This window comes from Cetorhinus maximus, chromosome 5 (genome assembly GCF_964194155.1).
Source record: "Cetorhinus maximus chromosome 5, sCetMax3.hap1.1, whole genome shotgun sequence".
Classification (NCBI taxonomy): domain Eukaryota; kingdom Metazoa; phylum Chordata; class Chondrichthyes; order Lamniformes; family Cetorhinidae; genus Cetorhinus; species Cetorhinus maximus.
Window position 1 is genome coordinate 29,472,781 of NC_135883.1, and position 144,179 is coordinate 29,616,959.

At 44.1% G+C, this 144,179-nt stretch overlaps 1 long non-coding RNA gene across 1 annotated transcript; it reads left to right on the forward strand.

Moving 5' to 3' along the window:
- Positions 1 to 6,765: 6,765 nt before the first annotated feature.
- Positions 6,766 to 85,482, forward strand: LOC144680286 (uncharacterized). Its single transcript, XR_013576522.1, has 3 exons — positions 6,766 to 7,059; positions 9,710 to 9,817; positions 85,362 to 85,482. It is a non-coding gene; the product is annotated as an uncharacterized LOC144680286 (long non-coding RNA).
- The last annotated feature ends 58,697 nt before the right edge of the window (positions 85,483 to 144,179 follow it).

Below are 144,179 nucleotides of genomic sequence, written 5' to 3' on the forward strand. Positions count from 1 at the left end.
GAAATTGTTTACCTGTCCCTTTGTATACAATTAATGTAAAATGAGACCACATTAATGGTCTTGTTATGTGGGGGTTGTTACTATTTTACCAATGGAAGGGGTGTACTTCTTATTGGGAAATGACTTGGCGGGGGATGAGGTATTGCTGTCTCCAGTGATTTTCAGAAAGCCTGTTGCAGAGGACAACTGAATTCACCTCATCCTTTTTAAATGCAGGTTCATTTTACTGTTGAATAAAGACCTCCTTAGCTGCTTTAAGAACTCTATTGTGGTCATGTTAATGTTCTGTTAAGAGAGTTTTCTAATTATTTTTATTTAGTACACAAATACTCCTAGGCAGGTGGGATGAGGTTTCTAAAACCAAATATAAATAAAATGAAAACTTTATTTTTTAATTAAAAACATGTCCCTGCTCGTGTGACAGAGTCACATGAGGGGGCCTGCTTTATTACATTTTTCTGTTGTTTATTGATTTTTTCAATCTCTTCTTCATCTCCCTGAGGCAGGGCTCTCTCGTGTGCATGCGCAAAGTTTGCGCTAGTCCTGCTTGCCCTCCTCCCCCCACTCGTACAGGCAGCGCTCAGTGCTGCCGCTCGCATATCACGCTGGGCGGGCCTTAATTGGCCCACCAACAAGAAATCGCAGTGGGCTGTAGATCGCAGGTGGTGGTCAGCTTCCCCTACGCCCCTGTCCACCCCCGCCAATCCCGCATGACAAGGGTAAAATTCTGCCTAGGAGTATTTGTGTACTGAATAAAAATAATTAGAAAACTCTCTTAACAGGACATTAACATGACCACAATGGAGTTCTTAAAGCAGCTAAGGAGGTCTTTATTCAGCAGTAAAATGAACCTGCATTTAAAAAGGATGGGGTGAATTCAGTTGTCCTCTGCAACAATTTGGTTGTTTGGTCACCTGACACTTTCTTCAGAGGCTTGAACATTAAAAAACCTAGAGAAGGGGGAGAAAATAGAACCTGATTGGAATCGCTCAGAGCCTGTTCTAAAAGGAGAAAGCTCTGAAATTAGTACCAAAGAAAACCCTAAGAGTAGTCTGGTATCTGACTTCGAAGAAAAGCAGGGGAAATTGCTGAATTCAGAGGGCAAGAAGCAAGAATTTCTTCTTAAGGTTCAAATCATAACAGCCATGGCCCAAAAGCCAGGTGGATTGCCAACAATCTGCAATGTGGCTCATGACAAATTTAACCAAACCAAACAAATTGTAAAACCTTTGGATCCATCACAAATGCTATTCCTGGGTCCAGAGTGTGCACAATCCTATAGAGATTTAAAAAATACAACATGGGGAATGCGAAGTTAATGCACAACCTTTTAACCAAGGACATGGAAAAACTAGAAAGGCTATACGGAATGGGAAAAGAGGTCTCTTGAGAAGACTGAAAGAAGGGGAATCAACCAGTGGTAAACCAAACTCTTGCTTGCAAGTGCATTGGGACTAACGCATGCAAGTTGAACTTATAGTGTTGCCAATGCAATATGTTTAATTGTGACAAAGGAAAAACTATGCGGAATATTTTATGGATCCCACAAGGCTGGGAAATGTGGTGTGCGGGGTGACTTAATTAGGCGGGATGGGAAATTTCGATTTCCCATTGGCGGTTGAGGTGCAGAGACAAAGTCAGCAAGATGTTCGCAGCGTATCGGGCATTACGCCGGCCTGTGATAGGTTCATATTTGTAATATATTTGCATACCATGAATACTCATTAGTGTAAAACTTTTAGAAAATGCATTGTACATTCAAGGTAAAGTCAGCAGTGCACAAGAATCTTATGGCACCCGGTTCATGACTGTTTAGAGGTGGCATGCACCTGTCGGCTTTGTGCAGTTGTTTGCAAGGTCAGCGGTTTTGCTTCTTTAACTCTATATCACAAGGGAAGGGAGCAGGAGAATAGACGCTTGCATGAGGCCCAGGACCGACAAGGGTGAGCCTGTGGTTGGGGTCGGGGCATGGAGGTGTGAAGTAGGAAGGGCTGTTACCTGAAGTGATAGGGGGAGTTGTTGGGGGCAGTCAGTCAAGGTAAGAAAACAATGGGCTTAGAGGGCGGTGTCAGTACTGTGCAAATATGTGCCATCTCAGGGTGTTGGCTGACAGAGTCCTTACAACATTCTTTCTGCTTTGAATTACCTACAACATTCCAATTGTCCACATTGAGAGTGATCCTGAACAATGTCCTTTCCAATGCAGGGAGGGAGGGTCAGCTAAGCCTACAAGTTCAGCCATGCCCCAAAGAGTGGCGAGTACAACTCCGGACACTAACATGAACATTCAATAAAGAGTAAACGCAAAAACACTACGTTGTTTCTTCCACAGTAAGTGAAATGCCCCTAACTCCCCTGTAACCGTGCAAACTATGAGGCTTGCTAATACATTTAGCTCTCTGACTAAGCTAGTTTCACCAAATAACAATGATGCACACATGAATAAAATGAAACAATGTAATGTGAAATGATATAAGTGAAATTTAAATTTAAAAATCATCTGTGCCACCTTTGTGCTCTCAATAAGTTTTATGGCAATTTAGTTGGGCAGGGAAGATGTAACCATGATACAGATCCTCCCTGTTGAGCAGAAGGCTCTTTTATAGATAGGATGAAACCAGACGGACCACCCAGCATCGATCTTGGCACGGGAACGACAACGGCAAACTCAGCCCCATTGACCCTGCAGTCCTGCTTATTAACATCTGGGTACTAGTGCCAAAATTGGGAGAGCTGTCCCACAGGCTGGTCAAGCAACAGTCTGGCATAGTTACCCTCACAGAATCATACCATACAAATAATGTCCCAGACACCACCATCACCATCCCTGGGTATGTCTTGTCCCACCAGCAGGACAGATCCAGCAGAGGCGGCAACACCGTGGTATATAGCTGGGAGGGGGTTGCCATGGGAGTCCTCAACATTGACTCTGGATTCCATGATGCCTCATGCATTAGATCAAACATGGGCAAGAAAACCTCCTGCTGATTACAAAGTACCGCCCTCCATTAACTGATGAATCAGGGCTCCTCCATGTTGAGCACCACTTGGAGGAAGCACTGAAGGTGGCAAGGACACAGAATGTACTTTGGGTGGGAGATTTCAATGTCCATCACTGAGAGTGGCTTGGTAGCACTACTACTGACCGATCTGGCCAAATCCTAAAGGACTTAGCTGCTAGATTGGCTGTGCGGCAGGTGGTGAGGGAACCAACAAGAGGGAAAAACTTACTTGACCTCATCCTCACCAACCTGTCTGCCGCACAAGTACCCGTCCATTACAGTGTCGGTAGGAGTGACCACCGCACAGTTGTTTGTGGAGACGAAGTTCCACTTTCACATTGAGGATACCCTCCATCATGTTGTGTGGTACTACCACAGTGCTAAATGGGATAGGTTTCGAACAGATCTAGCAACTCAAGACAGTGGGCATCCATGAGGTGTTGTGGGCCATCAGCAGTAGCAGAATTGTACTCAAACACAATCTGTAACCTCATGGCCTGGCAAATCCCCCACTCTACCATTACCCTCAAGCCAGGACATCAACCCTGGTTCAATGAAGAGCGCAGGAGGGCATGCCAGGAGCAGCACCAGGCATAATTAAAAATGAGGTGTCAACTGGTGAAGCTATAAAACAGGACTACTCGCGTGCCAAACAGCATAATCAGCAAGCGATAGGCAGAGCTAAACGGTCCCAAAACCAATGGATCAGATCTAAGCTCTGCAGTCCTGCCACATCCAGCCGTGAATGGTGGTGGACAATTAAACAACTCACTGGAGGAGGAGGCTCCACAAATATCCCCTTCCTCTGATAGAGGAGCCCAGCACGTCAGTGCAAAAGATAAGGCTGAAGCATTTGCTATATTCTTCAGCCAGAAATGTCAAGTAGATGATCCATCTCGGCCTCCTCCGGAGGTCCCCAGCATCACAGATGCCAGTCTCCAGCCAATTCGATTCACTCCATATGATATCAAGAAATGGCTGAAGGCACTGGATACAGCAAAAGCTATGGGCCCTGACAACATTCGGGCAATTGTACTGAAGACTTGTGCTCCAGAGCTTGGTGTGCCCTAAGCCAAGCTGTTCCAGTACAGCTACAACACTGGCATTTACCCGGCTATGTGGAAAATTCCCCATGTATGTCCTGTACACAAAAAGCAGGACAAATCCAACCTGGCCAATTACCGTCTCATCAGTCTACTCTTGATTATCAGTAAAGTAATGGAAGGGGTCATCAACAGTGCTATCAAGCGGCACTTGCTTAGCAATAACCTGCTCACTGGTGCCCAGTTTGGGTTCCGCCAGGGCCACTCAGCTCCTTACCTCATTACAGCCTTGTTCAAACGTGGACAAAAGAGCTGAACTCCCAAGGTGAGGTGAGAGCGACTGCCCTTGATATCAAGGCAGCATTTGACTGAACATAGCATCAAGGAGTCAATGAGAAGCAGGGGGGAAACTGTCTGCTGGTTGGAGTCATACCTGGTACAAAGTAAGATGGTTGTGGTGTTTGGAGGTCTGCCATCTCAGCTCCAGGACATCACTGCCGGAGTTCCTCAGGGTAGTGCCCTAGGCCCAACTATCTGCAGCTGCTTCATCAATGGCCTACCTTCCATCATAAGGTCAGAAGTGGGGATGTTCGCTGATGATTGCACAATGTTCAGCACCATTCGTGACTCCTCAGATATTGAAACAGTCCATGTCCAAATGCAGCAAGACCTGGACAATACCCAGGCTTGGGCTGACAAGTGGCAAGTAACATTTGTACCACACAAGTGCCAGGCAATGTCCATCTCCAACAAGAGAGGATCTAACCTTCGCCCCTTGATGTTCAATGACATTACCATCACTGAATCCCCCACTATCAACATTCTGGGGCTACCATTGACCAGAAACTGAACTGGACCTACCATATAAATACTGTGGCTACAAGAGCGGGTCAGAGGCTAGGACTCCTGTGACAAGTAACTCACCTCCTGACTCCCCAAAGCTTGTCCAACATCTACAAGGCACTGGTCAGGAGTGTGATGGAATACTCCCCATTTGCCTGGCTGAGTGCAGCTCCCACAAAACTCAAGAAGCTTGACACCATCTAGGACAAAGCAACCCGCTTGATTGGCACCACATCTACAAACATTCACTCCCTCCACCACCGACGCACAGTAGCAGCAGTGTGTACCATCTACAAGATGCACTGCAGGAATCCACCGAGGCTCCTTAGACAGCACCTTCCAAGCCCACAACCACTACCATCTAGAAGGGCGAGGGCAGCAGATAGATGGGAACACCACCACCTGGAAGTTCCCCTCCAAGCCACTCTCCATCCTGACTTGGAAATATATCACTGTTCCTTTATTGTCACTGGGTCAAATTCCTGGAACTCCCTCCCTAACAGCATTGTGAGTGTAAATACACCATATGGACAGCAGCAGTTCAAGAAGGCAGCTCACCACCACCTTCTCAAGGGCAACTAGGGATGGGCAATAAATGCTGGCCCAGCCAGCGAAGCCCACATCCCGTGAATGAATAAAAATAAAGCCCACCTGCTGCATTGTCAGCTTTTTTTTTAACTAGTTGCCCTTGAACTGAGTTGCTTGCTGGGCCATTTCAGAGGGCAGTTAAGAATCAACCACTTTGCTGTGGATCTGGGCTCACATGTAGGCCAGACCAGGTAAGGATGGCAGATTTCTTTTTAATGTGGAATGTGGATGTTAAGACCACAATCGAATCACCATCTTATTGAACAGTGGAGTAGGCTTGACCGGCCAAATGACCTACTCCTGCTGCTATTTCTTATGTTTTAATGTTCTTTCTAGTTGGTGATTTTGTATACTTGTTATTCACCAATCATATGGCACTGAACTTCCTCCCTAAGTGCAGTTTTTTCTCTGAATGCATTGTACTAATAATGCATCCATATTATCCTTCAATCTCCCATTGGAAGATATGGTGGGTACGTTTATTTTCAAGCTTGTAATCTTTTTCTTGTAATCTTTGTTCATCCTGCGCATAGTCTGATGCATTCCACCAGAGCTTTTGAAGTTCCTTGACCCTCGGTGCATCCTTCTCCAATGTTATACAATCCAACCCACCTGAAGCTAAATATCTGCACTACAACTCCAATCGGTCACTACACTGTTCAACCTTCATAACACATAAAGCGTAATTGTACCGTGAATCTGATGCAACGTAACAAAACAACCAGACTGCAGCCATTGGAACCCATGCTTGGCCACAAATCCTAAACTTCCTTACTCCCTCCTCCTTCCCACACCCTACAGCAGCCCCAAACCCCACTCCTGATTGAGTCTTCCCTCCAAATCTGTTGCCTTCGGCACCCAAGATTATTTTCCCAAATTACAGGTCTCACCAAATCTGCCTCCATTGTCTAAAGTAATTTATTGCACATGAACCACTTTGAAACATCTTCTGACTTGAAAGATAAGGTATCATATAAATTCACACCTTTTTACCTTCTGAAGCTGACATTCCTGTGGCCATGATTCCTCCTTCCACCACTTGCCCTCCAGATGCTCTCGCTCCCAAGCTCAGTTTTAGGCTCCCAATATCTCCTCCTTGGCACTGTTCTCCGCTCAGCTCAGGCATTCACTTCCGCCCAGACATCACTGCTTTCCTTTCCTCCTAATCAGTCCTACACATATCCCAGCCTTCACTGGTTGCCCCCTTCCCTTCCATTTTGTTAAACAATATAGTCGATTCATTGATGGTATTAATAGAAACTCCATGAGCTTGTGTGAGGTAGTGCAGGGCTTCACGCAATGGGAGTGCACATTGAGTATTCAGGCTGCTATTACTAAGCTTGAATCACTGTCTGCACGCTGTTTGCACCCTTTAAAGTCAGTTAACGACTGTCACCCTTCAGTCACATAATTAAAGAAGAGCAAATGTTTTAAAAAAATGAAATGGTATGGAGAGCAATTATGAATATTTAGGGAACTAAAGCATGTGCTACGGATGCTGGAAATCTGAAATAAACCCAGAAAATGCTGGCAATACTCAGCAGGTCTGGCAGGATCTGTGGACAGAGAACCAGGGTTAATAGGTGAGATTTTAATTGTTTCAACCATCCAATCATAGGTTAATGATCTTTTGTCTGAGCTGGATATTTGCCAAAATACTGTCAATATTTAGCGAACAACTGGTTTTTTTACATTCTGTTTGATGTTTTTGTTTTAAGTAATGCACAGGAAATCAACTACTGTGTATAATGTAAATAACAGGTGATAGGCTTACAGATGACCACTTAGACTTCCTCTGGATTCACCTTTTATTCCTATATTTCTCTGAAGCAGAGTCATATGGACCTGAAACGTTAACTCTATTTCTCAAGCCAGACCTGCTGAGTTTTGCCAGCAATTTTTGCTTTTATTTTATTTCTAAACTTGCCCCATTATCAGCCCTTTCACCAGGCACCATCATCCTTTTTGTCATTTAATCACTCCTGCCCTCCACCCTATTTATGGGCTTCTTTTTGGTCTTTTTCTATTCCTCCCTTTTCCCTGGCTCTCTACTAGCTTAAAAAATCTCTAACATCTTCCAGATCTGATGAAAGGTCAGTGACCTGAAGCATCTCTCTCCACAGAGACTTCCTGACCTGCTGAGCGTTTCCAGCATTTTCTATTGTTATCTTTGATATTTAGTTGGATTGTCTGGACTATTACGACAAGAATGGTATGCCCTGTTAGGATGCACCAGTCTCTCATGCTGGATCCCAGGTCTTTTTCACTCTTATACAGTCTTCCTAGTTTTCTCCAGAACAGACATTTGCCTACAAGATTTCTAAATAGTGCAAAAAAAATATATAAGGTCCCAATATCCCTGTGTTTAATGTCTCTAGTTGAAGTACAGAGCCCAGCAGCTGCCTGACTGTATTCAATGGCTTTTTACCACCTGTATTTTGTAATTACCATCAGCTGCTACAATATTTAATGTATGCAACCCACACTGCAGAATTTTCAAATTGTTTCTTTTAATCTTTCTCCTTTATATAATAAGAAAAGATTAGCTTTTTCTAAAACTCTGTCTCTAACATGATAAGCTTATTGTCTTTACTTCTGCTCCATTGAAAAACATAGCAGAGCTGAAACCATGGAAATTGTGAGTGACTTCCTGTGATAGATAACTGCTTTGGACAGCACACTTTTATCTCAAATTCTCATACACAAGCTGTGGTATCACTGATAAGCAAATAGAACATTTTAATGCAAATTAAAACAGTTAAAAAAACTTATCACAGTGTTAACACATGACAACTTAAAAAACCATTTCTGCATTCTCTTAATGTGGCATCGGAGCTTTTGTTGCAACACTGTAAATTAGTATTTTTTTTGAAAATGTTGGTAATGGTACGATTTTAGGTTGTTTTCTTGCTTGCTCCCTCGAACGTTGTCTAATATCAAAGGGAAGAGAGACCAATATCGTACAAAATAAAAATCCACAATATTTGGAATCGTAGTAGTTAATAATCAACAACTCCATATTTGGCACCCAGTCAGTTTTGTTGTTGTTAGCAGCCATTTTGTTTATATTTTTCTGTGACCAGCCTATTTCTGGAATATTGTATCAGTTCATTTTCATTGCGTTAAAGTCCCCATCCCCCCAACACACAAACATATCAATTAAAGACAAATAATCAGAAGAATTGCTGTTTTCATATTCAATAAAAATCAATTTTCTTTCCACTTTCATCTACATGTGAGTTAGATGGTTCGTATTACTGCTGATTTAAGAAACCGTACTGGACAATAATGTTTGATTAATTTATAATTAATTCACATGAGTTTTAAGCTTGAAGGGGAATGCACTGTTTTGAGTTAAAATTCTAGCTGGCAGTGAGTGTTGGGCACAATGGTCTGTCTCAGTGATAATTTGTCACCATGGACCTTTTCCATTTTACCACTGAAATATTTTGCTGCTTCCAGATCACGAGAAATTCAGAATCATTTAATTCTCGAGGATTTACTGAAAATCAAATTGCGAAAATGTTTGGTGCCGATTTTAAAACAAATTCGCATGTGAACAGAGGGAAAATCTAGGGAGCCAACAAAGTGAAGAGGCCTCGAATACACTATTAATTAGAAACTGTTACTCATAAGATTAATCTCTATTGACTGACAACAAAGCTTCATATTAAAGTAGGTGTTTCCCTTTACTCATATTCAGCATTAGTCAGTGCTCAAATGGCTATTGTTTGAGACAAAGTGCATGTTTGTATTCTAATACTTGCTTCACAATCTGCTTCTGCTAATCAATTGTGCACCAGGTGGATAGTTTGACCTCACGAATGGCATTAAGAGCAGACACCCATTGCATTCGCAGAATCTCTATTTCATAATTTCCTGTTCTTTCTGAAGGGAACGCAGCACCTGGCTTTTGCAGCTGTAGTAATTTACAGACCAATTTTTTTATATAAAAAAAAAGGCAAACTGCATGTTTCTGACACGTTATTGTCATTAAGTGCCTCAAAATGGCTTCCATTTGGGAGCAACCTGGCTCAGAACTGATTACATTATATTTTGAAGATGTCATAACCTTCTCCTGCTGGTTATCCCTTAACTGTGTTTTAAAATAAAATGACAGCATGGCCTTATTAAAGAAGTGAATTATACCGTCTGTGTCTATTTCTAAAAAGCAGTTAGCATTAATGAATTTCCTTTTGATCAGTTCTGCTTATGTGTTGATTTTTTTAAAAGTATAAACAGTGAGGGCTGGCTACATCATTAGGAAGAATGGTTTAAAGGAGATGCTGAGCCCAACAAAATGAGAGTTTGGTAAAATTGGTAGACACAGTGGAAGTTCAGGTAACCTGGGTTTATGATATCTCCTTTGATGGCACATAGACTACTAATATTGCTGTTGAGCATAATCAGCCCAAGTATTAAATTTAGCACAATCTATTCTTGGTGGAGGGGGGATGGGTTGTGGACGTGGGGTACGCATGGCAGAGCACATGGAGGTTGAACTAGGGGAAAGCGTCATTTGGAATACTTCCAGAATGCTTCATGGTAGTCATGATAGTGAAAGCACAAAGGATGAATCAGCATTTCATAGAATCATGGAAACTTATAGCACAGAAGGAGGCTATTCAGCCCATCGTGCCTCTGTCGCTTCAATTAGCCCCACTCCCCTGCTCTTTCTCCATAGTCCTGCAATTTTTTTGCTTTCCAGTATTTATCTAATTCCCTTTAAAAAGTTCCTATTGAATGTGCTTCCACCACCAATTCAGGCTGTGCATTCCAGATCATAACAATTTCTATACATTGAATATTTGGTCAATTACATTAGAACAGCAAAATTTAGAGGCAACATAATAGAATTTTCTAAAATAATTAAAGGGCAATATAGATTATTCCGATTTAACAGTTTGGGAGAAGCAGGGTGCAGGAGCTTATACTCTGTAAGAGTAGGAATAGGCTATTTTGCAGAGAGTAGAGAGCCCCAGGAATACAATGCCAGCTGATGTGGAGGATGCTGACTCTATAAGTAGTTTTATAGGCAACACTTGGTCCACGTGAGTTGCTGGACTGGTTTGAATTGTCTGAGGGGGTCAGAGAGAATTTTTACAGCGCAATTGTTCCTTATTGGCCCTGTTTTTTTTGCCCCTCACAGGAGATTACATGGTGGGTCGTGTGATGGGGGAGGTTTGTGCAGAGTGGGATGTAGAGGTTAGTGTAGGGCAGGAGTATTTAGCTGTGATGGTTGAGCCATTGTGGAGTGATGCGTCTTTTTTTGCCTCTCAATTTTGTATGATCCTAATACACATTGGCCCTACACTGTTGAATTGGATGCCATTTTTTGCACTGTTGCTATAAACTCCTTTATACTCTGGATCTTGACTTTTAGCCACTGATATTTATTGCAGATTTTCATGCTTTCACATGCTTCTCTGGAACTAGCTAATTTTCATTGAGACAATTACACAAACAAAAAAGTGTTTAAAATTCATAACATTTCAATATATAACAATATATATAAAACAAGATTTTCATATGTGAGCTCAACCAGTAAGTATCACCACAATAATAGACAGTAGAGGGCAAGACTGCTAAGCCTAATCCTGATCACCATGCACATTCAGCAGGGTCATAGGATAACGATCAGATTGGCCATGACCTGATTTTCCCTTCCCTCACAGGGAGCTTTTGAACCAATTGTGATCAGACAACATCAGCAAAGATCAGGGTTTTTTAACATATTCATTCCTGGGATATGAGCATCGCTGGCAAAGCCAGCATTTATTGCTTATCCCTAATTGCCCTTCAGAAGGTGATGATCAGGCGTCTTCTTCAACTGCTGCTAAATGGACATTGGATTCCTATGCACATCATAGAATCCTGATTTGCATATTAAAAGGACCCACTATCTGAATCAGGCCACCCAACAATAGGTCCCAATAAAAGTAGATTTGGGCAGAGGGTCAGTAGTAACGGACATTAATCTAACCATCCCAATTTGAAGGCATTATCACCCTGTTAACACCAATTTCAGCCAACTAAAGTTAACCCAAGAGAATGAGCCCTCTGTTTAAGTTTAGTGCCAATCAGCTTTAGAGGAACTACATCCCAAAAATGGGGTTTTAGCCTAGATACAGGGATAGTGTGGCACGCTTAATTTTCTACGTTACAAGGAACATTCTGACAATGGTTAAAATTCACTGTAGATATTAACCTGTTTGTTCACATATTATATGTGAAATCAACCAGTTAATTTATGATTGGCCTCATTTCATCTGAGCATGTATCTGTCAACCTTCTAGAGGGTAGAAGAATTGCATTTGGAGTTACATGCAAGATTATGTCCTCCAATTTACACTATATAGGATTTCTTTGGTACAACCCCTGAGTAATACCACCACATGATCAGTAAATGATGAATACAGGTGAATTGACCATAAGGGATGCAGGGTGTGCTTATGGGAGAGGCCAATGATGCGGAACCTAAGAGGACACTTGGGGTCAAATTTCCACCAGCTTCTCCTAGTAAGATCAACATAATCTGTGCGAGATTGCTGGAATAGCACAAACAATCTGTGGATTTTAAAAGTGAGTTGTGCCCAAAACCACTTACATTTGTTATGGACAGGAGGGGGGGTTAATTTAAACAGCACTAATTTCTCCTCTCACCGCGCCTCTGTAAATAGAAAGGTATTTTGGTTTGTTTCCCTCCTAATAAGCGGTGGGATATTTTCCCAACCCCTTGGTTTTTGTGTGATCCAATTTTCTGGTAATAACCCCACAGCAAACTCGAGATAGGATGAACCCAAAGGGTTAGTTTATTTGCACACACTCAAAATGTGGGGGGAGGGTCACAACGTTGCTTTCACACTCAGACAGTAAAGAGAGGGATAGAGAAAAGAAGGGTTTACAGTACAGAGACCATAGAGAAAATAAATATTGGTTCGTGTGGGTTCCAGAGTCCAGGATCAAAGTCCGGTGAGGCATTCCTTCACAGAGGTCGGTGGGCTGAAAAGCGACATTGTAGAATTCACTTTTCTGGTGGTGAATGACTTCACACAATGATACAGGCATGCAGAGATGATTCAATCTTGTAGGCAATGGTACAGAAGTTCCAGCAGAAGCTGTGTAGATAGGGCCAGGTGTCAACCTATGCAGGTCCTTTTCTGTGAGACTGCCAGTTATATGGTAAACTGCAGGCTGAGTTTTGCAGTTCAGCAAGGCAATATCACTGGTTCCACAAGCCAGAGGCCCATAATCACATGACTCCCATCTTTCCATTCTACTTTTGACAAAGGATGTGTATCCCTCTTCTGGGTCACCGAGATTGTTAAATGTCTTAACCATTAAGAATTGAAAGGAAGGTTATAGGGCTCTTTGTCTTAGCAGATGAGCAGACTCCTGTTGGCCAGCCTGGGTTCTGAAATGCAGATGGCCTTTCTTTAGCTCTCTTTGAATTTGGCCTGTGCAGCCCACAGTGGGTGTTAGTGGCTCCCCAGAAATAATGGTGTGTGAGTTTCCCCGCTACTGCCAGGTAGCTTCTTTTGTTCAGGGGTCACAGACAGACATAGATTCAGCCATTTTTAAAAGTCTGTCCAGTTTTAAAAATTTTAGAAATTGCCATGGAGACAACTATATATATTTTATAAAAATATACAGTGTGAGGCCTTAGTCCCCTCACACATTCACCTTTCCACAATGTTCAAGATTCAGTTCCCCCTGATTAAGTGCTGTCACAAACTTGGCCCCTCCCCCTGGTTGCAATTGCGGGATTCCACCAACTGCACTGATTCAGGAGGTTTCTTCAAATTGTGTATAATTTGTTAGGCGCATGGGCAATAGTGGCACATTTTGAAAGATTTTCATATCAAAAAATATTTCATTACTATGAAACTGACTCGTGCATGCCAATTAAACTTTAATATCTTTCAGTCATTTTCCATGATTTTAAATCAGATTACTCAAAGGTGGTAAACTGGACACACACAAAATTATTTCGGGTGATAAACTCATTTTCAGCTGAATTAATAAAACTGCGTTAATTCGATACTCTTAAATATATGAACAAATACTTTTTAATGGAAATAAATTAAAATAAGCAATTATGTTTTATTACCCTGCCTGATTGTGCTGCAATCTTGGAAGATTTTATGTTGTGATTAGGCAAATTAATTTTTGTGTAATTTTGAAGTATGTAACCTAACCATTGCAATTTGAAGCTCATTCTGGGTGCAATTTCCTTGCCGAAGTGGAAGAAATTCTACCCCCCACCCCCCCAAGCAAAGGCATGGATTTTTTTTTAACAGCCATTCAGTTCAAGGGCAATTAGAGATGGGTAACAAATGCTGGCCTTGCCAGTGATACCCACATCCCATGAATGAATAAAATAGAAACAAAATCAAAGAGTGTGAAAGAAGAAACAAGGTAGAGATAAAGAAACAAAAAATACAGCCATTTATAACTTATTTTTTGTTTTTCTATCTCTGCCACGTTTCTTCTTTCACACTCTTTGATTTTGTTTCTATTTTAGACATTCATGGGATGTGGGCATCACTGGCAAGGCCAGCATTTGTTACCCATCTCTAATTGCCCTTGAACTAAATGGTTTGCTCACCCATTTTCAGAGGGTAGTTAAGAGTCAACCACATTGCTGTGGGCCTGGAGTCACATTTAGGGCAGACCAGGTAAGGGTGGGTGGATTTCCTTCCCTATAGGGCATGGGTGAACCAAATGTGGTTTTACAACAATTGATGATAGTTTCATGGTCATCATTGCTGAGATTAGTTTTCAATTCCCAATTTATTGACTGAATTTAAATTCCACAATCTACTGTAGTTGGATTTGAACCCACGTCCTCCAGGGCATTAAGCTCTGGGCCCCTAGATTACTCATCCTGTGACATTACCACTACACCACCATCTTTCCTCATCAATGTGCCTTTTTTCTTCACCTTACTATTTCTCCCCAATTAGCCCATCACATAACATTCTATGGTATATCCTTTAGAAAGTGCAAGTCTCCATTTACATCTTTCGTTGTTCTTTTTTGTTTTGTTTTGTTGTATAATGCACTGATGGATACTCAAAACAATGTAATCATTGATCACGTTGCAGTCTAAAGCCTTTCCGCATAAAGTAAAATGAAGTAAAATGGAAGAGTGACAAAAATATTAGGCATCCATCCAAACGTATTTGTGGAACGGGTTTAATCCATAAAACAATTAACTCAACTTAAAAATATTCTGATGCAAGGTCATAAACCTGATTTGTTGACTAAATGTTTCTATCTCCATGGATATTGCCAAGGCCTCCTGGGTATTTCCAACATTTCCTGTTGTAATATGCCTTTAAGGGATAGCAGCATGTCATTGTAGTATAAGGGTGTTCGGCAGAGCAATGGTGAATGTGGGACTGGAGAACCGTACTGCCCACGGTATGATGTAGAGAGTCACATGATAATAGACTGTGTGGATAAGAGTCTGGAAGGAGCCCACATGGAGACAGTACCCATACAGGGCAGTACCTTGGATGTGTACATAGATATGGGTCACCAATAAATGGTTTATACTCAGCCATACAAGCCTCCAGACCTCTTAGTGAGAACCAGCCAACCTTTACAGCATTTTCTGTTTTTATTTCAGATATTCAGCAGTTGCAAAATGTGGTTAATAAAAATAATTATTTATGTTGTAATAATAAAACTAATCAAATAGTAGGGACATCTGTATCATTATATTTTTATTTCATATTTTCAGCAGCCTCAGTATTTTGCTTTTGTTTTAAAATTTGAAAACGTTCCCAAGTGGTACCTTCTTTTCTAGATTTCCTCCTTCCCATTGGCTTCTTGGCATCTGGGCACCGAGTTTTGGAATTCCCTTCCGAAATCCATCTGTCTTTCCGCCTCACCCTCTTTCTCTAAGACACTGCTTACAACCTACCTCATTGACCGAGCATTTTTTCCTAAAGTCCCCTTTTTTGGCTCGTGCCAGTTTTTGTTTGATTGTGCTCCCGAGAAGCAGCTTATGTTTTACTACCTTAAAAGGTGCTATATAAATGCAAGTTGTTATTTTTCTCGCTCCATCAGTCCCAGTTATCCTCCAGTGCATCTCCAATATAGCTATTACTTGTGTGTGACTCCTAACATTGAGTGTCAGCAGCCGACCTGAATAAGGAAGAAGCCTAGCCAAACATCACTCAGCAATCATTTGACTTCCACATATACAAGGGCCTGGCAATAGTGATCAGGTGTCAGATCTTGGCCGATTTTCTTGTCACATGTACTGGGGCCAGTTATAGTGTGCCTATCACAGTCATAGCTAAGATCTGCCAACTCACTATGGCTTGCCTCAAACCTGCAATGTTTCTAGTTCATTTCCCCATGGCTCTAACCAGCTGAGCCACGCAGATGGCTTCTAAATGTTGATTTGGTCACAAGGTACATCTGGAGAATTCTATTTATGATTGCATTACCTGGTTTGACCATTGATATTGTTGTAGTATTCAAGTTTTCCTAGGTTTTTCGGTCCGGTATTTGCTTACTCCCAGGGTTAGTAAGTTAGAAGTTGGGAATATGTGTGCAAGGTCACTTGTGGGAAGTGATGAACCTGGCACTCTTTTAGCACTCTTCAATTTATGTCTGTTTTAGATACTATCCAGGTGCTTTCTCAGGATAAAGGGAATCACACTGGAAAGTCGCCCTGGTGGCACTGAGTGGAGGTCTGAAACCCCCATAAAGGAAAAAGGACAAACTGAGGGATTACCATCCTGGTGGCAATTCCTAAGCCATGTCATAGGGAGATTGATGAAAGACCTGGAATCACTTTGCAGCTCCTGTTCTCTGAACAGTAAATAAGTTGTGGCACAATTGGAGAACAGAAAGAAGAGATATGTGGGGGGTAGTGGGTGGGGGAGAATGACATTGTATACATCTTGCAACACAAAGGCAGAAAACATTCTTGCTGTAGTGTAATTTCTGTGTGGCTTTGAAAGACAGCGTTATAATAGATGCACTGTATAAGTGTCAAGCTGCTTTCTTCATTTAATGGCGTGAGAAAATGCAATGGCCTCATAACAATTCAGAAATTTTAAAACCAGCAGAAATAAAATATAAAAATTCATAGATGGCTAGAAATACCAAAGGACTCATTTCTATACGGCTCAAGTACACGTGACACTGAAGTACAAGTTACATACACAGCTGAGTTGCTTTATTTCTCTGTGACTTTTTGTGACTTCTAACCAACGGACAAAGATACTAAGGAAGAAATCAGCTGTTCTTTAATTGTAGAGAGACATAATCACAATGTAGCAACCCATTATTACTGGTGTTTGCTTGCAGTTCACGCAGAGGGCACCGAAATGTAGAAAAGGCTCCTCTGTGTAGCCGTTTATCTAGATGCACAATGGAAATAGCTTCTTCCTACATGTGAACGTGTTGCCACAGTTAGTTCCTTTTTTTTTTGTGAATTACAATGGGAAACAGATGCTTGTTGATTAGCAGTTTCTTTGGTAATAACAGAGTTTCACTGCTGCAATGTCAAAGCTCTGGGCCAGGGAGCGCCCGTTTCCCACATTCCCTGCCTGGTGATTCATTATGTAACGGCCCACTGGCTTTACACAGCTGAAATGTAATCAAGGTGGCACTGCTGCCTTCAGGGGTGCTGAGGACCACCAGCACTGACGCCTTTAGAGGCAGCAGTGCCCCAGCCCCACCTCCCCACATCACCACCCTACGCTTGACCACCAGAAGGAGGCGTCCCCATTTTGTATGGCCGCTGCTGGGCTGATCGCCCCTGCTGGCCTACACGGGCTGGCGACAGCTTCCTGCTCACTCATTTATATGGACTCGCCTCGGTGGAATGAAAATGGCAAGTCACAGATAAGCGACTGCACAAGTAGAAGTTTTATCTGGTGCTGTGACATCTGCTTTGCCATGCACGTATGATGAATTCCAGAGTAAGGAGGGCATATAGAACAACTTTGATTTCAAGTGGTTCTGTAATCTGGCGGATGAACTACTTACCCATCCTTCCCCATGCGATAAACAGGACGTGGGCAGCAGGCTCGATTCCTGGAACACTCCTCTTCAAGATTTTTGCTGTCGTGTTGCCACAGTCATACGATCACATCAGATAACTACAACAAAGTAGGTTATTTGGTCCATCTTTGTTCACTTATCCTAAAGTGCACCCATTCCAGCATCCGGTTGTTTTTTTTTAAGAGGTTCTTGCTACCACTATTGCGTAGTTTATTCCACGTATTGATCACTGTTTTGTGTGAAGAAGATCTTCCTGATACCTATCCTACTGTGCCTAGTCCTGGTTGCCATATTATAAAAAAAAGATATAGAGGCACTGGAGAAGATTTACAAGGATGTTACCAGAACTGAGGATATATTTATCAGGAAAAATTGAACAGGCTGGGGTTCCTTTCGCTAGAAAAGATAAATTGGAGGGATGACCTGGCTGAGGTGTTTAAGATAACGAAGAGTTTGACAGGGTAGTCGCAGAGAAGATGCTTCCACTTGTCCAGGAGACCAAAACTAAGGCGATAAATATAAGGTAGTTACTAATAAATCTAGTAGGGAATTCAAGAGAAACTACATGGAAAGTGGTTAAAATGAGGAACCTGCTGCCACATGGAGTGATTGAGGCAAATAACACAGATACATTTAAGAGGGAACCAAATAAATCCAAGAGGGAGAAAGAAAAAGAAGGATATGCTGATAAGGTTAGAGAAAGAATGGTGGAAGGAAGCTTGTATGGAGCATAAACACTAGCACAGAGTATGTGGGCAGAATGGCCTGTTTTTGTGCTGTACATTGCATGTAATTCTACGGAGAGTTGTTTTGTACTAATTTGTAACTGTTTGTTTTCACAATTAATTTCCTGATTTTACCTTTACCATTTTATTTGCTGCCTGATATACTTCAAAATGTCCATCACTCAGGTGCTTCCTTTCAAATTTCTGATTTCTCTGATATTTCTTCATAATTCAGCCTCTGACACTTGGGTCAGGAGCGCAGAATCACGACAAATCCCGGCTCCGCAAACCTGCCATGGAGGAAAAGGTGCCCCTGGAAATTCAGATTTTTTTTTCCAGGTTGGGTGGTGGGGGAGGGGGTGATGAGGTTTTCTGGGGGTTGTGGTGGATGATCCTGGACACAGTGTGGTGGCTGCTGGGAGCAGAGGTGGGCTGGGCGGAGGGCACCGGCGCTTTGTCGAGGCAATGAAAAAAGCAATAAAGCAAAAAACAGCGCTCCAACCTTCACTCCTCACACTCCCTCACCTCCCACACACACTTCCCATGCTGCCTCCATGCCAACTTATGCCAACCTATGTCCCTCATGCCCTGAATGCCAACTTGTGCCCAACTACTCATCCCCATGGCCCCTCATGGCCTCCATGCCAGCCTATTCCCCTCTTCCCACCCCCATGGTCCTTTATAGCCCCTTAGTGCCAGCTCAGTGCCAACTCATGCCCCCACCCACCACCATTATCCCCTACACATATCATGCTGACGTATAGAGTGGAGTTTTCCATGCCCTTTGGTGGCGGGCGTGTTTAGCTGTGAGAAGGTAAAATTTGGTTTCACAACGTCTTGAAACCAGTTTGCAATCGTTTGCTCTTCCGGCCAATGGCAGGCTGCGTTTCCCACCATTGGACATCAGGAACTTCATTGTAATACATGTGCATATCATTATAAGCTCAGTTTGCCAGAATCATCCCCCTATGCTGGAACATCCGAGCACGTCAGTGTGATTGCATGTCGATGCGTTTCACTACTGTACATAAGCGACGTGCACCTGGTGAGTTGAACTTCACGCGGGACTTCGAGGTTTGTTTACCTATCTTGCTTCAGGCAGCACTCTTGGTCATCAGCACCAGGTTTCGCAGGCAGCACCATATTACTTTTAGGGGGACTCACGGGCAGGTCACTACCTACCAGGCCACTGTAAGGCGGGGGCGGCTTTTCAATGACTGCAGGGCTAGGGCTTGCTTGGGGAAGCGGGAGAAGTGGCCTCAGGCAAGGGGAGAGGCTGCAGGGTGAGGGTTATACTGGGGAAGGGGTATATCCCAGGGTGTGTGTGGGGGCACAAGTTGATCTGTGCAAGTGGCCTCAAAGAGGGTGAGGGCTGAGGAGGCAGTGTCCAGAGGGAGATGAGGCCAGATGGAGATGTGGAGGTGTGTGTGTGTGTGTGAGAGTGAGTGGTGATGTCCCTTGAGCTGGCAGTGAGTGAGATGCCAGTGAATGCGTAATGGCCTTTTGAGTGTGTGAGTTTAGAGTGATGAGATGGTTGCCTTACCTTGGCTGCACAGATGAGATCATTCATCTGCTTTCTGCATTGGATGGCCAACCTCTTCTGTGCAGTATTGGCACTGATCATCACTGCCATTGCCTACAAAGCCGGAGTGGTAAGATTGCTGGAACCCCTGCAGCCAGAGTGGGGTAGAGAACATCATGGCAGGCATCCACGGCATCTAAAAGGCATTCCAAGGATGAGTCACTGAATCAGAGGGCTGTAGTCTTCTTGCCTTTCGACTTCATGTCTTCTGTGCAGCAGTCATGGGCTGGAAGCACTGAGAGGTGTGCACGTGGCTGCACTTTAAGTATGATGCCCAGTGTGAGGAAGCAGTGAGGTGATGGCGTGCTAGGCAAATGAAAGCCTGCCCACCATCGAAACAGTGTGTTTCCTGGGAATGCATGAGTACTGAAGGGGGATTGGGATGATACAGCATGAAAAGCCGCCATCGTGTCTGGCGGATAAAACGTTCTTTTTATTATGATTGCAGGGCTAGGGCTTGCTTGGGGAAGCGGGAGAAGTGGCCTCAGGCAAGGGGAGAGGCTGCAGGGTGAGGGTTATACTGGGGAAGGGGTATATCCCAGGGTATGTGTGGGGGCACAAGTTGATCTGTGCAAGTGGCCTCAAAGAGGGTGAGGGCTGAGAAGGCAGTGTCCAGAGGGAGGTGAGGCCAGATGGAGATGTGAGGCTGAGTGTGTGAGAGTGAGTGGTGATGTCCCTAGAGCTGGCAGTGAGTGAGCCAGCTACTGCACTTAGTGTAAATCTGGGATGATTCCACCCACAGTACCCACTATGGGCAGACCTCAGGACCCATGCTGAGATTAAATAAGGTTCTTAATTGTCTATTGATTAATTCACTATTTCAAAAAAACACTCTCATCGATAAAAACCCAATCACTATACTTAATCCTTTATAAAACAAACATTGGAATTCAAAGTCCCACTTCAAAGAGTTTATAACCAGCTGGAGCTGTCAATAAAACTGTAAACTGACAGGCACATCACTTGATAATGAAAGGTTGTGAAATCAATCATTCAGCACTGACCCTGTAACGATAACCCTTAGGCTTATGTCAACAGACAGAGTGAAATAGCAAGCACTGATTTTCATTAACACTTTGGACAGTTTTTCAAATATTTAAAGGGCAGGAGTTTTAAATGTCATGGCAGTTTGACAGCTCCCTTTGAAAGGTCTGTTGAAAACTTCTTTTGACAGATCTATTGATAGCTTATTTTGACAGATCTTTTGACAGTTCCAATGAGACTATGCACTTTGTACACACATTCATGTCTATTTTTCACAATACTAAAAGGCAATTTCTCTCTCCCATATAGCACCTGACCTTCCCCAAAGTTATCCCGGGACTATATCCAAAAGAGTTTGACCCCCGCAAAAGGGTGCCTTACCTCTCCAAAGAATTCTGGAAGCTTTAGCCTTTCCCCTACCAGGTCTAAAGTGCACAAGCGGTGTTTTGGGCATCCCATTAGCCAAAATCAGATCAACCTGAGGCAGCTCAACTTTAACATGTGCAGTTCACTATGTGAAGCACCGATGTGCAAATTTGAACCGTCCACCCCCATCCCCCGTGAAAATGGTAGGTGCTGTGTTTGGAGGCGAGAATTTGGACTTGTATAAACATATGAAAATACAACCTAGGAGCAAGAGTAGGCCCTTCAAGCCTGCTCCGCCATTCAATAAGATCATGGGTGATCTGACTGTAGCCTCCTGCTTACCCCTGATAACCTTTCACCCTTTTGTTAATCAAGAATCTATCCAGCTCTGCTTTAAAAACATTCAAAGACTTTGCTTCCACCGTCTTCTGAGGAAGATAGTTCCAAAGACTCACCACCATCTGAGAGAAAAAGTTTCTCCTCATCTCTGTCTTAAATGAGTGGCCCCTTATTTTTAAACCATGACCCCTAGTTCTAGATTCTCCCACAAGAGGAAACATCCTCTCCATATCCACGCTATCAAGACACCTCAGGATTTTAAAGGCTATGATCGTCATCTCTTACTCTTCTAAACTCCAGTGGATACAAGCCTAACCTGTCCAACCTTTCCTCATAAGGCAACCCACTCATTCTTGGTATTAGCCTAGTAAACTTTCTCTGAACTGCTTCTAACACATTCACATCTTTCCTTAAATAAGGAGACCAGTACTGTACACAATACTTCAGACGTGGTCTCACCAGTGCACTGTACAACTGAAGCATAACCTCCCTACTTTTGCATTCAATTCCCCTCACAATAAATGATAACATTCTATTAGCTTTCCTAATTACTTGCTATAGCTGCATACTAGCCTTTTGTGCTTTATGCACTAGGACACCCAGATCCCTCTGAACCTCAGACCTCTGCAATCTCTCACCATTTAGATAATATGCAATTTTTTTATTCTTCCTGCCACAATTTTTGTAATGACTGAGAAGCTCTCCATCTTTACAAAAATTCAGGCCTAGGGATCAGTCTTGTGTTTGTTCATTGCTGAATGTCCAAAATTCCCAATAATCCAATTTCAGAGCAAACATAGGCTTTTCTAATTGCTAAAATCTTGATCCATGCTGTCAATAGACTTCAGTTTTCACAGAGGAACAGCCTGAATTGTAGAATTTGATCCTAAAATACTGAGAAGAATCCTGGATCAGTCACCTTGAATCAGCTGTCTTGGTCCCAAGCTTTCTCGGGTTAGAATTTGATGCTCCCACTGTCCCAGCCTGGGTTAAATTCCTACCCAAGGAATAACTCTTTCTTCAAGGCTGTTTTTCAGTTGAATGGGTTTTGTTTTTAAGTTGTCCCTTCTTTTTGAGGACTGTGTTAGCATTTTTCGAAACTGTTCCTCACCATTTCCTAAGCAACTAGTTCACCATGCATTAATGCATCCCCTATGTCTCAGTCACCTGAATTAAACACATTGCTTAATGTATAGTCTGACCAGGGCACTCTGGAAAGAAAGTAATTGCATTTATGTAGCACAGTTCACAAGCCCAGGACACCCCAAAGCATCTTGCACCCAATAAAGTACTTTTGCACTGTAGCCATTCATGATGTGGGAAACTCAGCAGTCAATTTGTGCACACAAGATCCCACAAAGAGCAATTGGCTAAATGACTGTATAATTTACTTTGGTGATATTGGTTCTTGGATAAATAGTGGTCAAGACATGGGGAGAATGCTTCTGATTTTCAAAATCATGCCAAGGGATCTTTTACATTCACCTGAGGGTGCTATCAACAAGATGGTCCCTCCAACAGTCAGCACTCCCGCACTACTGCACGGGAGTGTTAGCTTAGATTTTACAATTAAATTGCTGGAAGGAATCATAAATGTACAACTTAGGCATGAGAGTGCTGCCACTGAGCCAATGCTGACATGGATAGGGAATGACTTCCAGTGATTTGTACATTTTTGGCGATAGAATATATAGTATTTGCTGACTGATGCACTGCTGTGCTCGGACAGGTTGAACATCAGATTTACAAAGATTCTTTGGTCTCTCTCAGCTTCAGCCTTAGCTATTTCAACACCATAAATCAAAGAATTCACTCACTTTTCCTTCCTATTTAAGTTACTTTATACTCATTAACATTAAATTTCATAACACCACCTCCCCCTCCCCCCACCCCCACCCCACCCCTCCATGCTGTTCTGCCTGCAGAAACATTTTGCCCAACTCTTTTTTAACTATCTGAGCTGTCTCCTCTGAATCCACTGGCTATTTTACTTTGGCATGAACTGCGTATTTGACATCTTTGCATTGAATTTCTGAATCCAAGTCACTGATGCCAATGAGAAATACTAGTGGTCCCCACATTGAACCCCATAATATCATTTTTAGTCCACCCCCTCATCCCTGTTAATATGGCAATCATCTTGTTAAAACCAATTGGTAGTTAAACCGGTGATGGGCATTAATTATCCCAGCTGAGTAGAATAAAAAGGTACAGCTGGAACACTTTGTGTGGAAGCTACTAGCGCTGAGGAGTTGGCTTGGAAATTTAAAACTAGCTTTAACCAGGAGACCTGCCTTGATTAATTCTTCTACCACAACCTCTTATTGTGAGTAACATTGTAGCAGGGGATGAACTTTAAGCTTTGCTGATTGCTGTATATGAAGCTTTCTGCCTCAGTCCTCTGAGGGACAAGAAGTGTACTGTTGCTAACAATTTAAGTTACAGAATGGTTCAAAATCACAAGCTTTGCCTATCCACCAACTTTTTTTTTGGACTCTGAACCTTCTTGGCAATGGAAGGCTGAAGTTGACATGTGGACCTGGTATACCCTGGAAGAAGCTTTGGCGTTATTATTACCAGCCAAAAGTAAGATAAGGAGTAAAGTATTTTCAGAGTGGAAAGTGGATGATTTGGACCATGAAGAGGGATTAAATCGTCTGATACAATTTTTAGATAAGTTTGACAAAAAAGGTGAGCTATTGGAAGTGTATGAAGCTTGGATGATTTTTGATAGCTTTAGGAAATCAGATGATCAGTCCATGGAAGAATATATCATGGATTTTGATAAATAGTACAGGAGACTACAGAGATTTGACCTTGAAATTCCAGAACTGGTATTGGTGTTTAAATTACTGGTCTGTGCTTGTATTTCCCATGTTGATAGTCTTTTAGTAGGTCAGGGGGTTCAATTCTGGGGGAAAGAATCTCTTAGATCAAATGGCTGCTGCCCTAAAAAGATTTCTGGGGAAACAGTCGTTCCCTGCCACTTTTTTTTAGCAAATGCGAACAACTGTGCTGTGAAACAAAGGATAGAGGATTCAATGGTGACTGAATTTTGCGGTCGACCAAATATTAGACAAAGATTCCAATACAAAGATTGGGTTAATGACGAGGTCTGAAAATGGTCATAACCCTAGCCAATTTGAGGGTTGGGACAAAAAGTGTCTGGAATGGTGACTGTGGATGCTTAAAACCCACAAATGCAAGGGGAATGGTTAATCAGTGTTTTGGTGTGATTCCCAGTACCATTATGCAATGAACTGCACACAGTGAAGGAATTGTGTTTTTGAAGTGACGTACGAGATGGATTCATCTGACACTGAAAATGATGATGGAATTGTATTGATCATTGAGTTTGAATCTGGTGATGAGTATCTTGATGGTAGATTCCTTCAACTGTGCGGTTCTGGACAGTGGTCACACTTCTATGGTGTGCGGCATGGACTGGCTTAACTGCTATTTGGAGTCTCTCGATGTGGCAGACCAGCGGAAGGTCAAGGAATGTGAAAGCACTACCTGCTTCAGGTTCGGAGATGACAATACATTAACATTCTCCAAACTGGTGGTCCTCCCTTGTAAGATAGCAGGGATCAATCTGTTTATCAGTACTGATGTGGTTTCTAGCGAGATACCACTATTGAGTCGATCTGTGATGAAGGCTCAGATGATGCTAGGTATGAAGAATGATAGAGTAGTCATGTTTGGGGGAAAAAATGTGGATCTCCATTTTACTCGGTCAGGCCATAACTGCTTTCCACTAAGGAAGCCAGAGATTTCTCATCAAAGTTCATGAAGTTTTGTTAACTGCTGAGGATGAGAATTTGGTGGACTAAAAGGTCATTTGGAAATTACATAGACAGACAGTTTGCACATCTTGCACCACAGAAACTGAAGACTCTGCTTCGAGATGCAGGAGTGGTCGATAAAGGGTATGATGGTCTTATTGAACAAATCACTGCTCAGTGTGAAATTTGTCTTCAATATCGTGAGACTCCACTGCGACCTGTTGTGAGCTTGCCACTAGCCAGGGAGTTTAACGATGCAGTGGCAATGGATTTGAAAGTTTGGGACAAGGATAGGGATATTTTTTACTACGTTCCTTAGATATGGCAACCAGATTTAGTCTATCCACTGATACACAGTAAAGACAAAAGGACCATTGTTGATAAGGTCATGGAGAAATGTGTAGGAACAGGATTAGGAACACCAATGATGTTCCTCACAGGTAATGGTGGGGAATTCGCCAATGAGGAATTTTGGGATATGTGTGAAAATTTAAACATCATAGTTGTGCACACTGTAGCTGAGAGCCTGTTTAGTGATGGTCTTTGTGAAAGAAACCATGGGGTAATAGATGGCATGTTGCATTAAATATTAGCTATTCAACCAGGTTGTAAACTGCAAACGGCACTAGCATGGTGGCGCATGCAAAGAACTCTCTGCAAATGGTTGCGGGGTACAGTCTATCAGTTGGTGTACGGAAGAAATCCGAAGTTACCTTCAGTGTTGTCAGACGCTCCCTCCACTCTAGAAGGGACTAACATTAGCTGCACTTTTTCTGCTCATCTGAACGCTTTGCATGTGGGCAGAAAAGCTTTCATTAAAGCTGAGGTTTTGGGAAAAAATTAGGTGAGCCCTATGGCACAGCATAAGACCATCAGGAATACAGTTTAGACAAGGAGACATGGTATATTATAAAAGGAAGGCCAGAAAGAATGGAAAGGACCTGGCAAGGCTATAGGGAGTGATGGGAAAGTAGTAATTGTGCAACACAGTAATCAAACTGTTAGGGTACATTCCTCACAGTTAATTGGTACTGACTATACCTTTTACAGGTTCTGAACAGGACAGAATGTGAGGAGGTACCATGCACTTCACAAACATACACTGGGTAGTTATGAGGAGCAGAAAATGGCAGATACAGGGTTGACTGACAAAGAACAAAGTAACACTGAGGTATAGGACAATGCTATTCATCCAAAAGGGCAATTACCCAAAGTAGGAACAAAGGTAACATACATGCCAGGAGGGACCAGTATGTGGAGGGATGCCACCATCATAGGGAGAGCAGGAAAGGCCACTAGTAAATAAAAACATTGGCTAAATGTGCAGGATGAAGGACAGGAAACAAGACCTAACAATTGACAAACCGAGGTAATGATGTGGAAACCCAGTAAGCGCTGTATGAGTTCTGAAAGTGGTCGTGACCCTAGGAAAAGATCATGGACTTGCGAATGGAGTTCTGTTCGCATGGGAGGACGATCGTATAGTAGCAGCCCAGAAAGGGAGAGGAATGTGAGTAGAGGCCGTAGCTTAACAAGGAACTAGACAGCAAGCTAGCAATCTCAATAGAAGTAGAAGTCCTTATGACAGATTCTAGTAGCTGCTAGTAAATTGGAAAGGAAGCCAAACAGAAAGGGTTAGAAAGTTGGAAGGAATTTGGGGTATGTTCTGAAATACCTGATGGAGGACAACCAGCTTTATCTCACAGATGGATCTGTACAGAAAAGGTACACTCAGATGGCACATAAGGCCAAAGTGAGATTAGTAGCCTGAGGCTTGGAAGAGACTAGAAGATCAGGATGTCAGTGGACTACTGGAGGGAAAGTGAGTTTGAAGATTTTTTAGCTATTTTGGCATCCTATACTTGGGAGTGCAAATCAATTGATATAAAGGCTGTGATTTTACAGGGGGAGAAGTTTTTTTGAAACCATCCAAAGAAGCTAGGGATGTAGAAGGAAAGCTATGGAAATTGAATAAGTGTGTTTATGGGTTGAATGATACATCAAGGGTATGGTATTTTTCTGAGGTCTGTCTTGTTGAAAATAAGTTGCATTCAGTTAAAGGCAGACCCCATGATGTTCTACTGGTACCATAAGGAGAAACTAGCTGGGATCTTTATCATGCATGTTTATTTCCTGTGGGGAGGATTTGTAGAATTTGAACAATGGGTAATCGGGAAGATAAGGAAGAATTCCAGGTCTGAAATCTGGCTTCTGGGGCCTTTAAATACGTTAGGTTTAGAGATTAAGCAGAGCAAGTTAGGAGTGACAGTGAATCAACAATCTTATCTAGAAAATGTTAATTATATCCCAATAACTCATGGTAGATCCTCACAAAAAGAGGATCCTTGCTACCAAGGAAGAAATGGAACAGTTGAGAAGTATGGTTGGGCAGTTGAACTGGTTGTGCACTCAGACTAGGCCTGATGTTAATTATGATGTGTTGGAGCTGAGTACCATGATGAAACATGCAACAGTTGAGCAAGTTCTGAGAGCAAATAAAACACTAAATAAAATAAAAATAAAAAAAATATTAAATTTTGAGGGATGTGTGCTCAAGTTTCCAGCATTGGGTGATTCGGAAGATGAGGTTGGTCATTTTTAGTGATGCTTCACATGCCAATCTTCCAGATGGGTTCTCTAGCACAGCAGGGTTCATCATACCCTTGGTGGGAAAGAACAATAAATGTTGCCCACTGGCTTGGGAGGCCAAGAAAATAAAAAGGGTCGTGAAAAGCACCTTAGCTGCTGAAACGTTAGCCTTAGTAGAGGCATTCGATATGGGGGTTCACTTGTCCAATATATTGACGGAAATATTATATAAGGGGCAATGTGGGAAAAGTTTGCCCATTAGAATGTTATGTTGATAACTGGTCTCTTTGGGACAATGTTCATCCCACAAAGTGTCACAGAAAAAAGACTAGAATAGACCTAGCCAGCATAAAGGAGATCTTAGAAAGAAAAGAGATCTCTAAGATAAAATGGGTTGACGCAAGTCACTAACTTTCAGACTGTTTTACAAAAAGAAGTGCCGGCTCTTTAAAAAAAAAATTGTTTAAATTATTAAATGTGTTGGAAAAGGGGTGTCTTATAATGCAATGAAAAAATGGTTTTGTTTTTATAATTGTGCATATAATCTGTTATATGGCAATCATCTTGTTAAAACCAATTGGTAGTTAAACAGGTGATGGGTATTAATTATCCCAGCTGAATAGAATAAAAACGTACAGCTGGAACATTGCGGAAGCTACTAGGAAGTTGGTAGCACTGGGGAGTTGTCTTGGAAATAAACCAGCTTTAACCAAGAGATCTGCCTGGATTAATTCTTCCACCACAACCTCTTAGTGTGAATAACAGTCCCACCAGTTTTAACCCAAGATAACCAGTACCAGCTGTATTCTACACTATGATGTGTTCACAATACAATGTCTATCATTTAATATAATATATTCTAATGCAAGATCATTGGCATGAAATATTAACTCGGCTTCTCTTACTACGGAGGCTGTCTGACCTGAGTATTTCCAGCATACTCATGTATGTTTGTTTTTTCAGGTTTCCATCATCTGTAGTAGTTTACTTTTGCAATCTGTCTGTCTTAGTACAGCTCTTTTCAGTGTGGTTTTCATTATTTTAATTTTAATAAAAGCTAAAGTATTCATTTGGCGCACCAGATATAATCATCAGACTTGAGTGTGTGTGTGAAGTTATTAGAAAGAGTCTTGGGAGATACATTACCTTGCAACACACTCCCATGATGTAAGGAGCATAATGTACATAACTCTGTGTCATTATGTGCAAGAGTTCAGAGAAAATGGAAATTGCAATCAAAAATGTGACAAAGATAAGGGGGGCTTATTGAAGAACATTTCCACTTGCAATGAGAATATACCTATGAACATATGAATTAGGAGTAGGCCCCTCAAGCCTGATCTGCCATTCAATAAGATCACGATCTTATGTTTAAATTTAATATATGTTCTGACCGCTGCCCCCTGCCCTGTATTTTTTGGAGATGGCTTACTACAATGCATCTGCAACTGCAAATGTGATCCATTCTTTTCACCCAGAGAAACACAATGATAAACATCTAAGACTGTTCATAACATATTTATTAGAAGCTGCACTAGATTTTTTAAAAAAAGTATTTAATGGGCATACAAAGGGCTGTTCAGAAATGTGCTACAACCATTGAGAGCTAGTGTCCATGTTCTTGCTTAGTGTCCTGAATCCTGATGTTCTGGTAATGAACATTTTAATGCTAGCCAAGTTTTTATTGCTATCTCCAAAACTGCATCCAATTACATAACTCATTCATATGTGACAGGGGTAATGCTTTTTATCTGACTTCAATAAATAGTAATGGACGTGAAGGAGAATTATAACTGAGAACAGGGTGTTTAAATGAATGGTGACATCACATTTTGCATCTGCCAAACAGATCAATGTCCTGAATTACCACCTACAAGGCTGTCAGCTCATTACTGCCATTCATCCAGGCTGTTCTTCAGTTGTAAAAGTGGTTAAGACAATGCAGTGCATCAGTGTCCCAGTGCAACCTGCCTTAGTGTTGGTGAGGTGCAGCTCCACACTGACAATTCAATTCTGCACATGTTTGTCATGAGGAACAAAGGGAATGATCAGAAATCAGACATTTTTACTGAAGGGGAGATGATTAGACATGAATGGGTTTGCAATGTGAACAGGAACTGGCACTCGGACATCATTCTTCCACAACGTGAACTACAGAAATGTTTAAAGTACCTTGTGGTATGATGGCCTATGGCATAAACTGAGTTTGAGGTGAGCTATGGATACTAAGCATCTATCCTGATGCAACTTGTGCACAACCAATGTGTACCTGCAGAGGATATTCCATTCCTTGTGCAACACTCAGCAATATCATCTGAGGTTAATGGTGCTGAAGCTTTACCTATGTTATGGGATAGACCCTACAGTTGCTCAACAACACACAACTGCACATCAGCTGTTCAAGAAGAAAGATTTACATTTATATAGCACTGTTCACAACCTCCGATTGTCCCAAAGTGCTTTACTGCCAATGATGTACTTTTGAAGTACACTCTCACTGCTGTAATTTTTTCTATTGATGTTGTTTCAGGGATAAACATGATCAGGACAGTGGGAAGAAGACAAATATCAAAAATGATTTGAAATATTCAATAACTGTGGAGAGAAAAGAGTTAACCTACCAGGTCCATGACCTGAACTGGGAAAAGTTGAAGATGTAACAGGTTTTATGCAAGATCTGGGTGGGAGTGATAAAGAACAAAAGGAATGATCTGTGATTAGGGCTGAAAGGAAGAGAAATTTGATGACCAAAGGTTATAATGTGCAATACTAAATGAGACCAGTAAAGAGACAAAACATGGGTCCAGAGGAAATGTAAAGGGGCTTAGTGGAATCATCACCAACAGCTGCAAAAAAAAAAAGCAGCCCTTGTTATGATCTTAAATTGTTGAACTCAATGATGAGCGTAGAGGCTCTATTGGAAAATGAAGAATTGTTCCTTGAGTTTATATTGTGTTTCATTGGAATAGCATAGGGGGTCAGGACAAAGGTCAAAAAGGGGTCACTGCTTTGTGGAACATCTTGTTCAGCCTACATGCATAGCTCTAACTTTCTGGTCTTCTTTCATTTTAATTTTGCCATCCCCATTCCCACTCTGATCTCTGTCCTTAGCCTCCTACACTGCTCCAATGAAGCTCAATGGAAGCTATAGAAACAACATTTTATCTTTCGATTAGACCTTTTACAGCCTTCCAGATTCAATACTGGGCTCAACGATTTCAGATCATAACCATTGCTCCTATTTCTCAAATAGCAGCTGTTTGTGATGCTTTTCCCATTTATATCTTCTCTAGAACCATCTTTTTGTTTATTTACCTGCCCCCAATACCATTTCCTTTTGACTTGCACCACAATCTCTCTCGTAATTTCTTCTCTTTTGCCTTTCAAATATCACGGACTTTCCATTTTTGTTCTTTCCTTCCTCCCATTTTGCTCGCTTCTGCGCTTGCTTAAAACCTGTTAACCTCTCCAACATTTTTCCATTTCTGATAAAAAGGTTATCAACCTGAAATATTTAACCCTGTTTCTCTCACCACAGATGCTGCCTGGCCTGCTGAGTATTTCCAGCAGTTTGATGGTTTTTTTTCCATCATTTGCAAGTTGTTTGGCTTTATGCTGAGCCGAACGCCTCTGCTTTTCTTCATAACCATGCCATGGGGTCTTTTACATCCACCTCAGTTACATCCACAAGTTTTACTAGACTTTTGACCATCTCTGATGGGCGTGGACATTTGGTAGAGTCCAATGATCGGAGAATCATATTGCTAGCCAAAATGGTGAGTCTAGAGGTTAGACTGCTGATAGCTAGAAAAATGTTCCTGCACCCAGAAGCAACAATTCAATTTGCCATGAAAGGCGCTGCTGCATTTGGATGCAGCGGCATTGTTTTCTGGCAAATAACACTTGGCTGAATAGGTCTCGGCTCCTTTTAAGGCAATGGTGCCACCTCATTCATTTTATCAATGTCACTGAAGTCAAGATTACTGTTTGCATCAGTGCTGGAAGGTAAATGAAGGCATTGGTTATAATGCTCTGCTATTATATCATACTGAGCAGGGCATTCTGCAGGGCTTAAACTTAAGTCAACAACCATCAATGGTGGAGCCAAAATTATTCATTCATTCACTCACTCATTCCTTCTGTTCTTCCTGAACAAGTTAGTCAGGTATGCAATGTCATGCTAGTTTTCCCACTTCTGATTGTATTGCCTCAGATTAAAATTCATGGTAGAATATTTATCAATCTTCTGTCACATTGCTACTCTAAGTTGAATAAAATGTCACAATTGCAGGTTTTTATTCACTTATGGAATTGTGATCTAATGCTGCTCAGAGCTTAAAGGAAAAGGCAGCAGCTTCACACAGCAACATCAGAATTGAGTGCTCCTCTAGGACAATATTTTGTAATCATAAAAATGTACTCATTGATTATGTCAGTGTGATACATTTTTATCACAATTATACAGCAGCAAGATAAGTGACCGTGTATTTACATAATGGCCTGTTATATATACTAGGTTAGATTTTCAACTCTACCAGCTGATCAAAATTACCTGAACAAAGTGGGGAAAGGAAAATATGGTGGGAAGCATCATACAGCCCTGACAGAACCTGTTGGATTTCCCTTCCATTATACCTAATGTACCAAACCTTTTCTCTTTCTGCTGAGTCCTCTTGGCAGCAAGAGGCTCCTGCACAGCAAGGGATGAGGACTGCACTGTCAGTCACTCCAATCCTCCCAAGCATCAGCTCAGACATTGTTACTCTGTGTAGGCTAGATTGTGAGCCAGAGCTGCAGCCAGGCCCTCAGTGCTCGATCAGTGCATACTTGCAGCTCAAACTGCTGCCAGGCAGGCTCAGAGATACTTGGACAGAATTGATAGGAGCTTCAAAGAAGTCACTCAACTTTCTGCAGTCTTCTCTCCAGTAGATTAAGGCAAATGGTGCTGGTATGTTGAGAGATGTGCATCTTTATTATTTTGCTCAAGTTATCAGCACATTGACTGATCATTTGGTTGAGATTTGAATGGAAGGCCATTGTATCACATTTGGTATTTTGGTTTGAGGTATGGGCAGCTTCTTAGTCTGCATTGTCAGAATGTCATTAGTGTATAAGTTGGCTGAATGATTGATTTGAATGTTATTCAAAGCAGGATGATGGGAGTGGTGAAGGATGTAAGAAAGATGGTTCAGCAAAGTGGTTCTGTCTAAGTCTTCAGGACAGGGAAACAAACGTCACAGAAATAGTTAAACGATGAGTTGATTTCTAACGTTCCCTGCTTCTCCTGCTGCTTCTTGTCCTTCCCCAGGTTGTCCTTGACCGATGAGGACTCCTGATGCTATGACTCCTCCAAGTGTAGGCCCCTCTGTGATGAGAGGTAGCATACAGTACAGCACAGTAATGTGGGAGACTCTATCCAGGGCACATTATAGTAAGCCCCCTACCTGGTGAGAACACCTAAATCTCTACTTCAGTGTCATTAGGATGTGTTCTATCCTGCTTCTCTGCTGGTTTCAGTTATATTTGTGTTGCTGGGGCATGTGTCCACTCCGCAGGATTGTCATTACCTCTTCTGGAGGATACATTGCTTATCCCTGAGCAATGATCCTATCGAGAGGGATTGTCTCAGGACAAATGCATTGTGATGGTTTCCTGGAAACCTTATACAAACTTGAATGATGGTATTTCTGTGATATGCTACTAGCTGGAAGTTATTGGAGAGATGAATTAGTTTATTGATGGATATTGCCAGATGGCATTCTGGTTCTCTGATGGCTATGTGCGCACAGTCCATCACACCTCATGCATGGGGAAAGCCAGGCCCTGCTACAAACCATTGAACTCTTGACTGCTGAGGTCAGTGGGGAAGGTGATGTGCTGCTCTGCCCTGGCAAACATGGCATCAGTCACCTGCTGAATGCAGATATATACAGCAGACTGGGAGATAGGCAGATGTTCCCTGTACCAGACTGAATGGAGCCAGTGCTGTAAAGAGCCTATGGTGAGCTTGAGGGCCACTGGCATGGCATGCTCTCCTGGTCCATCAGGCACCAAGTTCTGTGGCAGGAAGTTACAAAGGTCAATGGCAGCCTGTCTGGAGAAGCACAGCCACCTCCTGCCCTGCTTTTCGGAGAGGTTTTGACCTGTAGACATTGTGGGCTGTGTGAGGCCTCCAATCCTCCTCACTTTTTGTTTCCCGGAGAGGCCTAGCTGTTGCTCCTCTTCTTCGTTCAAGTGATTTTTTTTTTTTCCATCCAGGATAAAGTCAGACCAATAACCTCCACAATAAGCAGCTAAGGCTTTCTGAAGATGGTCAGGCCAAAAACATGTGAAAGGAGCGGGCTGGAAGCTGGGGAGTTTCCTTACAATCAGACATCAAGAAGGCCCACTGAGCTTCAGTCCACTTTTGTATCGCTCCGGAAACACACTCACACCAATGCCATTGGAAATTCCTTTTAGGTTAAGGACTGGGCAGGATTCCGTGATTTTCAGATAAAATGTCAAGAGTCCAGCTAATATTACCAAAGTGTGGCTTGCATATCAAGACTGCTGTCTCTCTGACAGCAAACTCTCCTGCATTAAAAATGAGCTGAGTTATAATTTGCAGTGGGAGCCAGGGCCTGGGAGGGCGGGGGATGCAGACAGTGCCAAACACCAGAGCCCGGGGGCTAGTGGGTGCTCAGGCTCATTGCTCTAAGTGGAGTTTCTTGTCCTCCAGCCTGAGCAGTCAGAGGCAGAGCTGCAGACCTGAAAGATCGACTTTTTAAAAAAAAACATTGGAAGCGTCATCCTGAGAGTTCTAGTTTTTAAAAATCTGGTCTGCCTGGTCAATTTCGCTGAGATGCTGCTGCTTCTGACCTTCAGGTAGCTTCATGGCTCCGAATTATTTTGAAAAACCCACAGGAAGCTGCCCAAAGGTCAGCAGCAGTGCAGCAACTTGAGTGTCCTTGCTTGAGAAATGTGCAATCACTATTTTAGAACCAATTAGATGCTGTACAGGGGGAAAGAAGGTTTGCGGGGTGTTGAGGTGGGGATGGTTGGGAGCTGTTGACGGGATGGGGGCAGGCTGAGGGGTGTTGGTGGAGTGGGGAGGAATTTGAGGGCTATTGGAAGTGTGGGGGGTTGGTGAGGTGGGGGAGGTTGGGACTTTGGAGGATGGAGAGAAGTTGGGGGGTGTTGGTGGGGGGAGGTTTTGGGGTGCTGGAGGGGTGGGGAGGTTGGGAGCTGTTGAAACAGTGAGGAGGCTGGGGTGTTTTAGAGGTGGGGAAGGTTTGGGGTGTTGGGGATGGGGCAGTTTGGGGGGTGTTGGTGTGGGAGGGAGGTTTTGGAGTGTTGGAGATGTGGGGGGGAGGTTGAGGAGGGCTGGAGGACATTGGGGGTGAGGGGAGGTGGGGTGTGTTGGAAGGGGGGGGGGTTGGAGGGTGTAGATAGGATGGAGTGGAGGGAGGTTGTGGGTTGGTGTAATGAAAAAGACAACCCTCATTTTATACAATACCTTTTCATACTGCCTCAAATCCCTTTACAGCCAGTTAAATACTTTTGAGTTATAATCACTGGTATTATGTAGACAATGTTATCAAATGACGGAGCAGGCTTGAGGGGCTGAATGTCTAACTCTTCCTAATATGTATGTTTGCATGTCACTGGATGCATGAGAGAAGCTGGGCTAGATGGCCTTTTTTTATCCATAATTACCTTGTGAACAGAGGTGGAATCATAGCAGGAGTTCTGTTCATTTCATTGCTAATGGAAGTTTACTGTGAACAGGTTTTGTGGGGTGAAATTAGCAGTTCAGCAGTGCGTATTAGGCTTATAGTGAATCAGTAACCTGTTTTATCCTGCACAATTCTCAGGAGTCTTATTGACTTCAATCTTGCCTTTTTGTCTAATTACCCATTATCCCACTCTATCTTGGTACTTTTATGAATTTTGAGGAAATATTGTGATTAAAGTTGTGTTGCATCATAGATATTGAAAATATGTTGTAGTGAGAATCAGCAGAGTCTTCAGATTTGCTGATGAAGAAAACACCAATACAAATGTGAACCATTCGGTCTTCGTCCTCTGGCCTCTTTAAAAAAAAACCATGTCGCGCAGACACCTGAAGATTCCAATGTTTTTCACTGACAGTGAAGACCTATGTTGTTCCATCATCCCACTTTGTTGCTCAGGAGTCATTTGATCTTTCTAACCTGTGAGAACACTAATAAAATAGAATCCAATTGCACCCTTACAATGGCATAATTATATTGAATAATATCATGCACCAGGCAGGGGAAAGTCTTCTAATTCTTCTACAGAATGGGAAAGATCTTGTGCAGTTATCTGGGTTGCAAGTATTGAATCTTTCCCCCCAGCCCCCCCGACCCCTGCCATAGGAATTTACTGTCACTGTGTTCATATGGTGCAATGTGCAGAACTTGCTAATGAGGGCTGAAGCAGTGACTGAAATCAGTGTTTTCATCTGCACAGTGTTATAAATAACTAATAGAATATTTTCTTGTCAAATTAACAATATTGCACAATGCTGATAAAGTATAATTTGTAGTCCCTGGTTTAATAGTTGCAGTGGGATCAGCTGTAGGGCGCACACAAACCAACACTGCCTTATATCATTGCTTCTCTTAATATTAATGACCATGCATCATACATATCGGGTGACATTTGTAACCAGATGCCAACAACGGGCAATATAATTTTACTAGGACCTTTCTGTCATTGGTGAATCTTAAGAGGCAAAAATACCATGCATGATTGAAAGGGAGGTTTAAAATGGTGTGGTGGGGAGCAGTAAGGGACATGGAAAGAGGGGGAACACCAGGGCCCATGATTTCTTTCCCTGGCCCTGGTGGGAGCAAACATGTCAGGAATGCACCCAAACACCATTTCAACCCTCTGTCTGCATTGTTCACAATAGGTGGTCTGGGGTAAAATTAGGCCTTGCAAATTTGTGTTTTTGCTATGGAGGGTCAATGATATTATTATTTAACATGGTTTTTCCTCCTGAGGTTTCAAAATATTGGTTAGAGGTTTTTAGAAACATTAGTGGGGTAAAAATTCACTAGGGTCCAAGTTTGGGCCCAGAATTTGTGCTGTATGGGTAATGCACACCCCAACCGGGAGGCCTGAGATAGGCTGGAAATTGCAACTTGTTCTACACTTTGATAATTTGGGTGAGCTGACACTTCCTGTTGTGCCTTCAACGCCAGCTTACCCATCTCCGGAAATGTATTTTAAGCAGCTTGTGACACCAGGTGGGGAATATGATGTTTGCTTCCCACCCTGCAGCAGCTCAACTCCTTGAGGGGTCCTGGAACAGGCATTGATCCCCTCATTACCATGTCAAAGGCTATTGTCTGCTTTAGGTGTCAGGTGTGCTTGGGAAGTGACAAGCTCCAATATTGGACCTTCTATTGCACCCAGTTTGGGTCTACAGGAAGGTGTGAGGAGGTCACAGATCAAGATTTTGACTTGACTGTTGATACCAGTGATTCTTCTTTAGATGAGAATCACGATTCAAGATATTGGGATTCTTTTTTAAAAGAAAAAAACTGGTCCTTCCTGCTGACGTGATGTGAACCACAACTTTTGTCCTCTGCTTGCTGTAGGTGCAAATCTAGCCAAATATGTGCAATTTGTAAATGATGCAGTTGCTTCAGTCAAGCTCTCCTCCTCCTCCCTCAACAATTTAACAATGCATTATTGTGGTTTCTGAATCTGTAAAACTACCTCATTCAATCTCAAAAATCAGCAGCTGGATCACTGGAGAAGGAGATATGTCTTCTGTGGGGGGCTGGGGGGGAAATAAAATCACTTGAATTTGTGATAGTTGTACCTGAGTTCAGAAGGCAGATTAAAAATGGTGCAGTGAGTTATGTTTCATCAGCATGAGGTCTAAAAATAGATCAGCAAGCTGCAGTTCCGCATTCTTCCCCCAATATCTGCGCTGATACAAATGATCAAAACCCCAGCAGAAAACCATGGTGCTGCAGAAAACCACGGTACCACTGCAAAGAGGTGCCTTTGAAAATTAATTGCATGGCACAAATGTCGTCTGCACTTCAAACAAACCACACAGAGCCAGCACAAGCGATAAGGAAAATCACAACTGCACGCACTCAGTGTGAGTTGAATTTGGTGCAGCTATCATGCTGGTGACTTTTACATTTAAGCAGGCTTGCAGAAATCAATTAACCTTTTTTTTTGGCAGAAACCCACCAGCCCAGCTTTTCAGCTCATAAAACCTTGCAGGAAACCCCAATTTACAGATGAGACTCATGTTTTGGCAGAGGGGATGGACCTTGGGCACTTCCATATCAAGGCAACATGCTTGGTTTTGGGAGAATCCAGTGCTGAGGAAGATTCTGTGTTGTCAGATGCGTTGGAAGTGATGCTATGGGGAAAGTGCAGTCAGGCCAAAACATTGCTTCCAATGCCTTGAGAACCTTGTACACTAAGTGCCAAGTCACAACCGATTCATTAAACAGCTATTGATGATTATCACACCAACGTGAGAGGAGGCCTGAAATATTGATAGTTTCCCTAAATAGTAAAAGGTACAAATGCATAATCCTCTTACAAAGACAGAAGACACATGAAGGTATAGCAGTCATGGTAAAAGGCAGGAAATCGATTTGCCAATGTAGACACGCCACTGCTGTTTTGCTCTGCTGTTAAGTAGGTGTTCACTCAGATATGTTATCTATAGGAACACAACCCTCTCCCTTGCAGGAAGGATATTGGTTTAGCGGCAGCTGATACCTGATACCCAGCAATAATTAAAAGTTAATCTTTCAAATCCTTCATGGTTCATGTAGCTACTTTGCATCTGGTTAGCAAAGCAAGCAGGTAGCCTTAGAGTTAGTGTTCTAATACTTATCGTGGTATGAGTTGGTTGAGGTTAGATTAAGGTGGAAAAAGGAGACGGTGCAAACCTGGGACGATTCCACCCACTAAGTACAGCAGCGGGTGGGTAAAACAACTTACTGGCCACAATGGCGGCTTTGCATGCCAGATTGTCCCAAACCCTCTGCATTAATTATGCATTCCCAGAAAACACCGTTTCCATGGCACTGGGCTCTCATTTGTTCATCGCGCCATCACCTCGCCGCTTCTTCAGGCTAGGCGCCATTTTTAAAGTGCAGCAACGTGCACACCTCAGTGCTTCCAACCCATGACTGCTGCATGGAAGACATGGCCCCCAAAGGCAAGAAGACTGCAGCCCCCAGGTTCAATGATGCATCCCTCAAGTGCCTTTTGGAAGCAGTGGAGGCTCACTGTGATGTCCTCAACCCCCGCTCTGGCTGCAGGATGGGCAGCAACATCACCAATCTGGCTTGGGAGGTGGTCGGAGCGATTGTCAGTGCAATGTCCTGCAAAAGAGGACAGCCACCCAGTGCCGCAAGAGAACAAATGATGATCTCCTTTCCACCAAGGTAAGCCACTCTTCTTGTCACACTCAACTCACGCACTCAAACCCATCACACATCCACAAGGACCTTGTTAACTGCCAGTTCAAGGGACATCACACACTCATAGACACCATCATGGTCCTTAACCTGTCCATGAGAACACTCACCACGCACACATGCCAGTCATACTTGGCGGGCATCCTGCTTACACTCCATCTTTATTCATGCAGGACAAGCTGGGGCACAACAAGAGAGAGGCCACAGACTGGTGGAGAAATGCCTGAAATCAAGGTCCTCACAGACTTTGAAAACAGAGCCATCCAGCAAGTATCTGGACTGTTCCTGTGCTGACTGAGGTCGACGGTTCTCTACCAAGTGATGATCCAGCAGTGCAACATCCATCAGACAACCATGCTGTGAGTGATGTGTCCTGTTTCACAGGCCACTGCTATGCACTAATTATCTCTCCTTGCTTTCAGGTCACAGGAAGAGGGGATTCAGATGGGCCAGGCACATCTGGGAAACAGCCAAGAGAGAGCACAGCCCAGGGCCTCCAATCCAGACCCGAGAGAAACTCAGAAGAGGAATCCTTCGAAACCCTCCCTGAAGACCCCTCACAGCACTCACCCACACCCTCCACCAGCGCATAGACACACACCTCGGTGGGACCCAGATTTAGAGTAGCCTCGGGATCACAATCTGGTGAGCAGAATCACACTTTCTGATCCACAGCAGGCGGGTGCAGGGACTTCCCAGGTGTCCAGCACTCGGAGGACTGCTGGAGGCCAGAACGTTGCTGAGTCCGAGACAGATGATAAGCCGCTGGACTCGGTCGTGTCACAGTTGCTGCAAAGACAAGCTCGGGAACAACAGGAAGGGATTTCCGTTGCACTCCTCAGATTACAAGGCATGATGGATGAGTCCGTCTGCCTTCAGGTTGAGGTGATAGCGCTGGCATGCTAACACATCGAGGCCAACACTGGTAGGATGGTGGCTGCCATGGAGACCTTGGTCCAGGACATAGCTCCTGCACTGCTGCATGGTCTGAGCTCCATTGCTGACACCATAGTTGACCTCCAACAGTATGTATGCGAGAGGAGTGTAGGGCAGCTCGATCTCACTCCAGCTACCTCTGCTCCTCATGGAGTCATTGGACACCCATAGGGAGGAGGATCAGCAGATGTACCTCCCAGGGCCATCCTTCCGAGTGACTGGCCCATCTGAATCCCCTCCTCTTCCTGTGACCTCAGCAGCTCCAGCTCAAGTCCGAGGAGGGTGCCACTGCCACACAGCAGGACACCAAAAGCAGGCCAGGGCCCTCCAGGTCTTGGCACCCCAGAGGTCACCCACCAAGGTTATCACAGACAGGGCGTCTCAGTCTGCAGGCTGCCTCCACCTCCGCTGTGGACAGCCAGGGAGCACTAAGACATAGCTGCAAGGTTTGGAAAGTTAAGATGTAGTTGCACTGTCTGGGCACGGGTGTTAGTCACTTGTACATAGTGTTCACAATTGTCAATAAACTCCCAAGAATGTCATCCTGCCTGTGGCTCCTTGTTCTGATGAGCCACTCCGATATAAAACCTTTCTGCACAAAATGAAGGCAGGTGTCTCAGTCTAGGGCCTCTTTCCTGTGCTCTGTGCAGCCTTCAGTCTAAAGTGATAGTCCGGCCTCACACTCCCTGGACACATTACTGATGCCTGCACCTCGATGGTGCTGGTCATTGCTGCCAGAATGTAGTGGGCGGGTGTCACAGAGTTCCATCATTCTCTCTGTGTGCTCTCAGCACCTTTTTTTAAGGAGGGGCTGACCCCCATCTCTTCAGCATCTATGACCAGTAACGCTGTGCTCCTGAAGGGCTCAGGTGCTGAAGGTTGACAAAGGAATAGATACTTTTAAAGTTTCAAGGCTGTGTCTCTGATATGACCCTGATCGCAGAGCACAAGTAAGCTGCTCTTGGCTAAACGGGAGTCAGACATTCACAGACTATGTGAAGATCTATGGAGTGTCCTCCCTGCATGTTGTCGTCATCCTCCTGCGATCGAGTGACTATTAGTGTCGCCATTATGTCTCCATGACGGGAGCATTATCACAAAGGGTATTCATGCTGCCATAAGCCAGACTGGAGTCAAACGTCCATAGATGCAATGTGAGGATGTATGGGGTCTCCTCACTGCATGTTGTCGTCATCCTCCAAAAACCTAGCAGCTATGAGGGCCTCCTGAGCACACCTATCTCGTCTGGCCAGTGCGATGGCCTCATCGCCATCATTGTTGCCTTCGAGGACCTCCTCACCCTCGGCACCATTGATGTCCTCCCACATCGGAGGAGACCTCCAGCTCCTGCATCCCCTCCTCAGCCGGCTCCTCTCCCTGTTGGAGTGCCAGGTTGTAAAGGGCAAAGCAGGCAACAACGATGCCTGACACACTCTCTGCGGACTATATTGCAGGGCTCCACCAGACCAGTCCAGGCATCAGAATCTCATCTTCAGCATCACAATGGTTTGATCCTCCAAGCTGCGAGTTGCAACATGAACCTCGTTATACCTTCGCTCTGCTGCAGTCTGAGGCTGCTGCACGGGTGTCATCAGCCACGGCCTCTGTGGGTAGCCCTTGTCCCAGAGGAGCCAACCCTGCAGCTTCTGTGGACCCTGGAAGATGTCAGGGATCTGTGAGTGACTGTAGGAGTCGTGGACACTCCCTGTAAACTGTGTGCAGACCTGCAGGATGTGTTTGTGGTGGTCGCACACCAGCTGCACATTCAGTGAGTGGAACCCCTTGCAGTTGATATTGTTGACCCCTTCTTGTGAAGGAGATCTGAGTGTCATGTGAGTGCGGTCAATGGCACCTGGTAAGTGTGGGAAACCTGAGATTTGGGCAAATCCAATCGCTCTTGCATCCTGGCTATCCTGGTCCCAGGCGAAATGCACAAAGTTGTGTGCCCTTGTGAAAATGGCATCCGTGACCTCTTCGATGCATTTGTGCATGGAGGCTTGTGATATCCCACAGAGGTCATGTGGAGCCCTGAAAAAATTGAGCGACATGGTCACTTTCACGGCGACTGGCAGTGGATGTCACTGTGGCACCAAATCCTACAGCAGCTGGCAGATGTGACTGACCAGTCCCCTAGACATGTGCAGTCTTTGAAGACACTGGTTGTTGGTCGTCTACAGGAATGAAAGGAATGGTGTCCATAGACCCTGGGTCTAGATGGGTGCCGACCAACGATTGCTCGCTGTAGCTCTTCAGCATCGTGTGCAGGAGGCTGAACCATTCCTTTTTTACCCTGAGGGTGTTGCTCCTCCCTCTGCATAGCCAGGCACCCAGTCACTCTCTCCTCTGTCGTCTCTGCTATCTGTACACCACGAGGCATACAGCCAGTTCACCAGGCTCCATGATCCTGGTGTACTCCTACAGGATGAAAGGGAGAGACATTGGGTTAGCTTGGGTATACTAAGAACCTCTCTTTAAATCTGAAGGCCCCTTAATGCATCCCAGAGTACCGGCCACCACTTGAATGGCCAGAGATTAGTGTGTTGCATGGCTGCCCAAAAACCCAACCTCCACTCCACCTGACCGATGGCGGCAGCCTTGCACATTGGACTGCATACTGTGCTCTCAGCTCAGGCACAGGCATTCTCCTAATCTGCACCGCAAGGCTGCCCTGTTAGCTTGAACCATGGGGGAGACTGGTACAAACCAGGATGACATTGCAAGGGGCTGTGAGCACCTCCACCAGTGACTGCTCCATGGCCAGCTTTAGTGAGGAGATTGTACATCGTTCCCAGTCGTCCAACTGTCCTGCAGTCCACTAAAACGTTCATTAGTTTGCAGTCTGTGCCCAAGGGGTGAAAAGCTCTGGAGCACTTGGTGGCACTTTGATGCCTCTGCATTGCTTGAGTGGGCAGATAAGCTAGAGACCCAACTCCACACATGTCAGCCCAGACAGAAAAAACTTGGAACTAAGAATACTGGTCTGAACTAGCCTTGTTTACCTTTAAAATGGAACACCAGTAAAAACTGAGAAATAAGAGTATTGGTCCAAACTGTGTTTTTCGTTCTGGGAATGTGGCTGCGTCTGAACTGTCTCAGCCGCAGAGGAACGGTCACTTTTTTTTAATACAAGGTTTCCCTAATGTGTGGCCTCTTCCCTCCCTACCACCCCACCCCCAGCCCTGTACGTACTTGTGCACTACCTTCAACCGGCAGGGCAGCCCTTGCCCCTATGCCTCCAATACTCCTCAACCTTGAAGTTCAACAGGTGACTCTGGCAAGCGCTGCGCAGTGTTACTGTGCACTCACCTCCGAGTTCCCCTCAAAGTGCAGCCTACCAAGTGAATGCCATTTATACGCTGTCGTGAAACACGTCGGCGTGCAATGACGTCGATGTGGGTAGACGATCCAGCCGAGCAGGGGGTGATGATTCCAGTGCGCTGGCCTTATAATGACGTGCAGATGTATTACAATGATATTCCCAATGTCCGATGACAGGAAACACGGCCTGCCATCGACGGGCTGAGCAGATGATCACAAACTGGTTTCATGATGTCGTGAAACTGATTATTTTTATTTATCTTTTTTTTGGCCTTCTCGCCTTTATTGTCCGCTCACGCCCACCAAACACACCTGATGCCAATGGCCGGATGATTCCGCCCAGTGATATTTTTGTCTCTTGTGATGTATCTGGTCCATATCAAACCCATAAACTAGGATGTAAATCTAACTAAAATGTTACTGTTGCCTGGAACTTAAACATTCCCACACATACAACTCTACTAGTGGCCAAGATTTCTTTTCATTTAATAAAATTAAACTAACATGGCCTGATGGTACAGCTCTGTCTCATGGAAAAGTTAGATGTAAGTTTTCCACTTTTTTGCTCAGACTGTGAATTTCAGGTCTCATGAATAAAGGGTAGCAATATGCAGAGTAACAACAGCCAAAAGTGGGATAGATCACAAACTGAGAAATAGACAAGCAACGCAGATGGGCAGGGTGGATACATGCTGAGTTCTGAACACAATTGCATGTAGTACAAGAAATAAAGCAAATCCAGTTAGACATGTACAATCAGCTTAGAGGATGTGATGCTGCAGTCATTATGGAAACCTGGCTACGAACTGACCATTTTTTTTGGTCAGTCATGGGATGTGGGGGTTGCTGGTTAGGCATTGCCCATTTCTAATTGCCCTTGAGAAGGTGGTGGTGAGCTGCCTTGTTGAATCGCTGCAGTCCATGTGGTGTAGGTACACCCACAGTGCTGTTAGGAAGGAAGTTCCAGGATTTTGACCCAGCAACAGTGAAGGAACAGTGATTTAAATTGAGAGAGAATTTGCTGGTTCAAACATTATTTAATGTATATGGTTCTATTTTTGTAACCACATGTAATCTACTGTAACAATGGTTGAGATTTTCTGGTCCCATTCCCACCCAAAGTCAATGGGCATTTGCTGGATCACCGTATTTTCCGTACTGCCTGTGATGGATCCCGCCACGGGTGGGATTGGAAAATCCTGACCCATGTGTGGGCATACCAGAAATCCCAAATCCATCCTATTATTGCGGAAGAAAGCTATATGAATTTGTGTAAGCAGCAGGCTACTTGGGCAATACTGATCCATTATCTACTTGCTTTAAGACTTTGAAAATTGAAGATATACTTTTTCGACAAAATGGTCTCCTTTATGTCTCGATTTCATTCCAATTAATTGCCATTTTTGTTCAACAAAATGTTTCAATTGAATTCTGCCATTCACAACTACACTACCAGAAATTCCTGTAACGCTGGTCAATCTATAGACTCTTGCAATGCATAAATGAATAAGACACTACTGTACCAGGTGTGTGGCCTTCAATACCCTGGACATACGAACCAGCACAACAAAACTTTTGTTTAAGTCTGAAGTGAAAAAAGTTCTCCTTGATAGAAATTCTTAATGATAATATAACAACAAACAACTGCCCATTAGTCTCTTATATCATTCATGTTCTAAGGTAATCTCCAAGTACTGCTCTTAATGCTTGCCCTTCTCGCTCTCCTTTTGAATCAGCACTCTCCTGTTGTAAATGTGTAAACTAGTGTATGATAATTATCTCCGTGTATAACATGAGGATTCAGCTTTCTTTCCTAATGATACATCATGACTCACATACTTCACTGTTTCTTTCCCACAAAGGGAGTCAAGCTTCAAGCAAATACTCATGACCATCCCCTCCTATATAACAACAATCCACATTTATGGACTGATGTATTTGAATCTCAGTTTTCATAATACCTGTGATTGTGATCATTTGTATTGTGAGAATTGAATGGAAAAAATAAATAAATACAAAAGCTAAACATTCCAGGCTACAGGGACTTTAGAAAAGATATTCAAAGTGAGAAAAGAGGAGGAGTAATAACATTGATAAAGACATAATAGCAGTGATGGAAAGAAAGGATTTCAATCAGGGACAGTGAAAATAGTAAAAGATAGATAAAGTTGCTGGAGTTATCTCAGACTTCTTGGCAGCAGTGATGTGGTAGGGGGACAGGGGAGCATCAGTGGATGTCATCTATATGGACTTCCAGAAAGCAATTGTTAAGATTCTCCACAAGTGATTATTATCAAAATAAAAGAATACAGACTTGGAAGAAACCTTGTGAAGTGGATTAGTAATTGTTTGGACGATAGGAAACAATCCCATTGGTGGTCCATGGGAATTGAGGATAATGTCCGACAGGCTTGGTGAGACTTCAGATGACTGAGGACCCCAATCCTGTTCTTCCTCAGTGGGGACACGCTGTTACCAGAGGATTGGAAATCACAACCCCAGGTTCCTCCTCCTTCCTCTGGCGCTGCCGTTCTGCCTCGCTGTCGAGTTGCTGAGCCTCGAAGTGGCTTGTGCCTTGATGGACCAGGTGGTGCCATGCTGAGGTATTGCTGAGAGCGTTCTCCTCTCAGTCAGTGGTGTTAATGCCTCCGTGCTTTAGGGCGACCTTGAGTGTATCCTTACACCTTTTCCTTTGACCGCCCTTTGAGCATTGGCCAATGGAGTGCTGAGGGAGGCAGTTTTTGGACATCTGGCCACAATGGCCCGACCAGCAGAGTTGGTTCTGCAGGAGCAGGGCTTCAATGCTGGTAGACGCAGCTTCATAGAGGGCGCTCACATTAGCCTGGTGGTCCTTCCATTTGATCCCCAGGATTCCAGGCAAGCACGGCTGATGGAAGCTCTCAAGGATCTTAATGTGACATTGGGAGACAGTCCATGTTTCGCTGCAGTAGAGGAGGGTGGTCAACACAACATCCTTATAAACCAGAACTTTTGACTTCCAAAGGTCTCTTGTTGTTAAGGACACGTTGGCGCAGCTTGAATGCAGCGCTGGTGTTGGACTTCCTCATCGATGGTAGTCCCTTGGGAGAGGTGACTGCTGAGATAACGGAAGTGCTGCACATACTCCAGAGCCACCCCATCTATGTGGATAGCGCAGGGGATGCTCAACTGGCTTGGGGAAGGTTGGTGAAGGATCTTTCTCTTAGCGATGTTTAAAGACAGGCCAAGCCTCTTATATGACATGTTGAAGAAGTCATACATCCTTTGCATAGATTGGCAATTGTTTGGAAGATAGAGAGTAGGGATAAAGGGAATATACTCTGAAGGGTGGGATGTGATAGGAAATGTTCCCCAGGTTTCTGCATTTGAGGCTTCAGTTTTCCAGCATATACATCAATGACTCAGGTAAGTAGAGAGTTGTATATCCAAGTTTGCAGATGGCACCATTTCAGAGGCAGAGTAAGTTGTGTAGATGAGAGCATATAATTGCAAAGGAATGAGGGGACAAAACTGTGGCAGGTGGAATTCAGTGTAGGTGGGGCCATCTACTCTGGATCCAAGGAAGACCAATCAGAATATTTTCTTAGTGAGGTCTAGGTTACAAATTACTGAAAGCTAATGCACAGGTACAAAAGTAATCAGAGGCTAATGAAATGTTTGCCTTTATTTCAAGAGAATAGTAATACAAAGGCGATAACACTACAGAACTGTAGCCATCTGAGCACCACATTTCAGTCTTGGACATGCTCTTAGGAAGGATTTAATTGGCCTTGGAGTGGGTATAGTGTAGATTCATCAGAATTATATCAGGACTTAAAGGGTTAAATAATGACGGCTGGTTGTATAAACTTGGGTTGTATTCCCTTGAGTTTACAATAATTGAGGTGTTTAAAATGCTAAAAGATTTGTAAGAGTAGATAGAGAATAGCTATTTCCTCTGGCAGGGCAACCCTGAATAAAAGAGCAGAATCTTTAAAATTAGAGCTAAACCATTTAGGAGTGAAATCAGGAAGCACTTATTCACACAAAGGTCATAGGAAATCTGGAATTCTCTTCCCAAACAGCTGTGGGTGCTGGGTCAATTGAAATGTTCAAAAATGAGATCAGCAATTTGTTTTATTAGGCAAGGACATCAAATCTGGATCAAAGGTGGGTAAAAATTGAGTTGAGGTATTGCACGATCAGCCACGATCTGCTTGGCAGAGCAGGCTGACCGGGGGTCAGTGGGGAGGGGTCGGTGGGGTGGGGGGAGGAGGTGCGGTGGTGCTAAATGTCTTACCCTTTTCACTAACGTTTTTATGAGAGTGCAACTTATGGCATCTCTTAGCCATCAGGAAAAAGCCTACAAGCAGGTTATAGGCTGTCTTCTATAAGGGAATAATACACCTTGGTGGAAAGGCAAGATAACAAAATAGATGAAAACTGATTTACAAATATGGGAGGAAAAGATAATTAAAACAGAAGTACCACATTGGCTGCACATACGTCCCAACACGGAGGGTTGCAGTAGAACACAACAACTGCAGATTTCTCCAAAGCCAATCTGTTCCTCTCTGTATTTTCCCACTGGGTTACCTAATAGCACGTTAAAAGCTCATCTTCCCATATAGCAGATGCAAAGCCTCTTGTCCAAACCTGATAGAATCACTATAGAGATGCAATATCCAACTAGCACCTAATTCAGCCATTTCCCTAGCAGATGGTGTTGTGCTGCAGGCAAAGACTTTCCAGTTAATTCCCAGCCTCACATACAGATGGAAATGTCAGTCAGCCTGCGAGATTCTGAATCCTGTTTCCCTCTGTCCACATGCCTCAACAAAGTGAAAAGGCGTTACAGCCAAAGCAGGCCGCATGCACAGAACAGCTGGCAGTTTAAACAGCAAACTTTAATTTGGTAGAAGCAAAAAAGGTAGTTCAAGTAAACCTACATGGTGCTAAATTTAGATTGTGGTAGACATATTGTCATCAATAGATGCTATCATAGCGTGGAAAGTATTTCCGCACATTTGAGAGGAAGGGCTTATTTCGGGAAAGAGCTTTTTTTAACATTCATTATATTTTTATAATGTTTGGTGTTATATTAATTCTACTAACGGGCTCTGGTTCTGAAATACTCAAATACTAATATTAAAACTAATGTTAAGTAACCAAACAGTAATGTTCAACATGGCACCTTTTATAAGTATCATTTAACCTTATATAGTATTATTTGACATTATATACTGTGAGTGAAGAGTTGGCATCTCTTCAGAACAGGAAAGACCTGTTTTCCTCCAGCTGAGGGTCAATTACTAGGGGACATAGATTTAAGGTAATTGGTAGAGGGGACATAACGAAAATAATTTTCACCCAGAGGGTGGTGGGCACCTGGAATTCACTGCCTGAATAGGTAGCAGAGGATGAAATGCCCAAATCATTTTAAAGGTACCTTGAACTGCACCTGAAGCGCTGTAACCTGCAAGACCAGGTGCTGGAAAGTGGGATTAAGATGAATGGCTGGTTTCTTTTTTTCCTCCTTTTTTGGTAGGCGCGTACACGATGAGCTGAATGGCCTCTTTCTGCATCATAACTTTTCTATGGTTCTAAGCGTACACTGAAGGTGAAGGAATTAAGGATGTAACACTTCAAAGAAGAAACAGGAAAAAGACCTGTTCCTTTCAGACTGACTGACTATCAGGGCCCAAATTTAAAGAATGGATTGCAATGCATAATGATACAGTAAAAATTTAATTTTCCATTAAAAATGAAGCTTTGAGAATAGGCACACAGACATCAAGTTGCCAACTTTAATCTAAACTGATGGGGTCAGATGCATCACTATTTTTATATCCTGCTTTATTTTACTGTCCATAGAAGTCAATAAATTGGTGTGGTGTAAAACCAACAATCCTCCCAATCATATGGGTTTCCCAAATAGCAGATTAGGTTAAAATGACCCCAAGTGTCAGTGACGGTAAAGAATGCCAGCAATAATTAGGCTAAATATTTTGCGACCAAAGGCTAGTGCCATTGCTGCTGAAGCAGTTTATGTGCAGTATCAGTTTCTTTCTGAGTTATGGCAGGATGAGGCTGCTTGAGTATGCTCAGACTCAAAGTCAGTTCATGGTGGGAGGGCACAATTTTGGTACCCAATTCAGTTGGACAACCTCAAGGATATTCAGGCAGAAATTGGTTTCGGCCCATTTTCAAGCTCAAAATAAGTGGTGCATCGCAAGCTGGAGGCCTGGAGCAACCCCAGAATTAGGCCTAGGGCCTCTCTTTAATAATATAGGTGATCTGCTGGCACCTATTACATCTGCAGAGACAGCTGGCCTGATGTTGGACACGAAATTTGGGCCTGCTGCCTCGCTGGCAGTGTCCCTCAGTTAAGTCCCGGCAGGGTGAGGAGGAGAGGAAGAGTAGCAGAGGTGTGATCGCAGGCTGGCAGCACTCTTGTTCCCCGCAGCTTCATAGGAAGTTAAGTTTAAAAAATAAACTTAGTTTATGGTGGTGGTCACTTGTTTGATGCCAAGCAATCTCACCAAAATCTGAGTAGAGTAGGCCCGAGTGCTCCATAAAAAGGTGTTGTGACCTTCAAAGCATATGAAAGGGGCCTAATGCCCATTTGAGACAGATGCCCGAATGCTAGAAAATTGTCCTCTGCCAATATGACTAGACCGATTTTAGAGGGTCTTTGGAGTGCCCTTTGAAATTGGTCATTCTTGTCACCAGACAACAGGTTTAAAGGGGACCAATTTCTACCTGAATAAGTAATTATTTCTACAGGCACTGATGCCAAGAGAACAAGGATGTAAGTTGATGTAAGTACGATGTGGGAGTTTTACAATCAAGATTTATAATTAGTCTTCAAGCTGTACTAAGAAACCACAGGAACTCCAGGAACGTTGTGAATTCATGGAGGAATTGCAGTGATTTTCTGTGGAATATTCCAGTGAGGCGATTGTGACTTCTTCCAGATATTGAGAGACTTTTCAAAAGGCTGGAGAGCCAAAAAAGTGTAATTCACCGGCCAAGGACAAGTTAATATCCATATACTGATATGGGGCTTTACAGTCAACCAAGAACATGAGCTGAATTTGAAGAAGTTGCCTTTTGTTTGTCAAGCTGGATTCGAATCAGAAGCATTGGAAGTGTATGGGGGAAACATTGACTGCTTGGGGGAATGTCTTCCCTATGATACCAAGTCCTCAGAAACACTTCAGAGCACTTGAACTTCCCAAAAGCCATGGAAGGCAACAATAAACACACCTTTAACACATACCACAATTTAGGAGGCAAGAATAAGAAGTCTATTATTTAATGTAAGTTACATATTTACCCTCACAAAATTATTAAGCAATGCTCTATCATGCTTGTTCTTAGTTCAGGAAGCCAAAGAATGGCAACTCTAATCAAGGATTGGACATGTGCCTCCCAGTGACATTAACAAATTCACTTTTGGTATATTTTGTAACATGACCAGCAAGGGGATTACGTCAACCCTCAAGTAAGTCCCAAGGGAAAGGACACTTCTAGGTCACCTGAGGAAAGACTCCACTGCCCAATTAGATCATTCAATCCCTGCATATTATTTTGGTGTGAGACACATTGCTGAATAAGCAAAATGGTGGGAAGCATGCACAGTTGGTCATTTTGCTTGAGTTTTCTTGTGCACTAAATGAACATAGCCAAAAGACGGCCTGAATTTAGCAATGCAAAGTTTAATTTTTAAGAGAAATATTATCTGACATAGGGGAATCTTATAAGGCAGAAGCAGAGGAGGGCTAGTCCTGAAGTGTCCAATACAACCCATGGAAGTTAACATCATTTTGTTAATGATGGTGTTTCTGAATGATTTCAAATTCTCTTCAGAAAAACTTCATGACCTGTGAGCAACTGCTTTCTGTTGTCCGACAACAGCTGAGGCATGTATTGTTTATCTGACAATGGGCAGAATTTAATGCTCTCCCCCATTGCAAGTTTGGTGGTGGGGGCATTTAAATGGAAAGGACAGTGGTGAATGGCGACCCCAGCATTTTCCTGCCTCTGCCCTGATAAAGCTAATGGCAGGAAGGCATGTGGGCAATTAATGGTTACGTAAGGCCCTCTTCCCGTAGTATTTACCCATTGGCAGTTGGGGACTCCATGTGGAAATCCCAAAAACTAAACCATGTTGTGTTTGCTGGTGGGCTTTCAGGGGGGTCTTTTGTTCAAAGGCACTCAGTGCCTGATCAAGGGACCCAGCACTGGAAAGGGGATTCTCACAGAGAGCTACCCCCCTGCCCTTACTGCTGAGCCTCATGCCCCCCCCCCCCCCCCCGCCTCCACCACCCTGTGTAACCCCAGCCCACAATCCCACCCTCTCATCATCACTCAACTGTGCCTGGGTTCCTCGGCAATCCTGGGTCACGGGTGCGTTGTAATATTGGCCCTTTAGATGAATCAATGATGAGACCTTGAGACTTGTATATTTAAACATGAGCCATTTATTGTTGGTCTTTAACTATTTACAGATCCCAGGTTATTGTCATGCATGGTGCTGTTACCTCCATGCAGACTGGATCCAGAGTTCTCTCTCGGTTGTTCTCTCAGTCTATTACCATGTGACTCAATACATCATACAGTGGGCGGTGCCATTCTCCAGTCCCACATTAACCCTTGCTCTGCTGAACACCTTTAAATTACAATGATGTGTAGGCACATACAACACCCCCCTTTCTCCTCCAAAGAAAACATCCCACCCTTCCAATGGAGTGTAAAAATACAACCTTTACTTGCTAACACTTCTCCTCCACCTCAACAGCTGAATCTTACACTAACAGAATTTTATGGTCCCATTGAAGTAAATGGACCTTTGAATGGCTTGCCACATTTTATGGCCCCGCCCCCACCGAAATGAAGCCGTAAAATTCCACTCCAAGTTTCTGACTTGAGAATTTTCTCCCCGTCGGGGGCGCTGAGCAGGAGCAGACACGGGTGGGCGTGCAGCCGATCGCCGCCTATGATTGGCTGCGCGTCGCCATTTTAGGTGGGCAGGCCAATTAAGGCCCGCCCAGCGTGACGCACACCCGGAAGCGCTGAGCGCTCCCTGTGCAGGTAGGGGGAGGAGGCCGAAGTTGTATTGGACACTTCAGGACTAGCCCTCCTCTGCTTCTGCCTTATAAGATTCCCCTATGTCAGATAATATTTCTCTTAAAAATTAAACTTTGCATGTGCGTGAAAGAGCGCAGAAATCTCTCTGAGGCATGGAGGTGCCGCAGGGAGATTTGTTTGATTTTTGAAATTTAAATGAAGAAAAAAAAAATTTAAGACATGTCCCTCATGCAACAGTGTCACATGAGCTGGGACATGTCTAAGAATTTTATTAAAATTTTTAATTAAAATTTAAAAACCTTCATGAAACTTCCTCCCACCCGTGGCTGAGGTTTCATGCTAAATACGAAGGCCGCCTGGGTTCTTCGCCTGTCCGACAACCTTAAGGTTGGACGGGCAGCTCAGTTAATTATTTTAATTGATATTTAAATGGCCTTAATAGGCCTTTGTCAGTTCGACGGGCGCGCAGCCAACTCCGGTGTGCGCCCGCTGAACTGAAGATCTGAATGATGCGCTGTGATGTCGGGACGCGCGCTTGGCATCACCCCGCGTCATTTTACGCTTTGGCGAGTGGGGCCCACCCCTGCACGCTGACCCAAAGATTCTGCCCGATGAATTCAGATGGTCTTGAGGCTTAACAGCTCTTCCACATCTCAGGCTGTCACGTTTCGAGGAATGGTAGTAGTACTGTGTTTCTGGTACTTGGCTATCTCCATTTGATTCACCTTTTTGCAATCCTCTGAGATGCATTTCTCTTTTATTAACAACCCATCTGCATTTTTCGGGCACTGTGGGCTTGTCCTGTTCCTTCCAAAGGGAATGCGAACTCTGTTCATTCCTAGACTGGACTGGAATTTTCTTTTCCCGTGGTGTCTGCCATGTTTTTGTGGATGTATATGTTTCGCAAATGGAAGCTTCCTATCCCCTTGTTTCACAATCTCAGCCAAACATTTGTTTGCTGTTTTATTTTCAAATTCTATTGCAAGCTTACGAATCTTTTCATTCAGCTCAGCTTTTTCTTCCTCTAGTGCCTTGCGCTTCAGTGTCGGGGTTACGTTTTCTGGTCTAATTTCTGCCTTCTCTTTCTCTGTCTGCAACATAACTTTGTCCTTGTCCTTCATTTTGTTTTCACTTTTGGCCAAGCCTGTCTCCGGTGAAGTCTTGACCTGTTTCAATTCTGTAATGGTGCAATTCATGGCTTCATTATCCACTCAGTTTGAAAAGTTCTACGGCTTTTCCTCTTAGTGCCTCCTCTTTTCCATTCAACTGCTTCATCAGCTCTTCAGTCTGTTTCTTGTAGCTTTCAACCTACTCCTTGAATATGGAACATTGAGTCTTCTCTACCAAGTTCTTTAGTTTGTTCAGACGTTAAATTTGTTTTCCTTCTCTTTGTAATTTTCCAGAAGAATAAACTTTGTCCTGAGGGATTCTTGTAGCATGTGAAGGTCTTTCAATAGGTTTTCCTTTTCTTGGTGAAGCTCACTTGCTTCATCTTAAGCCTTCCTGTAATTCAGGACAGAGTCTCCTCGAGTTTCTTCTGCTGTGCTTCCATCCTGTTGTTTAAAACAGTCTTTATTTCTTCATGTTGCTGAATCGTTACACATTCCTTTTCCATTTGACCTTGAAGGACAATTAATTGTTCTTTCAATTGTTTATTTTCTTGTTGACCTCTTGCCAACACAGTCTGGGCTTCGGTGCATCATTCCGTTGCCACTGATAGTTCCAATGCAGCTTTTTCTGAAGTAACATTCAACGTCTTTTTTAGCTCCTCGTTTTTCCATGGCTACATATTGATTCTTCAAGGAGTCTTTCAGGGTCACTACATCTTTGCGTACCCTTTCTGCCTGCTGTCTTGCCTGGCTGTATGTCTGGTGGAGCTTTTACCACTCCTTCTTTGATTTGCGAACTGTGGAATTGAGGGTTGTTATTTCCTCCTGATACCTTTTGTGTCATCTCTGAAATCTGTTTGTTCAAATGTTGAACAGCTTGGTTCATCGAAGACTTCAGTTTATTGTGGTTTTCAAAGGTATATACTCAGCTTGAATCTTCAAATCTTCCAGTACAGCTCTGATGCAAACATCTGCTCACTCTGCACTGTCATCTGTCTCCCTCGCTCTGGGATCTTTTGGCTCCCACTCTCTGGGGTTTTCTGTCACCCTCACTCTGGAGTCTTTAGTTGCCTTCACTCTGGCGTCTTTTGTTGCTCTTTCTCTGGAGCCTTTTATTGCCCTTGGTGGAGTTGCCCTCTCTCCGGGGTCTCTTGCTGCCCTTGGCAGAGTTACCCTCTCTCTGGGGTCTCTTGTTGCCCTCAGTGGAGTTGCGCTCTCTCTCTGGGGTCTCTTCCAATTTTCTGTCCATGGCTATTTTCTTATCTTGTAGTTACAGCTTTAAATTGCATTGCCCCTTTAAAACTGAGTGCTGTAACCATTTTTTTTTTACACACAGGCTGTTGGCAGCTGTCAGCTTTCTTTGTTGTGATTTCCCACACTATTGGGTTTTTGGTGGGCTCCCTGGCAATCGTGCACTTCATTTTTTAAAAACACTTTTTTATAAAGAAAATACTGCAGCATTTCTTTTCTGGGTGCTGAAAATAAATTTCAAGGCAATTCTTTCTTTCCTTTCACCCTGCAGGTCTTTGCACTTTGAATGTCCTGCGCTCTGAGAGTTTCGGCGATGTGCGCTTTTTAAAGAAGTTTGGAGCTGTCAACTCTGCAGCGATTTCCTCTTTTAAACTTTGAAAGTTTTTTTTTACTGTGCACTGCAGGTTTCTCTCTTGACTCTGCCAGCCAATTATTTTCATAAACTTCAGTGCTGCACGGCTACCACTGTTGTGATCTGCTGAGCTCTGGGACCTCCACCTATTCTAAAATCTAAGTACAGCTACTGTTTTTGTTCACCATCTTGTGAACTGTGTCACTCAGGTTCTTGCAATTTTCTGCAATAGACTTCCACTCACTCTGGTGAATTCCTCATTTCCAAGTCTGTGGTGAAGCTTCTTCAACTTTCTCTTCAAGTTTTCTTCTTGGGTGCACACATCTCTTGTTAGGCTTCAGTTGCTTATAGTTTTTCATACCTTAGGATGCTGTTCTGGGTTCATGCAGTTAGCTGCCACCTTTCATATCACTGCTGATCACCATGTCGGATTATGGTAATATTTCTGATGCGATATCTTGTAGAAGCTCCTACTTGCTGCCAACCATGTTGTACTATGGTGCACGATGGTGTCTCAACAATGAGATCTGAGACTTGTATATTTAAACATGAACTATTTAAAAATGAACCAGTTATTCTTAGCCTTCAACTATTTACAGATCCCAGGTTACTGTCATGCATGGTGCTGTTTCCTCCATGCAGACTGGATCCAGAGCATTCTCTCTAGACTGTTCTCTCAGTCTATTACCATGGGACTCTATACATCATACCATAGGTGGTGCTATTCTCCAGTCCCACATTAACCCGTGCTCTGCCGAGCACCTTTACATTATAATGGCATTAGGGCACATACAACATCATACAACAGGGTAGTTATAGTATCAGTAGCAGCTACCTCTTCCCTGGTGGTGCTGTGAGCAATGAAGAGCTATGGCCTCAGATTGAGTGGTAGCTCTCGGCAAGTGGGTTCTGCCCCTGGGTTCCTTGATCCTAGGGGAGGCCTGCTGCTGCTCAGTTAAGTTCCTGATTGGCACTGTATTGGTGGGCCTTCCCAAAAATTGGTGACCCGGGGCTCTTGCCAGCTATCTAGTGGTGGGTGAGATCCCGTCACCTCTGTTAAATACCACCCAATGTGCGTGTGGAACTTGCCTACCCTCCTAATCTATAGGGTTATGAAAAAAGGCATGTGAAACACAGATGCTGGAAAGATATATGTACTCAGCAGGTTGCCCTGGGCCGCCTTTTATGAAGGCAAATGTGTTGGTGGAAAATGCACAGTGGTGCCTCCTGAGCACCCACATGGCAACAAAGGTGAAGGAATGAAAGGGTTGTATGTAAAAGATCATGCTAGCACCAATTGTTTCAGAGCAAAACTATTGCTTTGCCTTTTCTGATAAGGTTGTTGAATTTGTTTTCTATATTGCCGTTATAGGGTTAATCTTCAGACAACTTTTCTTAGTGGAAACATTTTGTCTTTATTTACAAGACAGCAACAGCAATTACACATGTTTATCAAACTCCATAACTAAAGAAGAACTCTCTCCTAGAAGTTCCCCGTGCTGTTAACACATTGGTTTACATAGATTGTGTGTCTTACAACACAGGATTATTCTTAAAGCTACAGTCCTACATTTTCCAAAACTATAATTACTATATTCCTCCCCCTTTAACTTTTCAGTACATTTTGTACTTACAAGGATATTTATTTCATGTCATTACAATATTTATACAGGTCATGAAATTACAAGTTCAGTCTTTCAGGTGGTTTCCTGATCTGTGTGGAATGTTGTAGCTCCACGATTTCAGATTCTTTTGCAGGAACCACATTCTCTGGAATCACATTAACATCAGGTAACTCATTAGGCACATGCAGTTCAGTGCCTTCTGCTCCAACAGAAACATCGGGCATGTCTGTCCTTGGTTGAGCAACTTCAACAAGAACCATAGGTTCAGCAATGGTTACAGGTGGAACATCATTTTGTTGGGGTATCTCCCTTTTTCTTAAATGATCCACATGCTTACAGGTGATCCGGCCCTTCACTTCCACATGATACAACAATGGTCTGGTCACAGAACTCACTTTACCAGGTAACCACTTCGGTCCTGCACTGAAATTCTTTACATATACTGCTTCTCCAACATTAAATTGTCGCTCATGACTATGCAAATCATGAGTCACTTTCTGGTTCCCTTGACTTTTCTCCACCTTCCCCTCCAAATTGGGAAGCATTAGGCTTAGTCTCATCTGAAAACGGCGCCTCATCAGTAATTCTGCAGGTGTTGCTCCTGTCGTAGTGTGAGGGGTTGTTCTGTAGTGAAATAAAAAATGAGCAAGTTTGGTCTCCAACGAATCATCTGTTAACTTTTTTTCATTCTCGCCTTAAAAGTTTGCACTGCCCTTTCTCCCAGCCCGTTAGATGACGGATGGTATGGTGCAGTCTTCACCTGGTTGATACCGTTGGGGCTGATAAATCGTTGGAACTCAGTGCTTGTAAATGTAGCACCATTGTCTGAGACAATTACCTCTGGTAATCCGTGGATGGCAAAGTTCTGCCGTGGTTTTTCTATAGTAGCGCCTGATGTTGGCGACTTTACCTCATAAATGTCTAACCACTTGGAATAAGCATCTATAATCAGTAGAAACATGGTTCCAAGGAAAGGACCTACATAATCAATGCACAATCGCACCCAGGCCACTCCCATGGATATAATGGGGCTGCCACTGGCAACCTTTGTAGCTGTTGACATTGCACACAGTGTTGATACTACACACAGGGGAGGTGGTGGCATAATGGTGTTGTCACTGGACTGGGAACCTAGGGGTGATGCTCTGGGGACCGGTGTTTGAATCCTGCCATGGTTGGAATTTGAATCTAATAAAAACCTGGAATTAAAAGACGAATGGTGAGCATGAAACCATTGCCGATTGTGATTAAAAACCCATCTGGTTCACTAAGGTTGATTTAGGGAAGGAAATCTGCTGTCTTTATCAGGTCTGGCCTACATGTGACTCCAGACCCACAGCAATGTGGTTGACTCTTCAATGCCCCCTGAACAAGATGTGCAATAAATGCTGGCTGAGCAGCAATACCCATAGCCCATGAATGAATTTAAAAAAAAAAAAGCACCTGTGTCTACTTCCATTTTTAATGGTTTACCATACACTTGCACTAACTTGTAACAAATATTGGCTCTGTCTTCCCAACTTTCATGCTGAATAATGAATAAATGTCAGAATTGGTTGTTTCTGGCTCTCCTACACTATAGATGTCATTGGACTTTGTTTGCTGTTTGGAGGCCTGTTTAAATCTTGCTTTGCACTATCTCATTATGTGGCCACTGTGACAAAAATAACATTCTATTTTTTTAAATGCTTGTTTCCATGTGGATTAAAGTTATTTTTCGATTTAGTTGCCAAACTGTTTCCCCTCTATTATAGTTTAGCGGCGGCTGTTTCCCGCTTCGTGGCGGAGTCCTGGCTTTTCATGCCCCTTTCGGCTGACTGTTTCCGCCTGACTAGGAAAATGGTGCCATTTGGTGCCCCTTGAATTGCTTGTGAATCCCCTTCAGCACTTTCCATCACCAGTGCTATTTCTAACACTTTCTTAAAATCAAGATTCACTTCAGCCAGCAATTTTTGCTGAATAGTATCCTGCTACACACCACATACCAAACGATCCATGAGCATATCATTCAGAGTTTCACCAAAATCACAATGTTCCGTTAGTTGCTTTAATTTCACCACGCAGGTAGCAATGGTCTCCCCCGTGGCTCTATTCCGTGAATTGAACCTGAACCTCTGCATTGTGACTGAGGCCCCTGGGTTGAAAATGTCCCTTAACGAGGCCTACTAATTCACTGAAAGTCTTCGAATTTGGGGCACTGGGGGCTGTCAAGCTTTGAATTAAATTGTAGGTCTTGCTCACACAATTACTTAGGAGAATCGCTCTCCTTTTTTTCCCCACTCCCTGGTGATTTCATTTGCTTGAAAGGAGAACACAAGGTGTTCTATATATTGAGACCAACTGTCTGTGGCTGGCTCAAAAGGATTGATTCTGCCAAACCCTGGCATTTCGGATGAGTATATCTTCTTTTATTTTTAACAAACTTAGATACTCAATTGCTGAATGAGGTACAGCACTGAATCTGATTTATCTTCATCGCCAGTTTGTTATAGAGTTGATCTTCAGATAAGTTTTCTTAGTGGAAACATTCTACTTTATTTAGAAGACAGCAGCAACAACTACACTTGTGCATAAAACTCCATAACTAAAGAAGAACTCTCCCTGTAGAGGTTCCTTGCGCTGTTAACATATTGTTTTACACAGATCGTGTGATCTTACAACACAGGTTTATTCTTAAAGCTACAGTCCTACATTTTCCAAAACTATAATTACTACAATTACAGTCTTGTCCTCTGGACCTTGAGCTAGATGGCTGCCCCCTGCCAAGCTCACCTGACAACAGTTTTGGAAAGATTATGGCTATTGCAGGTAAATAGCATTTTCTTTCTCTGGTTCACTCTCTCTACTCTTGTCACCAAAGCAGTGAGTCTGCTCTTCCCACCAGCACTGACTGACCCGACAAGAAATTTCCACAGGCATAACTGTGCACCACTTTCAGTAAAAGCAAGGCAATGTAGCTTTCCACAATGCTTACAAAGCTTAGGTGCTTTGAAGTAGTTGCAGATCTTCAAGAGCTGTGGCAGCACAACAACCCCAGATCTTCCCCATCGGGCATGTGCCCAGTTACAGGATGCTGCTCCTGACTGGTGCATTACCACATTGTGCAAATCAACTAAACCTAGAAATATTTGGGTTTGTTGCATCTCTGGTGCAAAGAGGTGACATAGAATACCTATCACACTCTCCCCTGTAAAATAATGTAAAACCACACAAAATCCAACCAATACATTCATGCTACAACTAATAGATTTCCTTGTAAATTAAGTCACAAATAGGAGTAGAAAGGCAGCTGCAATGCTAAAGGAAAAGACTAAATAGAATTGATCCATGAGGGGTTAAGTATTCTTTCTTTTCTTTGCTTTTTTATTTCTTTAGCTTAATGGTGAACAGGGCTTTTCACATAGACCTTTGCAAAGTGATCTTGTACAGGGGTAACAAGACTCCCAGCCGACCCACACAATTTAGATTTTGCAGCCAGAATTAAAGACCTGAGCGGTTTACATGATGATTTATCTCATGTGAATTCTTTCATGTTGCAGCCAGACCTTTGAAGTCAGCAAAACTGGGAGGTGGGCTGTTTATGTCTAAGTATAACCACCCCACTCCAAACATTCCCTTGATGGTTGATTAATCAGAGAAATTAACTTTGTCTATTCCGTGATCTGTCAAACCACATATGTTCCCATTTCAAATGGTCTGATGGCTTTTGATACTGTACCCAACAGCAACTGAAATCGCATCCCTGTGTGAGTGATTGAAATACAAACAGTGTATAAATTACCTCAAAGGCCACATTAGATTAACGGCAAGCAAAGGATGACCGAGGCTTCAGCCTAGAACTGCTTGCTATCTGCTGTCTGCAGATGTCAACATAGATTCCAGAGAAAGACTTGGGATAATTGTGGGGAAGGGGTGGAGTGAGGGCGCTGAGAGGAGGGAGTGGGAAGGCTGTTTTGTGTTTGGAAAACTCGTAAGATTGGACTTGACAGGACCTGATTAACATTATTTTTTTGAATCTCTTTCCAGATTGAGTGACTGGCTGAACTGGCGAACGGGTAGGCCAGAGTCACTAGGCTGCAGCTCAGCAGAAAGCAAGGATGAGGGAGAGAGGGATTGGAAAATCTGGGGTGGGAGAAGGTTGGGAGGCCGTGGTGAGGTGGGAAGGCAGACGCGGGTGCAGAGGCAGTGGGCGGTACATCGTTGGCCGATGTTGGAGGAAATGGGAGGCTAACGTGGGGGGAGGAGGGGAGATTGGGGACTGATGTTGTTTGGGTGGGGGAGAGGAAGGATGTGATTGGATCCCATGGAGCAGGGAAATCAAAGGTCAGGAGGGAGATTGGGGTGGTCGGGTGATCATTGGAGGCCACGGCTGGGGAGTATAGAGGAGGGAGGGAAAGATCAGAAATACTGGGGAAAGCTGGAGCAAAATGAAAGGTCGGGCCTTATGTAATTGTCATGCGGGAAGGAGATTGGATTGTGGGGAGGATCCAATCTTGGAGCAGCGCAGGAGATGAACGTGGTTTGGCTGGGTGGTGAAGTAGGTTAGCTTGGTGGGCTGGGGGAGGCATTCCTGCTCTTTCTGGCCCATAGACAATGCTGGAAAGGCACTTACCTCTAACATGTTGCTGTTCTTTAGGTGAGTGATCTGTTTGCTGCGAGCTGCTTGGTTGCCCGCACACTCAGCCCCTCTCCCCATCCTGCCTCTGTTAAAGCTGGAAGTGGTCAGGCTCGGGGTGGATTGGATTCAGAGTTGAGATTTTTAAGCTTTTTGCATCTCACTAGATTCAAACCCACCTGTTTTTCAGGGTTAAAATTCCCACACTGGACTCCAATTTTAACTCTCCTGCTTTATCATCCGTTCCATGTAGCACGGTAAATTGCAGTGGTGTAGGCCCTTTGGCAGATGAGCACTTTGACCATTATTGATGTTTGAGCCATGTTAGCAAGAGCCATGAGATTATTTCACCAGAGAGCTTTTTTTGATGAACTAACAGAGAGGGTGGATGAGGGCAGTGTAGTTGATGTTGTGTATATGGACTTTCAAAAGGCATTTGATAAAGTATCGCTCAATAGGCTTGTTTACAAAATTGAAGCCCATGAGATAAAAGCGACAGTAGGAGCATCAGCACAAAATTGGTTAATATGCTGGGTTAGGGATAGAAAACAAAGCATTGTGGTGAATGGCTGCTTTTCAGACTTAAGCGAGTTATAGACACATGTCCCTCAGAGTTCCGTTCTAGGACCACTGCTATTTTCTTGTTACATATTAATGACTTGAACTTGGGGGTACAGGACACAATTTCAAAACTGGCAGGAAAATGTAGTAAACAGCGAGGTTGATAGCAATAGATTTCAAGAGGCCTAAGACAGTTTGGTAGAGTGGGCAGGCACATGGCAGATGAAATTCAGATGACACATTTTGGGATGAAAAATGAGGTGCACAATACATTCTAAATGGTTGAATTCGAAAGATGCACGAACAAAGAAACCAGGGGTGTTTATCCACAAACCTGTTTATCCACAAATCTTTGAAGGTAACAGGACAGGTTAACAAAGCTGTTAATAAAGCAAATGGGATCCTGGGCTTTCTAAAATTACAGCAACAGGAAGCTATGTGAAACCTGTAGAAAACAAAGTTTGGCCCCAGCTGGAGTATTTGGGGGTGGGGCGAGAGGGTTGCAGGGGAGATCATTAACGTATTAACAGGTTTGAGTTGGGTGGCATATTTAAAATGTTAAAAATCTGGATCGTGATCCCAACCTGCCTTCTACCCTGCCCACTTTCAGCTTTAATGGATACCAGTCAGGGCTTGGGCAACCAACCCACTCCCAGAGACAGGTTAGCAACTTAAGTATTATATTGAGGCTGTGTGCCTCATATTTAACTGTTATTTTAAATTTAACCCCAGTTGACCACGTTTGCCAGACCTTGGAAAGCTTGATGACTAAAAGATGAGGTGTGCTCGATCCAGTTTGCCTGCTTCACCCAATACCCCCATGGACACCCGCAACCCTTCCAAACTCCTCCTGCCCATCCCTTCTGATCTTAACCCCCCCCACCCCCCCCCACTCAATCTTCCTGAAATCCACCTTGACTCTTCTGCCTTCTATCCGACCTTTCTGACTTTGCCACTGATCTTTCCAATCTCCCCACAACTCATCTGATCATACCCTGACCCTTCTGATCTCTCTCCGATGAAGTATCCGATCACCAACGGAGGCCTCTGAACCTTCTCTTCCATCTCTCTGTGCCAGCCCGCACCCCCCACCTCCACCGGCCTGGTGTTGAAGGCCTACCTGCCCGAAAGCAAGCTAATCTTTCATCCTGACTGGTTACAGCCAGGAAACAGCCAAAGAAATACTAGTCAGATACTGTCTTTAGCTCGACAGGATGGGGAAACACAGTCCCTCGGGTTTACTGATCACCAAAGCAGCTCCGCTGCTCCATCCCCTCCTCCGGGTTAATATCCAGGCTGAGTTGTGTCTAACTTGAGGCCCTACACTTTAGGAAAAATGTGGAGTCTTTGGAGACCGTGCAGAACAGATTTACTAGAATGATTGAGAGATGAGGGATTATAAGGGTAGACTGCAGAAGCTGGTGTGCTGCCCTTAGAGCAGGGAAGGCTGAGAGGACACTAGATAGAAGTGTTCAAAATCATGAATGGTTCAGATAGAACGAAAGAACTGCTTCCAATGGCTGAAAGGTCGGTAACCAGGGAACACAGTTGTAAACTGATTGGCAAAAATAAACCAGAGGCGGCGTGAGGAAGAACTGCTTTATGCAATGAAGGATTAGGCTCTGAAATGCACAGCTTGTTAGGGTGGTGAGAAAAGGTTCAATAGTGGCTTTTAAAAGAGAATCAGATAAATATTTGAAAGAAAGATTTGCAGGGCTATGATGAAAGGAGAGTGACTAATTGGAATGATCTCCGCAAGAGCCAGTGCAGACTCAGTGGGCCGAATGGCCTCCTTCAGAGGGGTACCTTCTATTCTATGATTCTATGAGAAGGTATCACAGTCGAGCATAATCCTTCTTCCATCCAATGTCCACACATATGAAAACTATTTGATTAGAGGTTCATGTGGAGAAAAACACACCAGCGACGATTTAATGCTCAACAGCCTGTTTTGATGCTCTAACACTCTATGATTCCATGAGCACTTAAAAGGAGGATTACTCCGTGGCCAAATTTCTCCTCCTTGTCACTGTGGCATGTTGAGAGCTGGCCTGAAGTACATGTCGGGTGGCGACACCCGAGGCAGATCCTGTCCTTTTTCTGGGCTGGGGGGGAGCCAGGTTCCTGGGAGCTCAACACACTGTTGGCACAGTAACAGAGTATAACTTGGCCCACAACTTAACTGCAGCTGGCAGCAGCAAGAACTGTGACGCTCTGATAACAGCAGATCCAGCTGCTGCAGGGATAGAGATGGGACCGGTTCTCTTTACTCCATCCAGTGTTCACCCGTTCGAGAGCAGCAAGGAGAATGTTTTTGAAAATGGTAAGAAAGGAACTCATATATATGCATTCCTAAAAGTAACTGCATAATATGATTGCCCTGGAATTCCAGTGTCATGGAAAGGAGAACTATATAAAATCGCAATGACGATGGAGTTGGTGGGGGTACTTTTCCTCCTCTGACTTCATAGGAAGGGGTTTTCTTTATAAAATCAAATCTTCACAGAATCACAGTGCAGAAGAGGCCCTTCAGCCTATTGAGTCAGCACCGACACATGAGAAACACCTGACCTACCTACCTAATCCCATTTACCAGCACTTGGCCCATAACCTTGAATGTTATGATGGGCCAAGTGCTCATCCAGGTACTTTTTTAAAGGATGTGAGGCAACCAACCTCCACTGCACTCCCAGGCAGTGCATTCCAGACCGTCACAATCCTCTGGGTAAAGTTTTTCCTCACATCTCCCCCCCCTAAACCTCTTGCCCCTCTCCATGAACTTGTGTCCCCTCATGACTGACCCTTCAACTAAGGGGAACAGCTGCTCCCTATCCACCCTGTCCATGCCCCTCATAATCTTGTACACCTCGATTAGGTCGCCCCCTCAGTCTTCTCTACTCCAACAAAAACAACCCAAGTCTATCCAACCTCTCTTCATAACTTAAATGTTTCATCCCAGGCACCATTCTGGTGAATCTCCCCCAGTGCAATCACATCCTTCCTATAATGTGGCGACCAGAACTGCACACAGTACTCCAGCTGTGGCCTCACCAACGTTCTATACAACTCCAACATGACCTCCCTACTTTTGTAATCTATGCCTCGATTGATAAAGGCAAGTGTGCCAAATGTCTTTTTCACCACCCCACTAACATGCCCCTCTGCCTTCAGAGATCCATGGACACACACCGAGGTCCTTTTGTTCCTCAGAACTTCCTAGTGTCATGCTATTCATTGAATACTTCCTTGTCAAATTACTCCTTCCAAAATCTTCCCAACCTACTTCTTGTTGGTGGCTATGGGGTTGTTGAAGGACCCTAGGTGGGAAACCCCTGGCACTTACCCCGCTCATGAATCACTACAGGGATCCTTCAACTAGTGTTAGGCCCCTAATTAACATATTCAAGAGGCCTAATGTCTACATTAGGCATCCACCTATGAAGTGGGCCTCATGAGCACTGGGGCCAATGTCTGTGCAGATTGGGATCAGGCCATCCTCATGCGTGCTAAATTGATATGCCTTGCACCTGCTTTACACCCAAAGAAATGAGTGCAACATGCACCTATTTCTCCCTTGTTGTTTCTTAGGAGGGAACTGCAAGGGTTAAAGTCAATCAAAATCTTCAGGTACCTGTAACTTCTCTTACCATTGGGCTATCAAAACTATTTCAGGGCTGCATTTGGGAGGTTAAGGTACATTCTGCAGCATTCTTGGAGATTTTTGGAAGTGCTCAAAGGCTTCAGAAAGGATGTTCCGTGGTTTATGCTTTCTGTCCTGGAGATAAGTAAGTGAGGGGCAGCAATGAAAACCAGGAGGATCATGCAACACGAGAGAAGAGACTAACCCAAGCAGAGTTGCCCTGTCACTAAATACTACAGAACAAGAACCTCCTCCACCAGCATTTCTTAACAGTTATGTTTTCAGAGGCTTTGTTTCACTCCTGAAGGCCTGGAAGACCTGTCCCCTGTACTTTAGAAAGACTTTGGGGCCACATCAAAGACAATGATGACACTCACCGTACTGGAGCAAGTCCTAAAAGCCCTTACTTTCCTTTAACTGAGTTATTCCAAGAAGCACTGGTAAACTGTGGTCAGTAAAACAATCTGCAGTGCATTGCATCATTAGGCAAATGCCATTTATGCCACAGTGTCTCAGTTCGTATTATGTGGCACTGGGTCCAGGCAGATAAATAAGAAGCCTATTGATTTTTATCAACAGAATTGTAGGTTTCGCAAGTGTTGTTGCTACAATTGATAGAAATCAGGGCTTTATGCAACCCTTGTGTCAACACTCACAATTTCATCTAACCACTCTCTTTACCCAGGGAGTGGTCAGAATGTGAAACCTGCTACCAGATTGAGTAGTTGAGACGAATAGCATTGATACAATTAAGGGGAAGCTGGATGAACACATGAGGAAGAAAGGATTGGAAGAACATGATGATAGGGTTAGATGAGGTAGAGTGGTAGGAGGCTCATGTGGAGCATAATCATTGACATAGACCAGTTGAACTGCATGACATACTTATGTGCTGTAATTATGTAATTTTATGCGATATTTTATTCCTTAAATGTCTAAGTAATGTGTGACGATAGGTAAACTTCCTTCATGACAATGCTAAGTTAACGGGATGATCACACCTGCATTATTTGGAGTTGGTCCAGTGTCCCCAATCTCTTATAGGATCAAGGACAAAAGCCTGGATAACTATGTGGTAACAAGGGCTACGCAACAGGTGACCCTGGCGAGCACTGCACAACATTACTGTGTACTCACTTCCGTGTTCCCCTCAAAGTGCAGGCCAAGTGCACATCGCTTATGTGCTGTTGTGAAACACGTCGGCTTGCTTTCCATCCAGCGGCAGGGGGACGATTCCGACGGGCTGGCCTGATAATGATATGCTGATGTATTACAATGAGGTTCCCAAGGTCCGATGGTGGGAAACGCGGCCTGCCATTGGTGGGCTGAGCGGATGATCGCGAACTGGTTTCATGCCATCATAAAATTGATTGCGCCATATTGTCCGCTTACGCCACCGATCACGCCCGATGCCAGCAGGCACGGAGAATTCCGCCCATTGTGTCTCTCCTCTTGTTTACCTCCTGTATTAATGCCTCCACTGCCATCAGAAAGCCTGGGAGCCCTCCATCTTGCCTGTTGCTCCATTTTTTTTAATGCCATTGCTTCTCTCCAAGTCTTCCATAGACAGTCTGCAACAACTTCTGTTCAATGAGTGCAGCTCCCTTACATGAGGGACAGGCTGTCTTTAAGAGGGGAAGGCTAGCTGAAACACATGCTAGGCACACCCACTGCTGAGCTCCTTTTTCAGAATGCAGTCAGTCAGCAGTGTAGGTCACACTCAGCTGCATGCTGATCTCATTTAGAAGAGGAGGCAGCTTGAATGTGATCCCTTGCACCTGAAAACAAGCCTAAGAGAATTTTTCCCTTGCACTTATTTTACAAATGCTTCAACAACTGTATTTTAAAAGTATTTTGATATCATTGTATTGGAAAGATATTCTCATTGACTTGATGTTCCCTCTGCTATCTTTCATTGTGCTCAACTAACTTTTATTCAATGAAAGATAGAGCTTATGTTTATATAGTGACTTTAACGACCTCAGAATGGCCCAAGTGCCTCACAGCTAATGAAGTACTTCTGAAGCTTTTGTAAACTAGGGAAATTTGGCACTCAATTTGTGCACAACAAATTCACACAACAGTATAAATCGGATTATTGCAGGCTACATGGTAGTCAGGAAAGCAAGAGAACTCTCCTGTGCTTTTTCTGAAAGTGCCATTATACCCACCTGACACTGACAGAGCCTCTGTTTAAATTTCATTCAGAGACAGTATTTTTGACAGAGTAACAAATCTCCAGTTACAGGAGTGAAGCATCGGCCTAGATCACATGCTCAAGCTTCTGAAGAAGGACTTAAACCCACAGTCTTCTGAATCATAGGTGAAATGCTACCATTGAGTCAAGGTTGATAGCGTCAAACCGGTGCCAGAACTGTCGCTATTTCCCTTCAGTGCTTTATGGGTGGGGCAATTCCTTTAAAAAAAAAAATTACAGAACCAAATCTGGACACTCTTTCTCTCAAATGTGCTATAAATATGCATAGTTGTTAGCCGCTACGAGAAAAAGTTAATCTATAGAATGACCCTGACATTTTCCATTTGTAAATTCAGCATGAAGGTTGATTGTTTGGAAAGTGAACACGTAAGGATGTAGAAATCACACCACTTCTTCATCCCCTTATTCAGACGTCAGTGCATTTGCACTTAAAAAGCAGCTTTTTCTATCATAACAATAGCACAGGTGCATCTCTCTCCAGTGTTCGATGTTTTTTTCCCTGGGAGGCACGAAGTTCATTCTGCACCTGTTTTCAATGGGTTATTTGCCAGTCTAATTTAGCCAGCATCATATTTGGAGCAACTAGAGCTGTCAGGATAATTTACCGTTTTGCCCCTCTCGTGTGTCATCCTTAGCCTCAGTAAACGTTGCCTACGTTCAAGTCATTTGCACGTGTTATTGAAAGATCTGGTTTAAAAAAACATTTCATTAATTATTTCACAATTCTTTCGTGACTATTGCTTTCTACTTCTTGTTGCCACTATGAGAGCCATTTTCTGGTTTACACTTTTTAAACAGTTGGTCATGTTGGGTGCAATCTTTGGGGACTTTCCCAATATGGCCTGGAAATGATTTTTGCTTTCGTTCACACCATGATATGGCCACAAAGGTCAGATTCTGTTTTAAAAGGTTTAACTAACTGGGATTTATTCTTTTTGGCCTAACGTTTAAAACAATGTTAATGAGAAAATGAAGAGGACTTCGTTTCATAGCCGTTTGCATCCTGATGATGTGCAGTAGTTTTTCAGTGGGCTAACTCGGAATAACAAACCTGAGTGTGTCAAAGCTAACGTAACATTCAAAATAAAGGCTGTTTAATTTTGCAGGCTTTATACAACAAGCTTTATTAAATTTGATCGCAGATTTTTTTTGATATAGTGACACAATGAGTTTTATTCAAAGTGCCAAGATTCATGAGATATATAGGCCCTATTTTTTTTTTTTTACTGCCGGCCTGGGATTTGTGTGTAGAGGGTGCCAAAGCAGCCTGTAAGCCCTGAGGCCTGAGAGATTTTAATTCCCTGGCTTCATCTGCATAGGTCCTGCCATTCTCATACTCGAACCCTGCAGGAAGCAGTAATTTTCACTACTTGCACCATCTGTACAACCACCGCCTTCTCCACCACCATCAGGTGCCTACAAGTTGGCTGAAGTGACATCAAGGGCAGGGTATTTTAGACGTCAGGGTTTCACCCCTCATCACACAAGAAGTCAGTGGGAAACACATCCCCGCTGACACTGGCTGCCCTGTAGCAATTTAACATTCCAAGGAACCTTCATTGGCTGGAGATGGGACTTCTGCCCCTCAGTCAGTTGTAAATCTGGCCTCAGAGAGCTGCTGGCCAATCTGATTGGCTGGAAGTAGTCCCAACAGCGCCAGCGATAGCAGTGGGTGGGACTGGGAGTATGCCACCCCCACGTTCTAAGCCCCGGAGTCCAGGACCAGGTAAGTGCAAGTGGTCGCATGGCGGGGACGAGGGATGAGCAGCAAGGGAGTTTGCGGTCCTGACGAAGAGGCCAGGGTCGGAAGGGAGAGCCCACCGGGGCAAGGGTGGGGGGGGGGTTCCTGATGTGGAAAAGAGGCATTGAAGGAGGCGCCCTCCCCCCCACCCCTCCACCTGTCCCCTCCACCTTCCCACCTGAGGCCTGAGCAGGATGACATTCTCCCTGCTCCCCAACTCAGAATTGAACCCGGGTGGGAAACAGCCCCTAAGTGGGTCATTAATTGCATGGATATCATGGATACAAGGATATCATGGCACTGGTTGCGGAATAGCAAAACGCTATTGTGCTGTCCTGGCCAGTATTCTTGCACAAAGCCTTCCTTTCCCTTTCAGATTTTCCCATGTTAAATGAGGTTGCCACAGTGCCGGTTGACCATTCCTTCATCTCAATCATCATTTTTGGATCTGCGGGTAGTTTTTACAGCCTGATGTCCTTCTTGCTGCTAACCTTCCCTTTTTAAAAAAATTCATTCATGGAATGTGGGTTTCGCTGGCTGGGCCGGCATTTATTGCCCATCTATAGTTGTCCTTGAGAAGGTGGTGGTGAGCTGCCTTCTTGAACCGCTGCAGTCCATATGGCGTAGGTACACCCACAGTGCTGTTAGGGAGGGAGTTCTAGGATTTTGACCCAGTGACAGTGAAGGAACGGCGATATATTTCCAAGTCAGGATGGTGAGTGACTTGGAGGGGAACTTCCAGTTGGTGGTGTTCCCATCTATCTGCTGCCCTTATTCTTCTAGATGCTAGTGATCATGGATTTGGAAGCTGCTGTTGAAGGAGGCTTGGTGAGTTGCTGCAGTGCATCTTGTAGATGGTACACACTGCTGCTACTGTGCGTCATTGGCGGAGGGAAGTTTTAAGGTAGTGGATAGGGTGTTGATCACACAGGCTGGGGCCAGAAAGAGAAGTTGATGAATGGTTCAGTAGGATAATTAGTGGAGGTATTTGATAGGAGGGGACACATGGACAATGCAGGATAGTAGGGGAAGGCAGGACTTAAAGGGAAGTCAGGGAAGCATAGGAACAGGAGGAGGCCATTCAGCCCCTCCAACCTGTTCCACCATTCAGTGAGATCATGGCTAATCTGGACATTAACTCCATTTATCCACCTTAACCATAACCCTTAATCCCCTTACCCAACAAAAATCTATCAGTCTCAGTCTTGAAAGCTCTAGTCGACCCAAGCCTCATCGGCTTTTTGGGGGAGTTCCAGATTTCCACTTTGTATGAAGCAGTGCTTCCTGACATCAGCTCTGAATGGCCTGGCTCTCACCTTTAGGATTAAGCTCCTTTGTGCTGCACTGCCTGACCAAAAGAAATAGTTTCTTTCTCTCTCTCTCTATATACCATATCAATTCCTTTGATCATCTTAACTGCCTCAGATTCATCGCCCCTAAATGTTCAATACTCAAGGGAACGCAAGAGTAGACTGTGTAACCTGATCTCATAAGTTAACCCTTTTTCCCCCAGTAAACTTAGCCTGAGTGTTAATTGTCACTGCAGTCTTGTTAAATAAGGGTTTCAGCATCCCTGATGTAGAAAATGCTTTTAATCATTGACCAGAGAATGGAGGGAAAAGATTAAGGAATTGTGGAACAATCAATGGATGATGGTCTGTTCCTGATGTTCTCCCACTTCTCTCACCACATTGACTTCTACCGGTTTTGAGAAAGCTTTTAGCTTGCAAGCAAGACATTCCTAATGACACAATCACTGTTTGATGCACTGCTCACGGGAAAGTGTCTACCGATCCAAACTGAGGATACAATCCACCAGGCCAGCGGGGATAAAAGATAATCTCGAGGTGACCAGCCAGAGTACTGATTCCTCAGGTTTGGTGCTGGAACCACTGCTTGAGGTGAACTTGCGTCAATGCGCTTCAGAAACTCAATACAAAGTGGTCAATTATGCAGACGATACCAAATTAGGACAGACAGTGAAGTCAGAGGTGGCAGTTCAGTAATTATACAATCTTGGACAAATTGTGTAAATAGGTAGAATATTATCTGATGGAATCAAACACACAAGGCACTGCTCATGGGAAAGATGTTGAGTGACTTGGAGGGGAACTTCCAGGTGGTGGTGTTCCCATCTATCTGCTGCCTTTGTCCTTCTAGTTGGTAGTGGTCATGGGTTTGGGGGGGGGTGCTGTCGAAGGAGCCTTGGTGAGTTGCTGCAGTGCATCTTGTAGATGGCACACACTGCTGCCACTGTGCGTTGGTGTTGGAAGGAGTGAATGTTTGTGGATGTGGTGCCAATCAAGCGGGCTGCTTTGTCCCGGATGGTGTCAAGCTTCTTGAGTATTATGGGAGCTGCACTCATCCAGGCAAGTGGGGGGAGTATTCCATCACACTCCTGACCTGTGCCTTATAGATGGTGGGCAGACTTTGGGGAGCCAGGAGGTGAGTTATCCATCGCAGCGTTCCTAGCTTCTGACCTGCTCTTGTAGCCACAGTATTTATATGGCTAGTCCAGTTCAGTTCAGTTTCTTGTCAATGGTAACCCCCAGGATGTTGATTGTGGGGGATTCAGTGATGGTAATGCTGTTGAACATCAAGGGGTGATGGTTAGTTTCTCTCTTGTTGGAGATGGTCATTGCCTGGCATTTATGTAGCATGAATATTACTTGCCACTTGTCAGCCCAAGCCTGGATATTGTCCAGGTCTTTCTGCATTTGGACATGGACTGCTTCAGTATCTGAGGAGTTGCGAATGGTGCTGAACGTTGCGCAATCATCAGCGAACATCCCCACTTCTGACTTTATGATGGAAGGAAGGTCATTGATGAAGCAGCTGAAGATGATTGGCCCTCGGACACTACCCTGAGGAACTCCTGCAGTGATGTCCTGGAGCTGAGATGACTGACCTCCAACAACCACAACCCTCTTCCTTTGTGCTAGGTATGACTCCAATCAGTGGAGAATTTTCACCCTAATTTCCATTGACTCCAGTTTTGCTAGGGCTCCTTGAGGCCATACCCGGTCAAATGCAGCCTTGATGTCAAGGGCAGTCACTCTCACCTCACCTCGGGAGTTCAGCTCTTTTGTCCACGTTTGAATCAAGGCTGTAATGAGGTCAGGAGCTGAGTGACCCTGGTAGAACCCAAACTGGGCGTCAGTGAGCAGGTTATTGCCAAGCAAATGCTGCTTGATAGCGCTGTAGATTACCCCTTCCATTATTTTACTGGTGATTGTGAGTGGACTGATGGGGCAGTAATTGGTCAGGTTGGATTTATCCTGCTTTTTGTGTACAGGACATAACTGGGCAATTTTCTACATAGCCGGGTAGATGCCATTGTTGTAGCTGTACTGGAACAGCTTGGCTAGGGATGTGGCAAGTTCTGGGGCACAAGTCTTCAGTACTATTTCTGGAATATTGTCAGGGCCCATAGCCTTTGCAGTATCCAGTGCCTTCAGCTGTTTCTGGATATCATGTGGAGTGAATTGAATTGGCTGAAGACTGGCATCTGTGATGCTGGGGAGCTCTGGAGGAGGCCGAGATGGGTCATCCACTCAGCACTTCTGGCTGAAGATTGTAGCAAATGCTTCAGCCTTATCTTCTGCACTGATGTGCTGGGCTCCCCCATCATTGGGAATGGGGATATCTGTGCAGACTCCTCCTCCAGTGAGATTTTAATTGTCCACCACTATTCACGACTGGATGTAGCTGGGGACTGGCACCGATACACATTGGCTTGCCTGTACCAGTGGCTGGGTGAATTCTTCCATTAAGCAATGCTGCAAAAAAAAAAATCAGATTAATTCAACTTTCATCTTATTGCTGTGTGGTGGACATTCCTCTTAGAAGCAGAGATAGATGAAAGTTTACAGTGTAGTAGGAAGCCATTCGGCCCATTGTGTTTGCACCAGCATTTTGCTAGAACAATGCAATTCTATTCTCACTGTCCAGCTAGTTGGCCATAACCCTGTTTATTCCCTCATTCTTGGAATATAATGACTGCTGGGTTTGTTGACATTCTAAAGGTCAATTCACCTTGAAATAATTTGCTGGATGAAGCACTTTGATGTTATGTTTTGATACCATAAAGTACTAATCCAGTGAAAATCCTCCCTCCCCACCAAAAAGAATTCATTATAGGGACAAATACATTAACCTGGCGTTTCCCAGATTTTATTAAGAACTACGAAAGAATGCAATGGTTCCTCCTGGATTTGATGAGTTGTGTGTTTCTTTTCCAATGTCTTTCAGCTCAGCCTATGTTCACTTTTTGAAGCAGTGAATGTCATTTCCTACAAGGGCCTCTTGCCTGCAGTAGAATTAATCCCTCTCTAGAGCTGTGTAACTTCAACAAGTATTGACTTCTGTCTGGGACCTGAGTGAGGAGAGCACAACATGAATCTCGTCCTTGATTCTGCACAGGGGAGCTCTTCCTCTCAACAGTCCATTCTGCTTCTCTTTTAGCCACTCTGTAAGATCTTTATTCAAGTGAATTGCTCAATTTCACATTGTTGCTTCATAATCTATTGAAAAATGACAGAAACTGTGGTTATAATGCACACAAACAGCATTACATGAATTTCAATGTTATTATTCCACATTATCATACAAATTCAACGGTATTTTATGTCAATATTCGAGAATTATCAATTGTTTCTTCAGAGCTAATCATTTACTTCATGGATTTTACTGGCACTTTGATAAACATGTCAACACATAGCATGCCTGGTATAAAACAGCTCTCTCAACATTTTCAATAGATAAGAAATCGGGCAAAAATATTTTTCCGGTGTTCATTTGTGAATTATTAAGAAAGTTGTTAGTATTACTTATCAATATTTATGGTAGCCAATGGGGGAGGATCTCAAACCTGAGAATGGCATTAAAATAGTTTGCGGCAATGTTAAAAATCAAAATTTGTAATCGCCAGTTCAGGTGCAGGCTCGAAAACAATCATAGCTACTCCAGTGGTACAGACTGACAAAAGCTAATAAAAGTTGGTGGCTAGACAGCTGTAGGGTCAGACAGCTTTACCAAATATATTTGTGGCTTAAAGGCGTTCAACAAAATTAACCAAAGTAACAGATAAATGATTGTATCAGACCACTGTCCTTGAGGACTCATCATCAGACCTCAGAGCACACTGAGCACCTGCTCTAGGTGAGTGAGTGAGCGAGCCACAGCACACCTGCAGTTACAGATGCATCCAGACAATTGTAATAAAATATAATATGCCGTAGCAACAAGAAATCTGGATGTTGAATTTTGTTTTAAAGTCTGAGAGAACTTATGACGTCCAGCTTGTTGGATGACTAAGAGTTTTACTAATCATGTTTTTGTTCTTATTAATTTTCTTTTGAATACTTTAGTTACTAGTTATAAAAATATTGGACATGGCGACAAAGTCTGTCTGACAGTCGAGCATTGTTCACCTGAGTAATAAACAGTCTGATCGCTTTCCAGTTGGCGTGGGAAGGTGATGCACTGCGAAGATGGATCTGCTCAGCGACCAATGGCGGGAATGTGGGGCTGGGGTGGTTGGAGGCAGGAGGTCATGTGATCCCTCCAGGAATATGCCCAACCAGAGTTTGCACCCTTATGCTGCATGTGCCCATTCCTTAGACCTCAGTTATATTACCTGATATATCTGAGGCAGGTGTGCTCGACTGTTCTATTAATCAAATATCTATAATGATAACAATAGCCATGAAGGTTTTATGTAGAATTTATACTTACAATTTTTTTCTGAATGGAATTAGTTATAACATCGAACAACTGGCAGAATTATTGGTTCTTTCCTTGGTGGATGAATAAATTATGTTTTTTTTCATTTGCATTGCTCCCTACTTTTTCCAGGCTCCTGTAGCTGCCTCTGATTAACATGTTTGCTCTTCCCATTGGTTACTCAGGATGTTCTAGGGGATGGCGTTTCCTACACAAGGAGCTTCACTCATGCCCTTTTCATCCAAGGAAGGTAGATTCCATTGCCTGGACCAAGAATGAGGAAAGTTCATTCAACATGGGAAACGATGGCCATCCATTAAACAATGCTGGAATTGCAGATTATTGTCCACTGGATGGGAAGCTAATGTTGTATTGCTCTGTTTGTATTAATCTGAATCTGGAGATTCCGCTCCATGATGCTCAGTTCCATGTGGAGAGGAAGTTTAATCTTGACCGATTGGGAGGATGTTCCTGTGAGCTTTGGTTATCTTAAACCCTGGGAATGTCTCTTTCTTGCTCGCATAGGGGTTGAATGGTTGCAAAATTGCTTGATTACCTCCATAGTTTCAGACTGAGTAACAAGGAGTGCCAGGTGAGTCACAACATCCTTCAGCTCAATATTGGAAAGTCCAATCCCTCTGCATTGCCACTGTCACAAATTCCATTTCTTTGACACTGATTCTACCTTCATCTATAATCCCAAAGTCCTATTTGATCCTGAACTTTAAACCCTACATACTATTCATTAACACCACCCACTCACACCTTCTCCCCAATCTCCTTGGACCTGTTGTAATTCCTTTGCTGCTAACGCTTAACGAGACCTTTGTCATTTACAGGGTCTCCTAGACAACCTGCTATTGTCATGACTTTGTAAATTCCAACTTGTCCAAAACTCAGTAACATGTCTCCTTCCCTGCACTCAGACTTGCTCACCTCTTACTCTTGCCTAATTGACCTCATGACACATCGCATTTAAAGTCCTTGATTTTGTCTATAAGTTCCTCCTCATCCTACCTCTGTAATCTCCTCCAGCCCTATATGGCCCCCGCAAACACACTGCTCCTCTGATTCTGACATTCTGTCCTCCTTGCTCGAACTTCACACCATCATTTTTGACAGAGCATTTAACTGCCTCAGTCCTACTCCCCTGATTTCTCTTCCTAGCCTCTTCACCATGCTATCTCTATTTTCACCTTTTAAACATCTTCAAGATCCATCACTGCGACCAAGCCATTGGTTACCTTTGTTACTCACTCCCTTTCAGCAGAGATGGGGTCTGTTGTCACTGGGCCTATTTGCTAAAGTGCTTTGGAACTTTTTGGATAGAGGATTGGCTAACTAATAGGAGACAGAGTTGGGATAAGGGGACATTTTCAGGGTGGCAACCTGTAACTAGCGGAGTGCCACAAGAATCAGTCATGGAGCCTCAACGGTTTACAACATATATATGTATATTAATGACTTAGATGAAGGAAGTGAATGCACAATCGCCAAATTTGCAGATGATACAAAAATAGGTGGGAAGGCAAGTGGTGAGGATGACACAACGTGTCTAAAGAGGGATGTAGACAGGTTAACTGAGTGGGCAAAAAAAGTGGCAGATGGAATATAATGTGGGAAAATGTGAAGTTATGCACTTTGGCAGGAAGAATAGAGGAACTGAATATTATTTAAATGGAGAAAGACTGCAGAAAGCTACAGCACAGAGGGATTTGGGTGTCCTTGTGCATGAATCCCAAAAAGCTAACATACAAGTTCAACAGGTAATAGGGAAGGCAAATTGAATGTTAGCCTTTATTTCAAAGGGAATGGAGTATAAAAATAGGGAAGTCTTGCTAAAACTATACAAGGCACTAGTTAGACCACAACTAGAATACTGTGAACAGTTTTGGTCCCCTTATCTAAGGAAAGATATACTGGCATTGGAGGCAATGCAGAGTAGGTTCACTAGGTTGCTTCCGGGTATGGAGGGATTTGCTTATGAGGAGAGGCTGAGTAGGTTGGGCCTGTACTCTTTGGAGTTTAGGAACTTATTGAAACATATAAGATTCTTAGGGGGCTTGACAGGGTAGATGCTGAGAGATTGTTTCCCCTTGTGGGAGAGTCTAGGACCAGAGGGCATAAGCTCAGTAAAGGGTCGCCCATTTAAAACAGAGATGAGGAGGAATTTCTTTTCTCAGAGGGTAGTTAATCTGTGGAATTCTTTACAGCAGAGGACTGTAGAGGCTGGGTCATTAAGTATATTCAAAGTGGAGATAGACAGATTTTTAATTGGTAAGGGAATCAAGGGTTATGGAGAAAAGGCAGGAAAGTGGAGTTGAGGATTATCGGATCAGCCATGATCTCATTGAATGGCAGAGCAGACTCGATGGGCTGAATGGCCTACTTCTGCTCAATGTCTTATGTTAAAGGGACTACATAAATGCAAGCGATTATTTTTCAAAGCAGTTGCTGATTATTCCTGAATGAAATTGCAATAATGACATTACACATGTGCTGGCACCCAGCACCAGAGAAAAATAGAAAAAAAATGGGGAGAAAGCTTGTTTGAAGATTATTGCTTTAAGTTGAAACAGTTGGGTAAATTCACTGATCACATACTCCCAGCAGGGAGCTAGGCTTGAATGAAGCACAAGGTAAGGAGAGTGCTATAAGTTCCTACTGAGTACTTCGAGTATTTTCTGTTTATATTTCAGGTTGGCAGTATCCGCTGCATTTTGCCTTTTATGACAATTCCCACTTTCCCTTGAAGCTCGGCTCCCCGCTGGGAGTGCAGGATGGTGAAATTATCCTAGTAATATATTACGGAAACAGGGATAGGAGGATGATGAATCATGTCTTTGAAACAGCTAAAAATGTTACATAAATTGTATGAAACTCAATGTCTTTTTTTTTCAAAATTCTCTTTCGACCGAGTTTTGAGTTTTTACCTTATATATCTATTTAATCTTCTGAGGGAAAATTCTGCATATATACTTGATTCCAAATGTGGATCAAGCAAAGCACCTCAATGCCACCAGTTCAAGGCACGATGGAGGATGCACATTAATTTTCATAAGACATAGGGCGGAATTTTCCATGCCCTCTGGCAGCGGGCGTGTGTGGACAATATGGCGCGATTGGTTTCACGACGGCGGGAAGGCAGGTCGGAATAGTCCGCTCAGCCCGCTGACAGTGGGCTGCGTTTCCTGCCAACAGTTATCAGGGAGCTCATTGTAATACATCAGTATCTCTTTAAAAGACCATCCCGCCACGTCAGGAGCATGGAGCCTGGTGACCTAGCTGTATGCCTGATGGCCTACAGAGAGTGAACAAGACGGAGGAGAGAGCGTCTGAGGCGCCCGGCTTTGCAAAGGCAGGAGCAGCAACCTCAGGAAGAAGGGGCAGCAGGGGCTCCCGCAAACACTGCCCAGGAGCGACAGTGAGTCGTGGCTGGTCGGCGCCTAGTGACACCCAGAGTCTATAGACGCTGCCTGGCGTTCCGGCAGATGACTGAGAACCAGTGTTGTCGATGACTGCGCATGTCTAGGGACCTGGTTGCTCACATCTGCCACTTACTGCAGGACTTGGCGCCAAGGGGACGTGAAGGGCATCCACTGCCAGTGGCTGTGAAAGTGACCGTGGTACTCAATTTCTATGCCAGGGGCTCCTTTCAGGGCTCCACAGGTGACCTCTGGGGTTTCACAATCCGCCACCCACAAATGCATCCATGAGATCACGGATGCCATCTTCTCCATGACACACAACTTTGTCCCGGTCCGAACGAAATGCACAGCCAGGATGCAAGGGCCATTGGATTCGCCCGGATCTCGGGATTCCCATTGGTGCAGGGTGCAATTGACTGCACCCATGTGGCGCTCAGGTCTCAGTCGCTACACACGGACTTAATCAACCGCAAGGGATTCCACTCCCTGAATGTGCAGCTGGTATGCGACCACCAGAAACGCATCCTGCAGGTATGTGCACGGTTTCCAAGGAAGTGCATGATGCCTAAATCTTGAGTAGTCACAGATCCCTGGTATGTTCCAGGATCCACAGAAGCTGCAGGGTTGACTCCTCGGGGACAAGGGCTACCTGCAGCGGACATGGCTGATGACACCCGTGTGGCAGCCTCAGACTGCAGCAGAGCGACGGTATAATAAGACTCATGCTGCAACTCGCAACTTGATGAAGCAGACCATAGGGATGCTGAGGATGAGGTTCCAGTGCCTGGACTGGTCTGGTGGAGCCCTGTAATACAGTCCACAGAGGTTGTGACGCATCATCATCATCTGCTACGTCCTTTACAACCTGGCGCCCCAATGGGGAGAGGAGCTGGCTGAGGAGGAGATGGGGGAGTGCACATCTCCGATGAGCAGGATGCCATGGGGATGAGGGTGAGGAGGTCCACGGAGGCGACAATGACAGGGATGAAGCCCTTGCACTGGCTAGACGAGGTAGACGTGCTCGGGAGGCCCTCATAGCTGCTAGATTTGTGGAGGATGACGACAACATGCAGTGAGGAGACACCATAGACCCTCACATCACACTTGCGAACGTTTGACTTCAGTCTGGCTTATGGCAGCGCGAATACCCTCTGAGAATGTTCCTGTCATGGAGACGTAGTGGAGGTCCTAATAGTCACTTGATTGCAGGAGGAGGATGATGACATGCAGTGAGGACATTCCAAAAATCTTCGCATAGCCTCTGACAATATCTGACTCCTGTCTGATCAGGTCATGTCATAGAGATGCAGCCAAGAAACTCTAGAAGCATCTGCTGCTTTGTCCACCTTCAGCACCTGAGCCCTTCAGGAGCCCAGCATCAGTGGTCACAGATGCTGAAGAGATGGAGGGCTAGACCCTCCTTAAAGGTGCTGAGAGCACACACAGAATGATGGAACTCTGATACCTGCCCACGACATTCTGGCAGCAATGACCAGCACTGCCGAGGTGCAGGCATCAGTAATGTTTCCAGGGAGTGTGAGGCTGGACCATCACTTTGGCCTGAAAGCTGCACAAAGCACAGGGAAGAGGCCCTGGAGTGAGACACCTGCCTTTATCTTGTGCAGAAAGGTTTCACATCTGAGTGACACAAACACTGCTCATCAGAACAAGGAGCCACAGGCAGGGAGACATTCTTGGGAGTTTATTCACAACAGTGAAAAGTGTGTACAAGTGATTAACACTCATGCACAGGCTGTGCAACTAATTATCCTTAACTTTCCTAACCCTGTTGCTACGTCTTGGTGCTCCCCGGACATCCACAGCAGAGGTGGAGGCAGCCTGCTGACTGTGACGCCCTGTCTGTGATGACTTTGGTGGGCATCCTCTGGAGGGCCGACCTGGAGGGCTGCGGCCTGCTTTTGGGGTCCTGCTGTGTGGCAGTGGCACCCTCCTCTGCCTGTGAAGCTGGATCTGCAGAGGTCACAGGAAGAGGGGAGTCAGATGGGCCGGTCACTCCCGGAGTCACCTGGGTGGATGGCCCTGGAGTGTGCACCTGCTGATCCTCCTCCCTATGGGTTACCAAGGGCCCCAGGCTGACTCATTGAGGGGAAGGGGTAGCTGAAGTGATACTGAGCTGACCCGCACCCCTCTTGAGCACACACTGTTGTAGGCCAACTATGGCGTCAGCGATGGAGTTGAGTCCATGCAGCAATGTCCTGGACCAAGGTATCCATGGTACCCAGCATCCTACCACTGTTGATCTCGGTGCATTGGCATGCCGATGCTATCATCTCAGCCTGAAGGCAGACGGATTCCTCCATTGTGCCTTGTAACCTGAGGAGTGCAGTGGACATTCCTTCCTGATGTTCCCGAGCTTGTCTTTGCAGCTCCAGCAACTGTGACATGACCGAGTCCAGAGGCTCATCATCTGACTCGAACTCAGCAATGTTCCGGCCTCCGAGTGCCGGACACCTGGGAAGCCCCTGCTTCTGCCTGTTGTGGATCAGAAAGTGCGATGTGATCACCAGATTGTGATCCCATGTCTATTCTGAAGCTAGATCCCACCGTGGTGTGTGTCTCTGTGCTGGTGGAGGTTGCGAGTGAGCGCTGTGACTGGACTTCAGGGAGGGTGCCTTCAGATTCCTCTTTAGGTTTCTTCAGGGCTTGATTGAAGGCCCTGGGTCATGGACTCCATTGGCTGTTTCCCAGATGTGCCTGTGGAAGCAAGGAGAGGTAATTAGAGCATGGCAGTGGCCTGTGATAGAGGACACATCACTCACAGCATGGTTGTCTGATGGATGTTTCACTGCTGGATCCTCACTTGGTAGAGCAGTGCCGACCTCACCGTCAGCACAGGAGCAGTCCAGATCCTCACTGGCCAGCTGATCTCCAGCATCCCTCTGCCTGTCTGTGACTTTTTCCACTTGTTGTGTGCCAGCTTGTCCTGCATGGATAGAGATGGGGGTAGTGTATCAGGATGCCTGCCAGGCCAGATGATAAATGTGTCTGGCCTGTGTGGGTGGTTCCATAGACGGGCTGAGGACAATGAAGATGAGTGTGAAAGAGCAAATAGTGATGTCCCTTCAACTGGCCAGTGAGTGCGGGCCCTGTGGATGTGTGATGGGCTTGTGAGTGTGTGAGTTGGGAGTGATGTAAAGAGTGACTTACCCTAGCGGAATGGAAGAGATCATTCATCCTCTTGTGGCACTGGGTAGCTGTCCTTTTCTGAATGACGTTGGCCCTGACCACCACTGACACCACCTCCCAAGCTGGAAGGGTCACACTGCTGCCCATCCTGCAGCCAGAGCGAGGGTACAGGACATCCCGGTGGGCCTCCATGGCCTCCAGCAGTCGCTCGAGGAACCCGTCGTTAAACCCGGGGGCTGCGGTCTTTTTGCCTTTGCTGGCTGTGTCTCCCGGGCAGCGGTGGTGAGCTGGTAGCGATGGGTGGTGTGCTGGTGGCTGCCTTTTAAATATGGCAGCTGGCGTGATGCAACAGCGGGGTGATGGCAGGAGGGCGAACAAGAGCCTGCCCGCCATGGAAATGGCACATTTCCCAGGAGTGCATAAATAATGAGGCGGGTTTGGGACAATATAGCGTGAAAACCCACCATCGCCGTTGACAGGTAGAACACCATTTTGCCTGCCCGCTACAGCACTTAGTGCAAATTTGAGAAAAATTCCACCCATAGAGTAACCCTTTAAGTGTCCACACTCCCTCTCTCTCTCTCTCTCTGTCACTTGAACATACCCTAATGGGTTCAGTTCTGAGAAAGTTTGAAGCTCAGAATACAGTTTTTGCAGATGTGCTGCTGGCAAGAGGCTCTACCTGACACCATAATGTAACCAATCCAAGCGTTACATTGCAATTTTGCGCCAGCTCCTATCCTACCCCTCGTTTGTACTGTTTCTTCGACTTTCTAAGAGTATAAATACAATTCCCATGATAAACTATGCAGGGAGGGAATGACTCATACAGCCCTGCTACTTAATGAGAACTGAAGTGGCAGGAAGTTCATTACAGGAAACAAAGTAGTTTAGCATGTGAGGTTATGCACCTATAGAGCATTTCACAAGACTCTCACCTTCAAAACTGTGATGCCATCTCCCCATATAGGTCATGATTCAATAATGGATAATCCCACACATCTATCCTGGGCTGTCTCCTTGTGTCACAGGTTACACACCTCCCACACACTGACCCTAAAAAAGCAAGCAATTTGCCATGGATTCCGTGCTAAATGACGAATTGGCTGTATTTACATATAAAATGTCGAGAAAGGGAAGACCGAAATACCTGATATAATTGACATTTTCAATTCCAGTGTCGGTTCTAATATGATCACTATTTCCATGCACCCATACACATTAGATACTGTAGTTAAATTCAGTAATGATATCAGTGGCTCTTAAGAACTTCAAATAGGATTACATCTAGGATGAGATAACTCACAGATTAAATCTCATTCAAAAATGCTTTACACAAAATATATTTTTTTAAAGACGAAATCAATGCTGAATTTGTCAGAAATGAAAACTTTATGATTTGAACAATGCATCTACACTCCTTTAAATTATATAAACACCCTACCTTCAACTGTTTCTTTTTTGTTAAACTTTTCTTCAAACTTAGATTAGTGCAAACAAATCCATATCATTTTATGCTCTGATCTCTATAACAGAGGTGTAACATCTAGGATCAGATATCTGGGGCAATTCCATATTTTGGAGTGGGGAACTAAAAAATTAAGGGGATCAGTTCCTGGCTCCCCTCCCCTCCTCAGTGGCTGCCCAATGCTCCTCGGATACGAAGAGCAGTTGCTTTCTTTTTACATGTCAGTGAGCTCAATATCATTTTTGTATTGCTGTGCGTAAGACAGGTCTGAATAATTGGGAGTATCAGTATTGAAGTCACAACCTTTCTTGCCATGAATTACAATCTAAGTATGAACATTGCTTTCCTCACCATTGAATTTATTTTACAACTTATGAGAAAGAAACAGCAACTTCTAAGCTTTGAGTAAGCATAATTTTAGAGGAGCGATATTAAGACATTCAGAAATGACGAAATGCAAGTGTAAGTAATTATAAAGTAAGAATTGTTGGTCAACAGCAAGGTGTTTGCAAAACTGTAATCCCATTGAAGAGTCAGTTCATATCTCAGAAAAGCATGCATTGCAACTTTCTGTTGCTTGCTCAGAGCTGTGTCTGTGATTCTTCTCCTTCTCATCAAGGTCATGCAGTTGCCTTTCTTCACCTGTCAGGGCATGGCAATTTAGATGTGTAACATTTCCTTCAAACTAATATCAGTGCAAAATAACTCCACAGCACCTAGCACTCTGATCTTCACAGCAAGGACACAATGACATATGAAGTATTGAGCATGGGATATTAGAGGAAGTTATGGGGTTTGGAAAGGAAAATGTTAAAAACAATTGGGAGGAGGAGCCTAGGTTCCCTGCAACCCCCCCTGTCCCAGTCAGAGCCCTCGGTGAGACATGGACCTGAGAGGCTGAGCTTAGATTGGTGCTGCTTGTGCAGTACTTTGTATTCTGGAGGTGAATGTTTGAGAGTCAAAGGGGACTACCCTGCTCATTGGCTTGTGTGTCCATCTGTGTAGTTATGCTATTATGAATTTTTAAGGACAACTGTTTGAAAAGCACATGTTTGATAAAAAAGCTTTTTTAAAAAAAAAAGGCTCAGAAAAGGAATGTATGGGTAGACAATTGGCGCCTTTCTGTGTTGGTTCCAAAACCTTATCAAACTGCTTATCTCAAGAAGGAACACAAAAGGTGGTGGCGTAGTGGTATTGTCACTGGACTAGTAATCCAGCGATCTGGGATCATGGTCTGGGGACCTGGGTTCAAACCCTACCATAGCAGGCGGTGTTATTTGAGTTCAGTAGAAATCTGGAATTAAAAGCCTAGTGATGACCACAAAAACCCATCTGCTTACCTGACCCACAAGGTGGTTGGCTCTTAAATACCAACTGAACAAGGGCAGTTAGGGATGGGCAAAAAATGCTGGCCTAGCCAGTGATGCCCACACCTCATGAATAAATTTTTAAAAATGACATTATTCAATGTGTTCCACAAGTGTAAATTAGATGCTGATCTTCTTTTAGAATAAGTTAACCTGAATGAAAGGTTAAAAGTAACCTTTTTGTGGTCATGACACCATCCTATTGGTAGCCTGAATGCAGGGCCACTGTGTGATCCCCCTATGGGTGTTGCTCTTTTTCTTCTATTTTTCTCTCTATGTTACTCGTGAGCTTTTTAAAAATCTCTTTGAAAAATCTGTGTTGCTTTTACTGTGTTGCTGTCCTGTTTTCTTTCTGTGTTTTCCTGTCTCTGTTAATCTGTCTCTGTTTTATCTCTTTTCTGTTTCCCACTTTGGGTGTATTTATTACCTTTTTCTCTCTTTGCAGTTCTCGTTTGCAATTGTAAAGAGGAAGAAGCTTTAGAATATGGAATGACTGGAACTAATGGACAGACATGGAAGCAGATGACAGTGGAATAAATTGCACCAGAAAATAAGGATAGAGACATTGGCATGCATGTGGATTTGACCTGTTGTGCGTGTACCTCTATTCTTTACATTGAGGGGGGCATTATGGAGCCTGTAAAAGTGGGATACATGCTGGCAGCCGAAATTTTGATTTCTCAACAGCGGGTTGAGGTACAGGTTCAGTGGTGTGTTTGTGGCATGTTGTGCTTCACACCATCGTGTTCCGGCTTCCCACTTGTAACACATTTGCATACGTTAGAAACTCAATGTAAATTCTTTTATAATTATGTTCTACCTTCAAGATAATGTCAGTGGCACCCATTTAACGTTCGTTTAAAGGTGGCATGCAAAAGCCTGTTTTGTGCAGTTGTGTCTGAGGTCGGCAGTTTACCCTGTTGAACTCTGCAGCACAGGGAGGGGAGCAGGAGAATGGCAGCTTATGTGGAGGCTCGGGGCTGGCAAGGGGGTATCAGTGGTTTAGGGTGCGACCTGGGTGTGGCGTAGGGTTGGGGGCATGGAGAAGTGAAGTGGCAATGGCTTGAAATCCTGGTTGTGGTGGTGGTGAGAACAAGTCAGTCAAGGTAAGAAAATGAGGAGCCTAGAGGGCGGTGTCAGTACTGTCCACATGTGGGTCCGTCTCAGAGTGTTGGCTGGCAGACTCCTTGCAGGGCTTTGAGTTCACCTACAACATTTCAATTATCCCCACTGAGAGTGATCTTGGACAATGGGTAGAATTCTCCCATCCCACCTCCGACGGGTTTCGTGGTGGGCAGGGATGGAGAATCCCGCAGGAGGTAAAAAATCGGAAACCCGCCGTCGTAAAGGCAGGTCACAATTCTCCCGATGGGGCTTTCAGGGTGGGTCGGTCAACCGACCGACCAGTGGTGCGAATTCCATTTGCATGAATTAGCATGTCATGAATGCTCATTAAAACAGCTGCTCTCCGGAAACTTGCCAGGCATTCCAATCTTCCGTCACGCCAGTGGGAAATTACGTCGGCGTCAAACCCGTTTGAAAAGGGGTGGTGCAATTCGGACCTCAGTTCGCTGGTAACTTCGAGGCGGGTGGAACATACCTGCCATAGCGCTGTGCTGGTCTTGTTGAGATGAACGCCACTCTGCTCGGGCTGCTTCTCTTTGCTTTCATCGTTCCGAGGAACACCGCTGTGCTGTGGTACTTGTGCAGGCCTCCACTTTCAGAGACTAGCACTTCGACCGGGGGCAGGCTGTGAGGCGTGGTGTCGGGCTGACAAACACGAGGTGGGCAACAGGGAAGGAAGGCTGTTGAATGGCAGTCAGGGGGAAGAGTGAACAAGAGGGGGTCCTTTCTGGGGCTGCCCTCTAATCTTTTTTTGCCACTGGAGTGAGCAGGAGTCTGCTTAGAAAGAAAGGAGGGAGACTTCCTTGCAATGAAAGCCACAAGGCCAATGGCTTCATTAGCACTGTTAAAGGGCTACTCAGAACTCAGTGGCTTCACATCACAGCTGCTGCATCTCAAGAGTAACATATAGGAGTGTAGAATTTGGGAATGTAGGCAATAGTGAGGGAGGCACAGCTGTATCATATATCAATATTCCATCAATGAAGGCCTGCCATGTGTTCACCAGGCTTGACACTCTCAATGGGCCAAAGGGCATCCACTCATTGACCATGAGCCATTGATCGGTCATTAATATGCCACATCAGAGATTGGAGCACAGAGCTAGGTTGGGTCACTCATCTCACTGAAACTTTAGCATCCCATGCAGGGCTCAAGATGTTACATATCTGTGATGCCATCTTGGTCACCTCGATGTGTGTGTTAGTGTCTCAGGAACAAAGCGGCATCAGCCACCATGCAAGCAGGGCAGGAAAATTTATGGAGCCTTACAGTTTCCAAAGGTGTCATCTTCTGAGCTTCGCTTTCTTGCCCCTTGAATCACTAATGTCTTCAATGTTTCCTTTCAGAGAGAAGGCAAAAGTAGATATGGATCCAGGGCTCAATGCTGCCTTTGTCAGGGCCCTAATGCAATGGAGGAGGTGAAGGAGGGAGAGGCGACTCCGCACACAGCTCCAGCAGGAAGAACATAGCCAAGCGGAGCCAGAGCATGAGCAGGAGGGTCAGGAGGAGAGACCCAGACAATGGGGGCGACTCGCCGGACATAGGGTTTATTGTCCAACGGCCTCCTATTTTCAAATAAGTGAGAGGCAATGCTGTGCACGTCTGCACATGTCCCAAGCTCTGGAACATCACATATGCCCCATTCTTTGTAAAGACCTGACGCCATGTAGAGCTGGAGGGCATCTCCTTCCAGTGGCTTTGAAGGTGACTGCAACACTAAATTTCTTGGCTTCTGGTTCTTTCCAAGGATCAACAGGGGATCTGAGCGGCATCTCTCAGTCCACAACACATCGATGCATAAAGGAGGTCACAGATGCCCTTTACAGGAAGGCCCATCATTATGTCCGGTTTGCTCTGGATGAAGATAGTCAGGTTGTGAGATTCACCGGCTTCGCCACCATCTCAGGCTTCCTAAGGGAGCAGGGTGCGATAGACTGCACCCGTGTGGTTATATGGGCTCCATGGCAGCAGCCCCTAATGTTTATAAACCGCAAGGGCTATCATTCCATCAACGTACAACTGGTGTATGATCACCGGAAGCACATACGGCACATTTGTGCACGGTACCCTGGGAGTTGCCATATCTCCTACATCCTGAGTCACTCCCAGATGCCTGAGATTTTCGAGAGGCCATTACATCTGAAGGGATCGCTGCTTGGGGATAAGGGGCACCCACTGAAACACTGGCTGATGTCACTGGTGCTTTGCCGTCAGAGTTGTTCTGAGGAGGGGTATAAAGCTGCTCACAGCTCCGCACACACTCCCTTATAGAGCAGATCATAGGCCTTCTGAAGATGTGTTTCAGATGCTTGAGCCACTCAGGTGGCTCACTCCAATACACTCCCGACAGGGTTTCCTGCATCATCGCAGTGTGTTGCACCCTTCACAATCTGGCTATGCAAAGAGGTTACCCCCCTGCCAGGGGCTGGGCTGGAGGAGGATGACAGCTCATCAGAGGATGAAAATCAGGAGGCCCAGGAAACTCAGGAGATGCTGAGGGTTAGTATGAGCGCAATCACGCCATGGAGGAAGGAAGACGTGGGAGAGGTGCCCATGATACGCTAATTACTGACAGGTTCCAGGAAGAGTAAAGTCAAGTGAGGGAGTGTGCCCACATCTCCACTAGCCCTCAACACCATTTTCTTTCATGTCAGAGGATGTCTGCCTACTTGCAGCGATATCAGGTTCTGCATTCACACTTGCGCATTCTGACCTCATGAATCGCCAGGCCATGGTCTTTGCTTTGGTCTGTGGGGCCTGTGAGTGAGCTCACTCCAGGAACTGAAAGTCCACTTAGGAACAAGAGCGATGTGAGAGAAGACTTGAAACCTTTGCTGCCATCTAATGATGCAAACACTGCTGCGACTGAGATGTGGACATGCCTAGGGATCTCCTCCTCCCGTGTGTGTCTTTTCTTCTGCCACTACCACTGAGGAGACACAAATGCCACAGATTATCAATGCTGATGAGCTCCCCTCACTCAATGTGGTTCTTTGAGGAAGAAGGGTTAGAAACGCTTTTATCACACACTTCCCATAAAAATTTAAACACATCTCCCTGACATCACACAAGGGGTGTGGATATTAGTTCAACTGAGGTTGACATCACAGGATTGTGAATCTCACAGTGGGACATTATCACTGAGTGGGAGCAAAGCAAAACCTCGAAATAAGAGGATTCCAAAGTACAAAATCAGTTGACAGGAACATTCACTTAACCATCAAACGTATTCACAAAATTGTAATTTATTTACATGTCTAGCACACCCGTGACCCAAAAGCGACATCAATTTTTCTTAACTTTCCTAACTGTACCGCTACACTTGGGTGCAGCCCTGACATCTGTGGCAGAGGTGGAGGCTGCCTGTTGACTGCTATGTCCAAATGTCTGTGATGACCTTGGCGGACGTCCTCCGGTGGCCCTGGCCTGATAAGGGTCAGCAGCTCAGGGGCAGAAGCAACCTCGGCAGCCTGAGAAGCTGGTGTGGATGGGGTCACAAGCAGAGGGGGCTGGGTGTGGCTGCACACCCTTGGAGTATCCTGAGACAAGGCCCCCGGGATGTCCGACTGACGCTTATCCTCCCTGTGGGTGCTTGAGGGCCCCACCCTGACTCCTGCAGGACATGGTGCACCCAGAGGGGGGTCAAGTTGCCTTGTCTCCATGTCGTCTATATTCTGATGGTGCCCACCAGGGTGTGTGGCCATGGAGTGCAGGGCCGAGCACAAATCCGGCAAGACCTGCTGGACCACGGTGACCTTGAGGCATTCGCATGTCGAAGCCACGACATCAGACAGAACACGGACGGACTCCTCCATCGTTCGTTCTAGTCTGCAGAGTGACTGTCGAATCTCTGCCTGATGTTCCACTGCCTGTTGTTGCATCTCCAACATAAATTTGGCAGCCGCTTCCAGAGGCTCATCATCTGACTCAGGCCGAGTGGGTGGCTGGTCTCCAGCAGCCCTCTAAGTGCCAGGGACCTGGGCTGTCCCTGCCTCCGACTGCAGCGGGTCGTGTCAGTGAGGTGTTCCCCAGAAAGTGAGCTCTAGGCTAATCTATATCTGTGCCCCACCGATGTGTGTGTCTCTGAGCTGGTGGAGGGTGCGTGTGAGCGCCATGATGGTTCTTCCGGAGCTTTGTCCTCAGATGAAGTCCGAGGGCTTGCACTGGTGGCGCTGGACTGGCTGGGGGGCCTTGATGTGCTTGTGCCTAGAAAATAGAAAAGAGAATTTAGTTAGTGAGCATGAGCTAGATAAGACTGCACGTGACTCACTGTGAGTGTCAGGGTTTGATGAGGTATGGAGCTGTGATCTGTACTAGGTTGGTTGGAGAGGCCGGTCTCCCCTTCCCTACAAGAGTGATCCCTGTCCTCCCCAGCCAGCTCGGCTGCAGCTTCCGTGAATCCACTGCGGGCGAGGATGTCTGGCGTCCCTCCCCCAGTCTGCGATCTCTCGCGCCTGTTGTGCGCCAGCTTGGCCTGTATGAAGATGTGATGAGAAGGGATGGAGCAGAGGTTGGGTGAGATGCATGTCCCCTGTGTGTGGTGAGCCCGCCCCAGAAGGGCCAGAGGATGGAGTGTGAGCAGCATGACAGAGGGGATGGTGGTGATGTGAAGTCTCGATGAGAGAACGAGTGTTTCTATGTGTCCCCTGCTAATGGTTGTGTGAGTCCCCTGAAGAGAGTAGCCGTCTGAGTGCATGATGCAATGGTGAACGTTTGTCATTGGAGGGTGTTGAAGGATGACTTACCCTGGCGGAGTGGATGAGATCATTCATCCTCTTCCTGCACTGGGTGGCACTTTGGGCGCGGGTGTCAGCCACACTGACCTGCTCCACTACAGTGTCCCAGACCCGAGAGGGGAGGCTACTGTTTCCTGCAGTGATCCATGGGGTAGAGCATGTGCAGTTCCTGCACCCCTCTGACCAAGGCCTGGAGGGCCTGGTGGATGAAGTGGGGAGCAGACTTCGTGCTGAGGCTCTCGGCCTTTCTCTTATGGGTTGCAGACATCTCTGGTGGGCTGGAAAGATTGAGATTGTGCGTTGGACTGGCATTTAAATATGGGGTCCAGACCTTCGAACCCATCAGCTGATGGTGGGCGGACGAATCATCTCCCAGGTGATTTGGAGTGAAACACGCCTCCTCGTAATTAATGAGGCTCCAAGTGCAGAATCGGGCGCGAGTTGCCACCGTTATGGATGGCGGGGTTAGGCGCTGCCGAAATCACCTGCCACCACACTTAGTTTCATTTTGGAGGAATTCCACCCAATGTCCTTTACAATGCAGAGAAGAAAGGGCCAGCTGAGCCTGCAACTTCAGCCATGTCCCATAGAGTGGTGGGGACCACACCGGACACTAACATGAACATTCAGTAAAGGGTGAATACAAAAACACAACATTGTTTTTCCACATTATAGAAATGTCCCTAATTCCCCTGTAGCCCTCAATGTGTGTCAACCATGAGGCATGCCAGTACATTTAGCTCTCTGACTAAGCTAGTCTCACCAAATAACGATGCACACATGAATAAAGTGAAACCAATATCATGCAACATAGTTACAAGAGAAATTTAAGTTTGAAAAATTTAACCCCTGCCACCCCTGCTCTTAATAAGCCTCATATATTAATGGCAATAAATTTGGGCAGGAAGGTTGTGGCAGTGATGAAGAGCCTCTATGTTTGTCCAGGAGGCTCTTTTATAGCTCGCCTGAATTTGCTGCATTGTCATCTGATGGCAGGTTTCACCAATGAAAAGCTCCTCCAGTTGCGTGATTACACGTGTCACCCGTGCGTGCTGCCGGCACTTTAAATCTTAGTTGTAATCACATGGGAAATGGGAAAAAGTAAGAAGCGGAAGTGGGGCCCACTTCCCGTTCTGCCGTTGGGAACGGAACACCTTGGTAAAATTCCGCACGTTTTGTCTTACTTTGATTGTTGATATGGCGCAGTTACTTATAGGGAAAGAAGCAATTGGATTCTAGGTGGTTAATTTTACCCCCAGGGAAATATCAGAAAATTTGAAAGATGGGATTGAAGAAATTAATGGCCAGGATTTTCCTGTCGGCGAGTGGGGGCGGGGTCCGCTCCGCCAACGTGTAAAATGACGCGGGGTGACGTCGGGCGAAACTCCCGACCTCACCCCGCCCCATTTAAATTTTCAAGTAGGCAGGGGCTCAGCAAAATCAGCTGTGTGCCCGCCGACCTGTCAATGGCCAGTTGAGGCCATTGACAGAGTCATTTAAGTAATTAATGAACCTGCCCGTCCAACCTTAACGTTGGCGGGCTGGCCGGGAGCCCCAGCGGGCATTAGATAAAGCGTGAAACCTCATCCATGGGCGGGATGAGGCTTCATGTAGGTTTTAAAAAATTTAATTAAAGTGTTTATAAAAGTTATGGACATGTCCCAACTCATGTGACAGCGTCACATGAGGGGACATGTCAGGGAATTTTTTTTTCCATTTTTAAAAATTTTTACAGTAGAGCCGATCTCCCTGAGGCAGCACTTAGCCTCAGGGAGATGAGTGCGTTCCTGCGTGCGCGTGTGCGAAAGAGCGCACTCTCGGATTTAGGGATTCCCCCCCCTCCGCCCGCACAGGGAGTGCATAGCGCTTCTGTACAGACATCACGCTGGGTGGACCTTAATTGGCCCACCGACGTAAAATGGTGGCACACCCTCAATTAGGGGCGCCGATCGGAGGAGCGCTTCCACACGCCTGCCCTTCAACAACCCCCCCCCACTGGGGGGCAAAATCCTGGCCAATGGGTAAGGTTGCAACTTTATTCATAAAAACATTGGGCAGGATTTTACGACCTGTGCACCCAACGCGATTGCGTGTGAATAGCGTGCGGTGGTGTCGGGCGAGTGTCCCGCGGGAATCGGCAGCGCGCCCACCGACAACTAAGAGGCCTATTCAGGCCCTTAAGTAATTGAAAGCAATTTTTCGCTGCCTTTCCCACCCTACGGTTGGTGAGCGGACAAATCGGCCAGACAGGCTTTGGATTTTTTATGAAACCTCATTCATGGCTGGATGAGGTTTCCAACAGTAATTTCAAAAAAAAAAAAATTTTTAGACATCATTTTTATTATGTTTCTTCTATTGTTACTGGGTTTTATATCGCTGCTATAACATGTTAGGATCTGTTTTTAACATTTTTAAAATCTTTCTTTATGATTGTGCAATTGTCCAGCCTCCTGAGGCAGCTCCCTGCCTTCAGCGAGCTTTCAGTGCACGCCCGCCTGCACATGCACAGGCTTTTGCGCTCGCCCTCCTCCCGTCCCCACCCCGGCTGCGCTGAGCTCCTCACTGTGCCTTTCAGCCAGCGTGAAATCGCGGCCAGGGCCCGATTGCGGGCGGCGAGACGTTTCTCACCGGCTCGTCCGCCCTGATGACCAGAAAATCCTGCCCATTGCTTCTTTTTAACTAAATGTTTATTCTGTGAGAAACTTTATTTTTAGAGCCCAGCAGCGAAATTGGCATGAGACGGTCATTGTGGTTACCTCCGAGATCTTTGGTGTTTTGTTGCAATGAGATCAGCCAGAAAACTGTGGAGGGGGAAGAATTGATGGAACTTGGTTGGTGAAGAAAAAGTGTGGAAAATAACCGATAGATAGAAGTAAAACAGAGATTTAGCCAATGAAGAAGGAAAACACTTCGCCGATGTGATTGATATTGCAAGTCACAAACCTTCATTTATAGATAAATATACAATACTACTTATGCCCCTTTTATGGCACTGTTGAATGTATTTTTCAACCATCTCTCATTGACACAATTGGTTCCAATATGTAGGCTAAGTTGTTTTCTATTCTGCTCAGCCCGCAGAACTGCTTTATATAAAGTTGCACCACAAAACAGAATGGGGATGATTGGGAAATTCCCCATCACTGCTATAAGTGACTGGGATTGATTTTACAAACATAATTTGTGTTACATAACTATCCTGGGCTATCCTATTACTCCATGAGTAATCATCCTGCTTTTAATTATCAGGAGACTTTGCTACAGTTTCAGTCATGAGTTTGGTTTGCTATAGGGATTCTTTTTCATTAGACTCTGCTGAGTAAATAGGCTTTGTTTGCCGTAATATAGACTGCTGTGGGTTCTGCCACCCTACCTCCAACTCATTGGCTGATGAAGTGCAACTTCTTGGCTGACACACTGGTGGCATTGCTCACTTAATTCACTTATTGGTTCAGAAATAGTCATACTTTTTAATAATTTATCTCAAGGCCAATGTAAACATCTACTTAAGCTGTGCTTTGTGCATATCCTAAGCTTTGTACTTTGAGAAAGAGCTGGAACATGAATTCTGTCATTTTTTCCAAAGGTTGGCATTACTGACGAACACTGGAGCCCATTTCATTTATTAATAGTCTAAATATTGGTACCAGTAAACCAGAGAACTGGAAATTTATGCTGATTTCGGAAATTAAAATATGCAATTGTATGGGCTGTGCCTGCCATAGTCTAAATTTGCTCCCAATTATTTATTCTGTTATTACGTTTTAAAGGTCTTTCAATACAAAGTTTATCAGGATCACATGGAATGGCATCACTCAAAAGATATTCAGACACTCTCATCGATGGGATAAGTGCAGGATTCAAAGTTGTTTGGCATCCTGTGTCTATAATTTTTAAGGCTGTCATCCTTGTGGAAGCTTTTAAAAATTAAGCAGTTTCCAAAAATAGTAAAATGCTTTTTCGGGCAATAACAGTTTTACACATGCAGCAGTTTTTTTTTGTAGCACTAACCTTGATTCTGTAACTAATTCAACCCCATCATAGGACCAGAAATTACTATGGAAGCATAATCAATGTATATTAAAGACTTAAAAGAAAGGTTTGCATTTATAATGCAGCTTCCAAATCATGAGTCCGATGATAATTTTTACCCAGGGAAGCACCTGAGGAACCCTCATATTCTACAGATGATTCCCGAGAGCCTTCTGTAACAGCCTAGGTTGGTTTGGCACAAAGATATGTGGAAATCTTTATTGTGTTTTTAAATTTATGACATTAACAGCAACACCAGACTTCAACCATTTGATGAAATATATTTAGAATCTCATTCCAGTCAAAGCAGACATGTTTTATGTTGCATTTTTATTGGCATTCGCTTTCTGTAATAGGTAGCATCATTAACTGTTATTGAACATCATTAGTGTGGATGTTAGGTGGTAAAGAAACAGATTTATATTCTGCAGAGGTTTCATTTCAATCAAGGAAGTACATTTACATCAGTGGCTGCATATGTCTGATGTGTGATGCAACCAATAGTGTCCACCCTTGCATAAAGAGTGTCCAGCATGGGTTTATATATAGGGCCAAGCTCCAGGGCAATGTAACTGTGGGGGTACCCCAAAGCTGCGCCGGGAACCACCACCCATGCTGGAAGTTCCCAGGTGAGGATTGCATAGCAATTGCCCAGGAAGTTCAAACTTCCTTTGGGCAATTGCCCTGTACTGGAAACCATCTGAAAATGAGTTAAATCGCAAACTTCGGATGGTTCTGATTGTGTTACAGCAATAGTTACCCAGAAACAGCCAGAAGAATTAAAACCACTTTTAGATTCTGGATAACTATTGTACTGACCACCCCTCCCGACCTGCCATGGGACACCCCCCACCACCAACCCTGTCCCTTCATGGGATGCCCCCACATCCCCACTCTCCCCCATTGACTGCTCCCCACGGGGCTACAGTCAGCTCCCCACTACAACTACACCCCTCCCCCCCCCCACCACCATGGGACCACCCCCCATTTGCCCCCACTGACTAGCGTAACCCCCCCCCCCCCCGGGCCTGACCCCCCACATCCCTCCTAAGGTCTGCCCAACCCCAACACCCACCCACCCCCACCAGGCCCAAGCCGACTCACGACTGTCCCCTGCCAACTCCCGACTCCGGTCCCCACACCCGACCCAACTCCCCCTGCCCACCAGGCCTGATCCTCTATTCAGGCCCGATCCTACCTACTTATCTTATACAAATAGTCATTTGGGAGTACAGAACTTGAGTATTGCTGAAAAAACAGACATGCCCAAGCTTTTCGTCTTGCACTCATCAGGACACTCACAAAAATACCAATATGAGGGGGAAAGCAACAATTTATACTGTATGTGAAGAGAGCGCTGATTGGTTGGCAAGTAGCATTGCCATAGTGTATGCACCACTGATGGTGACTGACAATTAACTTCCAAGCATTGTTTGAAATTTAAACCAGGCATCTTGACCCTGATTGGTCAAGACATTGCCTTAGGAATGAGTCAGTGAATGGCTGTCATTTATTTTGTCTAGTAGAGGAGTTCAAACTCAGCTAATACCTGTTCCCATTTGATTTGGGATGAAGGCACACCAAAATTGAAACCATGCGTAAGAACAAACTCCTCTCTTTCTGAGAGTACATGGTCAGAGAGATGTGTTACATGTTTAGTGGCATCATTAATTGCATTGCCGAGCTGCTTCCGCTTAACTCAGTTCATGGTTCCGATATGTTTCAAATGAGTATTGTTTATGGTGCAGTCATCTATTGGGGATGATTTGGCAGGAGTGAAGGTTATAGCTTCTCCCATAATTACGGAAAGTCTGAGAGAGGCTAAAGAAACGGACCAGTTACAAGAACAGGTCCCTGGTATTTTTCCATCATGTGTGGTAACCAGAGCAATGCTTAAACAAAGTCCATCACCAGCTCAAAGTAATACCACGAGCAGATGCTAAGTGGCCGATACATTCTTTAGGGATGGGGGTAATTTAAGGGAAGTGTTTGGCATGTCTTCCTTAATTGAGGCTCAGAAAGCAGGCCAGGAGTTAAACAAGTTAGCACAGTCAGCTCACACTGAAGCTGAGGCTGAAGGAGTTCCGCAGTGCTATTACATTAAAAATAGAGTTCTGATAAGGAAGTGGAGACACCCTCACAGAATTGCGGATGAGGAATGGACGGCTGTTCATCAGATAGTGGTACCACCCAAATATCGTAAGGAAATATTGCGAGTAGCACATGAAAGCCCTATAGCAGGACATGTAGGAATATGGAAAACCCAAGCATCGATAAACAGGCATTTTACTTAGCCAAGACTTCATAAGGACGTAGTGCAATTTTGTAAATCGTGTCATACATGTCAAGTAGTAGGTAAACCTCAACTTATAATCAAACCAGCAGCTTTAATACCCATACCAGTTTTTGAAGAACTATTCAGTCAGGTATAAGCAGATTGTGTAGGACCATTACCTGAAATGAAAGCAGGACATCAGTATATCCTTACAATCATGGATATGATAACCCGATTTCCAGAAGCTATTCCTTTAAGAACAATTACAGCTAAGGTGATGGAAAAGTTAACTCAATTTTTTTACTTGTTATGACCTACCAATTGAAATACAATCTGACCAAGGTTTTAACTTCATGTCTAAAACTTTCCAGGACATAATCAGCAATTTGGGTATCAAACAACTAAAGTCTACCACCTATCATCCACAGATACAGGGAGCTTTAGAGAGATACCTTCAGACTCTCAAAACCATGATTAAGACCTATTACTATGAATACCCAAAGAATTGGGACAAAGGATTAGATTTCTTACTATTTGTGAACTGAGATTCTCCAAGTGAATCTACTGGATTTAGTCCATTCAAATTGATCTATGGTCATGAAATAAGAGTTCTATTAAAAGTGATTAAGGAAAAGTTCCTAAAGCAGAAAGATGAATTCTCCCTGTTGGATTACGTGTCCATGTTTCTACATAGACTCACAGGAACATGTAAAGTATCACAAGTCATGCCATTTGGGTTTAAAAACGCCCCAGCTACATTTCAGAGACTTATGAATCAAGTTGTAGCTGAAGTACCTAACTGTGTGGTTTATTTAGACAATGTTGTAATATATAGTAACACATGGGAAGAATGTGTAAAGCATTTAGAGGACCTGTTAAAACAATTGCAGTTGGCTGGCTTAGTCATAAATCTGGCCTAAAGCGAATTTGCAAAAGCAAGGGTAACTTACCTAGTCACAATGTAGGACAAGGGCAAGTGTTGCCAAGAACGGCAAAAGTGAATGCTCTAATAGAATTTCCCATTCCTAAATCTAAACGCGAAATCATGGGGTTTTGGGGAATGTGTGGGTTTTTTTAGGAAGTTTGTGCCTAACTTTAGCACAATAGCTGTACCTCTCACTAATTTGTTAAGAAAACAGGCAAAAGTGGTATGGTCAGCAGAATTCCAAGCTGCCTTTGAAAAGCTGAAGGCAATCTTAATAAATGAACCAGTGTTGGCCACCCCTGACTTTACCCAGCCTTTTAAAATGGCCATTGATGCTAGCGACTTTGGAGTAGGTGCAGTCCTATTACAAGATGATCAATTAGGGATAGAGAAGCCGGCGGGGTGCTTTCCCAAGAAACTAAATCAATATCAGAGGAAGTAGTCTGCAGTAGAAAAAGAAACTCTAGCATTTTTGTTATATCTTCAACACTTTGAAGATTATATCCGACACAATATCAAAGAAACACTAATCTACACTAAACATAATCTGCTGGTGTTCATTGAAAAGCTTAAAACTTGAAATGTGGGACTGTTTCGATGGAGTCCATTGTTTCAGCCAATCAACGTGAAGATTATTCACATTGCTGGTAAATGTAATGTGATCACGGATGCATTGTCCCAGGTGTAAAATACTAAAATAAATTAAAGGGATAAGAAATGCTGAAGATTGTATAAGATCGTATAAGGTGGAGGAAGGATGAATGAAAGTAAATCTCGTGTTTTGTTGCCCATGTGTCACACACCTTGTGATGAAATGGCATTTCATCTCTTTTAAGGGTGGAGGCATGTAAGGAACATATATTTTTATTTCTTTTGGACTGTGAAGTAAAATTACAATGGCTGCAGTTTGGAAGACATGTCCGCTGGATGAGAGATATATTCAATGCTGCCGTCCTGGAACAGAGTGTGCCATGTAAGACAGGATGATGCGAGAAAGGAGTCCTGGACCAAGGGAGCTGCCTGGCAACAACGTTTTAGTTGGCTCCTGACCAGGTGATCAAGGTTTTGTGCGAGAGCAGCTGAATAGCTCCTAGCCTGAAAGGAACAAGACCTAAAACCTCTTTCTCCTCTGTGTGGAAGATTCCAGTAATTCCACAAAAATAGCTAGCTGGTTTTTTCTCCTTATTTCTTTATAACCTGCTCCCTCTCTCTGAAAACCCCCGTCAAGAGGCAAAGGGGAAAAATCACTGTTAGAGACATTGAAAGGCAAGTGTTCAACCAGTGAACTACAGACTGAAAGTGCTGGAAGACCACCTCATGTCATCAACAAGAACTGAAAGGAATTTGGAAGAGATTGATCAAAATCAACCCATCAAATCCTATACTCTGGAACAGCTATTGAGCTGTTTTATCCCACCCTTAAAATCCATGTTTTTGTGTGTCTTATGTGTCTTGTATGTGTGAGTATAGGGATTTAAGAAGGGGCAGAGGTTAAGCTATAGAGTTAGAAATTAGTTGTTTATATTTCTTTCTTTTGCCACTGGTTAACAATAGTTTGTTGAATAAACAGTTATTTACTTATTAAGTTTACAAACCTGGTGCTTGTATTACTTAACCTAAATTAAACAGGTAGGTAGAATTGGGGAATCTGGTGGTTTGGTCAAACTTTTCACATTTGTCGCGGCTCGGGGAACAGTGGGCTTGATATCACAGTGCACTATCCCCAGTGAGTCGTGACAGTAAGGTAAAGACATGGTTAGTCTATTTTTTTAAAGCCTAAGAGCCAGAGTAATGAAACAAACTTATTCAATTTTGGGAAGAAAACATTTCTGAAGAGACTGCATGAGACAATAGAGAGATCAAAGGGAAAAAATGCATTTAATTAAATACTGAAACTATGTGGGCTGGCTGCTTAGTTCTTCCAGAAAACAGCAGAATAGCTGGTCAGACCTCCCTGAAGACAGTGTGAACAAGGCCAGGCCTGGAGAACCAATTGCTGTCAGCCTCAGAGGACACCCCAAGGAAAAAGGCATTGTGTGGTAAAAATTACAGGAATTCTTTAGATTTTAAAATCTATAATGATAGTCGCTAAACAGAAAAAGGGAAGGTTAGCTTTGAGGGTAGTTAAGATCTTTTGAGAACTGTTTTAAAGTACTGTTTACAGTGTGAAGCCATACTTGTGTTTAAGTGTAATTGTGCTTTTTTAAAATAAACATTTACTGTACTATAAAATCATCACAAGTAGTCAGGGACATCATTTCCTGATTTCAGAACGTCTCCTCATACTATACAAATTGCAAAATCCATTTTGGCAGTTGTTTCAAGCTTCCCTTTGGAATTTGGGCTGCTTGGTATTTACTGCCAGCCATGGCATTACATTATTGAACAATATAACGGCATAAATGCATCAAATCGAAAAATGAAATCAACTTGCACACCTCAGACCAAGCGCATTGTAGGGTATGGCATAAATTAGTAACCTTACTACCAATCTGTTTAATCACATTTCACATAAATGCTCACTCAATCCTGGGACTGCATTGTCTTATACACTTATCTTTTCCCTGGCTTGTCAAAACTTAAGCTTGGCTGGACCTTTAAACTCACCTGGTTTATGACAGCTAGTGTTGTAAAAAAGGGGGCATGGCTTACTTACCTGTACCTGAGCTGCCTCGATTGTAGGCCCTGGAAGTGTGCTGTTCTGCACCGATCTCACCTGGCCTGAGTCGGAAGGCCGGGTGAAATAGGATCGCCTTGATTTCCAGGTAAGTAATTTTGAGCAGAGTAGTGATTCAACTCAATTGCCACTCCTTTGGAAGTTACGGCCCACAGTGCCTGATGTATGTGTATATGAAATTCTTGATAAGTGTATCTACACATTGTGTGCTGTGTACAGATACAGCATCTGAAGTAAGTTATTTTTGTTGTTTTTTGTAGCATTTCTGAGAAGGTAGGCCTTGTTAGCAAGGCAGGCATTTATTGCACTTGAGAAGGAACATAGGAACAGGAGTATCTGCCACTTAGCCCCTCAAGGCTGTTCTGCAATTCAATGATAGCCTGAGTTACCTGCAACCTAATGACTACCTGCCTTTGGCCCATATCCCTTAATTAGTGAACAAAAGTCTATCAATCTCAGATTTACAATTAACATTGACATAGCATCAATTGTTGTTTGCAGAAGAGTTCCAAACTTTTACCACCTTTGGGCTGGATTTTATGGGGCCACCACGGGGTTTCGCTCAACAGTCGGAGAACTGGTGGGGATCCCCTGTCAGTTATTTGGGGGAGGCCCGATGGAATCAAGTGCCCTTCAGGCACTCAAGTGGCCACCATTGGGCCTCCCTGTGATTGAGGTCCCCGGCGGCAGAAGTCCCACCTTCTGAGAGCTGCTGGTCAATCCGTACCAGTGGGAGAAGTGGCAGCTGGCATTACTGCACCCACCAAAGGTCCAGGAGCATTGTGGGACCCCAGACCAAAGGTGACTGAGGGCCGGATGGGGGTCACGGGGTGGGGGGGGCAGGGGGTTGGTTTTCAGTGGCCCCCGCCTTCTCGATGCCAGCTCCTCAATCCGGCACAGAGCGGCTGATAACGAGGGACTCTGCCCGGGAGGCCACTGGCAGACACGACAAGGGTTGCCTTCCAAGGGCACGAGAAAGCTGCGCAGGACCCGTTAAATCCCTGAGGCACCACTAAATTGCAGAGGACTCGGGGATAATGGGTCTCATTGGGATCGTTAATGAGCTAAATTTACGTCTCACCGCCAGCGCCTGGGAATCCTGCATCAGTCCCTTCCACCTTCCGACTTTAATCGCGGGAAATTTAGCTGCCACCAGAAGACTGCCGCAGGGCCTCTCCCACAATTAAGTGGGTCGGCCGCCATGGTTCCTGCCACAATGGGCTGCATTAAATCCAGTGCTTTGTGCGTAGGAACATTTTCTAATTTCACTTCTGAAAAGCCTGCCTCTAATTTTTTGACTCTGTTCCCTTGTTGAAGCAAGACTTCTTCCCCCTGCATTCCTGTCCTCTAGATATGAAGACCAGTTTTCCATTAGCCTTTCTGATTATTTTCTGTACCTGTTCATGGCATTTTAATGATCTCTGCGCCTGGGCTTCCAATTTCTTTGAATTTCCATTGTTTCTCGCTTTTCACCATTTAATAAGTCCTGGTTCAATCCTTTTTAGGTCCAAAGTGGATGACCTCATATTTGCTTACATTAAAATCCATTTGCCACAGTTTTTTTCCCATTCACTTAATCCATTAATATCTGTTTGTAGTTTTATGCTTCCATCTACACTGCATGCAATGCCATCTATCTTTGTATCATCAGCACATTTGGATCTGTTTCTTTTTGTCCACTCATCCATGTCTTTAATAAGTACGGTGAACACTTAAAGCCCCAGAACACATCCTTGTGGGACACCCTGAGTTTCAACTTTAGCTAAACATCTCTTATGAGGGACTTTATCAAATGTCTCCTGAAAGTCCATGTTAATAACATCCATGGACACTCCCCTGTCTACTACTTTAGTCACCTCTTCCAATAATTTAGTCAGGTTCATCAGGCGACACAAATCCATGCTGACTCTCTCTGATCAGCTGAAACTTTTCAAGGTGTTCATTGACTCTATTTTTAATTATAGACTCTAGTGATTTCCTAACAACTGACATTAGGTTAACTTGTCTACAGAACCTTGGTTTCCCTCTGTCACCTTTCTAAATAGTGAAGTGACATGCACAATTTGTTAAATCTAAAGGGACAGTCCCCAATTTGAAAGAATTTTATAAGATTATAGTTACGTAGGGCATCTGCAATGCCCTCACCCACTTCTTTTAAAATCCAGGATGTAAACCACCTAGTCATGGGGTTTGTTATTCTTTCATACCATTATTTTCTTCATTAGTATAATTTTGCTTCTGTTAATTTTAGTGAGTCCCTGTCCCTGATTCTATGTTAATTTCCTTGGTATGCCTGGCATGCTGACCTCTTCTTCAACTGTAAATATTGATGCAAAATAATTATCCAACATCCCCACCATTTCCTTATTTTCATTGATGATATCATCATAATTAGTTGTCAAGAGGCTCACTTTGCTCCTGATTACTCTCTGTTTGCGAATATAATTGTAAACATTTGTTGTGTTGATTTAGATTTGTTGATTTTGTTGCAAATTACTGTCCATACTATGTCTTGATACTCTTTGCTGTTCTTTGTATTGTTTCCATTTGCCAGGATCTGTGTTACTTTCTGAATTTTTGTATGCTTTTAGTTTTATATTGTCTCTTACCTCTTTAGTCATCCATGGCTGTTTTTTTTGGGCAAGTAGAGCTCTTGCTGCTTAGGGGTATTGCATCACATTAATTTGTTTGAACACTTCCCACTGATCTTTTGTTGTCTTACTCATTGACAGTGTAAAGAAAATATCATTTTTTTCTGATATTATTGTGGGATACTGTGAAGCAGGCTTGTAGGGGCTGTGTGTATGTTTGTGTGTGTGTGACTAATTTATTTAAACTGAAGATAGTCAGACTGCAAGGGTTAAATCATAAAGGGTTAGGTGTAAAAGCAAGCATTTTGAAGTGGAGATGAATAAGCTAAGATGGGATACAAGTAAATACAACATGAATAGGAATTTGCATTAAAAGATAAATGAGGAATTGAATTTTTAACTGTTGAATTTCAAAGAGAAATGAAAGGAAATGTTACAACTAGCAAAGATCGTAAATGAATAAAGCAAAGTTATTAAATTTATTTTTCCCATAAGTAGTGGCCTTAAAGACAACATGAAAGTTTTTTATATTCTGAGAAGGGTAACTTCCAAAGAAAGTTAAGAACAATGGGTTTAAAGATGTAAAAAAGATAACATATTTAAAGAAATATTGAAAGCTGTATGAGAGGTGTGGCCATGTGAAATCTTGAAGATCATGCTGTGCGAGGACAGCCCTGTGAAGTAAGCAGCCTCTAGCCACCCCAGAGAATTGTTTGGTTGTTCCAGAAAGCAAGGTTTTGTTACAAGCCTTGGATTTCCATTATCGAGTGTAAGGGAGGGAGAAGCCCCTGTGAGATACCTCCCCTATAGCAATGGTGGGTGCCTTGTGGTAATATTACCGGAAATTTTTAATAGATCATGACTATTGCCTGGAAAAGGGTGTTTATTTGTGAGTCTAACTAAGTAGAAATCTTTTGGGAAATGTTGTAAATTTAACGGTGTAACTGTAATCTTGTATGTTTAAGTTTTCCTTTCTTTTGTTAATAAATGCTTTAATTTAATATTTAAAATCTCCAGAAGTGGTAGTGGAATCTTTACTTCTGACTTCAGAGTACATACCTCCTCATAATAAAAATACAAATTGCAAATCGTTGTGATAGCTGAACCAAGTTTCCCTTTGGGATTTGGTCAGCCTACCAATTGCCACCTGCCATATCAGGTTTAACAAGTTTGCTGAGTTTCCTGTGGACAATTTCTGTTTTATCTCATTGAAGTCAGCCTTACCTAAATCTAGAATCTTAGTAGCTTCTCTATTTCAAACAGTACCTTGAACTTGATTACAGTATGATCACTATTAGATAAATGTTCCAATACCATTATGCTGTTAGTCAACTCTGGCTCATTGCTATTCTAATATGGCATGCCCCCTCTAGGACATATTGTTGCAGAAAACTGTTCTGGCCACTGTCTTTCTGACATGTTCAAGTCTTGTTATTCCAATCTAAATGGAAATAAAAATTCCCTGTTAAAAACACTCTGCCTTTGCCCCATGTTTGCTTAATCCCTGCATTTGTACAATCTACCACATCCCAGCTGCTATCAGGCGGCTGGTACACAACTCCCATGGCAGCCTTAAATCTCTACACATAAAGTTTCCACTGCCTGCTAACCTCTCGTTATATTCTCTCCTCTCATTGAGATGATTTTATCCTTTATCACTCCTCCCCACTATCATTTTCTCTGTTTTTCCTGTAGACCTTATAACCTGGTATATTTAACTCCCATCCTGACCATCTTGCAGACACGTCTCAATAATGGCTACTATATATTGCTCTCCAAGTTGAGTTTGTGCCTGCAATTTATTCAATGTGTTCCTTACACTCCGTGGCTTTGAATAAAGAATGCTTATTTGTGCCACACAACCTACGCTGTCCTGCTACTTTATTGTTTTACTCGCATGTTTTCTGGTTCTCTCAACTGGTTTAATTACTTTACATTTTTTTGTTTTCTCTTTACCTGCAAAGCCTAAAGCAACATTTCTTACTATTATTCGGCTCCTTTCCCTTTTATTTGTTTTAGAACTATTATTTATCATTCCTCTTCCATCTGAGTCCTTCCCCCAACATTTACTAATTTAACATCCTATTTATCCTTTCCACTAAAACCCTGGTTTCAGCCCAGTTCAGGTGAAGCCTTCCCAACGATACAGTTCCTTTCTGTTTCAGTACTAGTGCCAATGCCCCATGAATTGGAATCCCTATTTCCTACTCCACTCCATAGGCCATGTATTCATCTCCCATATCTGCTTATCCCTATGTAAATTTACATATGTTTCAGGTAATAATCTAGAGATTATAACCTTTGAGTTCTTGTTCTTTAATTTAATTCCTAGTTCTCTCCAAACAGGATGTCCTACCTACTCTTCCCAATGTTGTTGATCCCAACATAGATCACAATAACCAGGGGCAGAATATTGCCATTGGAGAGCAGGGGCGGGCCCGACATGCCGACATGTAAAATGACACAAGATGAGGTCGGGCGTGCGTCCCGATATCATCGCGCATCATTTCGCTATTGCGTTCGGTGAGGCGGCTGCGCGCCCGCCGATCTGTCACTGGCCAATTCAGGCCATTAAAAAAGCAATTTACCCTATTAACAACGCTGCCCGTCCAACCTTAAAGTTGGTGGGCAGGTGGAGAGCCCAAGTGGCCTTTGTGTTTTCCAGGAAACCTCATCCACGGGAGGGATGAGGTTTCCTGAAGGTTTTATAAAATTAATAAATAAATTTTGTCAACTTTACAAACATGCCCCAGCTCATGTGACACTGTCACATGAGGTGACATGTTTAAATAATTTTGTACTTTATTTTTAAAAAACCTTTATTATCCACTTAAGTTGTGCACGAAAGAGTGCAGGCCCTGACTCTCCCTCCTCCCCCCGCCTGCACAGGTAGCACTGAGTGCTACCGGCCGTGTGTTACTTTGGGCGGGTCTTAATTGGCCCACCCGCATAAAATGGCGGCGCGCAGCTGATCGCGGGTGGTGATCGGTTCCGTGCCTGCCCCTTCCCACTCCTGCCCAGTCCACCTGCCTTAGGTAAGATTCTACCCCAGATCCTCCCCATCTTCTCCAATATCCTAGCTGGTTTGAAATGTCCTTCATTCTGGCAGCTGACAGCAACATATCATGTGGAACTCTCAATCCTGTTTACAAAGAAGGCTATCTGTTCCCCTAATCCCCACAACTACCACATTATACTTCCCCTCTTTATCCTCCTTCTCCTCCTTCCACACCCTCCTTTGGATAGCCTCCTACTCCAAGGTGCCATGGTCTGAATTGTGGCTGTCCTTCCTATAGTCTTTATCTGTTGTAAGAAACATATCTTTTTATTTCTGTTGGATTATGGATTAAAATTACAATTGCTGTAGTTTGAAAAACATGTCCACTGGAACAGGATGAGAGATATATACAATGTGTGCCATGAAAGACGGGATGGTACCAGAAAGGAGTCCTGGACCAAGGGACCTGCCTGGTAACAACATTTTAATAGGCTCCTGACCAGGTGACCAGGGTTTTATGAGGGCAGTGCAGCTGAATATCTCCGAGCCTGAAAGGAAAAAGACCTAAAACCTCTTTCTCCTGTGTGTGGAAGATTCCAGTAATTTAACAATAATAGCTAGCTGGTTTTCCTCCTCATATCTCTATAACATGCTCGCTCTCTCTCTCTCTCTCTCTCTCTCAAAACCCTTGTCAAGAGGCAAAAGGGGAAAATTACTGCTAGAGACATTGAAAGGCAAGTGTTCAACCAATGACCTAAATACTGAAAGTGCAGGAAGACCACCTCATGTCATTAACAAGAACTGAAAGGAATTTGGAAGACTTTAGTCAAAATCAACCCATCGAATCCTGTACTCGGGAATTGGTTCTATTGAGCTGTTTTATCCCATCCTTAAAATCCATGTTTTTGTGTGTCTTATGTGTCTTATATGTGTGTGTATAGGGATTTAAGAAGGGGTAGAGTTTAAGTTATAGAGTTAGAAATTAGCAATTCATACTTCTTTCTTTTGCCACTGGTTAATGACAGTTTATTCAATAAAGTTATTTACTTATTAAGTTTACAAACCTGGTGCTTGTATTCGGTTAATCTAAATTCAACAGTTGGATAGAATTGGGGCAATCTGGTGGTTTGGTCAAACTTTTCACATTTGTCGAGGCTTGGGGAGCAGTGGGGCTTGATATCACAGCGCACTATCCCCAGTGAGTCTTGACAAAGTTTAGGGACTCGGGTCTGGTATATTTTGGAACAAAGGACAATAACAATTTGGGTATAGATTTAAGGAGTAATAAAAGCTAAAAAGAAACATCAGATATGTACTATCATTGGAATGGATTCAAATTCAGTTGCAAATAAAAGAATTGGCGCTGGAGGCAGCAGAAAAGGAAAGAGAAAGGACATTTCAAAGGGAGTTAGAAATGATGAAGTTAGAAAAGGAGGAAAGAGAAAGAGAGGGAGAATTCCAGCTTCAAATGCTGACAGTTAAAAAAGAGGCACCAATAGGTGAGGCAGGACTTATTTCCAGATCAGGGGCGATGTTTAAATTTGTACAAGCTCTTCCAAAATTTGAGGAAAGGGATGTTGAAGCATTCTTTATTTCATTTGAGAAGATAGCTAAACAGATGAACTGGCCAAAGGAAAACTGGACATTGCCCATGCAGAGCACAGGGAATTTATGCTTCACTGTCAGAGGAGGTTCCTAGGGATTATGATGTGGTGAAAAAGGCCATTTCGAGTGCAGATGAGTTGGTCCCTGAAGCTTACAGACAAAAGTTTTGAAATTTAAGGAAACAGCCTGGGCAAATTTACATTTAATTTGAAAGGATTAAGCAAAGCATTTTTGACAGGTGATATGAGCATTAGGAGTTGAAACTACCTATGAGGTTCCCAAAGAGACCATTGTCGGAAGAATTTAAAAACTCCCTACCTTCTGTAATAAGAACCCATGTTGAAGACCAAAGGGCTACAACTGCTAGACAGGCAGTAGTAATGCCTGACGATGATGAGCCGGTCTATAAAACTAAACCTTTTTTTCCATCGCCCCCATAAATTTGAAAAGGATAGAAAGTGGGAGAGTGAAAGGAAGGCAGGTAGCCAGGGTAAAGAATGGATAGCTGGGAATACCTTGAGATCTGATCCCCAGATCAGGAAGGAAGGTACTGAGGGTGGAGGTGAAACTCGAAGGCCTGTGTTTCTATTGTAATAAAGTGGGACACGTTTGTTTAGAATGCTGGAAGTTGCAAGGGAAGCCCATGGGACTTAAGAGTTAGTCCGAAAAGGGAAGTCAAAAAGAAAATGCCACAGATCAAATTGTAGCTTTAACTACGAATAAGGCTCTGGAAGTAAACACTGCTGTGAATGCAGGTGAAATGAATAAGGTAGGTGAGAGATATAAAGGGTTTTTGTCTAAAGGAAAGATAACCCCTTTTTCATCACATGATGCAGCTAAACCCATAACTATATTAAAGGACACAGGAGCTATTCAAACTCTTTTGCTGGAGAAGGATCTAGATTTCCTTCCAGAGAGTTCAATGAAAGCTAAAGTATTGGTAAAAGGGATAAGTGGAGAGTATATCCCGGTTCCATTGCACAAAGTGCAATTGGAGTGTGATTTGTTGTCTGGATAGGTGGTTGTAGGAATGGTTAAGGAATTATCTGTGGATGGAGCTGATTTACTCCTGGGGAATGATTTGGCAGGAGTGGAGGTTATGGCTTCGCCCATAATTATGGAAAGTCTGAGAGAGGCTAAAGAGACAGAGCAGTTACAAGAACAAATTCCTGGTATTTTTCCATCATGTGTGGTGACAAGAGCAATGGGTAAACAAAGACCATCACCAGAGGTCAAAGTAATACCACGAGCAGATGTTAGAGTAGTGGAATCTTTCTTTAAGGATGAGGATAATTCAAAGGAAGTGTTTGGCAGGTCTTCATTAATTGAGGCTCAGAAAGCAGATCCAGAGTTAAACAAATTAGCACAGCCAGCTAATACTGAAGCTGAGGCTGAAGGAGCTAGTAAAGTGACTTATCTGATAGATACTCATGACCGTAGGAAGAAGAAACGGTTATGTCACATAGGGCAGAATTTTGCCCTCGGATTGCATGTGGGCCCCACTGGCTCGGCGGCGGGCGGACAGCCGACCCCCACCACTGAAATGGGGCCTGCCGCCATTTTGACTGGGCGGGCCAATTGAGGCCCGCCCAGCGGCCTGCCCGACAGGAAGCGTTATGCGCTTCCTTTGTGGGGGGCGGGGGGAGGGAATCCCCAGCTGTCAAACTGCTCCGTGAGGCAAGTCCTGTCTCAGGGAGATTCGTGACAGGTAAGTAAAGTCTAAAAATAGAAAAATATTAAATTAATTAACATGTCCCCCTCATGTGACAATGTCACACGAGATTGGACATGTTAACAATATACACTTAAAATTTATTACACTTTTAAAAACGGACATGAAACTTCATCCCGCCAGTGGATGAAGTTTCATGAATAACCTGGAGCCCGCTGGGGCTCCTGGCCTGCCCGCCAGCCTTAAGCTTGGACGGGCAGGTCTTTAATTATCTTAACTAGCCTGTCAATGGCCTCAATTGGCCATTGACAGGTCGGCGGGTGGACAGCTGATTTTGCTGTCCACCCGCCTTCCTAAAAATTTAAATGGCCTGGGATGATGTCGATGATTCCTCCCAACGTCATCCCGTGTCATTTTCCCCTCGGCGAGCGGGCCCTGCCCCCAAATCGCCAAGGGGAAAATCCTGGCCATAAACATGCTGAAGCAACATCATTGCAGGGAAGATGATGGGAAAGATCAAGTGCGCCAGGTGGTAGGAGCAGTGGAGGATAACAGAGACAGTAAGAGCAAGGTAAAAGGAGAAGTAGACAGTGCTCAAAGCGAACCTCCTACAATTCGACTAGCCAATATGACAACACTGGGACAGTGAGACACTGTGTTCTCATATTTAGAGGAAGGACCGAGGGAACATCTAATAAGGTCAGTAAGTATAAGGGAAATTGTAGGGATACTCCTGGATGTACTATATTAATGAAGCATGATGTGGACGTAGGAGACTCAGTGCTGATAAAACAGCTTCATTATTGGTTGAGTCCAGAAAAACAAACTCAGCAAGAAACAGAGATCCAATATATGCTGGACAATCAATTGATTGAGCCTAGCCTAAGTGGCTGGAGTTCACCAGTAGTATTGGTTCCTGAGCTGGGTGGATCCACTAGATTTTGCATAGTCTACAGGAAAGTGAATATAGCAACAAGGACAGATTCGTACCCAATTCCTCGGTAGGAAGATTGCATCGATAGGGTTGGCAGGGCTTCATTTCTTTCTAAAATTGATCTATTGAAGGGGGAACTGGCAAGTGCCATTAACATCAAGGGCTAAATAAACATCTGCCTTTTCTCCACCAAGTGGGTTGTATCAATGTTTAGTCATGCCGTTTGGGTTTAAAAACGCTCCAGCTACATTTCAGAGACTTATGAATCAAGTTGTAGCTGAAATACCTAATTGTGTAGTTTATTTAGACAATGTCATAGTATATAGTAACACATGGAAAGAACATGTAAAACAATTAGAGGGTCTGTTTAAGTAATTGCAGTTGGCTGGCTTGTCATAAATCTGGCCAAAAGCAAATTTGCTACAGCAAGGGTAACTTACCCAGGACATATCGTAGGACAAGGGCAAGTGTTGCCAAGAACAGCAAGAGTGAACGCTGTAATAGAATTTCCCATTCCTAAAACTAAATGAGAAATTCTGAGATTTTTGGGAATGTTTGGGTTTTATAGGAAGTTTGTGCCTAACTTCTGTACAATAGCTGTACCTCTCACCAATTTGTTAAGAAAACAGGCAAAAGTGGTATGGTCAGCAGAGTGTCAAGCAGCCTTTGAAAAGCTGAAGGCAATCTTAATAAATGAACCAGTGTTGGCCGTCCCTGACTTTACCCAACCTTTTAATATGGCCATTGATGCTAGCGACTTGCGGGTTGGTGCAGTCCTATTACAAGATGATCAATTAGGGATAGAGAAGCTGGCGGGGTGCTTTTCCAAGAAACTAAATCAATATCAGAGGAAGTACTCTACAGTAGAAAAAGAAACTTTAGCATTGTTGTTGTGTCTTCAACACTTTGAAGTTTATATCTGACACAATAACAAAGAAACACTAATCTACACTGACCATAGTCCGCTGGCGTTCATTGAAAAGCTTAAAACTTGAAATATGAGACTGTTTCGATGGAGTCTATTGTTTCAGCCAATCAATGTAAAGGTTGTTCACATTGCTGGTAAATATAATGTGATCGCGGGTGCATTGTCCCAGGTGTAAAATACCAAAATAAGTTAAAGGGATAAGAAATGCTGAAGATTGTATAAGGTGGAGGAAGGATGAATGAAAGTAAGTCTCGTGTTTTGTTGTCCATGTGTCGCACACCTTGTGATGAAATGCATTTTGAAATGGCGTTTCATCTCTTTCAAGGGTGGAGGCATGAAAGGAACATATGATATTATAGCCCACTATCCCCAGTGAGTCGTGATACTGTATCCTCTCAGGCAGCAAGCACATTCCACCTGTTAGATAGGATCAGGTTCTGCAGATTCTCATTCTTGATCTCACCTGGGTTTCCTTTACTCTGCACATTTATCAGTCACATCAAACTATTCTGAAGCTGCACCTCTCCACAGTCTGCAGCCAGCTGTTGAAATACTTCTCCCCCACATTTATATGTCGGAGTGTCTCCAACTCTTACTCTAGCTCAATGACTTTGAGCCGGAGAGATTTGAGATGGAGCCATTGACTGCAGATGTTTTTGCTTAGGACAGTCTCATTGTCCATCAGCCCTCACAGGCTGCAGTCTAAACACACAGCCTGCACCACCATATCTTATTCGAGATTATTTATATTAATTTTATTATTTTGATCTACAATTTGACTTGTGATTTTTTTCTTACTTTCTATACTAATTTGTACTGAGCTCTAAAACGCTGGACAAAAATTATAAGTATTTGCTGGCTCAAGCATACATGAATCATTAAAAGTATTAGAGGCAAAAAACAACATCTCTATCCTGTACTGCATCAAATTCCCAAATTTTGCATTCGATTTGTAATCACTCTAAACATCCACACTGTGCATTAGCAGATCCTGTTGAGTTTGAACACCTTTTGGAGTCACAGCCAAGTTGCAAGAGCTTATTCAGATTCCTTCATCCAGTAAGTAGCATCTAATCAGGCAATTACTTTGAGCTGAATGACAGTATTGGGTCCAATGGACAGGCAGTTTGAGATGTAGGGCAGAATCTATTGCTGCTCCCGGGAGTGGGAACCGAGATGGGCGGGGCGCATAATTGTGTGGGAGGTGAAATGTCAGCTTTCCAACGGCGGGATGAGAGTTGGGAAGTAAATTGGCGGCAGATTAAAGGGGGATCGTGATTCCCGACGGCAAGCAGCAGGAAACTATTTTTAATGCATGAGCATGTCATGCTTACTTATTAAAACACATGGTCGTCAGATTAAATTGCATCATTGTGATTAAGTTGGCAGCAAATGAGAAACACGTGCCTTCCGATTCGTGACTGGTTAAATGCGGTGCGCAGCAGGCAAGGTAGCCTTCCGGGTGAATTTGGGGTGAGTAGGAGCCGCTTTTCTTGTAGGGGGAGCTTTCCTGGCCCAGGGAGAGGAGGTTGAGCTGTTGGATTGAGCTCGGGTGGTGGCTGCCCAGGGAGGCCAGGACATGGCTGCCTGTGGGAGGGAGGGTGGCAGCTGTACAGGAAGTTTGGGGCATGGCTGTCCTAGGGAGGGGAGGTAGGGTCTTGCCGGCTCTAAGAAGGGTCGTGGGGAACAGAGGGAGTGAAGGCAGGTCAAGCATGATAAAGGGAAGATTAAGGGTGATCGCAGTGGTGTCAATGGTAAGATTGGGAGAGTCGAGGGTAACTGAGGGAAGGTCAGTGGTGATAGAGGGAGGGTCGAGGATGATGGTTGGCAGCTCACTGGTGATTGGTGGCAGGTCCAGGATGCCGGGGGCCAGCTTGATGGTGATGAGGGTAGCTCTAGTTTAGCAGGCTGTTGATCAAAGCTGATAGTGGATGGCTCGAGTGTCACAAAAGGCAAGGGTGATGGGAGGAGGGTCGAGGGTACTGGAGAGAGGGTAAAAAGGTGACTGAGGGAGGGCACAGGTCCAGGGTCAGAGTGGGAGTGTCCATGAACATAGCTGTGACAGCTGGAAGAGATGGTTGAGACCAGGTCAAGGGGGGAGTTGGTGACGGTGGGGTGGACCAGGTAGTCAATGCTGCACAACAGTGGAACAGTGGGCTCCCATTCATCCATCAAGTCATCAAGTCAGGAAGGAGGGCTAAATAGATTGTGTTGACCAGACCTTTGCCGGCCTTCTGTCTGCAGTTCAGTTCTGGCAGACAGGCTGGGTCTTGTGCACCCAGTGTTTTTTGATACTGTGGCAGAGGAGGAGAGGAACTGATGGAGGATGGCCCAGGGTCAGGTGCAGCAACGCCCCCAAAGAGTGTCAGAAAGGGGTCAAGAAGGATGCAGACAACCAGGGACTAGTATGATACCGAGCAATGGTGTGCCACCAAACATACTGCACATGGAGTAACTACCTGCAAATGTCAGAGAGGCAATGTCAAAGGTGGCTGAGGATGACATGGCAGTGAGTCACTGACCTATATCTGCTGCTGCAGGAAGACCTGTGGTCCCATGGCACAGGAGGCAGTCCTAAGACAATAGCCTTAAAATTCACCACCAACTTGAATTTCTGTGCTCCTGGGTTGTCCAGAGCTTCATGGGTGCACAAATGTGACATCTCCCGGTCAACTACATGCACATACATAAGGGAGTTCACCAATGCCACCTTCAAAAGGGCCAATGATTATGTGACATTCATCACAGGCCCTGAGAGCCAGGCAGCCAGATTTGTTGGACTTGGCTCTGTAGTTGGAATAAACACCATAAGGGGCATCGTGTAGCACTGAGAGCTCCCAGTGAACAGCCAGCAGCATTCATAAACTGACATCCATCGATCTTCAGCTGGTTTGTGACCACCGAAAATGAATCCTTCAGGTGTCTGCTCGCTTTCTCGAGAGTAACAATGACTCTACGTTCTCAGTCACTCTCAGCTGCTGAGGGGTGATAAAGAGGTTGAGCAACATATACTGGCTTGCCAGTGAGGTTCTAATCCCCTGTTCTAACAAAGCTTTACAAACATAGAAACCACAAAATGTCAGGAAGCACAGAAATACCACTGACAGTATCCAAGGTTCGACAATATATGGTGTGTCCGTAACCCCAGCATCAGCCATCATTAGTGCTAAATGAAGTGCCAATCCTTCAAAAGCCTCTGTCTAATTGCAAAAATCCCAGCAACATGATTATTCAGCACTCATGCATAAAGTGCTCAAAACTATATATTTACATACAAGCTTACAATGCCATTGAATGATTGGACACCTGTGCCACTTTGTGCCATTAGAAGGTTTTGCAAGTATGTTTTCTACCACAATACCTTGGTCTGACTACAACATCCACAGCTGAGGTGGAGGCAGCCTGTGAGTGCTATGGCCCGTTGCCTGAGATAGCCTTGGTGGCCGTCCTCTGGTGGTCCGAGGTCTTGAGGGCTCTGGCCTGGTGAAGGCCTCCTGCACAGGCGCAGGGGTACCCTCTATGACCTGTTGGAGGCACTGGGGTCACTGGCACATGGGAGGAAGAGTGGCAACTCACCCTTGGAGTGCCCCGAGATGATGCTCCCAAGGCGGATTGTTGTTGGCACTCCTTCCCCCTGTCAGTGAACGATGGCACCTCCCGGACTTCAGGAGAAGGGATACCTGGAGGGAGGGTGAGGCATCTCGTGCCCCTCTTGCCTATCGTAGATGTTAGCGTATAAGTCAACCTTTGAAGCCTTGAAAGATCCCCCCAAAAATGGGGGATGACTTATAAGCCGAGTATAAAAGTGAACTACCAGCGTGGGCCTGGGTGGTCACCATCTATAATGTTCGCCGTGTGGGATCTGCTCTGTGTGGGTGTGTCTTAAACTCCCACCCATCTTTGAAACACAGCCCATATCCCCTGCTTAATCCATTGCACCCGGTTATAAGGTACCAGTAAGTAAAACATCCATTTGTGGGGTGAAAAATTGAGGGTGACTTCTAATGCAATTATAACATGTTGTAGCTGAAAAAGGGGGGTTGACTTATGCTCCGAGCATATGCAAAAGCATGATTTTAACAGCTGAAAGACTGATCTTTTAGGCCAGGTCAACTCATACGCTGCAATCTGATAGTCAATGGTGGCCCATGGTCAGGGCAACAGAATGCAGGTCTGAGCATATATCCGGTAGCGACTGAGTGTTCTGCTGAACCTGGCTGTCCATGGTCATCACCAACCTCTCCATGGAGGAAGCCATGTGTTAAAATACCAGAGTCAGGGCACAACTCATGCCTTGGATGGACCCCTGCACCTTTCGCTTAAGTCTGCACATGGCCTGTGGCCATGTCCCCTGATTGTCTCTGCATTTCCATCAGATTTCTTGTGGTCATTCCCAGAGGCACATCATCAGCACGGCACTCAGCATCTGCCTGGTCTCCAGCAGTCCACAGACTGCCATGAAGCTGGGCCATCACATCTTTCATCAGAAACTGTGACGTGTCTCCAGAGTGTGACCCCAAGCATAATAGTGAATGCATTCCCACAGAGGAGACTGTCTCTGCACTAGTGGAGGGTAAGGGGGAGTGATGTGATGGTGCACCCTCTGAGTGTTCCATGTCATCATCCTCAGAGGTGGAGTTCTGGTTTGCTGCAGACTGTGGGGACCTTGTAAGAGCATAAAATATTAGCTTGAGGTAATGCACAATCCCATTTCCCAGTGCAGTGTCACAAATGTCTCCTGTATGCCCCAGTCCTCGACAACAGGTTGGAGACATCTTCACTCAACTGCGTTGAGCATCTGCCCTGCCTCTCGATCAGTTCAACCACCTCCTCCCCTGCAGCGAGCAGCATGAGGAGGTCAGGGACTCCGCCACTGGTCTTCGAGTGCTCCCTGAAATTATGCACTCTTTTGTCCTGCAGGCAGACAGAAGGATTGAGTATCATCTCAATGAACACCAAAATCCTTTTAAGAGCATGCAGGCCCATGACAACTGTCGTCACCTCCCTAGTAAGTGTTCCACATACACACACACACACCTTCCTGCATCTGGTACCACTTCCACAGCATGAACTGGCACCCACAGATTCAGTCCACATGTTCCATCTGCTACTGAGGCCTAGAAACAAAACTCCTGTCTGGCATACCTCTCCAGTTGCACATTTACATTGTCTGATGTCATTGTGAGTGCCACTTGCAGTGACTACACAGTGCCACTCACCCTGGAATCACTGGCTCTTTTGCAGCACTGGACCAACCGTTGCTAACATCTGCTGCGGTCTCTTTGGTCAAGCAGTAGGGTGTCCCGCTGCCATCACTGGGAAACGGGACCTTCGGCATTCCTGGAAGACCTGGCGGAGAACCTGCAGGGAGGCATTGCTAAGCCGTCGGGCCATTTGTTCTCTGTGCTGAGCCGTGTGACCACTTTTGAATGGGGTGACAGCAGGCAATTGGGGCCAACAGGTGGGGAAGGGTCGTAGCAACTCCAGCGATTTAAGTGTGGCAGGTAGGCGGGGGTGGAGCAGCTCCAGTTGAATGTCCTCCTCGCAGACAGGCAGAATGATGCTGCTGGCTTGTAGGATGCCGTTCTGGGTGCAGTTTAAACATTGTGCTTGGACCTTTGACACTTTGAGGTAATGGGTGGTCAGTGACTTCCTGTCCGCCCCTGCTGCACAATTGGCCAGGCCCCTCCACTCTGCCTATCTAATTGGCTGGCCACCGCGTAATTGCATGTGGCCAGCTGTCCGACCCCTGAATGTAAGTCCCAAGCACTTCTGGTCCCGCTCTCAGGACACTAGCCACTGCAAAAGAATTCTGCCCATGTAGACCAATTCTTACCAGAGAGTTTTCACCTTCACCAAATTCCCAATTCCCAACTTTTGCACTCTTTTTACGATGCACTCCTTTTACGATAACTCTGTGTATCAGCAGATACCGTTTACTTAAACTGCTGCTGTCCATCTGCTGAAGGTGCTCCCAGAATGCTGTTAGGTGGGTGATTCAAGATTGAGACCTAGTAACAAGGTCCAAGTCAGAATGATGTGTGCCATGGAGGTGATGGTATGTTCATGTACCTGCTACTCCTGTCCTTCTGAATGGTGGAAAACATTGGCTTGGCAGGTGTTGAAGAAGCATTGGTGACCTGCTGCAGGACATGCTGCATTAATGCAAAATCTGGTGAATGAAACAACGTATATTTATGTAGAATCTTTAATGTACTATAGTCACATGGTGCTTAACAAAAGAGAAAAAAATGGGACAGCAAGCATTACTAATAGTGTTAGGTGAGGTGAGTGAGAGGGCTTTTGAAGGAAAGAGTGAGATAGCATGTGCATTTGGGGAGAGAGTTCCATGGAGTAAGATGAAAATGGCTGATAGCTTTGTCACTAAAGGTGAAGTGGGTGGGTTGGGGGGTGTGGTGGGGAATCCACAGAGGGATACGTGTCAGAAGAACGGAAGACACAGGATATTGCAAATTCAAGGTACAAGGAGGAACTTGAAACAAAGGAAGAGAATTTTGAGTTAAGTGTAACAATGGATGGCCAGTAGAGGTTGTCTAGAACAGGGAGATGGATAAGTGGGGCCTAGGGTGGGATAGGATGCAAATGATGGAAGTTTGGCTGTTGGAATTTCAGTAGGGTGAAGTTCAACAGGCTACTGAAGTGAGTATTGAAGATGGCAATATGCAGATGGGGGTTTGAGCAGAGGTGAAGATGAGTGCGGGCAGAAGCAGGCCATTCTGTGGACATGTAAATAGGCAGTTAAATACTACTATTATCGGGCTATGCCCCTGAATTTTTGAAAATACGATTTTTCAACTTTCAACTGACTGGAAATTTTGAATTTTGAATTTTGAAAATTGAACTGAGGTAAGAGCAAACTGCTTAAAAATGCAAGGCCACATTCCAAGGTGGAGGTGAGAAACAGGAAAATTACCCTCAGGGGATTGTGAAGAGAGAGATATTTCCTATAATTCAGACACCAATCAAAACTTGTAACTGTCCATGGAAGAGACATTAAAAGTGCAAAGTACTGGATATGGTTGCCACAGACAGAATGACCCACACAAAATCTCTTGGAAGTACACAATGGGTGAAGTATTTCAAGGCAAGACTGGCAGCTGCTAGAGAGAGAGTGCAAGTGACTCAGGGAGTGTCAAGGAAGTTTTCAGCAGAGGAAACAAGCTGAGGGCTCTCTCAACCCCCCCTCTCTCTTTTTGGAATAAGTGTGTTGCCTTGTTTGAGAAGCCAACTTTACCAGAAACCTACCAGTGAACCGGGATCTCATAATAATCGCAACATCTTCTACACCTGACTGCATCCAAGAAACCAATTAATCCAAATTGGCCGCAACATTTCAAATCTATGCCTCAAGGTCAGTCAAAGGACACTTAACCGTGTATTCTTTTATCTTTTTGTTATTGGACTCTAACTCCCCTTATTTCTGATACGTGTGTGTGTGCATGCGTGGGTGTGTGTGTGTCCCCGAATGACTGCCTGAGGGCCGAATGCTTGACGTTCTGCTTTTATTATTTCTCTCGGGTTTAGTGGTTAATAAATTTGCTCTTCCTTTGACTCGAAAACCTTGCTTGATTGGCTCCTTATTGCTCACAGCTTAAACAGTTAAATACATTTTGATTTGGAAACGGCATAACCTCGTGAAAAAGAAACTTAAACCTTTGTTGTGACCGATCGAGGGGTTTGAATACCTGGTCATAACATCACAACCAGATACTTCCTTAGTCATAGTCATGAACTTGATAAATGGGATCCAAGAATAACATGCAAGTCTAGGTTCAAAGTACAGATATCAGAACAATGATCCCTTTCTAAATCTATCACTTAAAAAATAGATTGTCAGGTGTTACTGTGAGCGCTACTTTTGAGCACCTTATATGTCAATAGCATATTAGATTAATAATTATCAAGCCATGACCCAATAACCCAACCTCCTGATGGAGGTTTTCAATATGTTACTTTGTAAAGCTATGTATAAAATGAATTAAGACAGAATAACACCACTGCATTCATCAGATCTTTTCAGTCTTAAAGTATCCCTGTTTCCACTCAATTTCCAAATTCCTGAAAGCTGCATTATTGGATATAACACTGCCCAATGTCCCTGTTTCTGCATTCTGACAATATATTATATCAGGCATATGGCATAATAACAAGTTGCTAAGGAGCTTTTGACAGAAAGGGATGGGTTTTTATTAATAGTAATAGCCATTTGAAATAGTTTAAATATTTTCTTACAAAATAGCAATTCAGAAGCAGAACCAGAAAAAAAAAATCATTGAATTAGAGAATGGTAGTAACCTGACGGGGGAAAATATTACTGAATAAGACCATGTAAAGTAATATTAATGCATATAAGACCATAAGACATAGGAGCAGAAATTAGGCCATTCGGTCCATCGAGTCTGCTCCGCCATTCAATCATGGCTGATAAGTTTCTCAACCCCATTCTCCCGCCTTCTCCCCATAACCTTTGATCCCCTTACCAATCAAGAACCTATCTATCTCGGTCTTAAATACACTCAAGGACCTGGCCTCCACAGCCTTCTCGTAGCAATGAATTTCACAGATTTACCACTCTCTGGCTAAAGAAGTTTCTCCTCATCTCTGTTCTAAAAGGTCTTTCCTTTACTCTCAGGCTGTACCCTCGGGTCCTAGTCTCTCCTACTAATGGAAACATCTTCCCCACGTCCACTCTATCCAGGCCTTTCAGTATTCTGTAAGTTTCAATTAGATCCCCCCTCATCCTTCTAAACTCCATCGAGTATAGACCCAGAGTCCTCAAATGTTCCTCATATGTTAAGCCTTTCATTCCTGGGATCATTCCCATGAACCTCCTCTGGACCCTCTCCAGGGCCAGCACATCCTTCCTGAGATACGGGGCCCAAAATTGCTCACAATATTCTAAATGTGGTCTGACCAGAGCCTTATAAAGCCTCAGCAGCACATCCCTGCTTTTATATTCTAGTCCTCTCGAAATAAATGCCAACATTGCATTTGCCTTCCTAACTACCGACTCAACCTGCAAGTTAACCTTAAGAGAATCCTGGACTAGGACTCCAAAGTATCCTTTGCACTCCAAACTTCTGAATTCTCTCCCCATTTAGAAAATAGCCTATGCCTCTTTTCTTCCTACCAAAGTGCATGACCTCACACTTCCCCACGTTGTATTCCATCTGCCACTTCTTTGCCCATTCTCCTAACCTGTCCAAATCCTTCTGCAGCCTCCCCGCCTCCTCAAAACTACCTGTCCCTCCACCTATCTTTGTATCATCTGCAAACTTAGCCAGGATGCCCTCAGTTCCTTCAACTGGATCATTAATGTATAAAGTGAAAAGTTGTGGTCCCAACACTGACCCCTGCGGAACTCCACTAGTCACCGGCCGCCATCCTGCGAAGGACCCCCTTATTCCCACTCTCTGCCTCCTGCCAGACAGCCAATCTTCTATCCATGCTAGTACCTTGCCTCTAACACCATGGGCTCTTATGTTACATATGTGCTCAAATTATCTGGAAAGTGCAAATTATAATAAGATTAACAAAAATAAACTGCCATCTCAAAAAAAGGCAATGCAGGGGTCTTACCAGCTGCACCAAGACCCTCGGTGCTTCCAAAGGATTCCACCCAATGTCTTTCTGATATATAGTCCTGGTGGGCACAACTTCATGCCTTGTCTGAAAGCAAGAAATTATTCAATAGTGTTCCTATTATAATAGTGGATTCCAATGTCCACCTACTCAACCTCGTTGTGGATCCTGGGCAATGAGTAAGAAAGGGTTGATCAAAGCAGGGTGAAGTACGATGGTACTCCTCATGTCCTGGGCTGCTTCAGTTACCGTGAAGACCTGTTAGGAACTCTGGAAATACTCAGCAGACTGAGCTCTGGCAAACAAGACCTCAACGGCAGAACAGGCGGAGGAAGATGTGCCACCTTGAATATCTCAATGGCTGTCCTGGTGGACGAAGGCTGCAGCAGAACGAAACCTCCAGTCATCTTGGTTTCCTTGCCATTGGATCGAGGTTTTGCTCTGTCAAGACATATGTGGAAGCTGATGTGTAACAGTTTCTCCACGTTAAAAGATGTCATGCACTGGCGTCTTTCTTGGCGAGCACATCTCTCAAGCCCTTTGACGACCAGCAAATAGGAGCAGAATTGTGTTGTCTGGAATCTGCTCGTCATGATCTGGCATGGAGGCAGCAGTTACAAAATGGTTGTCTAGCAATTGGATGAGACAGGGATGCCATTTGGCAGCTGTAACTGCAACTGTGAAAGGAACATGACCCAAACTCAAAATACATGACCAGACATATAGACATACGAATTTGGAGCAGGAGTAGGCCACTCGGCCCCTTGAGCCTGCTCCACTATTCAATAAGATCATGGCCGATCTGAATGTAACCTCAACCCCACATTCCTGTCTACCCCTGACAACATTTCACCACCTTGTTAATCAAGCATCTATCTAGCTCTGCCTTAAAAATATTCAAAAACTTTGCTTCCAAAGAGAGTGCCGAAGAGAGTGCCAAAGACTCGCAACCCTCTGAGAGAAAAAATTTCTCCTCATCTCTGTCTTATATGAGTGACCCTTATTTTTAAACAGTGACCCCTAGTTCCAGATTCTCCCACAAGAGGAAACATCCTTTCCACATCCACCCTGTCAAGACCCCTCAGTACCTTAAAGGTTTCGATCAACTCACCTCTTACTCTTCTCAACTCCAGTGGATATAAGCCTAACCTGTCCAGCCTTTCCTCATAAGACAACTTGCCTATTCCTGGCATTAGTCTAGTAAACCTTCTCTGAAATGCTTCTAATGCATTTACATCTTTCTTTAAATGAGACCAGTTCTGTACACAATACTCCAGATGTGGTCTCACCAGTGCCCTGCACAACTGAGGCATAACCTCCCTACTTTTGTAATCAATTCTCCTCACAATCAATGATAACATTCTATTAGCTTTCCTAATTAACTGCTGTACCTGCATGCTAGCCTTTTGTGATTACTGCACTATGACACCAAGATCCTTCTGAATCTCAGAGCTCTGCATTCTCTCACCATTTAGATAATAAGCTTCTTTTTTATCCTTCCTGCCAAAATGGACAATAATGGACATAATCCTTTCGCCAGATCTTTGCCCACTCACTTAACCTATCTATGTCCCTTTGTAGCCTCCTTATGTTCTCTTCACAATTCATTTACCTGCCTATCTTTGTGTCGTTAGCAAATTTAACAACCATACCTTCGGTTCCTTCATCCAAGTCATTTATGTAAAGTGTAAAAAGTTGAGGCCCCAGCACTGATCCCTATGGTACCCCACTCGTCACATCCTGCCAACCAGAAAAAGGCCCATTTATGCCTACTCTCTGCTTCCTGTTAGCCAGTCTATCTTCTATCCATGCCAATATGTTACCCCCTACACCATGAGCTTTTATTTTCCACAATAACCTTTGATGTGGCTCCTTATCAAATACCTTCTGGAAATCTAAGTACAGTACATCCACCGGTTCTCCTTTATCCACAGCACATGTGACTCCTTGAAAGAGCTCCAATAAATCGGTTAAACATGATTTCCCTTTCACAAAACCATGTTGACTCTGCCTGATTGCCTTGAATTTTTCCAAGTGCCCTGCTATAACATCTTTAATAATAGCTTCTAACATTTTCCCTAAGACAGATGTTAGGCTAACCGGCCTGTAGTTTCCTGCTTTCTGTCTCCCTCTCTTTTTGAATAAAGGAGTTACATTTTCTATTTTCCAATCTAATGGAAACTTCTCTGAATCTAGGGAATTTTGGAAAATTAAAACCAGTGCATCAACTATCTCACTAGCCACTTCTTTCAAGACCTTAGGATGAAGTCCATCCGACCTGGGGATTTGTCAGCTCACAGCCCCAACAATTTGCACAATACCACTTCCCTAGTGAGTGTAATTTTCCCTGAGCTCCTCTCTCACTTCCATTTCCTGATTTACACTATTTCTGGGATGTTACTTGTGTCCCCTAAAGTGAAGACCGATGCACCTGTTTAATTCACCTGCCGTCTCCCTATTTTCCATTATCGATTCCCCAGCCGCACTTTCTATAGGATCAATGCTCACTTTTTTTTAACTTTTTTCTTATTTAATTACCTATATAAACTCTTATTATCTGTCTTAATATCTCTAGCTAGCTTTCTCTTATACTGTAATTTTTCCCTCTTTATTAATCTTTTTGTCATTCTTTGCAGTTCTTTATATTCTTTCTAATCTTCTGACCTGCCACCCATCTTTGCGTAACTATATGCTTTTTCTTTAAGTTTGACACTGTCTTTAACTTTTTTAGATAACCATAGATGATGGGCCCGCCCCTTCAAATTTTTCTTTCCCATTGGAACATATATATTCTGTGTATTCTGAAATATCCCTTTAAATGTCTGCCACTGAACCTCTATTAACATATCGCTTAACCTCATTTGCCAGTTCACTTTAGCTAGCTCCGCTTTCATGCCCTCATGATTGCCCCGATTTAGTTTAAAATACTAGTCTTGGATGCACTCATCTCTCCCTTAAAATGAATATAAAATTCAATCATATTATTATCGCTGCTACCTAGGGGTGCCTTCAGTAGGAGGTTATCAATTAATCTTATCTTGTTTCACGATACTAGGTCTAATATAGGCTGCTCTCTGGTTGGCTCCAGAACATGCTGTTCTAAGAAACTATCCTAAAAACATGCTATGAACTCTTCATCTATGCTACCTTTGCCCATCTGAGTTTTCCAATCTATATGTATTTTAAAATCCCACGTGATTATCTCCGTACCTTTCTGACAAGCCCCCCATTGCCTCTTATCTTATACTCTGTCCTAACATGTAGTTACAATTAGGAGGCCTGTGTACATCTCCCACAAGTGACTTCTTGTCTTTATCATTTCTCAGAAAGTTTATGATAAAATGCCACATAAGAGGTTAGTGTAAAATTAAGGCACATGGGATTGGGGGTAATATATTGGCTTGGATTGAGAATTGGTTAGTACAGGAGCAAGGATGTCTTACTGCAACTGTACAGGACCTTGATGAGACCTCACCTGGAATATTGTGTGCAGTTTTGGTCCCCTTACCAAAGAAAGGATATACTTGCCATAGAGGGAGTGCAGTGAAGATTCACCAGAACGATTCCTGGGATGGCAGGATTGTTGCATGAGGAGAGATTGGGCTGATCACACCTGTATTCACAGGAGTTTAGAAGAATGAGGAGATCTCATGGAAACATATAAAATTCTGACAGGGCTGGACAGACTGGATGCAGGGATGATGTTTCCTCTGGCTGGGGGATCTAGAACAAGGGTAACAATCTCAGGATACGGGATAGACCATTTAGGACTAAGATGGGGAGAAACTTCTTCACTCAGAGGCTGGTGAACCTATGGAATTCTCTGCCACAGAAGGCTGTGGAGGCCAATTCACTAACTATACTTAAGAAGGATATATTTAGATTTCTGGACTCTAAAAACATCAAGGGTTATGGGGAGAGTGCGGGAGTATGGCGTTGAGATAGAAAATCATCCATGATCATATTGAATGGTAGAGCAGGCTCGATGGGACAAATGACCTACTCCAGCTCCTATTTTCTCTGTTCCTATATGTGTCTATGTTTCTCATCTCAACCCAAATCGCTTCTACATTCTGGTTTCCTGAACTTAGATCATCCCTCTCTAATGTGCTAATGCCATCATTAATAACAGAGCCACCCCTCCACCTTTTCCTAACTTCCCGCTCTTCATAAATGTCACACACTCTTCAATATTCAGGTCCCAATCTATCCCAACCTGTAGCCATGTCTCTGTAATGGTATCAGATCATACTTATTATTTTTATTTGCGCTATCAGTTCATCTGTTTTGTTTCGAATGGTACTTGCATTTAGACACAGAGCTTTTAGTCTTGTCCTTTTATTATTTTTGTAGCATCTAGCCTTATCTGCTGATTTACTTTTAGATTTGTACCCTCTGTTCCTTCCTGAGGTGGTCTGTTTATCATTTCCCATATTAATAGCTTTCTCTCTTGCCTTGTCTCTACTCTTTGGTTTACCACATCTTCCCAAATTTGATCCCTTGCCCCCACTATTCAGTTTAAAACCCTCTCTACTTCCCTAGATAGGCAGCCTCACGAGGACACCAGCCCCAGCGTGGTTCAGGTGTAGAGTGTCCCAACGGTACAGATGCCATTTTCCCCAGTGCTGATGCCAGTGCCCCACAAACTGGAACCCACTTCTCCCATACCAGTCTTTAAGCCACGCATTCGTCTCTCTAATCTTATTTGTCCTATGCCAATTTGCACGTTGTTCAGGTAATAATCCAGGTATTATTACTTTTGAGGTTCTGCTTCCTAATTTGGTGCCTAGCTCCTCATGCTGACTATGTTGTTGGTACCTACTTGGACCACAAGCACTGGATCCTCACCCCTTCACCCCCTCCCCTCCCCCCAACCACTCCCCCCCCTCCCCACCACTGCAAGTTCCTCTCAGGGCTGGAGAGGATGTCAAGAACCCTGGCACCAGGCAGGCAATATAGCTGTCTTGACTCTCGCTCCTTGCTACAGAGAACAGTGTCAATCCCCCTTACTATACTGTCCCCTATGACCACTACATTCCTTTTTGGTCCCCCCCCGACTTGGATGGCTTCCTGTACCACGGTGCCATAGTTAGTTTGCTCATCCATCCTGCAGCCCCCAGTCTCATCCAAACAAGCTGAGAGAACCTCAAACCTGTTGGACAATTGCAGAGGCTCACACTCCTGCACCTTGGCCCTCTGGGTCCCCTTACCTGTCTCAGCTACAGTCACATCCTCCTGTCCCTAACTACCTTCCAAATCAGACAACCACATAACAACAAATGCCATGCATGCCATAAAGCCTGTGGATCTTGGATTGGCCTCATCAGTCATCCTTGGACTCATGAAAGACAATTATCCTGGCTAGCTAGGGATAGCTAATATAATAACAATGATTCCTAGTCTAGAGTGCTCCATTGGAATAAGAGTAAACCATTCAGCCCCTTGAGCCTGGTCCACTATCCAATTAGATCATGGCTGATTTTTATCTTATCTTCACCTACCTGCCTTGGTTCCAGATCCCTTAATATCCTTGTCTAACAAAAATTTGTCAATCTCAGTTTTGAACTTCTCAATTGATCTGGCCTCAACATCTTTTTACATAACTCCACATATAAAGAAATGCTTCTTGACATCACCCACTAGCCTCTAATTTTTATGTCCCTTTGTTCCGGTATACCACCAGGGGAAATGGTTTTGCTATCTCTATCCTATCAACTCCATTAAACATTTCAAATAAGTCATCCCTTGATCTTTTAAACCCAAGGGAATGCAAGCCTAGTCAACACAACCTGACTTCATAATTTAACCCTTTAACTGTAGTATGATTTTGATGAATCAGTACTGAGCCAATTCTATTTCAGCAGAATGTAAGTCCCCATTAAAAGTGAATCGCTGAAATTAGAATAATGCTGCTATTTGATAATCATAAATGCCAGACTTCTTTCATTGCAAACATCCCTCTAATTTTGTAATGCAGGTATATTTTATTTAAATGTATTTGAAAACCTAGCTTTTCTAAAGGCTAATCTAGGGATTATATTCTAGTACATCTGTATGAGGAACCCATGCTATCAGAATGCGGACCCCTTGTCATCAGTATGAAGAACCCACCTCATCAATGTGAAGAAGCAAAGTGTTCTCTACCTGTCGGCTGTGCATCACATTTGGCTTCAATTTGAAAGAAGGAAATGGGTAGCATTCTACACTGAACCATTTGCAAGCACCACAAATTTCTGAAGGGGGAGCTAGTCAGCTGCTGAGAACCCAAATTGCACTGAACTTACATGAACGTTTCTAATGGGGGTGCAGCTCCACAAGGTCAGGTTTAAATTTTCTGCTCACACTGTGAGGGCGCAGGATATCACAGCTAACAGTGGGCAGCCCCACGAAAACGGAATTACTTGCAGAACACGGAGTCAATCCTGCTCTGCAATTTACTACCGCGGTTAGCTAGATAAACATACAGCAAATAAGTGAGATATTCTTCTGCAGCTATTAAACGGAAGTGCAGAGGAGCTCATGGGGGCGGTGGTGGGAGTAAAATGTACCTGTTTCATCCAGATAAGTCTCTCTTAAGATGTCATCCCTATCTTTAGACCAGAGAAATAGATTGACTACAATAAAGCTGCCAAATGTGTCCTGTCTCCCTGTGCCAGTACTGTGCTAAATCCACTGCACATGCAGTGAATAAGGATCTTTGGCCTAAACTAAAGACCAAGGAATAAATAATGTAAGGCTGATGCAGCTCTCTCTTGGGAAAGTCATATAATAAGCTTTTTAATGAAGGGGAATGTTACAAGGGAAAAAAACTGCATTTATATAGCATCTTTCACATCCCAAAATGTTTTACAGCCAAATTACTTTTTAAAATGTAGTTATTCTTATAATATTGAAAATACAGTAGCCAATTTGTGCACAGCAAGCTCCCACAAACATAATGTGACAGCGGCCAAATAATCTGTACTTTAGTGATACAGAAGTAAAATACTGCAGCTGCGGGAAATCTGAGATTAAAACAGAAAATGCTGGAAATACTCTGTAGGTCTGACAAGCTTTGTGGAGAGGGAAATAAAGTTAACATTGCAGATCAATAATCTCCATCAGTACTAATGAATCAACTTGAATCATTAACTCTGCATCTCTCTCCACAGATACTGCCAGACCTGCTGAGTGTTTCCAGCATTTACTATTTTTTAGTGATTTCGGTTGAGGAATAAATATTGACCAAGGCACCGGGAAGAACTCCTCAGTACTTCTTTGCAGGATGCCGTGGGATCTTTAAGGCCCACCTGGGAGGACAGGTGGGTCCTCAGATTAATGTTTCATCTGAACGATGGCACCTCCTACACTGCAGCATACCCATATTACTGTTAGCGCTGCTAACTCTGGCTGGACATATTCCAGGAGATGTCAGTGGAAGTGATGTCCCGGAAAGCCAGCGGCATGGCATGAGTGGATGAATTTCTTCACGAGCCCAATTTCTTATCCACCCTGTCACCTCACCCCACATCCCTTGGCCGCTCTCCCAGACTCAGATTTTTGACAGTTATTTCTCTTTTTCGTTTCTCCTTTTTCTCCCCTGCAACAGCCACCTCAGGCTGTTTAGGATGTTTCATTCTGGCTTCCTATACGAGGTGCGTTCAACTTACCAAGATTGGAAGAAAAGAAACAAAGCACTACTGCATTAAATATAGGCGACATTCCCGTTCACTGACTCTTTGGGGTTGAAGTAATGCACTCGAACCTTAGTGACGGATACAGATGCAGGAAAGCCCAAGCTTTAAGCAGGGCCTAACTCGTCATTTCCCACTCAGTTGTTGCCATTTCACCAAGATTCTATTGAACGACAAGTTGCTGAGTCGAACATTTCTTCAACAAATGAATGTGACTTCACAAACAAAAAGTTTCCAAATCAGCAGCTTCACTGATTACACTGCCTTAAGACAAATGATCTTTTTAGGCCTTCTTAATCAAAGTAATTATTCTAGCACAGGACTTTCTTTCAGCGCATGTACAGTTTGACTCGAGGCTCAGACAGCGCTGATGGGAAAAAAAAATCAGACAACGGCAGCAGTGAGCACACTTGTGGTAACATCAATTACGTTCTATATCATCATTCTGCACCGGTGCGGCTGCTGCGAGCACATTTATCCACGTCCATGCATGGACTGTGGCCGGGAACTATGAATTACAGAATGGAATCCCAGAATTATCATTTTAAAATCTCCTGGACTACTTTTCATAGCCACCGGGAGATTGGTGCCCAATGCGGTAGTCTCTCAGCCATTCTGGGAGGGTGGCAACCTGAATTACTGCAGAGGAGTGTTTACCTAGACGAGTGCTTCGGGAATGAGACTTGAACCCACAGCCTCCTGACTCAGAGGCAAAAGTGCTACCATTGAACCACAGCTAAAAATAGGAATTCTACGTGGCACAGTCGGGGAGGCTGAAACGACAGACATGATGATATCAATAGTCACGCTCTGTCACAGCCTGAATAAAATGATTGGTTACTGCACTACCACTGTGTTGTCCTATAATGTTCTGAGCTCTCTGCACTTGTCCAATTGTGATCTCTTGCACATCCCTGATTTTCATTGATTCACCATTGATGAGCTGCCAAGGCTCTAAGTTCTGGAATCCCCTCCCTAAACCTCTCTACCTCTATCCCTCTTTCCTCCTTTAATATACTCACTAAAAATGCACTTCTTTGATGAAGCTTTTGGTACTTTGTCCTAATAACTCCTTACAAACTTGGTGTCAAATTTTGTTTGATTATGATCCCGTGAAACGCCATGGGGAGTTATACTACATTAAAGGTACTATATAAATGCAAGTTGTTGCTGTAGTGGCTGAGGCTCTCCAAATCCCACAGCCCTTGGTTATCCTTGTTCCTAACTAACAGTTTTTAAAATTCTTTCATTGGATGCGGGCGTCGCTGGCAAGGCAAAAATTTTGCTGTTCATCCCTTCTTGTCCTTGATAAGGTGGTGGTGAGCTGCCTTCTTGAACTGCTGCAGTCCATTGGGTGCAGTTAAGAAGGGAGTTCCAGGATTTTGACAGTGCTGTCAGGAAGGGAGTTAAAGGAATTTGATCCAGTGCCAGTGAAGGAACAGCAAAGTCAGGATGATAAGTGACTTGGAGGGGAACTTGCAGGTGGTGGTGGCCTCATGCTGCTCTTGTCCTTTCGGTGGTAGAGGTTGCAGGTTTGGAAGCTGCTGTCAAAGGAGCCTTAGTGAGTTACTGCAGTGTATCATGTATATAGTACACACTGATGCCAATGCGAGTCAGTGGTGGAGGGAGTGAATGTTTAAGGTGGTGGATGGGGTGCCAATCAAGTGGACTGCTTTGTCTTGGATGGTGTTGAGCTTCATGAGTGGTTTTAGAGCCACACTCACCCAGGCAAGTGGACTCCTGACTTGTGCCTTGTAGATGACGGACAGGCTTGGGGACTCAGGAGGGGAGTTACTTGAGTCAGAATTCCCAATCTCAGACCTGCACTTGTAGGCACAGTATTTGTCTGCCTAGTCCAGCTCAGTTTCTGGTCAATGGTAACCCCCAGGATGTTGATAGTGGAGGATTCAGCGATGTTAATGTCATTGAATGTCAAGAGGAGATGGCTAGATTGTCTCTCGTTGGAGATGGTCATTGCCTGGCATTTATATGACATGAAAGTTACTTACCACTTATCAGGCCAAGCACGAATGTTGTCCAGGTCTTGCTGCATATGGACATGGTCTGTGGTCAGTATCTGAGGAGTTGCGAATAGCAACTTTATTTGTTGAAAAAATAATCAATGTGCAATCATCAGTGAATATCCCATTTCTGACCTAATGATGGGGGTGGGGGGAAGGTCATTGATGAAGCAACTGAAGATGGTTGGGCTGAGGACAGTACGTTGAGGAACTCCTGCAGCGTTGCCCCAGGACTGAGATGATAACCTCCAACAACCGCAACCATTTTCCTTTGTGTTTGGTATGACTCCAACCAGTGGAGAGTTTTCCCCCCAATTCCCATTGACATCAATTTTGCCAGGGTTACTTGATGCTACACTGGGTCAAATGCTGCCTTGGTGTCAAGGGTAGTCGCTCTCACCTCACCTCTTGAATTCATTTCTTTTGTTCATATCTAGGCAAAGACTGTAATGAGGTCAGGAGCTGAGTGGCCCTAGCGGAACCCAAACTGGGCATCAGTGAGCTGATTATTGCTGTGTAAGTGCAGCTTGATAGCACTGTTGATAACACCTCCATCACTTTGCTGATGATCAAGTGTAGACTGATGAGACAGTAATTGGCCAGGCTGGATTTGTTCTGATTTTCTTTGTGGACAGAACATACATGGGCAATTTTCCACATTGCTGAGTAGATGCCAGTGTTGTAGCTGTACTGGAACAGCTTGGCTGGGAATGAAGCTAATTCTGTAGCACAAGTCTTCAGTGATATTGCTGAGGTGTTGTCAGGCCCCATAGACTTTGCAGTGTCTAGCGCCTTCAGCTGTTTCTTGATAACATGTGGAATGAATCGAATTGACTGAAGACTGGCATCTGTGATGCTGGGGACCTCTGGAGGAGCCTGGGATGGATCATCCACTCAGCACCTCTGGCTGAAGATGGTTACAAATGTTTCAGCCTTGTCTTTTGCACTGATGTGCTGGTCTCACCTATCATTAAGGATGGGGATATTTGTGGAGCCTCCTCCTGTTGTTAGTTGTCTAATTGTCCACCACCATTCACGATTTGGGTGTGCAGGACTGCAGAGCTTAGATCTGATTTGTTGGTTGTGAGATCACTTAGCTTGTGTCTATCGCATGCTGCTTCTGCTGTTTGGCATGCAGGTAGTCCTATATTGTAGCTTCACCAGGCTGTCACCTCATTTTTAAGTATGTCCAGTGTGAAGATGGGACTGTTTACATGAGGACTCTGCAGTGGCCACTCCAACTGATATTGTCATGGACAGATGCATCAGTGACAGTTAGATTGATGAGGACAAAGTCTAGTGGGTTTTACCCTCTTGTTGGTTCCCTTACCACCTGCCACAGGCCTAGTTTGGCAGCAACGTCCTTCAAGACTTGGCCAGCTGGGTCAGTAGTGGTGCTGCCGAGCCAGTCTTGGTGATGGACATTGAAGTCCCCAACCCAGAGTAGATTCTATGCCCTTGCCACCCTCAGTGCTTCTTCAAAATGGTGTTTGTACGAGGATATTTTTTTTTCAACAAATAAAGTTACAATGTTTGTATTTTTAATTCTCCTTTTTTGGTTGGATTTGGGAAAAAAGCCAATAAACTGTAGCCTTATTAAGACAATGGGGGAACTACTAGCCAACCATACAAACATACGTACGAACATACAAACATACGAATTAGGAACAGGAGTAGGCCACTCGGTCTCTCAAGCCTACTTCGCCATTCAGTAAGATCATGGCTGATCTGAATGTAACCTCAACCCCAAATTCCTGCCTACCCCGATAACCTTTCACTCCCTTGTTAATCAAGAATCTATCTAGCTCTGCCTTAAAAATATTCAAAGACTCTGCTTCCACCGCCTTTTGAGGAAGAGAGTTCCAAAGACTCACAACGCTCGGAGAGAAAATAATTTCTCCTCATCTCTGTCTTAAATGAGCGATCCCTTATTTTTCAACAGAACCCCTGGTTCTAGATTCTCCCACAAGAGGAAACATCCTCTCCATATCCACTCGGTCAAGACCCCTCAGGATCTTTAAGGTATCAATTAAGTCACCTCTTACTCTTCTAAACTCCTGTGGATACAAGCCTAACCTGTCCAGCCTGTCCTCGTAAGACAACTCGCCCAATCCTAGTATTAGTCTAGTAAACCTTTTCAGAAAGGCTTCTAACGCATTTGCATCTTTCTTTAAAGAAGGAGACCAATACTGTACACAATACTCCAAATGTGGTCTCAGCAATGCCCTGTACAACTGAAGCATAGCCTCCCTACTTTTGTAATCAATTCCCCTCACAATAAATTATAACATTCTATTAGCTTTCCTAATTACCTGCTGTACCTGCGTACTAACGTTTTGTAATTCATGCATTAGGACACCCAGATCTATCTGAATCTCAGAGCTCTGCAATCTCTCACCATTTAGATAATAAGCCTCTTTTTTATTCTTCCTGTCAAACTGGACATTAATGGACATAATCCATTTGCCAGATCTTTACCCACCCACTGAACCTATCTATGTCACTTTGTAGCCTCCTTATGACCTCTTCACAATTTACTTTCCTACCTATCTTTGCGTCGTCAGCAAATTTAGCAACCATTCCTTCGATCCCTTCATCCAAGTCATTTATGTAAATTGTAAAATGTTGAGGCCCCAGCACTGATCCCTGTGGCACACCACTCATCACATCCTGCCAACCAGAAAAAGTCTGTTTCCTGTTAGCTAGCTAATCTTCTATCCATGCCAATATGTTACCCCCTGCACCTTGAGCTTTTATTTTCTGCAATAACGTTTGATGTGGCACTTCATCAAATGCCCCCGGTACAGTACATCCACTGGTTCGCCTTTATCCACAGCACATGTGACTCCTTCAAAGAACTCCAATCAATTGGTTAAACACGATTTTCTTTTTACAAAACCATGTTGACTCTGCCTGAATGCCTTGAATTTTTCTAAGTGCCCTGCTATAATATCTTTAATAATAGCTTCTAACATTTTCCCTATGACAGATGTTAGGCCTACTGGCCTATAGTTTCCTGCTTTCTGTCTTCATCCCTTTTTGAATTAAGGAGTCATATTTGCTATTTTTCAGTCTAATGGAACCTACCTGCATCTAGGGATTTTTTGGAAAATTAAAACCAGTGCATCAACTATCTCACTAGCCACTTCTTTTAAGACCTTAGGATGAAGTCCATCCGACCTGGGGATTTGTCAGCCTGCAGCCCCAACTATTTGCTCAATACCAATTCCCTACGGCAGAATCTTCTGTTGGGCGTACAAGGGTGGACCCCGCACGCTGGCGCGTAAAATGACACGCGGTGACAACGGGTGTGCGTCCCAATGTCACCGCGCGTCACTCTGATCTTTAAGTCGGCGGGCACGCACCAGAGTCGGCTGCACGCCCGCCGAGCTGTCAAAGGCCTGTTAAAGCCATTCAAAAACTAATTAAAGTAATTGCCAGGGCTGCCCATCCAACCTTAAGGTTGGTGGGCAGGCGAAGAGCCCAGGCGGCCTTCGCAATTTTCATGAAACCTCATCCAGGGGCGGGATGAGGTTTCATGAAGGTTATGTTAATCCAATAAAGATTTTCATGGAAATTCATAAACATGTCCCAGCTCATGTGACACTGTCACATGAGGGGACATGTCTGAATAATTTTCTTTTTTTCAATGTTTCGTTATGAAATTAATCTCCCGGAGGCAACTCCGTGCCTCAGGGAGATTTCTGAGCTCTTTCTCGTGCATGCGCGACCCAAGCGCCGGTCCCGACTCTCCCTCCTGCCCCCGCCCGCCCGCTGAGCGCTTTTGGGTGCACGTCACGCTGGGCGGGCCTTAATTGGCCCGCCCACATAAAATGGCGGCGCACATCTGATTGCGGGCAGCGATCGGCTCCGCGCTCACCCACGCCCGCTCCCGACTGGCCAGCCCGACGGGGAGAAAATTCTCCCCTCGGTGATTATAATTTCCCCGAGTTCCTCCCTCCCTTCCATTTCCTGATTTACAGCCAGTTCCGGGATGTTACTTGTCTCTTCTATAGTGAAGACTGAAGCAAAATACATCTTTAATTCATCCGTCATCTCCCTACTTTCCATTATCAATTCCCCAGATGCACTTTCTATAGGACCAACGCTCACTTTGTTAACCCCTTTCTTATTTAATTATCTGTAGAAACTCTCATTATCTGTCTTTATATTACCAGCTAGCTTTCTCCCTCACTCTAATTTTTCCCTCCTTATTAATCTTTTTGTCATTTTTTGCTGCTTTTTATATTCTTTCCAATCTTTTGATCTGCCATCCATCTTTGCGTCATTATATGCTTTTTCTTTAAGTTTGATACTTAAACTTTTTTAATTAACCATGGATGGTGAGCCCTCCCCTTGGAATTTTTCTTTCTCATTGGAATGTATCTATTCTGTGTATTCTCAAATATCCCTTTAACTGTCTGCTACTGAACTTCCACTGACCTATCCCTTAACCTCAGATAAAAGCAAAATGCTGCAGATGCTGGAAACCTGAAATAAAACCTGAAAAAGCTGGAAAAGCTTAGGAGGCATGGCAACATCTGTGGACAGAGAAATAGAGTTAACAGAGATTAATCTCTCCTTAGTGGTCAGGTCTCCCTGATGTTCTATGTCATTCCACCTGCTCCATCCCCTCTTAAACAGTGTAAAATCCATCACATTTCTACTTCCCTTTAGCTCTGAAGAAGAGTCACACAGACTCAAAATGTTAAACTCTGTTTCCTTCTCCACAGATACTGCCAGACCTGCTGAGTTTTTCCAGCATTTTCTGTTTTTATCCCTTAGTCTAATTTGCCAGTTTACTTTAGCTAGAAAGCTCTGATTTTATGCCCTCATAATTGCCCTTATTTAAATTTAAAATACTCGTCTTGGACCACACACGTTTCTCTCTCAAAATGAATAATACACAACTTGAATTCCACCCAATTGGGATGTAATGGGAACAGACACTCAAACTCCCATGAAGAGTGTGAAAGACCCCATTTCCTGTTGGCTTCCACGCTATCTTGAAATTCAGAAAAGGTTTCTGAGATCAGACATCAGCATGTAATTAACTGTTCTACAATACAACTACAGCAGACAGGGTAATCAAATTCCTCTGGAATATACAGCCAGAAAGGTTTTTTAAGGGCTGTGTACCAAGCCAGACAGTAGAGATCGGAAGGATATACTGAAAGGCTGCAAAGAGCTGTCTCTCTCTCTCAAGTATTGTGCACCGTTATTGCAGAGTGACCATCCTGAGAAGAGAAATCTACTGAAAACCAAGATCCTTTGGGGATAAAACATGAAAATCTGCTCCGTGCATCTACACAGGAAGACAATTGAACAAAATAGCTGCAATATGGAATCACCGCATTGAGACCAGCCACAGGACAGTTAACCGTATATTTCTTTGATAGTAATTTTTTTTCATGAACTGTAAATAAATTTTAAGTCTATCCTCGTATTTTGCCATCTGCACTAATGTGTGTGTATGTGTGGGCCCAAGGAATGTGTGTGACATATGAATGATGGTTATGATTCACCTAGTTTTTTTTAAATTTGGGAAGTAGGGTCAATAAACTTACCTTGTTCTTTGATTTAAACTCAGAAAACCTATCTGATTAATTCCTTATAATCTGAAAGTGTATATAGAGGGACTCCTGCAGTATTGTCAAAGCACACTCTCACTGAATTCACAACAAAACCCTGTGTTGGTGACCAGGGAGGGGGTGGTGGTGGTTGTGGTAGGTAGTAATCAGTGGGTTTCCTTGCCCATGTTTGGCCTGATGCTATGAGAATGAGAGCCATCTCTTTTCTTCTATAAACACAGGTTATTTAAACTTGTATGATAATGGCTAACTGATGTCAAAAAGGCTGGCTCAAACAAAGAGAAATGAAATGAATAGATGACTATTATATGTCGGCCATCTTGGAAGAACACTAATTGCCTGTGGTGTTTTGGTTGATACGTTGGTAGCTGAGTTTGTCAGATCATCATAGATTATTGAAATTTCCATCTCTGTGGATCTTTTTAAAATCTTGGGACATTTAAACAGTTTGCATTTATCATACACTCTGCACACTTTGGATATCACACTTCAAAGTGTTAAGAGTTATCTGATAGAAGGCTGTTCTCTCATTCCGGTTTTCTCACCTGGATGCAAGAATTTATAAGCATCTGCTGATCTGTAAGCACCTTTCACCAACAGCGGTAAGCCGCTGGCCTCAGGATTCATACTAATTAGACCATGCATCCTTAAACTAATGGGCCAAATATAAAGCATTGTATTTGACATGGTACGACTATAGCATTATTTTAAAACAGCTAATCGTGGGAGTCATGATAAATAGTGCCTTGGGGGACCTGCTTTTTTTCAATGTAGAAGTTCAACAGAGTTGACTTTAAGTGTTGAGGTGGCTGTGTTTTGTTGACTAGTATCTTTTTTGCTTCCTTTTTAAACTGAAATGCAATGCACTGGTTCTTATTTGTTCCTCATAATGATAGCAGCAATTATGAAAGCTGGTCATGTGTTGTAGCTCACAATGTTAGTAAGTAGCCCCATGATATTACAGTGCTGACATCCTGCCACTTCATTACAGAAATGTTTCAAGGAGAGATTTTGCAATTCCTAGGCACTCCCTGGGCTTTGGAATCCACCTCGGCCACATTGCTGGGTGTATTCCGCACATCAGAGCAACAGGCAAACTACTGTACACATGCTGTTCATTAGAAACTTGCCATTCTAGGGTTTGTTTCTGACTTTTCTCCCTGCCCCGCCTACACAGAGAAGCCAAGTTGTCAGCCAGACAAAATGGTGGACTATACCAGCAGAGATAGTTCCAGAACACCAGTGAAAATCTCATCTTTAAGTTGAGTCCCAGTGTCTCTGGAGGTTTATTAGCTTTACAACACTACTGCAAAAGTCCTGTCTACCATGAATGACAGGGTTGGAAGGGCTAATTTTATTATTTCTGTGCCCCACTTGGTGCATAACAGGAAAGCGGGAGAATGTTCATCATCATTTTCCATTTGTAACGTGCACACCTATGATTCCCTGACGTGTTACAAAGTGTGTGAGGTTCTCCAACAGGACAGTGGTTTCATAAAACCAGCCATGTAATGTTAAAGAGGAATTTAAAAACCTTATGTTATGACACAAGAGTGGAACTTGCAGTATCTTCACATTCGCTTTTAATAAGTAAAATGAACAACGTGGCTGATCAAATGGTTTGGAGGCTCATAGGTTGAAGTGAAGTGTTAATGAACAAGGGAATATATTTTAATAGAAGGAAATGGTGGAGTTTTAAAGTGGACTTCATTGGCATTTTGATGGCTGGGAATCTGACATAAAACTGGATGATATTGAACGTTTTCCGAAGTTTGAAGATGGCGGCCACTCCGAGGAGATACCAATGAGTAAATGCCTCATGATAGATATCGCAATTTGTGTTAAATCTAATACGTATGGTTGCAGTAACTGCTGTTTTAATTTGATATTCCTAGGTGGCGCAGTGAGATAACATCCAGTTCTTCAGCTCTCAGAGCTGGGTTTCAACCCAGGCCTGGCTAATGGGATGAATGAAGCAAGATCTTCTCTCTGTGCTGCATATAAAGACCCTACATATGATTAGTTGGGAAATCTTAATCCAATTCCTAGGGGACATGGGGGTGACAGTGTAAAACTGAGCATTAAAGGGTAAGAAAAAAACATTTGTACAGCATCTCCTCACATCCTCACCTCAGGAATCCCAAAGTAGTTCACAATCAATCGTTCATTTGTGGGATATAGTCATGGCTGTGATATGGGCAAATGCATCATCCAATTTGCACGATGCAAACTTCCGCAAACAATAGATGAATAAATGACTGGATAATCTGTTTTTGACGGTGGTTACTGGAATGTAAAAACATTAGGGCCTGAATTTTCAGGTCAGTGGGCGGGCGCGAATGGCGGGTCCGGAGCAGTTGGGAAACAGACCGCTGACCGTGATCGGCCCCCGACCGCGGTTTCATGCTGGCCCGGCCAATTAATGGCCAGCCAGCGTGAAACGCGTGCTGCCGGGGTGGGGATGGGAGGAGGGCGGGCGATGACGTTTCCACGGGCACAGTCTAGCGCTGAGAGGAAGCTCCCTGAAGGCAGAGAGCTGCCTCAGGGAGCTGCAGACCTGAAAACCATTGAAACAAAGCTTTGCAAATCAGGAAAAAAATTGTCCAAGCAACACAATCAGGCACCTGAACATATAGATGATAAAAATGCTGTCTATAGATTTTTATTTTAATTTTATTTAATAACGGAAACCTCATCCAAGGGCAGGATGAGGTTTTCATGAAAAATGGAAAGTCCGCCTTGCAAATTTGCCCGTCCGCCAACCGTAAGGTTGACTGGACCATGAAAAATTGGAGTCAATTGCGCCGTTAATGGGTTTAATTACCCTCTTTATTGTCAGCGGGCGCACTTCCAACTTTTGTGCGTGCCCGCCGACCAAAATATCATGAGGGCGCGGGATGACATTGGGATGCCCGTCTAGTGTCTTCTTGTGCGATTTTATGTCTGATTGGGCCGGGCACTTGCCCATCTGCAAGACGCAAAATTCTGTCCTAGGGAATTGAATATGATTATTCAACCCCTTGAGCCCTGTTCCACCATTCAATTAGGTCAAGACTGATCTGTACTTCAACTCCATTGCTTCATCTTTGACACATATTCCAAAATACCCTTACTTAATAAAAACCCCACGTCGATCTCAGCCTTGAAGATTTCAATTGACTCAACATCCACATCCGTTTGAGGAGAGAAGTGTTGGTTTCCGCTGCACTCTGTGAAAAAATTCTACCTGATTTTGTCCTTAAATGATTTAGTTGCCCCTCTGTTTTGGAATGATTTCTCTGTATTTGCCCTAGCGAATCCTTTTATCATTTTAAATGTCTGTTACTCCCAACATATTAAACGCAAGGAAATACAATTAAGCCAAGTTTATGCAACGTTGACAAGGAATACTGGCTAAGACAGTGGATGGAATCATCCCAGATTTGCACTAAGTGCGCTAGTGGGCGAGAAGAAGGATGTTTTACCCACTGGCCGCAATGGTGGCTTTTCATACCATATCATCCCATTCCCACCCCCAAAAGCCATGGGCAGGTGTCTACCTACCAGACCAGCTGTAAGGCGGGTTGGCTTTTCAATGGCTGCAGGGTTAGAGCTTTTTTGAGAATGCGGAGAAGTGGCCTCAGGCAAGGGAAGAGGCTGCAGGTCAAGGGCTTTACTGGGGAAGGGGGGTATCCCAGGGTGGGTGTTGGGTCACATGTTGATCTGTGCAAGTGGCCTCAAGATGGTGAGGGCTGAGGAGGTGGTCTCCTGAGGAGATGAGGTCAGATGGAGATGTGAGGGTATGTGTGTGAGAGAGTGGGTGGTGATGTCCCTTGAGCTGGCAGTGAGTGAGATGCCAATGACTGTGTGGTGGCCTTGTGAGTGTGTGAACTTAGAGTGATGAGATAGTTGCCTTATCCTGGTGGCATGGATTAGATTATTCATCTGTTTTCTGCACTGGATGGCCAACCTCTCATGTGCAGCATTGACCACCTCTGCCACCGCCTCCCAAGCTGGAGTGGTGAGACTGGTGGGCCTCCTGTGGCCAGGGCAGGGGTAGAGGCCATTGTGACGGGCCTCCACGGCATCCAGAAGGTGTCCCAGGGATGGGTCACTGAATCGGGGAACTGCACTTTTCTTGGCTTTTGGGGCCATGTCTTCACTGGAGTAGTCCTGGGCTGCAAGCATTGAGAAGCGTGTGCGCGGCTGCAGTTTAAATATGGCGCCCGGCATGAGGAAGCAGCGAGGTAACGGCGTGACGGGCAAATCAGAGGCCACCCAGCAGCGAGACGGCATGTTTCCTGTGGCTGCATAATTAATGAGGCGGGAATGGGAATGGGATGGTACAGCATGAAAACCCGCCACTGTGGCCGGCGGGTAAAACGACTTTTTTCCCTGCCCACTACCGTACTTTGTGAAAATCTGCGACGGTTCTGCCCATTAGCTCCGTTTCCATCGCCACAGGTGCTGCCCGACCTGCTGAGCATTTCCATCATCTTCTGTTTTTAGTTCAGATTCTTAGCACTTGCAATATTTTGCTTTGGTATCCTATGCCCAGCTGAGGCAAGTGTGATGCAAGCAATAAAAGACCAGTTTTCTACGATTTAGCATTCTTCAACTTGGTAAGCATAAAAATACACTAAAAAGTTAAAATTATTCTTGCTTGTCTAACTCAGTATTTTGTGTACTGTCATTCTCAGAATGCCACTGCTGACCAGATTAGAAACTACAGTTAGCGTGAATAAACAGATGACACCGACTTTACCGATCTCCCCTCCCTCCAACCCCCGACCTCCCCATGCCCTGCCTCAGATTACCTACTCTCAGGCACAAAGGTCAGGGGAAAGGGAACAGACCTAATAAGTTGGATATCTGCCCCTTTCATGTAACCCTGGGAGTTCCAATGGGCGTAGGCTCATTGTGTTGATGCAAATAAATTGTGTGGTAGCTTTTCTAGGCCCTCCCACCTCAATTTCCTGTTCATGCAGCTTTGAGGCAGAGCCCTGCTCCCCATAAAAGTGGCCCTGGAGGCTTGTGTCAGGGCTACCCATCAGACTAGATGGTATCAGCGGAAAACTGGAGATAAACCCAAAGTTAAGCCCCTGTTTTTCTTTCATGTTACAGATATGCTTGGCCTGTTGTTGCTCTCTGGCCACAGCCAGAAGAGCCTAAGACTTTTGGCTCGGTTCCTGTCTGCAGGCCTCCTCAGCCTGCCGTTCCACTCTCTCCAACCTGCTCCTCACCACCGCACCCCTCCCCCCAAATCCCCGCCACCCCTCCACCCCCACCACCACCTCGAGTGTTCAGCCTAGGCCACTGAATTCAGGCATGGCTTAGTATGGACAGTACACCTTGATTGCATTGCTCCTGCCCAGGGAAATCAGCTCTGAAATTGCAAAGCATGCAAAATAAAAACTATTGCATTAAATAACAAACTTCAAGGTATTCTGCCATTGAATGTATGGTTTATCTTTTTGGTGAGCTTAATGCTCCCAATTTGTGGAAATCCATCATTGTGTTCAAGAGTCTTCGGGCCTAAATCACGACAAAATCCACACAGGGGGTGGTTTCCATTGGCCCAATAATGAATGCGGACTCTCTCCCCATAGGAATACACCCCACTTAACCCATCCCAAAGAATCAGTTTGGGTAGTCAATCTTTAAAGGTGCACTGAGGTCACCTGCCTCAGGTGTCAGGCTGTTGAACTGACTGCAAGGTGTTGTTTCTCTTCCTTTCTCCATTGCCAGAGGAACCATGATGGAGACACCTCAATGCCCAAAGAGGCTTCACTTAGCCCCTCCCCAACCCCACCCACTTTCAAGGAATACAGTCACTGCTCAGTCATTAGCCAATTGACAACAACTATATGAAAACAAATAAAGCAATTGCAATTCACCAATTTGAAAAATTGTGCTGAGGGTTAATTTTACTATCAGTGACCTTTGAATAGGCATTCTCAATATAATTCCTCATTTTTAAACAGAACAACATTAATTATCATCTAAATAAGTGAACTTATAATTTCCAATAAAAAGAGGTGTTGCAATGCCAAGGCCATTCAGCATCTCAAAGGGAAAGGCAGGGTTAATATTTCTGGTGGGATCCTTGATTAAAACAGGCATGGTCAGGTTAGAAAAGGAACAGGAAATCAAAGTGAGGGGTAGAAGAAACAAGTGGAGGTCAAGAGTACAGATCCGCTAGCTACTTTCATAAAGAGGCAGCTAAAAGTTTAATAGCCTGTAATTACAGCTAAGACACTGGAAAGAGGTGTAACACATTAGATGCTAAATAAAAAGTCTTTTCAGTTACTTCTTTTTATCTCTACCATATAATTTGATTTTATTCAATCGTAGTAGGTGCATTTGCCCACACATCACTGGCCGGGTTGTGCACTTTCCAAGCCCACAATTTTAATACCTCAGTGCATTCAGGAATGGTTTCCATAGATTGGAAAGAGGCTAATGTGTCTCCATCTTTAAAAACCCAGAATGAGAAAATAGTAAAAACTGGGAAATAAGAATACTGGTCCGAACTGGTCTTGTGCACCTTAAAATGGAAAACTAGTAAAAACTGGGAAATAAGAGTATTGGTCCGAACTTTTTTTTTTCCTTCTGGGATAGGTGACAAGACAGACCTAGATAACTATAGGCCCATTAGTTTGCCATTGGTAATAGGAAAGATGCTTAAAGGAATACAATAGAGATACAATATAATTTTTCTTCGAGAGCTGGAGACATAATAAGAACACTGGACATGACTTCATAAAATGGAGGCCATGTCTTCCTAATTTAATTGTAGTTTTTTGAAGAAGCTGTGAAGTTGATGGATGAGGGAAACGCAGTGGACATTGTCCATTTAGACTTCCAAAAAGGTTTTGTTAAGATATTACAGTAGGGGATTCTCTATAAGATTGTGAGAAATTGTGCTCTTTAGCACATGTTTTTTGGCTCTACAAGTGCTGTTAGAACTCCAAAATGATGTCTGTGGTGAGTGTGCAAACTTACGAGGGTGAATCGTGATGGATGCCATATTGTCACAGGCATTAGCACGCCAGAAGTGATGGTGGAAGTACACAGAGCAGGTATATCATGACTTCACTCAGAGCGCACTCGTTCTTTGCTGCCAGCTGCTGCTGTTTTGAAGCTCAACACTTCAGCTTATATCCACTCTTAACCTTGCAAACTGAACATGTGAACAGTAGCAGGAAGAAAACCCACCAGTGTTACCGAAAGGGATCATCAACTACTTACAGATCAGTTGCTGGTTAGTTTCTTCTGGCTGTTGCTTTGATTCCACAAGTATGTTACTGTTCCCAATTTGTTTCAAGTGCCATTAGTTGACAGGGGGTGGTGTGGCAGGAAGGGCTTTTGGCTAACTTTGAGGCTTCCTGATATGGGTACATGGCCTTGCCCCTGAAATATAACAAGACTTGGAGAATGAGTAGAGGCCCTGCAGAGTAGGACAAGCTGCTGGAAGAGAGAAGAGTGGGAGGAGGTTTCTCACCAGGCAGCCAGACCTGCCCAGAATGCTCAGGAAGCAATTCTTTTGCCTGAACTTTAGCGAGGAACAATGTCTGCGCTTCAGTAAGGCAGTCCTCGCTGAAATCTGTCACTAGCTGCAGCCACGACTGCAACCTCAGGGAGTGGCAAGGACTGTATTGCCAGTGGCTGTGATGGTGACCATGGCGATGAACTTTTATGCACCTGATCTTTTCAGGCGAGAACTGGGGATTTTTGCAACCTCTCACTGTTTGCTGCCCACTGTTTTGTAAGGCAGGTTGCTGAGGTTCTTCATTCATTGAGAGTGAACTATAATTCATTCACTCTTGAGAGAGAAGTAGGTAAAGCAACTTGCAGCATCGCTAAGCTTATAGCTTCCCCATGGTGCAGGTGCTATT